This window comes from Mastigoproctus giganteus, chromosome 6, assembly GCF_048544385.1.
Source record: "Mastigoproctus giganteus isolate SK-2022 chromosome 6, ASM4854438v1, whole genome shotgun sequence".
Taxonomy (NCBI): Eukaryota; Metazoa; Arthropoda; class Arachnida; order Uropygi; family Thelyphonidae; genus Mastigoproctus; species Mastigoproctus giganteus.
The window spans coordinates 211,190,944-211,335,122 of NC_143580.1; the positions used below are offsets into that span (position 1 = coordinate 211,190,944).

Here is a 144,179-nt window from a genome sequence, read left to right on the forward strand (position 1 = left end):
GTCGATCTCAGACGTCGATAGTAAGGTTTCTTTCCCCAGAAATTGGGATTTTTTCGTCCAGCAAAATAGGCAAATCGAAAAGAGAACACACGCAATTTACAGACATAATACATACACTGGGCTTGCTGCCATTTTATTAGGTATACCCCTACTGTGCACACAAATGGTATGTCCCACAACGTTGCAAGTCACATCACCACAGTTGTGGATATAAATGCAGCAGAACAACCTTTCTATTATCAGTTAAGCGTACAAACCGTAGCAAGAATGGGGAAAAGGAGTGATCTAACGGACTTCGAACGTGGCATGGTAGTAGGTGCAAGACCTGCTGACAAAGCATCTCTCAAACGGCAGTTCTCTTGAACTTTTTACGCACCACAGTTTCAGGAGTGTATCGAGAATGGTGCAACGAACAGAAAACATCCTCTCAACGGCACTCCTGTGGAAGAAAATCACTTTTTGATGAGAGAGGTCAAAGGAGGATGGCTAGAATTGTGCAAGCAAACAGACGGGCCACAATGTCGCACATCACGTCAGAATACAACCTTGGTGCGCAGAACAAAATATCGCAACGGACCACTAGTCGCACTTTGTCGCGAATGGGCTACAGCAGCCGACGCCCACATCGCGTACCTTTGTTATCAATGAAGAACAAGGGAGCACGCCTCCTGTGGGCACAGCAACACCAGCACTGGACTATCGAGGATTGGAAAATAAATTGCTTGTCTGACGAGTCGAAGTTTCTGGTGCATCATGTTGATGGAAGGCTCAGAATTTGGCGAAAACAACATGAATCCATGGACCCGTCATGTCTGACGACTACTGTGCAAGGTGGTGGGGGGGGGGCAGTGTTATGGTGTGAGGAATGTTCTCTTGACACACGTTGGGTCCATTGATACCCATAGATTCACGTCTGAATGCCACATCGTACGTAAACATCGTTGTTGACCAAGTGCATCCGTTCATGTTGACAGTTTATCCTGCCAGATGGTTACTTCCAGCAGGATAATGCGCCGGTGCACAAAGCCCGAATCACTATGGAATGGCTCCAGGAACATGGAAATTACTTTTCTTCGCTGCAGTGACCCGCTCAGTCCCTGTTTCTTAATCCTATTGAACATCTTTGGGATGAGCTGGAAAGGGCTGTTTGCTGCAGTCCTACACCTCTGTCGAATCTCAATGAACTACCTGACATACTCATGTCTGCATGGTACTCCATTCCTGCACAACGTTTTCAGCATCTTGTTCAATCCATGCCTAGACGAATTCAGGCTGTTTTGAAGGCTGAAGGAGACTCAGCAAGCTACTAGGGGCGTCTCCGTAGCCAGGTGGGCAGGAGCAGCAGTGCATAGCACACACGTCTTGATTAGACCGGGGTTCGAGCCTGTGACCACCAAATACGGAGGATGCGGAAAGGTCAGGGAATGACCACCGCATATCCCTGGAGCAATATGGCCTTAGTTGCTAATGCTCCTAAAAAACTAAATAACAACAACAACAACGCTTCTAGGTAGGTATACCTAATAATAGGTGTACCTTATATGGGCATATATAAGAAATTATGGGTGGCCTTAATATAATAGTTTTTTTTTTTTTTTTTTTTTTTTTAATATACGAATGTTGTCTGCCTGTGCGGTAGCACAGTGGTATGGTTACCCACTCCCAACGCCGTGTTGAAAAGGCCCGGGTTCGAATCCCGTTGATGACGCGTAGCAAAACAGGAAAATCGACCAGAGAACACGCGCAATTTACAAACACTACATATATGTGTATATGTATTAACTTACCGGGTAACCCTAATGAAATTGTTTGGTTTTGTGATGTTGTCTTTCTTGAGGATGGTTTCTTGATTTCTTAACTTTTCTGATCAGCTTCTTACTTCTGTTACCTCGTTTGTACTGGGTTAGTTGGTATCTTCACTCTTATCTCTTCTGCTGTAGCTTTCTTTCCAGGCTGGTAGTTCCTTGTCTTTGCGTTTTGTGTTATGTTCTTCTCTGGTTTCCCTTCCGTTCCTCCTAGTGGCTACTACAGCGACACAGTAAATGGCTGTGCGGATGGTTTCTAGTGTTACTTCATTGTTGTTGAGATGATCCGGTATTATTCGCGTATTGAGGTGGTCTGTGACTTGCTAAAGAACTCTGTTGGGTCTCTGCTTTGGTATAGTATGGGTCTCTGTAGGTTCATTCCGTCGAATTCTGCTAGCTCTTTCTTGCACTCTTCTTCTATTCTGGACATCGGGATCTTTTCTGTTTGCACTTCTCCTGCTCTGGATTGTAGTTCTTGTTCTTGCTGTTCCTCCTCCAGTTCTGGTTCCGTATTCGTTATTGTTTTAGTTGGTCGCTCACATCCTGCTTGATTTTTTTCCAAGATCTATCAGGTTCTTCTTGACATTGGTTCGTATCTGGTCTGCTATTCGCTGTTCTGTGACCTGAACAGTCGGGAACCATTTCAATCACTTCGTGTGTAGTTTCGTCGTGCACATTGTCATCTCTGTCTGTAGTGCCCTCCTTGGTAGCCCAGTTGGTAGAATGGCCGTCCTTGTCACACCGAGTGGAAAAGACCTGAGTCCTGTGGTTGACGGGAAGAATTTTATGGGACTATTTCACAACGTGGCTGAGTTAGTTGGTCAGACGAGGGTACCATGGTTTTTTCTCCCAGAAGCCGGCTTTTTCATCCAGAAAACTGAGCAATATGGCCTTAGTTGCTAATGCTCCTAAAACCCAATAGCAGTAACAATTGTCTCTAGTTTCGTTACTTCGTATTATGCTCGCATGATGAACGCATTCATTTCGATGCTCCACTTCATGCGTTGGCTTCTTTTTCCTTCTTGGATGGTAACTAGCGCAGTTGTGCAGGAAGCACTTCCAGTAGGCTGGGCTGGACGGGCTTGCCCTTCAGTTGTGGTAGCCATGTAGGAGACATCTCCACTTGCTCCACTGTCGTCTTGAGGAGACTATCTCCAACTTTTCGAACCGACCCCCTCTGCCTAAACGCAAGTCACTTTATCCTGTGCCACACTCAATGCAGTATGTTCAATATTCCTACTTCTCATCTTCATCCAGCTATGGACTTGGACATGTTTCAGCTTTGGTATCCAGTCTTGTGTTTTAGTTATGGGAGCAACACCAGATGGCACCACTCCCTTCCCCAGTAACTTCGACCTTGGGGGGGGGGGGTGGAAGGTCCATCGTCGTAACCACTGGGCTAATCGCGCCTCTTTTATTATTATATTATATTATTTCTCCCTGATTGGACGGTTCTGCCCCTTGATGGATATTGCTACCAAAGTACACAGGGTGGTTGTTATGTCTGGTGTTACTGTTGTTTGAGAAACTCTCTGACTATCCTACAGGTGTTTAGGATTGTGACTTTCTGGAGTTCCTTGTATGTGTTCTCTGGGAGACTTGTTGCTGCTAGTTTGTTATGTAAGGTCTTTGGTACCACATCGGTGGTTGACACGATTATTGGGATGATCGTTACTTGTTGCAAATGCCACATCACAGTTAACTTCTTTTTTTTTTTTTCTAGGCCCTTGCCACTGAAATCTTCGGAAATTAGGTGGCTGGTCCTGCCAGATATGCGATCCTCCTACTGCCTGACTTTCCTCCTCGGGCAACGGCGGGGTCTCACCAGGGGCCCAACGGCAAAAAAGGTCAGAGGAACAACATAACATGACATTACACGACACAACCACGCACTTACAATTTTTGAAAAACCTCTGGCCTTCACAGAGTTCTGTACTACACAAACAGAGTACACAACGCAGAGATGGGGGAAACCCTTGGAGCCATTAGACACAAAACACTTTACACTTTGATCACCTGTCTTAGGTCAGTGTACTTCTTGATCTTTTCCTCGAGGGTTTCTGGAGGTTGCCAGTGTTGGACACCGCTATGTCAATCAGATAGGTAGCCTTTTCCTTCATTTCGACAGGAGGTTATGTCTGATCTGTTGTGCTCGATTGCCTTCTCCTTTATTATGGCGTGGTCCCAATACAGCTTGTGGGTTAGGGTCTGTAGTACAGACTGGGGTTCGTACTTGTAATACAGTACAGTTTCTTTTATCAACTATTATTATTATTTCTTCCTGATTAGGGGTTCCGCCGCTTGACGGGTATTTCTACCAAGTACACAGGGTAGTTGTTGTTATGTCTGGTGTTACCGTTGATCGAGGAACTCTATCCTACAGGTGTTCAGGATTGCGACTTTCTGGAGTTCCTTGTAGGCGTTCGCTGGGAGACCTATTGCTGCTAGGCTGTTATGTAGGGTCTTTGGCACCATACCGGTGGTTGACACGATAATTGGGATGATCGTTACTTGTTGCATATGCCACATCTCTTTGATCTCCTGTCTTAGGTTCGTGTACTTCCTGATTTTTTTCCCCATGGGTTTTCTGCATATTGCCAGTGTTGGGTGCCGCTATGTCAATCACATAGGTAGCCTTTTCCTTCTTGTCCACAAGGGTTATGTCTGTTCTGTTGTGCGGGATTGTCTTATCCGTTATTATGGCGCGGTCCCAGTACAGCTTGTGGATTGGGGTCTCTAGTACTGCCTGGGGTTTACTTGTATTACGGTACACTTTCTTTGTTATTATTATTATTATTATTATCTTGGATTTCTCTAAATCCGTGTTACCCAGCTTGTGTTCTGATGACCACTGTCCGCTATTGTTTTGTGGGTAGTCGTGAGAACAGTCACAAAAAATTCTACTTTTTTAGGCGCTTTTGCAAATGCGTAAAAATTGTCGCAATTTCGCATTTTCATGAAAATTTTTTAAAATTATATTTAGCGGAATTTTTTTTTAAATTTCATAACGCATCTATTTAAAATTTTACATAAAATAGAAATAAAAGAAATTCAAATAATTATTAATTTAAGATAAAAAATTCGATTTTGCGCTTGAAATTAAATACAAGTCTGGAAACCCGCCTACAAAAAAAAAATTCTGCAGAGCGTTCAAAGAAGGGCAACAAGATTTGCGATAAGTGCAAATCAATACACATATGAAGAACGGCTTAAGAGGTGTGGGCTGTAAAATTTGACAACTAGATATCTAAAAGAAATCTTATTGCGGTGTATAAATAGCTGAAGGGGTTAATTAAAATGAATGAGGAAGATCTGCTCTCCCTCGTAAGTGAGACACAAACCAGGGGATGAACATATAAAATCTCAGAGAATAAGAGAAGACTGGATCTCATCAAATTCATCTGTGGGCAGTGGGTTATGGAACACTGGAATACGTTGCCTCCTAACTTGGTAGAGGCAGTGAGTCTGACTAAATTTAAAGCAGAATTGAATGGTTACCAGGGAATGTAAATAATATGGATATTCTGTTTTGTTTTATTTTTGTTGACTGTTTTCTTTTTATTTTATTATTTTTTTTAATATGGCTGGGAAGAAAAAGTCTTGCTTACATCATTTGTCTTACTAATATACTAATGCATTGCGTATATATTACCTAACTTGTTTATTTGACATCATTTGGGCGGAATGCAGTCGACATCGAATCGAACAACAGATAGGAATCCCAATAATGCTAAAGAATGCACAACGTTCTTTAGAATGATGTACTGAACCATCATTTCTGGGACTCGAGAAGAATGGAAAAAGGTCAAGGAAACCACTAGTTATGCCACACACTTTTCAAGTTAGACGGGTGAGTATGGGTTTGGAAAACGCTACTTACCAGAGTGTCCTCCTAATAGAAATTGAAGAAGGAAATGTCAAAAGCTTAAGTAGTTTTAAAAATACTGGAATTTTAGCAATTTCGCTTTGCAGACTCTAGTACGAGTATGTACGTCTGAAACAAATTTGATTACGTTTCAGCAGTTTTTCTGCCAAGCTTGAAGGCTTTCCAAGTCAAAAATAAATGTCTGAGCACCCATAGCATTCCACTAAAACTGACTTCCAAGTCAAGCACAATAAATATTTCATTGTGCTTTCTTTGGTTCAACTGACCGGAGGCCAATCTAGAAATGACTTATTATTTCAGGAACAATAATTCAAATAGTGTAATTACGTATGGTGTTTGCTTGGCGTCACTAATCATTATTTGTCACCTGCTAGAAAACTTCCCCATTACTGAGGTGTGTGGTCTTCTTGAGCCTGTTATCTTTCGTATTATAATATAGACCTCCACCGAATCCTAATAATATTTCTTCCTATCAAGTGGACAACATTTGTCAGAATATAATAACATGTCCACAAGAAGATTGATCGCTTTAAGCGGATTCACATACTCTTTTAACAATTAATAGTTTGCTTTTGATGGACAACGCCATTTAATATTATAGTCAAAGTAATTTTTGACTAGAAATTGTCATCAATTCTAGTTACTTTAACTGTAAGAGCATCAGTAATTCTTAATTTTAATTCTTAGCATGTGTGCTAAGAATTAAATATTGTTTTTATTGTTTATATATTGTTTTTATTGTGTGTCGTAGTATTTCGAAGATATTTCAGATTTAGAATTAACGTCTCATGACTAATGAAATCAACTCCTCTTACTTCGCCCATTTACGAGCCTTCCTTTTTTTTTTTTTTCCATCACCCGACGATTATTACAGATCCTGCTCGTATTTGTGATAAAGGGAATTCTGTAGAAGCTAAAAATAGAGCCAAAGAAGCCTTAGGGGAAAAAAAAGTTGACAAATTCATTGAGAATGAAGTGGGGTGGAGAGGTCTTAAGCGCTGTGACTCATATTTATGGATTGTGTAAACAATGGGATTTCTTTTTTCAAGAGAAGAAAAAAGAACCATATTTCTCAGTTTTTTTTGTTTTTTTTTTATTTTAATTTTGAAAATTAAATTTTCCATTAATTTTTTGTTTTGTATTTTACGTTTTAAACCTCTCCTTTACCTATTCCAATCTTGAAACAGATTATCAATAGATCGGTATCATGTCCTTGGTTCTGTCCCCTTATAATTTTTGTTTTTGAAGTAGATAGCCTGAAGTATAATACCATGCACTGGATAGTTGTTATAAAAGGCCGAACCATCTGCCAACAAGGTGGTTACCATCTACTTTAATTATCAAGACCCTCTGCTTCTGGACCCTATCACTGCTCTGTAATAAACCCTTGCTATTAGCAGAGTAGTTATTGATATGGCTTTCCCACACCATGTTGAAAAGGACCAGGTTCCAATCCCATTTCGAAGGTAACAGGATTTGAAGGAGAAACTTTTATGGTGTTTTTCATACCGTGGAGCGGGATGAGAGCCGTAGTACTTTTCATCCTTAGGCCGATCATAGAACAGACACAAGTTTATAGACAAAATATACTGATACCTTCTTTATTCTTTATTAACAAAAACAAGAAGCGGTCCCTAGCTAGAAACTAGCAAATTCGCTATGTACATATTATATACAATGATATACATAGACAGAGTGAGTTAATTACAGTGTCATAAGTGAAATGAACATGTAACATGTCCACACAGCAAATCACATCACGCAACTAATCAGAAGTGTAAATTGTGGCACAGGAACCACAAGACAGCAATATTTTTCTGTCCTAGGAAGAACGCAAACCGCACCTACTGGAGGTGGTGCTATACCAGTGGGTGCTAGCTAATCCTGTATCCACAGCTGTCCAAACTGGAGTACCAGTTATAAGAAAAAAAAAGAAGAAAAAAAAGTAGATGGCAGGTGATATCAGTTTTAAGAGACATTGCAGGTGTTGGGTTGTTTCCTCGTTATTATTATTATTGCTCTTATTTATTTCTCCCAGATTCGGGGATTCCACTCCGTGACGGGTACTGCTACCAAGTAGCAGTACCCAAGTAACGGGGCGTTACGGTCGGTCGAGGAAATCTCTGACTATCCTACAGGTGTTCAGGATTGCGACTTTCTGGAGTTCCTTGTAGGTGTTCTCTGGGAGACCTATTGCTGCTAGGCTGTTATGTAGAGTCTTTGGTACCATACCGGTGGTTGACACGATGATTGGGATGGTTGATACATCTTGCATATGCCACATATCCTTGATCTCATGTCTCAGGTTCGTGTACTTCTAAGTTTTTCCCTCATGGGTTTTCTGGACATTGCTAGTGTTGGGAACCACTATGTCAATCAGGTAGGTAGCTGTTATGTTATGTTATGTTATTTGGTGTTTTAGGAGCATTAGCAACTAAGACCATATTGCTCCGGGATATGCGGTGGTCATTCCCTGACCTTTCCGTATCTTCCGTATTTGGTGGTGACGGGCTCGAACCCCGGTCTAATCAAGAAGCGCGTGCTACGCACTGCTGCTCCTTCCCACCTGGCTACGGAGGCGCCCAGGTAGGTAGCATTTTCCATCTTGTCCATAAGGGTTATATCCGGTCTGTTGTGCGGGATGGTCTTATCCGTTATTATGGCGCGGTCCCAGTACAGCTTGTGGGTTCGGGTCTCTAGTACTGCCTGGAGTTCGTACTTGTAGTATGGTACACTTTCTTTGGTCAACTGGTATTTCCTCGCTAGCTTCTGATGTATTATCCTGGCTACCTGGTCGTGTCTATGAGTGTACTCAGTCTAGGTGATCACCTTGCACCCCGCGGTGATGTGTTGGATCATTTCTGAGGCCAGGTGGCATCGTCGACATGTGTCATCTGACATTCCGGGCTCCTTTGCGATGTATTTTCTATAGTTTCTGGTGTTGATTACCTGGTCTTGGATGGCCAGCATGAATCCTTCAGTCTTGGGGAAGAGCGTCCCGCTTGTGAGCCATGCATTGGAAGCAGTGTTATCGATGTGATCTTGATAGAGGTCATTGTAGTGTCTTCTTTGACCATCTTTCTAATTTCGTTTCTTGTACCGTCTGGGCGGGAAGGGTTTCCTCGCTTAGGTTGAGTGGGGTATACCACTTATCTATCTTTGTTATGGCCTGGTGGAGTGCTGCTGTGGGTTTTTGGAAGTAATCCTTCAGGTTAACTATCGCTGTTTTCTGTTGTTCTATCAGGCCCCTTCCTCCCTCTTTCCCAGGTATTGTTATTCTCTCCACTGCTGACTTCGGGTGGTGTTGGCGACTCTTTGTCATTATTGTCCTTGTCTTTCGCATGATATCCTCTAGCTCGGCGTTCATCCAATCTATGACCCCGAATGTTTATGTTAGTACTGGAGCTGCATAGGTGTTTATGGCTTTAACTGTATTCCCTCCGTTCAATTTTGCTTTCAGCAGGCTTCTGAGTCTGAAGATATTTTTCGGTCAGGCACTTCTTGATTTCCTCGTGTTCTAACTGCTCAGCCTGCATCATCCCTAGGTATTTGTAGGTCTCTCCTTCTGCCATAGCTTCGATCTCTTTTTCAGTCAGCAGCTGGTAGTTTCGGCCAACTAATTTTCCCTGGTGCAGTGTGTGGGTCTTGCATTTTTCTAGACCAAATTCCATCCTGATGTCCTTCCTGAATTCTTCAGTGATCCGGAGTAGTTGCTGGAGTTGCTTCTCGGTTGCCGCGTAGAGCTTGATGTACATCAGGTGGGTGAGGGTGTACAGGTTCTTTCTTCCTTCATTGAGGTTATATCCATACTTGCTGCCGTTGAGCATGGTAGATAGCGGGTTGAGTGCTACACAGAACCATAGTCGGCTCAGAGCATCTCCCTGAAAGATTCCTCTTCTAATGGGGATTGGCCTGGTTGTGATGTTCTCGAACCTTAATGGTGTGTACTCCATTTCGCCATTGTTGCACCTAGGAAGTTTGTCACTATCGGATTGACCTTGTAGATCTTCAGGGTCTCTATTAGCCAGCTATGAGGCACGGAGTCGAAGGCCTTTCGGTAATCGATGTAGGCTGTGTATAGGTTGCGGTGCTTCTTGAAGTCTTGCTCCATAACTGTGGCATCTATGGTTAATTTCTCCTTGCATCCTTTGCTCCTCCGCTTGCATCCTTTCTGCTGTTCGGCCATTATGTTTTGACCCTCTAAGTGGTCTGATATCTTCTTAGTTATGCAGCTGGTCAGGATCTTGTACATCGTGGGGAGGCATGTCATTGGCCTGTATTTCACCGAGTTTCTTGTATCTTCATCTTTAGGTTTCAGACATGTGACTCCTTCAGTGAGAAACTTAGTGATTGTCTCCGGGTGCCTTATCATTCGAGTGAACTGCTCTGCTAGGTGCTTGTGTGTGCAGGTGAGCTTCTTGTACCAGTAGTTGTGGATGTTATCAATTCCCAGGGTTCGCCAGTTGTGGGTGTTCCTGATCGACTGTTTTACTTCTTCTTCTTGAATCTCCCACTCTCTCATCTCTTGTATGTCCTTCGTTTTCTTCTGTTCTACTTCTATCCAGGGTGCTCTGGTGTTATGTCTTACTTCGCTGCTCCAGATATTTCCCCAGAACTCTTCGATTGTCTTCTTCTCGGGTGGTCCGTTTCCTGCTTTCTCATGTTCACACAGTTTCCTGTAGAAGGCTCTTTGGCCCTCATAGAAGATTCGGTGGTTTATTTTCCTTCGGGAGCTCTCTTTGTATCGGTGTAGTCTCTTGCTGAGTGCGAGGAGGTTCTGCTTCAGTGTGTCCAAGTATTCTCCTATTCTCTGATTTCTGGTCTCATGTTTTCTGTGGACCCTGTCTTTCTTGACGATGCTCTTCACCTTTCCAATCAATTTCTTACTTCTATTACCCTGTTGGTACTGGGTCAACTGACCTATCTTGACTCTTAATTCTTCTATCTTCTGCTGAAGTCTTCTTTCCCAAGATGGCGGTTTCTTCTGTTTTCGGTTCTCCTGCTGCTGGTGTCTCGTTTCTTTTCCATTAATCCTAATGGCTGCTATGGCAGCACAGTATACGGCTGTGTGGATAGCCTCCAGCGTTGCACCATTGTCAAGGTAATGTGGCACTATTTGCCGATTGAGGTGGTCTGTTACTCTCCACAGGATTTATTTGGCCTCTGCTTAGGTATCACGTGGGTTCTTTGGGGGTCCATTCCTTCGAATTCTGTTAGGGCCTTCTTCCACTCGTCTTCTATTCTGGATAGCATGACTTCGTCTCTTTCCACTTCAGCTACTCTGGGTTGTATTTATTTTTGCTGTTCCTCATCTGGTTCCACATTGACCATATTCTTTGTGCTTTGTAGCAGATCGCTGACATCCTGCTTGATTTTTTCCAAGATGGCAGGAGCTATTAGGTTCTTCGTGACGATGGTTCTTCTTTGGTCTGCTAATCGCTGTTCGGTGACCTGAATATCCGGGTATCGTTCCAACCACTTGGTATGTAGTCGCGATCTGTACATTGTCATATCGGTCTCTAGTCTGGTTATTTCACAGTATGCTCGCATGATATATGTATTCATTTCAATGCTCCACTTCATGCGTTGGCGTTTTCTTCCTTCCTGGGTGGTCACTAGCGCAGTTGTGCATGAAACACTTCCAGTTGGTGGGGCTGGATGATCTTGCCCTTCTCTTGTGGTAGCCTTACAGGGGACAGCGCGACTTGCTCCACTGTCTTGCTTGGGAGACTGTCTCTAACTTTTCGAACCAACCCCTCTGCCTAAGGCCTGAACGCGAGTGACTTTATCCTGCACCACACTCGATGCAGTATGAATAATATTTATCTGCGACATCATCCATCTATGGAGGTGGACTTGTTTAGCTTCGGCTTATGTCCAGTGAATTTTTTCTTTATTTAGTTCTCTTGAGTGACACCAGATGGCGCCAATATCTCCCTCAGCTGTCACTGCGAACTTGGGGAAGGTAAGTCCAATGGTGTAACTTTCGCGACGTTTTTTTTTTTTTTTTGCTGGTCTCATATTTGCTGTTGACGCTGTCTCTCTCTCTTGAGGATGCATTTCACCTTTCCAATCAATTTCTGACTTCTATTACCCTGTTGTTACTGGATAAACTGACCTATCTTGACTCTTAATTCTTCTATCTTCTGCTGAAGTCTTCTTTCTTCATGCTTGCGGTTCCTTCTGTTTTCGGGTCTTCTGCTGCTGCTGGTGTCTCGTTTCTTTTCCATTAATCCTAGTGGCTGCTATGGCAGCACAGTATACGGCTGTGTGGATTGCCTCTAGCATTATTATTATTATTATTATTATTATCCGTTTATCAACTACAAGAAACTGTGGGTTACCCCGGGACGGCAGTGTGCCAACAGGGTGAGAGATTTACATACTGAGGTGCGAGGAACCACATGTGCAGTGTACAAGAGTACATGTGCTCGAGCCGAGATATTTACATAATTGAACTTGCATACGCTTCAAATAAAACAAAGTTTATTGCAATAGACATCAGAATTTAAAAAAATAAAAAATGCAGCAGGCAAAAAGTTCAGGTGTAGGTGATCGTCACAGATTCAATAGTTGGTAACAGTTCTTGGAGGCATTCCTTTCTGTAGAGCTTATCCTCACAGAACTTATCAGGGTTGATGCCTAGTTTATTGTAGATTTGGAGGCAGTTGGCCGGAAACATGCCCCTAAGGGAATCAATGTTTGTAAGTGTAAACCGGAGAGGGTGGCAGGAGTCGCGGCGTTCACCTCTTGTCTTCTTTGTGCCAGAGATTAACGTGGATACAGATGGAGCATCTATTCGGCCTGTGATAAACCGAGCTAGCATGAGTACATTTTTTATCGTAATGAGAAGTCTCCAGGGAGTGGTCCCTAGATTAGCTTGGAGGATGGATCTAGAGATAGTAAAAGGGTGACCCACCACCCTATTCATCCGTCTGAGTAATTCAGGTCTTTTGTAATTCAGGCACAAAAGGGATTTGCTTACCGTCTATTTTTATATTAGGAGGTCTTTTGAAATCTAACTTGCCCTTAAAACCCATCAGTTTTGTTTTTGTGGCAGTTTATTTATACTTGACCACTTGATACTGATGCCTTTTTTTTTATGGCATTCAGATTTCTTTATTAACAAAACAACAGGCCAATATTCCAGACTGAGGTACTTTTTTAGGTGGGAGGCAGGAGCAGATGACCAAATTTCAGATGCGTAGAGAGGGATAGGGTTTAATCCACCTCAGAATGTACCGACAAAGCAAGCAGCGCTGGCTGATGCACATCAACGAGCTCCTGACGCACTGCCCAAAGTGCCGCGTATGTCTTCTGTCTCATCCTGACAAAGTGAGGCTGGAAGGTGAAGCCTAGGTCTGTGTGGGAAGTTACCCTTTGCACCCTTTCCCCGCCAACGAAGATTTGAACATCATTTTTACTCTTTTTTTGGTTATCGGTAGTTGAGCAGATTTGGAAGGGTTCAGATGCAACCCAATTATGGCTAGATAGTTTTCCAGTTGCATTATCTGTGTAGAGGGCTGTTGGTTAATATCCAGGATCTGATCAGGATGGTTTGAACTCACGTAGAACTTCAGATCATCGGCATAGGAGACCAAGTTAGGAGCTAGGAAAGGTTCCAAAACTGCTGCGAAGAGAATTGTTGAAAGCACACTCCCTTACGGGATGCCTCTTGTGAAGTCGAAAGTTACCTGGAAAACGTTGACAGTAACAGACAGATGTCTGAGAAGTAGGATGGACTTCAAGATTTGTAGCAAGGTATCTGCCAGGCCGAAGTGGTGCTTCAGAATAGTAAATCTCAAGTCCATCAACATATCAACAACATGGCGTTGTTGATATGTTGATAGACTTGAGAAGAGTTGCTTTCTTTTGGTGAAAACAGCAGAGCAGAATTGATGTAGAGCTGAGAATTGAGAATTTTCAGTCACCCACTTCATTTCCTTCAGAGAAGTTGCTGACAGCAGCTTGTAGTGTAGATCTGTCGTCATGGTACAGGTTGCAGCGATACAGAATGTGCGTCCAAGTTTCCTCAACACCATACAAGCAGAGATTGGTGTCAGACAAGCTAAATTTGAAATAGTTTGGAGCTGATGGAGCCGTACCCAGTAAGTATATACGATGTTGTTAAGCTGGGAGAAAACTATTGGCGGACGTTCTTGTTGAGAGGGAAGGTAACTGCAGGAACAAAAGACCGGGTGACTTGACCAGTAGTACTGGAATCCCATCGTGATTGCCACACATTGATAAGTTCATTCCAGATTCTCCATTTCTCGTCTTTGATGTTAGCAGTTAGGTTGCATGAGATGCCGAGAATCTCGCCAGGAACTCTGTTCTTTAGACGATAGCATAGTCCTTTGAAGATGACGCGCAGGTCCAGTGGTAAAACTCCAGAAAGGACCTGCAGAGCAGCAGAGGACATTGTCCTGCAGGCCTGGAGCATGGCAAGCAGCATAATCTGTTGAATGGAGATGAGCTCGGAACGGAGTTTAATATTAACGGTTCTATGAAATGAGACTCCCGAAGCATATGTTATTATTGGTACGAATACTGCTGTATAATATAGTAAGAGAGTCTTCTTATTTAGTCCCCAGTCCGATTTGGAAATTCGGATAATTGCTGCAGTGAACTTCTTAATTCAGGCACAAAAGGGATTTGCTTACCGTCTATTTTTATATTAGGAGGTCTTTTGTAATCTAACTTGCCCTTAAAAACCATCAGTTTTGTTTTTGTGGCAGTTTATTTATACTTGACCACTTGATACTGATGCCTGTTTTTTTTTTTTTTTTTTTTTTTATGGCATTCAGATGATTTCTTTATTAACAAAACAACAAGCGGCCCCTAGTCAGAAACTGGCAAATCCGCTATGTACATACATAGATATATATGCAATGATATATATATATGATACATATAATGATACAATATATAATGATACATACAATGATATATACATATAATCGTGTTAATTACAATGTTATAGGTGTAATGAACTTGTAACATGTTCACACAGCAAATCACATCACGCAACTAATCAGAAGTATTAATTGTGGCACAGGAACCACAAGACAGCAGTCTTTTTCTGTCCTAGGAAGAACGAAAACTGCACCCACTGGAAGTAGTGCTATACCAATGGGTGTTAGCTAATTCTGTGTCCACAGCTGCCCAGACTGGGGTACCAGCTTAAAAAAAAAAAAAAAAAAAATAGATGGCAGGCGATATCAGTTTTAAGAAATATCGATAGACATTGCAGGTGTTGGGTTGGTTCCTTGTTGTTGATATGTTGATAAACTTGAGAAGAGTTGCTTTCTTTTGGTGAAAACAGCAGAGCAGAACTGTTGTAGAGCTGAGAACGATTGAGAATTTTCAGTCAGCGCCACTTCATTTCCTCTAGAGAAGTTGCTGACAGCAGCTTGTAGTGTAGATATACTGATGCCTTGCTTGCCTCGACTCATATTCAAAATCATTAAGCACAATTTTGGCGCACAGAATAATTCTTCTTGACAACGATCGTCCACATGCAGCCAACCCAATGAAGACTGTTACTTGGGGCGTAAGTGTAAGTGTTTAGGGTCAAGCGGAAACCCCTGGTGCCGCTTGACCCTAAACACATACTTTCACTTACACCCCAAGTAACAGTCTTCATTGGGTTAGCTGCATGTGGACGATCGTTGTCAAGGAGAAATATTCTGTGTGCCACACTTGGGTGTGATCGGAGGTGTTGTTTCATATTCTTTACAGTTTTCATCTTTCCTCTCCCCCATCCATTCTGCGATTTACATATTTTTGGGCCGCTGAAAATGGCACTGAAAGTTTCCAACTCCTGTTGGATGCTGATGTGCAGTAGATTATCTCTTATCATTATAAAAAAATGGCTGTTGCCAATCCTTTTTAAAAGACACTGGTTCTATCCATAAATTAAGTAAATCTAACAAACCTGCTCATAGACAGTTATCAAAAAAATGAAGTCATGGGTGTATATGAAAAGTAATCATCTCTGTCTTGTTAACTCCCCTGACCTTGTGGTCTCCCGGTGAGTATAAGCAGAACATTTTAATTTTTATTTTATGACATTATTCGAAGAATAGGAATTTTTCTTCTACTTCTAATCTATTTCATTGTATACTATCATACCAAAAATATTTGGCAGGGTAATATATAATGAACCTTTCCTTAAGAATTTGCTTGCAATATATAATGAACTTTTCCTTACGAATTTGCTTGCATTATATAATTAAACCTTTGCTTAAAAAAAATCGTATTTTTTTCAAAGTGCGAATGAGACGTAATGAATCAGGAACAAATTTAAAAATTTGCAGGGAATAACAGAGAAATCATAAACAAGCAGAATGACTCACAAGGCGCTTACGGAATTTCAAAGAGGCTTAATCGACGGATGCTATATAAACAATTTGTCATTACGTGCGACGGTCACATGTGAGAACCTCGCAAAGTCAAATGTAGCCTATGTGCAACGATAAAAGAAAGTGGGCCATGTAGATGTGCGCAAATGGTCGGGTAGTTCAAAGAAAAATAAATACATAAAACTGACAGGAATTTCTGATTCCTGAAGAAAGTGTCGAAAGCGAACTGAGCGACGTCCACGGGAAAGATTACTTTGGAGTAAGGTTATATGCATCTGGTACTCCGTGCGTCTACAGTCCGTAGAGAGCTGCTCAGCATGAGTTTTCATAGCTCACAAGATCCACTCAAAAGAATACCAGTTTTCGTTTGTAGTGGCGCCTAGCCCATCATTCTTAGACCATGCAGTGGAAACAGTTCATACGGAGTAACAAATCAAGTTTTCAGATCAGGTGGTTGAGTGTGGATGTATTTTTTCCACAATGAAGTTTGAAGGAGGTGGGGTGGAGCGGACACTTCTCGCAATTCAAACTCGAACCTTTGGTTTTAGTACCAAAAAGCATCAATGTTGAGTCATACCCTGACAGTGGAAGGAGAATTAGACCGTTGTGTGATTCCGTGAAAATGTATTCTTCATGTTCCAGCACAGTAATGCTGGAACATGACCTCAGACACCGATCAATGTAAAAACCTGGTTAGAAGAAAATCAAGTCCAGCAACTCTCCTGGCGGGCTCAGAGTCCAAATCTGATTCCAATCGACCACATTTCAGATGAACTGGACGCGGCCAGTATGTAACTCTTCTAGAGCTTAAATGGCGACTGCACTGAAAGAGGAACGGTCACAAATTCCTTCTACAATGAACTGGTCAAAACTGGTCCACGACGGATCACTGCTATAGAAGCCATAAGTAGGATAAATTTTAATGAACAGATCAATATTCACCTTATTGATCTGTTCATTAAAATTCGTGTTTTTCAAACATGATGTCAGAAGACCATTGGTAGGTAATGTATGTGTATGTTGTAGAACTTCGATTATCCTCAGCTCTACAACTGAGTTCTCTGTTAACCGAACCACTTCTTCGGATCACGTTTCATGCCAGCTGATAACACTATTCTCGGAATGGTTTGTGCACTGCTCGACAAAATTAACAGAACACGTAGCAAACGTTGTGCAGCTTGCAGTGAAGCGAACAAAATTTGGTATGGGGGTGTACTATAGAATAACGATGAAATGAGGAGACAACGAGAAACTTCGGACAGGCATAAGGGACACTTATAGGGGTTGTATAAGAATTACCAAAAAGGACACATTACAGAACTCGATACAAGATGCTCGAAAATATGGCCATATGACATCAGTACAACATATGATCCTTTCCGACGGCTAAACAGGCTTTACAGCGGTGAACCATACTCGATATAAAGGGTGTCTATATGATTCTGTGGCAACAGATACCATTCTTCTACCAGCGAAGACCTTAACTCGCCGAGTGGCTGTCGGTGTGCAGTGCGACGTCCAAGGGCGTCCCACACATGTTCAATCGGATTTAAGTCTGGTGATCGTGATGGCCAGGGCAGTCGTTGAATATTTTCAGTTTCAAGATGTCCCTCCACCACTTGAGCTCTATGTGCAGTGTCGTTGTCATGCATGAAAAGAATATATAGGCCAACCGCACCCCTAAAAAGTCGCACATACGGTTCGAGGATTTGTAATCAGTACCTCTGCGCATTTACAGCACCTCTATCAAAAACATGAATCCGTTGATCATTGTTCCGTCTCACACGGAAACACTGCTAGTAGTAGTAGTAGTAGTAGTGGCACTTGATGTAAGAAAGCAAGTGTAGGAGCTTATGCAGCATCAGCCAAAAAAAAAAAAAAAAACTTACGGTGCTTCCACCGTAAGTGTTCTTTCTCTGATCTGGGAGGGATGGTACTGCATTCCTCGTTGTCTTCCGAGTGGGCTGAGAACAACAAACTTTCAGTCTCCACTAAAAAGGGCAAAACTCTTCTACTAAAAGGAAAGTTGGATGTGAGGAGGCTTCCGACCATCCATTATAAAGGGCAATCACTCAAAAACCAATGCGCTGTTAAATATCTGGGTATTAAACTAGATGACCGAGGAACTTTCATCCGACACCTATGTTCCATCAAAGAGAAAATTAAAGCCTATATTACCATGCTGGTACGCTTCACTTGCAAAGACTGGGGCCTCAAAGGCTTTTACATCTTCTTTACACAACTGTATTTATTCCCATTGTCACATATAGTGCCTCAGTGTGGTATAACAGGATGACGTTGGTAAGAATGCAACGTCTGATCCTTCAGGTTCAGCGGCTTATGATGCTGCAAGTGACTCGTGCGTGTCGGACCACGTCAACCTCTGCATTGCAAGTTCTTACTGGATGCCTACCTCTAGATCTCCATGTCATATACTTCGGCCTCTCTCATGCCATCAAGAAGAGTAAAGAGGTTGAAATCCTCACCATTAAAACGCGTACAAACACTAACATCAAACATGAGATGACCCGTGTGTGGACTGAACTGGTTTCCCTATGGCAGACACGATGGAATAGCTCCTCAACAGGTGAAATTATTAAACTCTTTATTCCGGATGTCACCTTCCTCAACAAACAACGTTGCAACTGGTTCTATCCTAATGTCTACACTTCCTTTCTTTTGACTGGCCGTGGATCATTTAAAAGGCGTCTTCTCGACTTTGGTCTGGTTGATGATGCTTTCTGCATCTGTGGAGAGCCAGAGGACTGGAACCCCGGGTCCAATCTATCTTGACCTCCGCAACCAGCTTCTTCTGGCTCCCAATGCACCGACATGTGGACATGTGTGGACATGTGTTTTTGTAATGGGCGGCACCTAGAACGTCAGTTCATCTCCGCCTCGTATCTCTGTGAAGAACAGTACCACTGTAGAAGGGCCAGAAATAAGTAGTGTATGTTTGTGTGTATTATGTGTGTGTTCTGTTGTTGTGTCTGACCGCTTGGCTACCCAGAATCATCAGTCACCTGGACAGATGATTCTGGGTACTCGTCCACACCACGGGAAGGTGGGCCAGTCTCAATGGAGCTCGCACTGTCTCAATTCGAGACTCTGACCCACCTGATGTTGGCAAAAGATGGGCCAGATTCCTCTGGGGGCCCACTCCAGAGGAGAAAAAAAAAAAAAAAAAAAAGGGATTTCCCGTGGTGTTAAAAAAAAATAAATAAATAAATTAAAAAAAATAAATAAATAAAATAAAATAAATAATAATAAACAAATAAATAAAAAGTAAATGAATAAAAAAAAATAATAAATAAATAAATAAAAATAATAAAATTAAAAAAAATAATAATAATAAATAAAAAAAATAAATAAATAATAATAAAATAAATAAAATAAAATAAATATAAAATAAAATAAAATAATAATAAAAAAAAAAAAAATTTGGGAATGTTGCTCCCTATTGAGTAGCTTCACCAGACAAAGGAGTAGAATTATTCGTAGACGTATAACTAATTCTTCTTCTTGTGAAAACATCAGATGCAAACTGCTGAAGAGCAACATAAGAATTCTTGTCTCCCACCAGCAAAGTTTCATGCCCATGAGAGAGTGTAGAAACTGACGAACGAAGAACATCTCTAAAGTCATTATGCAGTGGACATTCAAATAAAATGTGGCTCCAATTTTCATTTTCTCCGCATTGACAAGCTTCCGTCCTAGAAAGACCAAAACGACATAGTTTTTCGTTAAGAGATCCATGTCCCGTTAAGAGGAAGGATGTATATAAATCCAAAGAGAACCAGACAGGTTTCTGCTTTACACAAAAGGTCACCTCAGGGAAAAAAGTCCTAGTAACAGATCCGACAGATGACGTATCCCAGCGTGTCTGCCATAGATTTATCATTTCATTCCACAAACGATTACGTTCTTGCTTAATATCGGAATTAATGTTCAGAACCAAACCCATAAATTCAGTTGATAGTTGGTTTTTTAACCTATAACAAAGACCTCTGTAAGCAACGTGAAGGTCCAATGGCAATACACCTGCAAGAACCTGCAGTGCAGAAGTTGAAACAGTACGACAAGCTCTTAACATACATAATAATATTGTGCGTTGCATAGTAGCCAACTTCAATCGAAATTTAACAGTTCTAAGCCTGTGAAACCACACACCTGCCGCATAAGTAGCCATAGGAAGGAATACGGCATTATAATAAATTCTCATGGTACGTCTAGAAAGTCCCCAGTCTGAACGAGAAATTTTTACAATAGCACCAGTGAATCTTCTGATCTTTGTTGTTACATTATTTAAATGAGAGACAAAATTAAGCTTTGAGTCGATTGTAATCCCAAGTAATTTAGTTTCAGAAACAAGTGGAATCCTGTTATTATTAATCTTCACTAAAGGGGGTCTTTGAGGGTTTAAATGTGATCCAAAGATAATCATTTTAGTCTTAGACGAACTTATTGTCAATTTATTATCCACTGTCCATTGAAATAAATTTTGTAAGACATCATTGGCATTACTTTCGATAGCAGATCTAGATGAACCATGAATTAAGATAGTGAGATCGTCGGCATAAGCGATGATTTTAGTGCTACTAAAACAACGGGAAATCCAATCCTGTAATACCATATTCCATATAAGAGGCCCTAAGATAGATCCCTGGGGACATCCTCGTGAGACTTCTCTAGACACCTCCTGAAATTTAGATTTCACTAAAATGTGACGATTACTGAAATAGCTTGCGAACAGGTGGTACAGTTGCTGAGAGCATCCAGCTGATCGTAACCGTTCGAGAGCACTCTGCCACCATAGAGAATCAAATGCGCTCTCGAAATCAACAAAGGTAGCTAACGTGTACTTTGATGTTGAATTCTCAATGCTGCGAGCAAATTCAACAAGTGCATCTTCACAAGACTTCCCTACACAGAACCCGTATTGATTAGAGGACACCATATTTTTCGACTGAAGAAGATCAGTAACACGCAGAGTCATTAGGCGCTCTAGCAACTTCCCAAGATTTGGCAAAAGTGCAATAGGCCTATAAGATCTAGGATTTAATGCTGGTTTATCTGGTTTTTTAATCAGTTTTAAAAGCGCAATTTTCCACATATCAGGAAAGAGACCTTCTTGGAGACATTTATTAAAAAGTAAAAGCAGTACTTGTGGACGCAATTTGAAAAATCGCAAAATAAATGTATTTTCAACCAGATCTATCCCTGGACATTTCTTAATATTAATCTTTTTAGCAACAGAGGTTAACTCATCAATGGTAAATTCTTCTGTCTGAATATTGGTGGTATAAAGCGAATTTGCAACTCGAATATTTGAATGTACAACAGAATCAGTAGTTAGATCATCCACCGGGAATAGTCTGTCAAGAATAACATTAACTGTATTTATCCAATCAGTAGTCTCCAGGAAATCTTCTTTCACAGTGCCGTATACATCTAAAGAGTGAATCTTATTACGAGCTATCTTATAAATAAGACCCCAAGGATTATCATTACCAGCACTATGAACAAACTCCTTCCATGTTTCCCGTTTACGTGTGGCTATAGCCTTTACATAACGTTGTTTGAGTGAAATGTATTGAGAGTAAAAATAAGCTACTTCATGAGAATGCCAATCCCTACGTCGACGCTGATATTTTCGACGGGCTTGATGTACCTTTTTCCTTAAAGAAGACAATTCTGAGGTCCACCAGGAACAGGTCTTTAAACTAATCTTTTTCTTGCTGGCCGATTTGTATGAGGCCTTAAGTAATGACTGGCGTAATAAGGCAGCAATTCCAGCAGCCGTAAAAGAGTGAAGAGACGAAAAGTCTTGTTCAGGGAAATCTGCAGAAATGGATGAGTCAAATAATTCCCAGTTTATATGATTTATAGAAAATCTGACTAAAGCTGGCTGTAGTAAAAATTGATCTCCAGGTTTAGAAAAATCAGTAACAACAAAAAATAGAACCCGATGATCACTTGTTGTCCAATCAGTAATCACCATCCAATCACGAACAATTGCTTTAAAATTAAAATTAGTTAATGTCACATCAATATTTGATTCTCCAACAGAGCTGGAAAAGGTTGTTACTTCTTGAGGTAGGTTTATTACATTTAAGCTGTTATTAATAATAAATTCCTCCAACATATGACCACGACGATCACTTCCATTACTGAACCAGAGTGGAGATTTAGCATTTACGTCAGAAGTTATTAAGACATTCTGTGGACCCAAGAAATTTAAAGTTGTTTCTAGATAATTCAGGGATAAATTAAAATCTTCTGAGGGAGGACAATATAGAGAAATTAAATAAAAATTCAAATTCAAATATGTAACCAAAATACAAGTAGCCGTTCTATTGCATAAACCATTGATTATAGTGATATCAAGCTGACTATTTAACACCACAATACATGCTTTAAGTTCCTCAGAGACCGGTTGAATTATACGGGCAGTGAGTGGAAATCCCGTTACCTTTGGAGTATATGCAGGTTGCACTTTAACAGTATAAGGCTCTTGAATTGCAATAATATCAATAGCATTTTGCTCAGCAGACACTCGAATTTCGTCCGATACTGCTCTAGAACGCTGACCGTTAATTTGCATAATCCTAATACCAGCAAGCAAAGACACGGGAGAATCAGCAAGAACATTATTATCTCCAATAACAGCTCCATCTCCGGGAATAAAACTTGTATTGGTATTAATATAACTATTATTCATTGGCGGTCCTTAATCGTGCCGTCTGTAATGCCCGTAAGTACTCGGGACACGTGCCGTCCCTAACCGAGTGCTGATATTCCTTCCTACGTCTCTTACAATTGATACAACTAGGTGGCTCTTCCTTAAATGGACACTCATTAAATACGTGCCCACTTCGAGCACAATGTCCACAAGACGGGGACTCATGCGAACAATATTGGGTAGTATCTCCATACCCAAGACACAGAAAACATTTAGTGACTATCGTATAAGGACGGTGCTTATGAGAACTCCAAGTCAAAAACAACCTGTCCAGGGAGGACACATATTTATAAATTTTAGGTGAGAAGCTAACAACCCAATGAACTAGCGATAACGACCTGGCCTGAGTAGTAAAACGAAAAACTGTTTGTTGCTTCACTTCTTCTAATGTGAAACCGTAATCTATCAAGTTCTTGTTATAAAGATTATCCACAATATCGTCCTTTGAAAGATCCCGTGGGACATCATAAATTATGACTGATGGATGACCAATGCACCGACAATCCATCCAGAGGCTAGGGTATTGGAATCAGAAGAAGCCTACAAAGCATTCTCGACCTATGTCACTGCGGTCTTCAACAGACGCCGCAATCTCTCACAACCACCAACTGGTACACCTATGACTACCGCAGCTCATTCTGTCGACTAGCTTCCCCACTGCCAGTCACACCAAAAATTAAATAACTTGTCAGCCATAAGGATATACCAATCCCAGTAATGACTCTTCAAAGTGGCCACTCGAGATCCGCCTCTAATTTTTCCCTGTCCATCCACAGTAACGTCATCTTCTCCTGAAATGCTCCAACATGTTCTCGGCTGCTCCTAGAAGACTTCACCGGGTGATTCTCAACTTCTCTTGACAAAGCTTCCACCAGAGATTCTTGCCGACGCCGACACTTCTCTTTGCAGAGGACAAACCAAGGGGATTCCTGCCTTCGGCGTGGGATTAGATGCTTTCGGGCTCTTTTTCTGGCCAGGGACACTCCCCAGGCGTGATTTTAACCACCCTCGATGAGTCCTCATCGAAGGGGTTCTGCTGACGCTGGTCAACTGACAGGCGTGGGATCACCTGGCCGTTTGGCCCTCTGCTGGGGGTAGCCTTCAGCTGTGCCTACCCTCGCTTCTTTCCCCTTTTCTTATCTTTCCTGTCCAATTCGCTCCGTTCCTCTAACTTGGCTTCTGTTCTGTCTCTTCTCTCCAAGAGGAGATAGAACGTCTGACGGGCTCTGTCCCGTCTTGTTTTGCAAGTGGGGACAGAGCCCGTCAGGCGTTCCTTTTACTTTCCTGGCCCGACTCCTCGTGCCGGTGGACGGATGCTGAAAGGCTCCTTCCATGGTGATCGAGCCTCCCAGTAACTAAGAGGCCAGTCAAACAACACACTACTCACACATAACCCACACTGATCGGCCTTGCAATGTTTTGCATACATCACAGAGTACTCAACGCGTATTTATAGGGAACCACAGGAACCGCTTGAAAAAACACTACGTCCACACTATTAGTTGTTCCTGTCTTTTCTAAGCACTATGTCCACTATTGGAGTTTCCTCTACCAAAGTCGAACGTAATTCAAAGAAAGCTGTTCAGAAGGCTAGCGAGTGTTTAAACCGACTTCATTTAGGCTGTAAAGAACTAAGAAAGTAAGTATCAGGGGTTTAATTCTTCCTAAAGGTTTCAATTATTATAATTATGTACTGCGAGCAAAATTTTACTCCCACACGATCAGCGAAAGAAATGGAAATTTAGGTAACAGTTCCGCTAAGATAATTTAGCTATTCAATAAAAATTTTGTTGCTGATAGCGCATAGATTTTATCAGAGGTATACGTGATATCAGGGGTACCGTGGGTGAGCTTGATGTTATACTTCTTTTTATGAGTGGTGATTAAGTTGTGATTTATAACTTCCTCATTAAAATCATAATTATATATCTTATGTATCTAGAATTATAAGACGTAAGTGGCCTAATTAATAATTTCCAAAACAGATCGTTCCTGATGTCATGCTTTATTGAATCTAGGAAAACTATGGTATGTTTTTATTCTTTCTTTTTTTATTTGACAATAAAGATTCAAAATAGAATTTTTACTAACCCAATACGATCATAAAACCAATTTCTCTAATCATAAATATTCCTTCGTATTTGATTGCACTGTAATTCAATTTTAAATAAAGTTTGGTATTTGATTCCAGGCTAATTATACAATTATATATTACTGTTCTGTTTTCGACGAAATGTAATTAATTCTGATTAGCAATACTGTTTAATGAATTAGAAATTTCTATAAGTAGTGTTTACTTTATTATTAAAAATATTTTATTATTATTATTAATAATAATAAACAACATTAATTAGAATTTCCCAGACCTGCCTGGTTATAAGAAATAGCAAAATTCAGTTTCAACTGATATAATGTATTTCTGCTAAACTATTAAAAAGGGGAAATTCATCCATTAATAATCATTAGATTATGATTAATGATTATAATCATCATATTATTTTATTGTTTATATAATATTTCTTTTCTTGAGTTGTTTTCAAGGGAGGAATGGGAATCTGAAGCCGAGCACTGGGTTTGAAAGCTCTACCCCCCTCCTCCAAACAAGGCTAGTTCATATTTAAAGTTTATCATTTGTATCAGCACTTTTTATCTTTACATTAATTAATCAATGTGTGCAAATGCCAATATTTACAGACGGTGCATGAGGTTAATTTAAAGATACATCAACATCGAAGAGCCAGTTGCTAACTAGTATTGTTTCGATGCCTATTCATGTGTGTGCGTTTTCAGTTAGCCGTGCCTCTTTATGTGGGGAGGAAATCCGGAATTCTTCGGGAGAGGAAACACACACACACACACAAAAAAAAAAAAAAAAAAAAAAGAAAGAAAGAAAAAAAAAACTCCACTACATACTGATTTGTGGGATGAACTAAACTAGCAATGAGCGAAGCTTGAAAGAGGCACAGGCGGGTTATATACGTGGGTCAAGATGTTCCGACTTAGCTAAATGGTTCTCTTAAATGGGAAGTTAGTTACAGAAAGAAAGAGAGAGAGAGTCTTCCAGCTCACGAACTTCTCATTCAAACCACGATCTGTACTGTGCCGGGTATCGAAAATTCATAAATGTAAATAAATGATAATGAAAATCAAAAGCCGTCTATAGATTAATGGTATGCATTAGATGATGACGATGATTGAGCTCTGGCCTATAAACAAAGTAATTATTACTTTCATTGAACGTGGCCTTTAACTTTAGCAACTTTTTATTTGTCCACTCTACTTAGGAGACTGCAGTCATTGATGTCTGGCACCGCTGTGGCTGCCAGTCAAGGAAAATAGGCTAATTATTGGAGATCTTGCCGTATACTTTCTGTGGCGACTACGTGACCTGCACTTTTTAAACTCCCACCCTCCCTCGGTCAACATCTTGTACCAGATGGTTTTGTAACAATACAACAACACTGTTGATGTATAAAATACATTTATACTAACAGCACGCCATAAGAGAAACCAGCTACTCTAGCTTTTCTATTTTCTTTGACGTTACTTTCATTAGTGCAGTGTTCAATCATATCGCACTAGTCTGAGGGAAGACTTAATTAACTGTACAGCAAAAAATCGGGTGGTATATTTGCCTTTCAGTAACCTACTGACTTATTTACCATATAAGGAACACCTTTTATATTTCTGTTTGACGTTTCTTGTGATCTGTGCTAGCGAAAAAGCTTTCGAATGTTATGAAGGCGCGCACTTCTGGTTTCATTATCTTAAATTAAATGTAAGGTGGATCGCAAAATAGTCTGTAATTCGGTAACAAATCGATTTCGTGAATATGTTTATACTATATAAACTTTGTTGTTTGTTTTCAGGTCCTGAAAGTGCGGCTCACATTTTATGACATCCTTTATAGCTATGTACAAAATATGGTATTAAGCACGGATAACGCAGGTCAACAAATATTTTTCATAAAAAAAACCAGATGGTGTAATAGTTAGATCTTTGGACGCTTATTCCAAATCTGTTTTCGGTGTTCCTCTAGCATGTTTAATTTTCATGATGAGACCGATTACATGAACATGATGAGTGATTACTCGCATACCTGTTCAGCCAACCTAATATTTATATCCTTTTTATTTCATAATTTAATTATGTTGTTTCAGGTAAGATTCGAGGCATGATGATAACTGGAAGACATTCATCATTATGCCTTGAAAGTATAAAAATCAAATCGCCCCAACAAATTCTGCTTTGTCTTAAAATTAAATGCAGCTGCTTTTCCAACTAAATGTACCTTCTTAGAGGCTTGTGAACAGGAAGGCACATGGTGTTTTGTCTTAGACAAAATATCATAGACAAATTGTTTTAGACAAAGACAAAGACATACAGTATAAAACTTTGTCATAGACAAAGTTTTATACTGTATTTATATATCATAGACAATTTGTCTATGATATATAAATACAGTATAAAACTTTCGAAAATAGGGAAAATGATGTCATTATACCTTTTGTATAAGACGATGGTGAGACTGCATTTAGAATATTGTGTTCAGGTCTTGGAGGCCACACTTCAAGAAAGACAACTTCTAAAAAGGGTTCAGAGGACTACCAGATTAATAAGGAAGGGGTGCTAGTCGATGTTCATATGAAGAACGACTTAGAAAGTGCAGGCTGCAAAGCTTGGCAACTAAGCAACTTAAGAAAATGGGAGGGGGGATCTGATAGATGTGTATATGGCCCTGAAGGGAATCAGTAAATTGAATGAGGATAGGTGTATTTTCACTAGCAGAAAAGAGAAGAATAAGGGGACATAAATATTTGTCCTACACTTAGTCTAATACTTGGGGAATAGCAACCGACAAATAAATTATATATTTGGTGCGGTTGAATTAAAAACAGTGGAGGAGGAAATGGATCTGGGAGTTACAATATGGGCAGATATGAAGTTTTCTGAATAGCATAAACAGGCAGCCAGGAAAGCCCATGGTGACCCATCGATAATTTATCGAACGCTATCCTGTAGAGATAGGGAGGTCATAATCCCACTTTATAAGGAAGACCATATTTGGAATACTCTGTTCATGTATGGAGACCTCATCTGGAAAAGGACATTGAGCTTCTTGAAAGGGTCCAAAGACGGGAAACTCGAATGGTGAGATCGGAAAAGGGCAACCATATGAGGAAAGACTTCGATTATGTGGGCTACAGAGCTTGGCAACCTGGCACCTCAGAGGTGACCTGATTGAGGTTTACTAGGCTCTGAGAGGGATTAGTAAGATGAATGAAGGTAGAATCTCACTGTTCTAAAGAATCCCAGAACTGGGGATCATAAATTCAAATTACAGGGGTTGAGGTTTAGATTAGGTTGTAAGAAGTTTTCTTTTAGCCAGCGAGTCGTTGATAGCTGGAACAAGTTCCCTTCGCAGGTGGTTGAGGCTGAGAGTTTGAATAAATTGAAAGATTAACTGGATACTTACCTGTGTGAGGAGGGAAGCATGTAATTTGTGTTTTCTTATCTACTTAGTTAAAAGAGTTGGTTTTTTTTTTATTATTTTTTTATTTTCCAGTCCAGAAAAAGCCCGTGGCTTCAGAAAGCTGGATCTCATGAAGTTTTTACATTCGGGCAGCATATAGATCATTAGATGAATTGCCTGTCACCATGGTCGAGGTTGACAGTTTGGTAAAGTTCAAAACGAAGTTGGATAGGCACTTTCTGGAGACAGGAAATGTATGAATGATATATGTATGTATATTTTTTCGAAGTCGGAGAAAAAGTCAGCTTCTTAGCCATTACTTAGCCATTGTAATACTAATACTAAATCACGACAGATGTTCGGAAAATTTATTAATTTTGCTTTGGCTGTGCTACAGGTGGCCAGAATAAGGCGTGGGCACCACATGTTATTTGAACTTGTTCGAATGGTACTGGAATTATGCCCATTCCAGTACCTCTACAGCATGATTCTGTAGAATATGAAATGGACTGTGATGAAGGTGCAAGTGGGGGAGACCTGAAAACTTCAGCGGATCGTGAGTACATACCCAACGAAGAGATATCGGAGTCAGAGCTGCTTACCAAAGATGGGTTGAATGACCTCATTAGATCTAGCCCTCTCCAAAGATAAAGCTGAACTTCTCACCTCAACTAAAGCAGAAAAACTTCGTTAAGAATAACGTCAAAGTGTCTTAACTATCGAAAAAGAAACCAAGCTTTGGCAACGTTCTTTACTGTAAACGGTCCTATGCTCATGCCATGATATCAATGGAGTTTTTAGGGAATTGTCTAGTACACATTACATCTGGATGGCGCTTCTTCATCGACTCCTCACAGCGAAGTTTTGAAAGCTGTTTTTTTTGCATTATGGGAACTTAAAGCCATCCATCCCCATTGCCCAGACACTACAAGGAGCAATTTAATATGCATTTATCAATGCAATATCTGCGGTTACCTCAAATTCATTGGTTCGTTAATGGGCATGGAAGGAGGGTTCACAAAATATCCACTTAATGAAGAGTTTTGTGAAAGCGACAGGTAAGATGAATTCGAGAGGATTTCATTTGTGAGAGATCGGTGGCGCGAAAGTGAAAAAAGGAATCTTTGTGGAACCTCAAATCAGAGAGCTTCTGCAGAAGGAAGCCTTTGAAAAATGCCTTGATATATTAGAACTAAAACATGGCAGACTTACATATGTCTTTGTGGAAACATTTTTTGGTTACCACATGTTGCCTGCATACAGAGATGAGGTTCTAAAAGCAGCTCGATGCATATAAAGAAATGTGATGTCGTAAGTCACTGAAACTTAATTTCTTGCATTTGCATTTAGACTTCTTCCCCGAAAACCTTGGCACGGCGAGGGAAGAACAGGGGGAACTATTCCATCAAGACATTAAGTCAATAGAAAATCGCTACCAAGGTTTCTGGAACGAATGTATGTTGGTAGGATGGATGTGTAGTATTAGTAGAATTTTGATATCAATTGAAAAATCTCAACAAATCAAATCTCAAAATTCTTTTGAGATTTGGTTTGTTGGCTATTATCAAAGCTTGAAAAACTGCATTTAATGAGGCTCTGCAGATATATTAACTGGTAAAGAACCATTACATCTTTATATTAGAAAAGGAGCATTGAGATATTATTGAAATTATAATAATAGAAAAGAAACTCTTTCGTTAGCTCTTGTGCCCAACCATAGTGAGAATATAATATTCATACTTCGAGTCCTCCTTGACGTAGTGATTGTTTCGTTTCTTGTCACTTCTTTGGGGTGTGGGGTCTGCGTTTAACTCCTGTCTGTGACTGGAGGAATTTCTTAGGTGCTCTTAGGCCTGGAGTGTGGTCGGTTGGTCTCAGGGATTGGGGTGGAGTGGCGTTTCCTCTGAATTTTCTGGGTTTTCAGCCCGCACGGCGTGCAAATCGGCCCAATATGGTCTTAATCCCAACAACAACATACTTCGAAAGTTGAAAATATTAAACTTCAGTCAAAGATAATAGATTTGGCAAGAGAAAAAAGGAAAAAGGAAGGTAGGATAAGCGGTACGATATCCGTAGTAGTCTGCTCGATATCATACCGCAACATTTCGGACAAAGTGTATCAAAAATTAATAAATAAAGTGTACCTAATATACTTTATAAAGGGTTTTCCAATAGTAACGCTCGATGTTTGGCAACAGCGCATGACGAAGTCGACAGTCACACAGGTGGTATCTTTGGTAGCCGTATTCAGTTAGTCTCTGCATTTTATTATGGAGCGTTACACGACTGAGCAACGAGTCGAAATTGTAAAAAATTATTATCAAAACCAATGTTCAATTCGTCAAACGTTTCGTGCACTCCGTGCAGTTTATGGTGTCGACGAACGTCCTTCAGAATCCACAATTCGCCGTTTAATAAACAAATTCGAAGCAACTGGGTCTGTGGCAAATCTGAAAGTGCCTGTACGTCAGCGAAACGCAAGATCCGTTGAAAATATTGCTGCAGTCCGGGAAAGTGTGCGTGAGAATCCGCAACAGTCCATTCCGCGTCGGGCTCAAGAACTTGGCCTGTCTTCGACGACAACTTGGCGAATCCTGCATAAGGACTTAGGGCTTCACCCTTATAAAGTGCAATTAACCCAACAACTAAAGCCCAACGATCATGCGCAGCGGCGTGCATTCGCTGATTGGGCGCTAGAGCAGTTGGAGGTCGATCCTGATTTTGGGCGAAAAATAATGTTTAGTGACGAGGCTCATTTCTGGTTAAGTGGCTTTGTTAACAAGCAAAATTGCCGAATTTGGAGCGACGAAAACCCACGGGAGATTCATGAGGTCCCACTACATTCCGAAAAAGTTACGGTATGGTGTACACTTTGTTCCGGCGGAATAATCGGTCCGTATTTTTTCGAAAACGAAGAAGAAGTGGCACTTACGGTCAACGGTGAGCGATACAGGGCTATGATAAGAGATTTTTTTTGGCCTGCAGTGGATGGAATCGATCTAACAAACATTTGGTTTCAGCAAGACGGTGCTACGTGCCATACGGCACGTGATACAGTAACACTATTGCATGAGAAATTTGAAGGTTCCGTTATATCGCGAAATGGTGACGTTAATTGGCCGCCCAGATCCTGCGACCTAACGCCACTGGATTTTTTTCTCTGGGGCTTTCTAAAATCCAAAGTCTATGCTAACAAACCACGGACGGTTGCCGCCTTAAAGGCCAACACTAGGCGCGTTATTGCTGAAATTGAGCCACTTTTATGCGATAACGTCATCACCAATTGGGTATCCAGGATTAACCAAACCAGACAAAGCCGCGGCGGACATTTATCTGATATAATTTTTAAAACATAATGTTAACACATATACTTCATAATAAAAATAAAAATAGATCACTATCACTCTCACAATTTGTTTTATTGCGTTACAAAAATCGAGCGTTACTATTGGAAAGCCCTGTACTATGCGTATAAAGTGTATTAGGTTTAAACTAAAACTGATAAAAATTTAATAGTAAACAGTGTGATGTGTTTTGTAATGAAATCGTTTTTGACTTGTACTGATATTATCAACAGTGGTGACTACACGTGCTGTTTATTGCACGTGTAGTTTTTCCGAGCACATATTTGAAATCAGCGCGCAAAACTGGTTTAACGAAGTTGTATTTATATCTTTGATGGAAAAAAAAAAAAGTTTCATTTTGTTGACCGATGTAATCGAAACCTCCTGTTTGATGCCCTCGAAAGGAAGGCGGAAAACAGTCTTCTCTGTCGTTAATATATTCATAGCGAAACGATGTACATATTTGAGTGATCATGATGTGGACATGTTCTTTTTTCTGAAAAACTATTATAAATGAATGAATGAATTGTAATTAAAAATGAGTAACTTGACATTTTTGTCATTTGCTTAGCGCACTTTCTCATTTTATGTTTTTATTTTCATAGTCTCTGACTATTACTTTTTTTTAATAGGGACAGAGGTAGCTTATCACCGATATGCATATCGTCCGATCAAATCCATACGCCGATACAAAAAATAAATAAACTGTGTTGTGATATATCAACTCCTATAAAATAAAAACTTCTAATAGGGACAGAGGTAGCTTATCACCGATATGCATATCGTCCGATCAAATCCATACGCCGATACAAAAAATAAATAAACTGTGTTGTGATATATCAACTCCTATAAAATAAAAACTTCTAATACGAACATTAATAAAATTATATTGTATTATTGTGTTTTATAGTTTATATACCATAACCACTAGTAATGCATAAGCTACATTTCACAAGACAGTTAATGTAAGCAGTGCGCTACATTTGAGGCTCCTTAGATTTTCATTTTTAAAATTTTTTTTTTTTTTTTTTTTTTTTTTTTATGTAAACCCCAAACACGAGAGGTATTGGAACCTATAGTACTTAGTACCGTGCTTGGGTTGGAGGTTGAGAAGCCGAATGAAGATATTTGTTGACATTGGACTTGAACTTCTGTAGACTGTAATTTCCAGGAAATATGTATGAAGGAAGGTTGTTCCAGAAAACGGCAGTTGAATGAATAAACGAGGAAGATGAAAAGTTGGTTCTGTGAGTTTGAAGTTGGACAGTAAATGGATGTTGGCGGCACGTGTTCGGACTGTTTTGAAAGAGAGAGCGGGAATTATAGAAGCCAATTCAGAAGAACAGTGCCCATGGAAGTATCTGTAGAAGAGGCATGCAACAGAAACAGTACGTCTATGAGAAAGCGAGTGGAGAGACTCTGTTAGAGATGAATCATTAATTAACCTAACTGCCCTCTTCTGAATGGAATCAAGAAGCCTGAGAGAGGTTCTGGGGGCACCACCCCAGATGTGGGAACAATATTTCATGGCTGGGCGGATTTGCGATTTATACAGAGTGAGCAGCTGTTTGGAAGAAAAGTAACGACGACAGCGAAAGAGAAAACCAAGTTTTTTAGATGCAGAGGAAGCAATATTTGTAATGTGCTTGTGCCAAGAGAGCTTAGAAGTCAGAGTAATCCCCAAAAGAGATATATCATTGCCTAGAAATCGGAGTGTCACTAAAGATAAGCATAGGAGCAGAAGAATCCTTTTTGCGAGATATAAGACAAGACTGAGTTTTAGAAGGGTTGAAATCAACTAAGTTATCTTTGCCCCACTGGAGAATTACCTGAAGATCGGAATTTAAGGAATTGGAAGCAGATTTTCGAGAAGTTGAAGCTGATTGAGCAGGGCAAGGTTTCTCAAAATGGAAAGTGGAATGCAATGTGCTATCATCGGCAAAACTATGGATAGGATTTCAGTCAATGGAAGAAGGTCATTAATATACAAGAGGAAAAGAGTGGGGGAAAGAACTGAACCTTGCGGGACACCGGCATTAGTAGAGAAGTTAGAAGACAGAGAGCCATCTACCATCACCCTCAGTGAGCGATCAGAGAGAAAACTGGATAACCAATTAATAAAAACAGTTGGCAAACCATAAGATAGAAGCTTGTTTAGAAGACCTTTATGCCAAACACGATCGAAAACCTTTGAGATGTCAAGAGCAACTACTTGTGTTTCACCGAACCTGGCGCCTCCTTAGCCAGGTGGGAAGGAGCAGCAGTGCGTAGCAGACGCTTCTTGATTAGACCGGGGTTCGAGCCCGTCACCACCAAATACAGAAGATGCGGAAAGGTCAGGGAATGGCCACCGCATTTCTAGGAGCAATATGGCCTTAGTTGCTAATGCTCTTATAAAAAAAAAAAAAAAAAAAAAAAAATCACCGAACCTTTCCATCGAATTAGTCCATAAATGGGTAGCATAAGCCAGAATATCACCAGTGGATCGACACTGACGGAATCCATACTGGCGATCGTTGAAGGTTTCTAGATAGTTTAAGAGTTGGATGTTAATTGATTTCTCCTTTACTTTAGAAAGAGTAGAAGTAATTGCAATGACACGATAATTGGATGGGAGGGATTTGTCACCCTTTTTAGGAACTGGCTGGATATGAGCAAATTTCCAAGCAGAAGGAAAAACACCTTTGGAATAAGAAAGTGAAAAAATGCGGCAAAGAATATGAGTAAGTTCAGGAGCACAGGTTTTGAGAACGAGTTGAGAAATACCATTGGGACCTGGAGCTTTCTTAGCTTCAAAATTCGTCAAAATCCTTCTGACATCCTTTTGACAGAAGACCACAGGAGGCATTGAATGGAGCGTGTTAGGGATGGTGGGAGGTGTTTTACCAAGATTAATACATGAGTTGGAAAAAAAATGGGATGCTAGCAGGTCAGCTTTATCCTTGGCTGAAGTGACAACAGAACCATCTGGTTTGGCAAGAGACCAGAATGCTCGGCTACCATTAGGGCAAGAAGCAAGTTTTCTACTCTTAGCCTGTTCGAACTCTAGTTTGGACTGACTAATAACTGCTTTACAATTGTTGCGAGCTTTGGTGTAGGTAGAAAATGAAACTGAAGCATTAGAAACAAGCCAATTACGATATGCGACATTCTTCTCTTGAACAGCCGTAGCACATTTATTGGAAAACTAAGGTTTAGATAAAGGACGAGATTTTAAAGTGGAGTGTGGGATAAAGGAGTCCATTCCTGCAAGAATAAATTCACTGAAACGATCTGAGCAAACATTGATATCAGAAGTTTTGAAACAGTAATCCGACCAAGGAAAAGAAGAAAAGGTCTCGCAGGTCATCCCATTTTGCATTCTTGTAATGCCAAACAACACGAGGTAAAATAGCCATGAGATAAAGGTCCCATTGGAGAAGAGACAATCACCAAGTTGTGATCTGAAGTGCCTAAAGGACCTCTCGCTTCGACCGTGTACTTGGAAGGGTTGTTTGTGAGAAAAAGATCAAGCGTATTGGCTGTATGATTAGGATTGTCCGGTATTCTTCTAGGTAAATGAACAATCTGTGTGAGGTCATTAGTAATTGCAAAAGCCTCAGTGTCTCGACCAGCTGGGTCGGTGTGACTAGAAAACGGAAGCCAGCTGGAGTTGTGAACATTAAAATCACCAAGGAAAATTACCTCACTGTTAGGAAAGTTGTACTGGAGAAAGTCAAGTTGCAAAGAGAGGAAGTCAAAGAGTTCCAAGTGATTAGTGGAGTTTGGAGAACAGTAGAGACAACAGATGAATTTGACACAATGAGGTAGAGAGAGATTTTAAGCCAGAGAAGAAGATCGAAAAGAGGAGATTCCAAATTGACAAGTCTCTAACAGGGAATATCGGAACGGACATAAGCACAAGTACCACCTTTGAGGCGAAAGTAATCATACAACGAATAATTTGGGCATCTGAGATGAGCAGTAGTTGAATCACCCGATAACTGAGATTCTGTCAGAAAAAGTTCATGGGGTTTGGCAGACTGCAAGTGGAAATGGACATCGTTAAGATTAGAATTGAGACCACGTATATTTGTGAAATGAATTTGGAAGTGATTGGGAGGTTTAGATCTTTTCGCAGATAAGCTTGCTCTATTAGTTTGACAATTCATGGTGTATTCAATAGTAAGAAAAAGTGGGTGGGACATGCTGTATGAAGTAATGAAATTTTTGGATATGGCGTAGACATGGTAAGAATATACCCAGATCCTTGACATAACGTGGCCTCGACAATGTTCCCCGCATACACACTACTCGGACTCCCTCCAGTCACTATCTGCCAGAGTAGAGGTAGCAAGATTATACACTAGCTGATCCGGAAGCTTCCTAGAGAGTTACCAATAGGTTCGGTCCGGTGTACTAGCGGCCGGCGAACACCGTTTTAGAGCTGTACCCTCGAAATGTAAGGAATATTGGATCTCGCCACGATGTTCAACATAACCTCAAAAGTCATCAATCATACTGCATGATGGAAGAGATAGGGAAGGGTTGACCGGAACTTAGCTCTAGAGACTAAACATGGGTTCCACCACTTCAAGCTTCCAATAAGCAAAGTGGTGGTATTGCCCCGGTTGATGAGTCATGTACCACCTAGTACTCCCTGGTAACATAGAGGGGCGACATTCCTCCATGTGGTGTGGGCGCCACACCTCGACCCCTGCTTACGTTGGTTCACACCTGGGTGGTCACCCACCATGTACAGTACTTGTGCATGGAGGTTATACCCAGGATTACTAACAGTTCCACCATCGTGAAGGTGCAAGCAGAGGATTTGGTTGTCACAGACCGTCCGGACTTCGCCGAAATTGGGTCCACTTGACTTGAATGTCACCCGAATATCAGTTCCATCAGCGTTTTAGACTCCCAGGTAGCAAGTACATATCTGGCATATCTGAGAGAATATCGGTGACAACCTCAAATTCAATTTGTTCTTTTTCTTGATTAATAGAAGTGAAAAGTAAGTAACTAATTATCCTCTGAAATTAATTTCCAATTTAACAACTAATAATATATGAAAGTTACTGTTTTCACTTCACTATTCATCCTTCCCAACTTAATATCACCCCACGGTTTGTTATACTTTGTAATCAACATCAATACTTTCAGGCTCTGTGATTTAATAAATTAAATAAACGTAGTACTGCCAACGCTTTCGTAATGCATTTACTTATTTCTTCTTGCATTTTAATAACAACTGAAATATAACACGTACTTAACGTTTTTGCTGTGATTAGTATAATAAGCAGATAGTAATAATTCATAATTTATATATTTGGTAAATTGATAATGAAAAACGAGCAAGAAACAACAACTTTTGTGCGGATACCGAGAACATTTCGTTTCTGCGCATCCTCCATATTACCCATTCATTCCTCCAAACAGCTCATGGAAACAACACTAGAAAAAGAAAGACTTATTGTCAGATTTCTATGGGACCGATTTTAATAAAAATTAAGGAAGGGTCGATAAATCTTTATAAAAGAGCCAAATATAAAATTTCATGAAAATTCATCCACTGAGAGTTGAGTTATTGCACAAGGACTATAAAAAGTCAATTTTGTAAGTATACGACTTTTAATCAAAATGTTGATTTTAATCTTCTGCTTCTTTTTTTTTTTTCATGATTTTAGATAATGTATTTGTAAATAATTTTAACTGTATCCTTAGAAATTCCCGGGATTCCGGATTTCTCGAATTAGAATGTCACTTCATCCGGATTAAAAAAAAAAAAAAAGAAGAAAAGAAAAAACCGGAAATGACAAGTCCCATTTCACACCTAGTTCGCCTCTCTTTCACTCTCATGGATTTTAATGCCTGACAGTACCAAACGTTACTTTACGCCAAAAATAAAAATTGAAGGCTTGCCACGAAAGAGTTATACTAATTATTGAAAGGGAAAAAAAAAAAAAAAAACATTCTAGGAACTCTCGGTCCCCATTGGTGAGTTAAATATCCCTAATGGGACTGTTTTAACTATTAGTAGTTTCTCAAAGGTGGGATACGCTCTTGTTCACTCACATGTGCTGTAAATTAGTAAATCCTTTTTAGTGGTTTAATCTAGCCTAATTTGACTATCTGAATTTAGTCTAATATACATTATCTAGTTTAATTATATCTATTTTCAAAATCGATTTTAAATTATAATGAAGACTGCGTTTTGGTTTTACACTATGTGAACGAAGTGGTGTTTTTATTTGATGCACTGAGGTCGGAAGATTAGTTATAATTTGCAAGTGAGACTTCAGCTTAACTAGCTTGTGAAATACTTACTCTAAACTATTGAATGGTATGCGGTTTTGTTGCAGTTAAGGTCACGAGTGTCTTTAGCCTTTAGAAAACACCTGAAGGAAGATGCTGATGGTAACCCCATGAACCGAAGTCCCTTGCCCAAGTAAAAACAAAAACAATAAAAAGAGAGAGAGAAGATTCAAGGAAAAGTTGAATAACTTATTCAACTGAAAAATATGTAATCTTACAAAAATCTTTGAATTATTATTACTGTTGTTATTATTGAATCGACATATTTTAAATTTAATTTAATTTTCTTTCTGTAAGACCGGAGATCCTTCAAGGAAATTCTGGTCGAAATGATATTAAGCAAGGATCTGTTATTTAAATGCCTGTGCACTGTGGCATCAGGAACTCTGAGGTGTGTGTGTGTGGGGGGGGGATGTAAATGTTATTTATTTTACCCTCTTTGTTATTTTTGTATTATATTTATTTCCCCCCCCCCAATTCTCCCCCTTCCACATTAACACCTGACTTGTTAATCTCTCAGAAGATTCTAGATTTCGGGTGGATTTCCAGTGGTTATATTCCTCACCCGGACTCTAGGCTCTGTGTTCAAAATGACTGACACAACTCATATGCATTATATACAATTTGTTTATTAAATTATTTACATGAAACAAATTGGTGAATAATTAAGTACATATAACAGTTGATAATATTATCTTCACCGTACAAATATGAAATGTTTGGCTAGGTTAAACTATACTCTTTTACATTGTCCTTCACTACATCACATGGATAATAATACTTCCATAATTTACTTAATACAAATATTCTCTAAGTAAATCACCCTTATATTCTAATAGGTCAGACTTATCTTCCACTCTTCCTTTATAAGGCTATTCCTCTGTTAGCAATATTTATGATAAATCTCTCTTATTTAGATTTTTATCTTAATACATTCGCATTCATCCTTTAAATCAATATTCATCTCATTGCCTAAGTTTATGCTAATAACTTTACTTCTGACTTGTCATTCTACCACATTTTAGACATCATATATATTTATATAACATTCTCTATATAATCTCCCTTAATTACTCCCCTCCAAAACTGTTATCTTACTTTCCGTTAATCAGGGTATTTTACTACCTCTATGAAACCCCTTCCCTTATCGTAATTACTCATTTTTATGTACATGTCTCTTATTATATATAAATCTGTTACAATTTGCTCTTTCTGTATTTGTTATCCTCTCTCTAGAGTTTTTTTTTTAAATACATGGGAATACTAGTCAGACACATACTGCTAATAATGGACATGATTAGGACCTCTCATTTCTAACCAATCATTCGCTACTTCGCTCCTCTCATCTCCTATCTAATTCGCTACTTCGCTCCTCTCATCTCCTATCTCATTCGCTCATTTCATTCCTATTGTCCTTTGTTGCCTGAACTTCCGACATCCAGAATTTTCGCGATCCTTCTAGAAGGATGGCCGGAAGTTCCGGGTCTTCTTGTGACCTCACATGCCTTTAATCCCCCATGAAATTTTTAAGTACTTACTCCCATTTTTGAATATCCTCCACTATCGTGTGCTGTCTCTTTCCCCAAATGGGTTTCGTAGCGGTCTATTGTTTGATTAAGGGTGGGGTTCTGCCTTCCCTCAGAATACTTTCACTATGAATTTTTTCCAGATCAGTGAATGCATTGTTCCGCTGGTTCGAAACCGTTTCCCACCCATTGCTATTTCAATCAAAGACTTACTTAAAGATTTTTGGCCGAACAAGATTTATAATTAAGGCTGGGAGTGTCTGAACTACAATTTTCAGTCTATTGTTTTCTAAAAACCCGGTATTTTTGCTGAAGGCTGACTGTTTAAAAATACAAATAATTTCCAATACTTAACAAAGCCACTATTAATAATATTTGTAAGGATGGGTCCTTACAGAGGATCGTTTCTGAAGGGACTTCTTTGGTGATCTCTCGAAAGATACTGCGACTTCTGCAAACGTTTGTGCATTTGTGATGGCCGTTAAGACCTACTTATTGAAAAGAATTTTTGTTATCATAATTGATTATCATTTTGGGAGAATGCAATTTGTTGTGTATAACTGCTCAGCGATTTATAATTATCTTCTTCTTTTTAATAACAATTGTGGTACATGAAGCGAGGGTATGCAGATAATAATTAAAGGCGGAGGATATGACTGCACACAACAGTCATTACTCGCATATACTTTTATGTAGAACACATAGCAGCATTCCGAAGTTTCTTTCTTCTACAGTCATCAGTTCTTCGCGTTCACCTTCCTCTCTGAACTTAGAACATCTGTTGCATGCACCGCTGCTGTCTCCTGGCCATTCACAGAAAAAACATTCCGAGCATGAACTTGAACGACGTCAAACTATCACAGCTGTTCTTTCAGCTCTGCGGAAGTTGACAGTTGTGTCGTCAGCATCAGTATAACCCATCACGTGAGTAGTGTCGGCATTAACACATGGTGTTTATCAGAGAATGAGTTCAGTATTCAGATCAGTTAAAGAATGATTTTAAACACGTCCATTTTACCTTTATCTGTTGCTTTAAAATAATGAAAATTCTTTTGTCATTTTTACGGTTATAAGTCTGAGAAAAATCCATTTTTATTTTTATCATGGCTTCAATTCTTTGATAAGTAAACTTTCGATTACCGGCCAGTTGCGAAGTTATTAAGCGACTTCATTTTTGTAGAACAGCTGTTTCATAAAGTAGCTTTATGAGAGATGCCATTTCGTTCTTTCTTTAATAAACTTCCAGCTTAGAGTAATAAAAATGAAATGGAACATTTTTACTATTTTCTACATGAATTCACATCTTAGCCGTTATTGAACAGTTTCCTCTCCTCACGAAGTGGGAAGTGGATATTTGAATATATTTAATAGTTCCTCTGCTAGTTGTAATTATATCTTAACACTTACCTGTAATAATTGATTAATGAATTGTAAATATAATTATATTTACGAAACTGAGAATATCTTAGAATTTCAGAAGTGCAGTAACTTGAACATGTCACAATAAAAATGGTGTTTTTGGTAAGCGGGAGTTCAATTTCTTGAAGGGGCTCCTTTTATTGTCTGCGCTGTCCTGTAGGAAACTTAACGAACCACTTCTGTACGTGAGCAGCCCACTAAGTAGTCTTAGGAATGTAAATGCATCCCTTGCTCACATTTTTTTTTCTTTCTCCTATAAGGAAAAAAAAGTATGTTTTTTGATCATGAGTGCGGACCTGCCACTACACTATACTCAGCATAAGTAGGGACAGATTTTATTTGTCTGCCCAGAGAGTCTAAAGTGGAAAAACTTTCTCTGATTGATTTCTGGTTTGCGTGACTTAACTGGTCTGCTCACTTCCTAAGGATATGCGGGGATCACCCTAATTGCATTCTATGTGTTAATACGTTTGCTGCTTAATTTGAAGGGCTAAACATCTTGCAGGCATCTTTATAGTTCCCTAAAACCAGTAGACACCTGAAAATGAATATTTAACATAAAGTATAATGTAATAAAATGTAGTATCTTTCTTGATCTTTTCTTTTAAAAAAACTCGGTAATAAATTTGAAATAAACATCCGGGCAGGTCGAATGGCTTAACTAAATATTTCTGCAGATAGCCTTTTAACTAGCTCAAAATGAACTGCTAATGACAGCAAACTATTAGCTGCTGCTTGGAGTAATTGCTCTTTACAAATAGCGAAGGTGTTATTTAGACATCATCTGTCAAATTTCGGGAGTGTGTTGAGGAAGCAATAAGCATTTTTGATAGAAAATATATTTAATCTTTGTTTTTGTTGCCAAATTAGCGTTGCGGTTGCCATTGTCGGAAAATATTAACAACTGGACGATTTGATAATATTTTCGAGCACTGCCATTACAGAAAATTTTAATTTAGCCACGCCTTCAGCTACCTCAAAATGTGATGTCTGCCATCGTACTAGTACCTCATTTTCCAGTCGCTCAATAAGTGGAATGGCTTCCAATAGGAACGAAAGTGTATTCTCAAGTTGCTTGAGAATACATACCAACGGTCAGCCCGTTGTGTATTACATGTAAAATTCCAAGAATATTTAACTTAGGAAGAAGGCGTTTTAGAATCCGTCTCATATTTTTCATTATTGCTCTGACTCCTCAACAGACTCCCGAAGTTAGTCACGAGACTGTTGAATCACTCTATATAAAGCCATTTATGTGAACATGACACCACAACGATTTTTGTTTCGTTTATTTCTGCTCCATAAATTTGAATTTGAAAACGCAACGATTCAATCGCGTATGATTAAATAATAGGATGTTTGAGAAAAATGTTGCCCCAGTTTGTCTGAGAAAGAAAATCTACCGTCACATAATATTGGGACTTTATGCATTCGAAACCTACAGAAACCACGAATGTACAATTCATGATCTCTCTCTCTCTCTCTGCGTAATATTGCGTTTCTTCAAAACAGGGAATAAACCGTTTAATCCTTTAGAAAGAATGGGATGAAGTTAAAATTGATGATTATAGTTTCGTGTATGTTTTAGGGCCACTGGACTAGGAATGTACGGACACGGCCGTGGAACATTTGGAAAACGTCATCCTCTTCTCTTGTCCAATCAACCAACTCTCCCCGAAAATCAGCCCAATTGAACATTTAACGTAAATCAGTTATGATCAATTTGTAACCTGTCGTTCTGACCTGGTCCTGCAGACAATACGAGGTCTGTTCAAAAAGTATCCCGATTATGCTCATTATTAAAATTGGAAAACTTGCGACTGGTACCGTCGTTTCAAAGAAGGCTGAGGTCTGTGATCCTCGATTTGGATAGCCCTCAGTTTCGACAAATGATGAAATCGTTTCTCAAGTGCGAAATTTGGTACGAAACGATTAAAGATAAACTGCTCGTGGAATCACTGAAGCAACTTGTATCTCCGTTGGATCGTGTCGTTCCATTTTAACGCAAACTTTGAAAATGAGGCACGCTTTTGCAAAGCCCGTGCCACACTTGTTAACAAAGAAACAGTGTGAACGCTGGCAGAAGTCGCTTCCGATGAGTTTGAACGTGCGACTAATGACGAAACATTTTTGAAACGTATCACACCTGAAGATGAAAAGTGGGTTTACGGACATGATCCCGAAATAAAACAGCAGCCAACCCAATGGAACATACCTTCTTGAAATGGGCCACAAATAAGCATCGCCGACCCCCTCAATTGAGAACAACTGACATGGCTGAGCAGCTAAATGTACCCAGGCTTCCGAGGTTAATTGACAGCAGGCGTTTAATGACCTCAGTAAAAATGTACACAGGAGTGATAAACGCTCCAAACATCTGGGATTTCTGTCAGTGGCACAATCCTCCGCCATCCTTGATGTCAGAGCCCACACTAACCCTCAAATACCACCGGCTGAAACTGTGTAGTCGGTTCCTACCTGCCCAGGCACTCCCCAAAATTCAGGCACTGCTCCGTCTTGGAGTCGACCTACAAAAAATGGCTACCGACTACAAATACCGTCACATGCTTCTCGAGTGGATTACATCGGTGGAACTGGGATAACTTCCTCCAATATGACGTTCAGTCCTCATATTTTCATTATTATAATTTCATTTTTACATTTTTAATTTGTGTAACTAATTTCCATGTAATGGTAAAATGCTTTGCCAATTAATCTCAATATTATAATGTAAAACTCCTGGCCATGTCGCCGTGATGAGTATTATTGTCTCTAGTACATGTTCTGTACTTATCAGCAATAAAGAATTTATTTATTTATTTATTCTTCTCAACCTATAAAGGTACAAAAGGGGTGCAGCTCCAGAGGGACAAACAGTTAATAAAGAGTTCTAGGTTGAAGTTCTGAGACGCCTTCCTGATGCGATTCGAAGAAAGATCGAGAAAAATGAACTCGAAAATCTGGTTCCTTTTTGTTTCCAAGACTGAACAAAACACTGAAAGGATGTCGATTTGAATCAAACAATACTGAGTAATACGATGGCTTACTTTCGGCAATTTCGAAATCAGTTTCTGGAAAGAAGTGAGTGGAAAAATCAGTGAGAAAATCATTTAGAAGGAGGAGATCAAGTTGCCTACCCTGTATGCTTATTGTCATTATATGGTGGCAGTCCGGATACTTTTTGAACAGACCTTGTGAGCAGTATGAGCAATTAATTTGAATTCTGAGACTTGTTTACAATATTTTAATAAAATTACAGTACTTCACAGTTTTGCAATTACTTCACATAATTACTTAGTCAATAATAGAATAGCGAAGTTTTACTACTAGAACTCCATGGGTTGTAAACCGATCCATTTCTGTCTGCTCATGAAAATGGCTAAGAATTTTTATATCTTTTATCTGTTGCAAATCCCCCTTTTCGAGATAATACGTTGAAACTATATTCCGTACTGATACACTTTTGAGAGTGATATCTCGGAAATAAAAATGTGTAAAGTCAAAGAACAGAAATCAACTGAGAGGCAACACGCTGTCTCATATTATTGCAACATCTGACTGGAAACGAATAACTATTCGAATTAGCGTTCTTCTATTAAGCCTTACGAATCTTACTTATCCTAGATTATTGCAGTCCGCACTCGTCCTTGGCACGCCTTTTTCTGAAGGAGCGAAGTGAACTTGGAGGTTAATTTCAGTTACCAAGAAAGAACAAAACTCATGACAAAAGAAATCGGCAACAGAAATGGTAACGTAATTTGAGGAGTACACCCCTACTACAATTGGCGTTCCAACTTCACCTCTCTATTCCTGCTGGGTCCTATTTACTATCCTGTCTTTACCATGCTTAATTTGACGTTCTGAAGTGAAAGATGTATCACAGCTATAATTCTGTAATGGGTGTGGTGCTCCCATCACAAGGTTAATCATAAGTGCCGTCTCCTTTCTTTCGTCCGTGCATGTCTAATCAATTTTACCTGATTTATTAAAACTGTTTATAACAATTCTGGGGCCACCTCCCTTGCTTCAGCTTACATTGTGAAGTCCCCCCCCCGCCTCCCTCGCAATGCATATGCATTTGGAAGAATCTTTTATAAACCGTCAAATTTATCCCTGTCTGCTGAAGTAGTGAACAATCAGCAGAAAGAAATAAAATAATAATAATTATTATTTTATTTCATTATTTTTGGGAAAAAATAGTTATTTTATTTATTTTCGAAAATAATTCCTTGCTAAAGAAGATGCAGTGAATTTTAGTACTTAATGGGGTAAATAAATAAATAAATGAAATTCATGCACTATAACATTATTGACTAATGCATAGTCCAGTAGCCAAGATCAGACTAATGATTATTCCGCGTCTATCACAAAAAATATATTCATGTGCAAAAGTTAAGGATTTACACGTTTTGAGAAATATCTCGTCATCGTCTGTTGAGTTTTGTATGCGCATTTATAAATGAATAACTCATAAGACCCACCAAAAATAGAAAGAACGTGCATGCCATGAAAGAATTTGATTTATGAAACCATACACTCTTCATACCATTAATGAAGGATTCATACCAAGCCCCCGTGCTTCCAACAAGATACACAGGAGGTCAGCAAGCAATAAATCCCTTTGAAAATCCCTCACAAACCATATATGACCTAAAGTCATATAGGGTTTGTGAGGGAGGGAGGGAGAATTTGATTTATGAAACCATACACTCTTCATACCATTAATGAAGGATTCATACCAAGCCCCCGTGCTTCCAACAAGATACACAGGAGGTCAGCAAGCAATAAATCCCTTTGAAAATCCCTCACAAACCATATATGACCTAAAGTCATATAGGGTTTGTGAGGGAGGGAGGGTGGCGATTTGCAAATCGCCTCTCCAAAGCATCCCAGATATGTCCTATAGGTTTCAAATTTGGGAACGGTAGACCAGGTCCAGGTCCGAAACGGACCCTCTGGAACTGATCAAATTATTCGTTCTATGTATAGAAAATTGATGATAAATAAAGTTATTATTATATATTTATGCAAAAATAAGAAATATATACAATGTATATATCATAACTGCTGAATCACTCACTGGTATATATATATATATATATACCAGTGAGTTAAAACCAGGAGAAATATAAAAATAGATTGTATATGACAAATGCACCAAAGCGCGCAAAGCAGCAGCATAGGATGCAGATGTATTTATAATAATATAAGAGTATATCTAAAGATGGAAGTGCAAGTTACACAGAAAGCCACGAAGAAAAGGACAGAATGATAAATTAAAAAACTGAAGCAAGCAAATGGCAAAATGTGCAATAAACAAGACTATCTAAAGACAGGAAACAGAATTGGCTGTGATTTAAAGAATTATATATATATATATAGGGGTCCGCAAACTTTGATTTTTGAAAGGATCCGTAGATCTTAGTTGTTTCGGAATCACTGCTCTAGAGGTAGCTTTGCTTCTCAGAAATTCACCAACTGAGATAGAAAAATGTTATCCATAAAAATAAACCGAGGACTAGTTAGGCTATACTAAGAGATCTAAGTGATATATGTATGTATATTTTTATTGTGATGTCACCTGGAATGTTAGTTCAACTCCGCCTCATTTCACTGTGCAGATACAGAGCTCTGTAAAAGACCAGCAATGTGAGTAGCGTTACGTTTGTGTAAATTGTGCATGTCGTGTTGCAGCGTTATGCTGGCCACGTGGCGTAAGCCTAGGGACGAAAGCTTAACGGTCCCATCTAAAATGTCATCTTGGTAAAGATCATCAAGCAGTTGATTGCACCCTCGAAGACATAAATTACATTGCGTTTCTGTTGTATCGCGCACTACGTTCTTTCCAGTTGTAATACCATCGAAAATCACTATTCAGGCTAAATCTTGATTAATCAAGGAACAGAACTTGACTCTATTGTTCAGTGTCCCAAGTGCGGTGTTCTGCGCTCCATGACAAACAGCTCCCTTGTGCGACTGAGTTACGGAAACACAACCGCAAAGTTCCTGGTCTAGAGTCCTTTTTGTTTAAACCTGTGAGACAAGGATGGATCCAGTCTTCATGTTTGGGGGGGGGATAACAGAATAAGAGAATAAGGAATATCGAACCTTAGGGGGAGAGGGTAAGATCATATGTAAATTGTTCTGTTTACAGATAATGCTGAAACATCGTAAGCGAGAACATAATCTTGAAATAATTTTAGGGAGTAATTTCCCCCCCCCTCCCCCGTCTGCGACTTGTGGCGATGAGAGCTTCAATGTTTACATGCCGACATTTTTCTGTTCTTGCCAGTTACTGGTCGTCTTTATGTTTCTATATTTATGTTGCTTGCGGACGGCTTTTTTCCCTTTTTTTTGCTCCTGTAATTTTTTTCTATAGTCTTCAGATACGCTCAGAGTAATTGAGAAGTGTTTGAGTTGAAATGTGCTCCTCTAAACCTGCTAATCGCCAGTTTTAGAGGAGCACATTTCAATAAACCTTAAGCACAACGTCTGTAATGAAATTACCTTGTCCTTTCATCTGTTTGTGTTGCCAGCAGGAGAATAACGTTACCTTTGTAACGAGTTGCCCTAGTATTGCAGTACTTTCAACAGATAGCTATAACTATATTATAATTTTAAAAACTGATCTCGTATTCCGCATGGCAGCTCACTTCGTCATTCCTCCATCATTATACTTTTCAACAAGGGGCTGTGTACCATCTAAAAAAAAAAAAAAAAAAAATTGCAAATTAACCTTTTAGCGCGACCATATGTTTGAAAGTAGTGCAATACCAGGGCAACCCGTTGCAAAAGCAGGCTTATTCTGCTGTGAGAATTAAACTAGCCGCAAAAATAGATTAAAGGACAATATGCATATTGTAAAGATAGATATTTACCCCTTTCGCGATTATTGATTCAAATGCTATTGATACGAGATTACGGATACGAGTGCTCAGTTGATTTTCTTTTTTTTTTAATATTTACGGGTTGTAAAATGTTTTTTTTTTTTTAAGGTGCTAGATTTTAAAACATTCCTAATTGTTATTGTTAACTGTAGTTATAATCTAAGCTTAGCAACAGTGGCGTAGTGTTGCTATGGCAACAGTTTATTTAAAAAGTTTTCGCTTTAGTGCTGATAAAGGAAAACGAACAAGTTTTAAAAGAATCAGAATTATCATCATTTTATTTTCATTAATTAAATGGCACTAAACGAAAATCATTACGCCTGTTACGGCTCGGAACTTCTGCAAAAGGCTAAATTAAAGGCCGGCAGCTGCTGCTGCTGTTCCCTGTAGTGAACTTGATCCTGGGAAACCTCCACCAAAGCCACTTCAGCGGGTTACTAGTTATTGACTTCCGCAACTTTTCCGCACGACCTTGGCATCGTGAAAGCCTTTAGTGACAGTAGAGATTTTAGTTTCCGTAACAAACCGTTCCCCCCCCCTTTCAGACTTTGCTCTCATTATCACTGCTGTCCCGGGAAGACAGACGTGAGGAGACATTGAATGATTGCTGCTACTGATTCGTCATTGCCTTTTATGGTCACACATTCCAAATTTGGGAACTTTGATTACCATATATGGCAACACAGGCTTCGGCGCTATTGGTTCAAATGTATCGTGGCGCATTTCACTATGAGCACTATCGGTGGTATAATAAAAGCTCACAAGTAGCAATGACTTCGGGAATAAATACGTTTAGATAGGTCTCAGAAAAGTCAAAGGTTGTTTAGCAGGTCAGGACACCTAACCAATGTTTGACTAAGTGCGTTCAATTTCAGGGACTATGTTTTTAGGCGAATGTCATCCAGAAGAAAGTTCGCGATTGCCAAACGAGTAGTTCGTACGCACCGCGTGCTTCATGACAGTACATGTGGAAGTGTATGATCGGCGGGACGCTGCGAAACGACCGATGGTTGCGATTTTCTTTCCGTTATGCAGTGTCCGTCAGTTAGAGAAAGGGGTCGTGACCAGAGTTGCTTACAAAGGATAGGGACCTTGACGGAAGAGAACAGCACTTTGGGAATAAATATGGGAGGTGTATCTGTTCAGAGCAATGGTGTTGGACACGACCTTCAGAGAGATGGAGTGGACACAGCCACAGAGTTGTCTATTAAGGAGACTAACCCATCCAGTCCACCAAAAAAGACTCCCCCACCAAATGGTAAAAAAACCAAAGGGCGCGTGAAGATAAAGATGGAATTTATTGACAACAAGCTACGACGGTATACAACGTTTAGCAAAAGAAAAACTGGAATTATGAAAAAGGTATGTATGAATTATTTCTATGAAAAATGTAGGCTTTTCGCAGACCGGAAGTTCGGCTGCACACAAGAATAACCAATTTTTTTCCCTCTCTCTTTCTTTCTTTCTTTGCCTTGTCCATCATTCCTATGCATGTCTTTGCATCAGTTAGAAAACATTGCAGCTGACCAGTGCTCTTTTGTTTTATTATTTTTTTTATAAATTTCCTGAACTTAAACATAATACCAGCAGTGTAATCAATAATCACAGTTCTTTGTTTTTCTTTAATTTAAGTTAATGTTACTTCTTAAACAAAGAAGTAACATTAAAAAAAAAAAGTAAAGTAAAAAAAAAAAAAAAACTTTCATAACACGAAAGAATTACTATATGAAGAATTACTTCATAGCATTTCATTCCACCAAGATATCTCCAGATGCAGGATCGGCGTATAAGCGCTTGAGAGACATGCGGGAAGGAAGGGGAGAGAGAGAGAGATGATCAAAATCTCTAGGCTGCGGTAGCCAATCTAGTACTATAATGAACAAAAAAAAAAAAGAAAAAAGAAAAAAGTAACAAATTTCAAAAAATTTTAAATATGTAAATAAATTGCAAAATAATTACAGTTTTCTACAAAGTATGCAAAACATATTTGTTAACATTATTTGAATAATGTCATAATCTTATGTCGCATTTCGGTTTGAACGCATTAACTTATTCAACTTTTTGTATCTGAAGTCCAGATTGGCGAATGGATGAGCATTTTAATTTAAAGCTAATTCGAAAAAAATAAGAAAAATAAAACATGAAAAACTACGTTGAAATACATCGCCGAAGGAGTTTTGTGCTGATAATCTCCAAGAAACAGTGGCCCATGTGAAGTTCCTCACTTAAATTCACGTGTGGTGAGATGGCATGGAGATGAATTTCTAGCGGGAGTAGTGGGATGCCTCTTTGCAAGAGGCACAAAGAATGCACGTGTTTATACAACACATCGGAGTATCACATTATCATCATGTGGATAACCATTTTTAAAGACGATTTTGTAGCATGTCATTGCTTGAAAGAAGTAAGCTTTTATATGATTCATTAAACCAGCATTGTGTTGCCATTTTTTAATAATTATCGTGAAATTATAATTCGAATGAATTATAATTGCAATGTTTAATTGCAACGACACAACGGCCCATGTTTCATCTGGCTTAAGTAGTCTTGGTCTCAATCTAATCGAAAATTGTTGGCATGGATTGGTTGGTTCCACAGAAAGATAACTGGACAAAAAAAAAGGGAACACCTAGAAACATTTGCATGCGTGCAAAAATGTCTTTTGACATTTCATGATGCACGTGCGCATCATGAATTAATCTAATAATAAATGCTTAATTTCTAGCATGTACATACTGTAATAGGGAAAAGGGGCCACATTAAGTACTAACATATATTGTTATTATAAAATAGAATACAATATTATTACTATAATACAATAATTATTACTAATTATTACAATTAGTAATAATATTGTAGTAATCATGTAGTATTATTGTAGTGTTATTAATTAGCAATAATATGGTAGTTACTATGATGTAATATTGTAGTACATCATAGTAACTGTTCTGTTCATGTTTGATATTAGCTGGGATGGAGATTATGAGCTCTATCGACTTTAGGTTCAAACAAGGTTTAGAAATATATAATATTTATTAATGACGTTTCGTTTTTCGGTCTATTATAATGCAGTGTTTTTCTGATATCCAAATACCACATCATGTTAAAACTATTGCTGTTGCAAAGACTTTTAAAATAAGCATTTTTCAAAGCTTGGAAAAATAGTTACTTTTAAAATGCTTATTTCACTGGATTTCTACTATTTAACACTTTCATGAACTCTGAATATTCATTTTGTGCTGTTTTATTGTTCATTTGTAAAGATTAATAAGACAGTTCAATGAATTTAATCCATTATATATATATATATGGGTATTCAATGTAACCCTTTAAAGGAAATGTTTAAAGAGTTACATAGAAAAGAGGTATACAGTTGATGAAATGGTTTCAGGGAATGCAAGATTAATAAATTTAATATTAATACAACTTTTATATATATATATGTGCCTTTATTGACAAAATTAATAATCTCTAATACATTATCAAAACCGTACTTGAATATATGTATTTTTACGATATTGGCCTCGAGTTTTGCATTTACAAAGGTAAACCACATATCATTCGCTAAATCTCAACTAAGAATGGAGTTTATGATATTAAACAGTTTTTAATCTCGACATAGCCAATTGGTCAATCGTGAGAGCGCAGTAATGCACACGCATTTAAGTGGACCGTGGTTCAAGTTCGCGTGACTGCTAAATACGGTTAATGACACAATGTATTATCTATTTATTGCCAATATAATTAATTAAACTCCTCTGAGTTTAATTAATTATTAGACTGAGATTTTTTTTTGTGTCCATTTCTGTAGAACCATAATTGATAAGAGATAGCTGTTAAAAAGCCTAATGCTGGTTGCCGATCAGCATTATATTTTATTATGCTTGTTAAATCATAGCTATAAGTTCATAATATTTACCATCCAACTGCACCTCGCCGAAACGAATGTAGAAATGCAGCAGTAAAACCACATGAGAGATTGCGCTCTCAAGGAGTAACTTTTTAAATCTCGTGTTCTTCTCCAGCCCCCTTAACTTTTCTCAGGCCACCATAATACAATTATCCGGTATGATAGTCTAAGCGGATTTCCCAGATTCCTTTTCTCGGGCTGTTGCTTTTCTTAAAACTATTCTGGCTACTTCAATAAAATAAGGGTCTTTTATAACTCATCTGACTACATGTGGCCATTCTGAAATATAAAGAGAAGATTTATTTATTTTTTTATATTTTATTTATTTATTTATTATTATTATTTATTTATAATTATTATTATTATTATTTTTTTTTTTGGAACAACTGCAGATATAGTGTACCGTGGATTTCCTGAAAATTTTGTATTTTGTTGGGTGTCTTAAACGGCATTATAAATTAATCTGTTTGGTAGAGGGATAGCTTCACAATTAGGCCTAAGATTTCTAATTTGTAATTGGTGGAATGACAAAAAATATTCTCTTTTAAGAGCGAACTGGAACTGAAACCTGTCTTTTTTTATTTTTATTTTTTTCTCAGCGAAGACAACGTTATAGTTGTTCAAATCCCACCTCCAACTTTTTTCTCTTTTTGTTGCAGTTGTTACTCTTCAATTCGTTAAGAGGATTCGCTTTTGTCACCGGGATATTGAAACAATGAGCATCCTTATATTATACAGTTATATACAGTATATATAGTATTTAATTATTGTTATAATTATATTGCTTATTAATTCCAGTTATAATTATATTGCTTATTATGATGACGTCTTTTAAAGGCGAAATCAGGGTTCCATCCAACAGCGTTCTACACACAAGACAAAAGGTTTTTTTCACGATAATCTTTAGGTTATATCTGAGGCACAATGTCAAGAGCTAACACCCTTGACTCTTCCTTAGATATGATACTTTTGGAGGGGCCCCTACATTCCGAAACTCTATGCGGCCGCTTATCCTGACCATGCTTAAATACACCAGCTTTCTGGAATAAACTAACTTATTGTATCTTAAAATAATTCTGAACACTTCTTTAAATTATCTTGATGTACTTTTGAGAACTTCTTATCTTGATTACATGATATCGTAATAGGATATTTGATTTGGAAGACTACAATACTGTTTTTCTTGTATATGGATATTCAGTGCACAGACATAAAACTTTCGCTGTAGTACGTATTATAAATTTTCCAACTCAGTTTCTTTAAATTATACACGTTCTTTTGTTGCAGACCATTTCTATCATCATTATCTAGTCTAGATTGACAATTTGATATAACTAGCTTCTTTCTGTTGTTATTTTCAGCAAAATGCTTCATTCTTTAAAACATATACAGAGATAATGGATAGTTTCCATTAAAGTTATACTTATAATGAAACTCAGAACGATGACTTTTAATCAAAATTTATGCATAAAAAAAAAAAGATAAAACCCTAAGGAACGTTGATGAATGGAATAAATACGTGCATCCTATCTTTGTATGGTGGAAATCTAAATCTTGTATTCTCTAACCTTGTCCCGTATCGTTGATATCTACCATAACACATTTGTAAATTAAGCAAAGCTTTGTATTCCTCATTGTCTAGTTTTTTCATCCTAAGCCCAATATCAGCATGTTAATGTTTAACCTAAAATCATCCAGCATCCAATCACAATGAATGTACGAAAAACGGTTTCGTATACCTTCATGAAAGCTCTTATTCAACTTCTCCTACGCGCTCTCGGACAAACGGAATCGTAGGCCTGATTTAATGCGTTTCGTAGTGGGACAAGGTCTCCGCTCCTAAAGCTGTCTCAGACCATTAATAATACCCCCTTTACACCATGTGGCATTACATCTTTCCAGCACCAAATTATGAGGTAGAGATAATTTTCCTCTCCTCTCTGTTCTTATTTTAAGCGACCATTTATTGCACGTGTGCTTGGGTGGGTTCAGGTCAGCCATTCCCCAGTTAAGATTATTCTTTTAGTGTGCATCGGAGACAAGGGAGGAGCACTGACTGCAAGAGATTACTTCCGTACTTCAAGAGGGAGAAGTAGGGGAAACTGTAAGACGGAAGCGGACGCCTCTAAGTCACTTGCGGAACTTCATCTCTTTTCGTACCCCTTTTAAAGATGGGGGGGGGGGGGTATACAGCTCTTTAAACCATATGCATGATAAATTATGCAGTGTTATAAATTTATTTCACTGGAGTTGATAAATCTTTAATCCGTTTTACTACGTTTTATGAAGTGTGTCTCGAATGAAATTTCCTGGGAGATTTTAATATAATTATTAATATTAATTTGAACATACTATTTCTATTAAATATGAATACTGTAGTTGTTTTTTCTCTGATATTTTTATTATTATAAAAATAATAAATTTATTACTTTACAGTTTGTAATACGAATTTTAATTTTATTAATAATAATTTTTGTGTAATATTAAAACCTACGTTTTCAGATACCCGAAATCATTTTGCAAAATTAAAAACCTATAGAAGCCGATCATATTTCTGTACAGGATTTACGATGAATAAGAAAGTTTTTTGCCGCTTTGCTGGAAATAGTTCTGACAAGAATCATTTCTTCAGGACAATCACTTCTCTTATTCTTTTATAACTATTAAAGATAAATCTGTCTTTATGTATTGATCTTACTAAATACAGATTAATAATAACAATACAGGCTGATCTCGATTAACGCGATTAATTCATCCCACGAGCATAGGGAAAATTATAATTGGTCTTTGACCTTCTGGAATGTCCATAAAAAATTTTAAAAATACCTTTTAAATAACTTTTTAACTGTATACAATGTAAAAGATAATGAAAATAATTATGGAATTAAATGTTTATTGCATAAAACAGCGGTTCCCAAACTGCGCGCCGCGGAATATTTTAAATTTTCGAGGGAAACAGCCATACTCGACATCTGTCGGACACCGCGCGAACTACTAGCTCGAGGTAGTTCACAGTTTCAGCATTTCTTATTAAGTTGTTTGGACCTAACTACTAAACGGAACTGTTAGGTATTTCTTTTGGTATGGGGGCACCTTGAAAAAATTACTGAGACACTAAGGGCGCCGTGGACCGAGAAAGTTTGGGAACGTCTGACATAAAATACACAATGAAGAAATGACTGTTGCGGAAATATTTGAACAGTGTTGACTTTCACTTTTCGTCAATCAGTTTCCGATAGCCGACAACAATCTTTTCTGGGCCCTGGCGAAATAAATATCGCAGAAAACCTCAAACCTTTTGTTTGAGGATCTCTGGGATACAAAAGATTTCATCTAATTCTTTTACCGTTATCTCCTTCGCGGTAACATTTTCATCTGGCTCATTTAAAAATTTGAATTTTTATGCAAGTGTGCATTGACTTTATTAGCAGGAGACAAACAAGTAACACGTCTTCTTCCAATGGTTGATGGAACACACCGAGGCGGGCAGCAGGCAAACGTTTGTTTATTGCCCGTACGACTCGCGGTAAGCTTAACGCGTGATTGAAATCTTTTTCAACTATCGCATTAAAAAAAAAAAAAAAGATGGCGTTAACTGGAAATCTGCATTGTGTAAAGTGGTATAATTTTTCAAATAGCGTTAACTGAAAATCGCGTTAATCGAACTCGCGTTCTGCGAGGTCTGGATGTACTGTCAGTATTGTTATTGACAATCTATTCGTCTTTGTAAACAAAGACGGATAGACACCATCTGAGCAGTGCAGATATGCTGCCAGGACAACACATATGTTTTTCTCACTGATATACAGAAATTTTGCTAGCCGTAATAAGGGGATGATTATCCCCTTGTACAAGGTCATGGCTAGGCTGCATCTTGAGTACTGTATACAAGTTTGTAGACCTCACTTTAAAAAGAAAATGGGGCTGCTGGAACGGGTGCAAAGCAGCTTGCTGCATCTGGAGACTAGACATGTGATTGAGGTGTTTACAACCTTGATTGGATTGAGTAAGCTGAATGATAATGGTATTCTTCTACTTGCTAAGACTACACACATGAGGGGGCATAAATGCAAGTTGAGGAAGGATGGTTGCAGGATGAATGTGTGAAAGTTTGGCTTCAGCCAGTGGGTAGTTGATTGTTGGAACAGGCTTCCACCTGTTGTTGTGGAATGGATGGTTTGAATAAATTCAAAGAACTGGTCAGATTCTTGGAGGGTATGGATGAATAGTGTTTTTTTTTTTTTTTTTGGCTGATGCTATATAAGCTTGCTTTCGTGCATCAATTGCCACTACTAATACTATTATCTCATCTCTAACATCGCTACAACACGAAATGGAAGTTTATAATATAATACAGGAAACTAGTGCATCTTAGTCAGGGCCAAGAACAACAACAGCAGCAACTGAAGTGACATATGTACTGAAATAACATAATACTCTCTATAACGTTTTTAAATAAACTAAGCTTAAAGTAATTCTGAGCTCTTCTTTCAATTCAAAACACATAATATGCTTGAAATATCTTAATTTATTGCAAGATTTGTTTAATTAATTTCTGGCCCCAGAAACCTTCCACCATCACTCTTTACGATGATCGTTTATTAATTACCGTAATTTCCGATATCTAATAGAAGAATTTAATAAAAAGAAAACGTTTTCCTTCAATGATTAATCCAAAATATTTTCAACAGATCTTATTATATTGTTTTGTTATATTGTTATTATATTGTTATTATACTGTTTTGTTATATTGTTATTATATTGTTATTACACTGTTTTGTTATATTGTTATTATATTGTATTGTTTTATTTAAAGTTATTATTTTGTGAAAATGTATTTTTAATGAACCTAAAATAAATTACATTCTTAAACCAACACAAGAAACATTCAGAGTTGCTGATACAAAATTAACACTACATGACAAAAAAAGTATGAAATACAAGTAATTAAAGGATGGGATCAGTTTTACAAACTTTTAATTTTTTTTTTCATTTAGAACTGGTCCACAGTTAAACCATTCCGAAAACAGTAAGTATTTGCTAAATTAGGGGTATAAGGGGGTAATATTAGGGGTAGAAGAGGGTAATATTAGGGTGAGAGGGGGGTGATAGTGATTATCACAATGGTGGTTAGTAACTTTCAATTAATACGCAAAGAGCCAGCTGCGGATTTAAAAGTTTAATTAACTTTTACATAAGATGTGCATATCAGGACATTTAGTAAAAGAGCTACGCGTACTGGTTAAAACAGCTTTGATTAAGAATATTGTTTTATATCATAGGTAGACTCAAATAAAAAGCAAAATCCTACTTTCTGGTCCAGTTCAATTATTGCAAACCAGAATTTAACGGTTCGCCATTAGATTCAATATCACCCTAACTGGTCGTTAGGTTCAATAACTCCCTAAGAAATAATGTTTTAAAAGATAAACCTATTATCAAATTATCTGGCGTTATGACACAAACGTTGACTCTATTCATTCCTGTCGCTGAGTCCAGAGAACGCAGTCTTCTATCAACAAGCGCGTGTGTGTGGTATTTTTGTTGGACATGAGCAGTATCAGAACACACAGAAAGCCGCTCTGGAGGAAAGTTAAGTATACTGGCAGCTGTTCGTTAAAGTAAACATGGGGAAGGGGTGGACAGATTACAAAAAAAAAAAAAAACAGGAATTTTGAGTAGCACTTGGCTCGAATTCTATTTTTATGTCAAGGTTAAGCTCTCCATCACCTCAATACATAACTCTAAGCTGAGTCCTCTAAGGATTACCTTTGTAAACAAAGACGGATAGACACCATCTGAAAAAGTGATGGCGTTCTATAAAACTTTTTCTTGTACTTATTTTTATATTAACCACATTTTCTAATTTTGTAATTTTAATTTTTTTAACTTGCGTTTCATTAACAGTTCAGAGTCATGATACCAGACAAATGAGCTTGTCTGGTATCATGACTCTGCTATACAAAAGACATCCCTCGCGGCTTACAGAGTGAAAAGGTCCTGTGGTCGAGTCGCGTCGAGTCGGGAGGAATTTTTATGAAGTTTTTTTATCACAATGTGGTCTCTGTCTAGGTCGATAGCTGCAGGGTTTTACTTCCAGAAAATGGATTTTTCATCCCCAAAACAGGCAAACCAACCATATAATACACCAAATTTAATAATATATTCATAATAAAAAGGAAAAGTGTAAAGTATCTTCAAATAATGATGAAATAAGTTATTTATGAAAAAAGGCAAAACTATGATAAGTATTCAAAATTTAGCTATCACTTTAAGTTCTACACCTTCAAGCGAGTTCGACAATTAACTCATTGAAAAAATAAAGATTAAAATTTAATTATCAATTAAAGTGAGTAAAATTCTGAATTATAATTGTTTTGCACTCTTATAACGTCGCTGATCGTCCTCTGATTAAAGTACGTGGTCAAAACTGTCATATTGTTGTTTGGTTTTTAGGAGCATTAGCAACTAAGTAAACTAAAGTAAACATGGGGAAGGGGTGGACAGATTACAAAAAAAAAAAAAAAACAGGAAGGCCATATTGCTCCGGGATATGCGGTGGTCATTCCCTGACCTTTCCGCATCCTCCGTATTTGGTGGTGACGGGCTCGAACCCCGGTCTAATCAAGAAGCGTGTGCTACGCACTGCTGCTCCTTCCCACCTGGCTACGGAGGCGCTCTGTCATATTGGGGCTATCCAAAAACTAACTAATATGTCCACGTGTATTATGTTCATGAATTGCTTATTCTTTGGTCGACCACAAAACCCGAGTTTCTAGGAAGGGGGACCTTGCTGTCTACGCCTGAGACCGACTAACCCAGCGACAGAGTGAAAAAAATCCCATAAAAGTTCCTCGCATCATTGACAGGATTCGAATCCGGGGTTTTTCCATCCGTTGCGGGAGGACTGGGAATTATAACCATTGTACTGCCAAGCAGATACCAAAGTCCATGGTCAGCCGTTCCATCGTTTTCCGTTGGTCGGCTCGACACAAGACGGGACAGCTTACGTTCACCCCTACCATCGATGAGGCGTGGGCGTCTGGACCTGGAAACTGCTGCTCTATACACTATCCGTCCACCCCCCTGGAATACCTAAACTACAACATCCGCGAACAGCTCATACTATTCGCAGTTTCCGTAATACTGCCACCCTTCACGCGGTACCCGACAATCTTCCCTTTTTCGAAGCCATTTGATCAAAGAACGCATGCCACGAACCTGTAGTATTACATTTACCTGTTGTTACCGCGAAATGCCACCAGCCGGGGAGGAACGGCGTATTGCTAAAATACATGCGGGTCATAATGTTTTGCTTGGACAGCATGCGCATCTCTGTATGTGAAGTCTGTGCTGCTCCAAAAAACTGTAAACTGACTAAACTGTAGTATGGCTCAAGTTTGCTTGGCAGTTTCAACAGGAAGCGTTACCTTTTATGACGGTTTACCTGAATCTTGGTTAAGTTAGCAACACATTTTGCAAGTGTGCGCCCCGTCAAGGTGCCCATGCTTACGGCCACTCATTGTGAACGACGCCTAAAGTTTGCATCTGAACGACGTAAGGCCATTGACGACTGGAAAAAGGCTGCCTTTTCCGATGAATCACGTTTCCTGCTATGTTGTACGGAGGGTACGAATCACTCTGATGTTCTGGTCTAACAAACAGGCAGGTGGCAGCAGTATTTTGGTATGGTGGAATGTTCTTTTCCTAAGAATCTCTTTGAGCCTTCATATCCCTAGACGCCACCCTGAACACTAAAAACTATCAATCCATTGTGGTTGACGAGGTACACCCCTTCATGGTGACTGGCTTCTGGGATAGCACAGGTGTGGTCCAGCAGGATAAAACGCTCTGCCACGTTGCCTCTATTTTTCTAGAGTGGTTCACCGAACACGAAAGTGACTTCCGGATATGAATCGTACAGAACGTCTTTGGGACTGCATGGATAGACAGATCCGGCATTTGGATCCTCCACCACGAACTAACACAGATCTACAGGCGAAATCCTGGCTAACCATAATTTGTACAGTACAACACCATACCTCCTGAAACGTTCGGAGGCTTTATAGAGCCCGTGTGTCGGTGGTACTGACGGCAAAGCGGGACATACCCACCATAATGTTTCGAATGGACGGTGTATATTTGCGTCATGACTACGAAAGTCAATGAAACTCATTTTAAAATTCTCAGCCAAGGAATCAATAATTTCTACAGCACAGACACTTGGAAAGGAAATACTGACTGATCCAGCTTTACTGAGCACAGGAACTAAAATTACACAGATTAACATTTTCGAACTATTTCCGAAATAGTTTCAGCTTCATTTCAAAAATATGAACAGCCAAAGCCACTAAGTTCAGCCATAATTTTGTCTTTCTCATTCATGAAGTGATAAGCGAATTTCTCCTCCCAAAGCTATAAATTCTTAAACTTTCAAAACTTTTTGTTAATTTCAATCAGACATTTCATACATTCCCTTGAAGAATCTGATCGCTATTTTACTAAAACCAAATTAAGGGGGTGAGCCACCAGTTTTGCGAGTATTGTTAACACCAAAACTTGTTATTTGGGTTTTTAAGAGGACTGGCGACTAAGGCCACGTTGCTCCGTGTATATTGCCTGTAAATTGCGTTTGTTCTGAGGTCGATTGTTTGTTTGCTGGAGGAAAAACCCGTGTTACCGGGAGAAAAAACCATGCTACCCTCGCCTGGGACCGACTAACTCGGCCACGTTATGAAAATTACCCATAAAAATTCCTCCCGTCATCGACGGGATTCGAACTCAGGTCATTTCCACCCGGTGTTGTTGTGAGGATGGCAATCCTACCAACTGTACTACCTACCCACGAAGGCCACCAAAACTTACTGTTCAGAAAAATCAAATAGACTCAATTGTAGGACTGGGCATTCTCCCCATAATTTGAAATTGTAACTACATCCCTAGGAACAGTCCTAGTTTTAAGTTACTGATATTGGTGCCAATATTAAGAGATGCTGGGGCCGTAGGTTGAACACTCCTGCTTCAAGTACAGTACACAAGTTTGTAATGTAATGACAAGAAATAGTCGTGAATGCGAGTTATAGTTTGATGTTTATATCGTAATTAATTTGTCTTCCTAAGCTGAAGAGGCGTATTTTACTCCCATAATCGCTTTTGCGCAATCAGTGGCAAGTCTAGATGCTTTAATATATTATCTGCAAAACTGTGTGGAGCGTCATGAAACGGCCCGAGCAAACTTTCGAGAAAGTGGGGGCGTTTTATCTAAACCTGAAATAATATGAAATATGCTTTATAAAGAGATTAGCCTTTTTAAATCTACAGCTAATAGTTCTTCTGACCTCCCCCCCCCCGTCTACGCCTGTAGCACAGTGGTATCATCACCGTCCTCCCCACACGGGGTGGAAAAGGGTCGGGTTTGAATCCCGTCGATGATGCGAGGAACTCTTATGGGCTTTTTTCATTCCGTGGCGCAGTTAGTCGGTCTTAGGCGTATATAGCAAGGTTTTTTTTTTTTTCTCCATAAACTGGGGTTTTTTTCGTCCAGCAAAACAGGCAAATCGACTGGAGAACACACGCAATTTACAGTCTAATACATATATGGGTATATGTAAGAGTTACGGGTGGCCCTAATATAATAATTTGAATTTTTTTTGATTCCCATCCCCTAAAGTAAACATGTCATGATGTCACTGGTCTTGTACCCAAGCATGGATCTTGCGTGTTTGGTAGGACATGCTTAATCCAGTAGTTTGGTATGGGATATCCGATACCGAAAGGCCAAGATCAAAATTTCTTTAGGGGATTGGTTCCTTTCAGCTCCCCAATTAATCTTTCTTTCGAGTTTCTAAATAATTTAGGTTGAGCCAAGGATGAGCTCATTCCTTAGGAAATAGTTATTCAAAAAATATCCGCCAACTGCATTCCTTTATCTCTAGCAATATTTCATTAGAAGGTAGAAATAAGAAAGTTCAAAATCTTTGGAATAAAAAACGTAAAAATGTATTGTGTGGAATTGAATAAGACGAATTCTTTCGTTGTGCTTAACAAGAAAGTATTTTTTCATATTCTAGATGTTTGCACATGCGCCTTGTTTATATGCTGCGCACAGACATGAAGCTAACAGCTGCGGCCCTAGCCGTGTTGCACGGTACTTCGGCTCAGAGAACTTGTAAAGATGGATGGAAGTCTGGAAGCGACCGCAACCAAGCGCAAAATGAATACTATCAGTGAGACCGTTTTCGTGTAATGAGGCGGTGCAAAATAAATACATGTATAGCAATATTTAGTGTAGTGAGGAACAGTGGAATTTTCTTGTTTGAATCCGGACGCTTAAAATTGTAAGATGTTAATTGATATCATTTAACAGGAGTTTGGTATGCATAAAACTTTTATCTGTTGCATAATAATGGTGAGCCGCACGCTTAAAAAAAACAAAAAAAAAAAAACCATGTGACCGATAAAAGTTTCATGAGTACTAAATTGTTGATAAATGATTTAAATTATCTTATGTGGAATCTTAATGGTCGGTAAAAGTTTTATGCACGCGGCCCTGAAACGTTACAAGCTTTTATGAAAGTTAATAGACTTGCGTTGTTTTGTGGAAGTTCTTAGGATATTTAATTTCACATTATCTGTATTTCATTATCTGAAAACACCTTCAGATAACGAGATAATGGAGGATACTGAAATTCAAAATTGGACATAATTCTGAAAGTTCTCGTTGAACTGAACAATTTTTTCTCGAAGATTTTTCGTATCTTGTACTTCGTCACGTATAACCTGAAAAAGTGAGATACGAATTTAAAAAAAAAATTTCATATTAGGGTTATCCAAGAATAACCTCATCCACCCATGTGTATTATGTCCATGAATTGTGTGTTCTGTGGTCGGTTTGCTGCATTACACTTATATTAAAGTGTTACACATATATTTTCAATATAAGTGTTACTATTTAACCACAAATTCACTATTTTGGCTTCGGGTTAAAAAAGCCTAGGATTTAACATAGAAATACTTCCTGTCCAGACAGTAGTTAGCTTTATGGGCTTTATCTCATACCGTATTGGAATTAGTTGATCTTCAACAAGGGAAGGAAGCGTAGCTACCACGACGCAGGAATTAGCAAAGCGTTAAGGCCCATGAAGACGAGGGAGGAGGTGACACGGGTCTGTCCCAATAAATTTTTTTTATAAATATTATAGAAAACCTTTAGCGTTCAAAACAGACTGAATTCGTCTAGGCATGGATTGAACAATATGCTGAAAACGTGCAGGAATGGAGTACCATGCACACATGAGTGTGTCACGCAGTTCCTTGAGATTCGACGGAGGTGTAGGCCTGCAGCGAACAGTCCTTTCCAGCTCATCTCAAAGATGTTCAATAGGATTGAGATCCGCGACTAAGTGGGCCACTGCAGCAAAGAAAAGTCATTGTCATGTTCCTGGAACCATTCCATAGTGATTCGGGCTTTGTGCACTGGCGGATTATCCTGCTGGAAGTAACCATCTGACTGATGATAAACTGTCAACATGAACGGATGCACTTGGTCAGCAACAATGTTTAGGTACGATGTGGCATTCAGACGTGAATCTATGAGTATCAGTGGACCCAACGTGTGCCAAGAAAACATTCGATACACCGTAACACTGCCCTCCCCCACCTTGCACAGTAGTCGTCAGACATGACGGGTACATGGATTCGTGTTGTTTTCGCCAAATTCTCAGCCTTCCATCAACATGATGCACCAGGAACTTCGACTCGTCAGACCAAGCAATTTGTTTTCCAATCCTCGATAGTCCAGTGCTGGTGTTGATGTGCCCACAGGAGGCGTGCTCTCTTGTTCTTCATTGATAACAAAGGTACGTGATGCGGCAGTCGGCTGTTGTAGCCCATTCGCGACAAAGTGCGACTAGTGGTCCGTTGCGATATTTTGTTCTGCGCACCAAGGTTGTATTCTGACATGATATGCAACATTGTGGTCCGTCTGTTTGCTTGCACAATTCTAGCCATCTTCCTCTGACCTCTTTCATCAACAAGCGATTTTCTTCCACAGGAGTGCCGTTGAGAGGATGTTTTCTGTTCGTTGCACCATTCTCGATACACTCCTGAAACTGTGGTGCGATTTTCTTCCACAGGAGTGCCGTTGAGAGGATGTTTTCTGTTCGTTGCACCATTCTCGATACACTCCTGAAACTGTGGTGCGTAAAAAGTTCAGGAGAACTGCCGTTTCAGAGATGCTTTGTTCAGCACGTCTTGCACGTACTACCCTGCCACGTTCGAAGTCCGTTAGATAGATCACACCTTTTCCCCATTCTTGCTATGGTTTGTACGCTTAACTTATAGTAGAAAGGTTGTTCTGCTGTATTTATATCCACAACTGTGGTCATGTGACTTCCAACGTTGTGGGACAAACCATTTGTGTGCACAACAGGGTTGTACCTAATAAAGTGGCAGCACAGTGTATATCATATAACAATATTATTATATAATAGTAGAAAGCCACCATATATTTCTTACGTTTCCGGTAACGGTGACTAGTTTCGAAAGGCCATTTAGTAAATTAAAAATAATAAAATGCTACAAAAGGAATTTTATAAAAATGTAAAATACTTCCCAGTCTGTTTTAGTAAATAAATAAACATGGAATTTGGACATATTAAATACTATATCCATAAGAAAATGCCCGGGGAAAAATTTGCCTGTTGGCTTCTGTGTGTCGGCTTCTTCCCCCTCCTCCTCCCGCTATTGATATACTGTAATACATTTGTTAGGTGATGTGGGTTGTTGTTTTGTCATAGTTTGGCGTAATGACTACTTTGATCTTAGTATGCCAGCTGGTATCTTTTATCATGTATTGTCTACACAAGTGTTCTACACAAGTGTGTCTGCGTGACGTGAAGGCTGAAAACTCCCTAAAAAAACTCAAAATAGTGATATCGTTCATAGACCTATGCCTCACCTGCAGAACGGTTTTCCCTCTAACTTTACTTCACCAGGATGAAATTGAAAACCTATGCGGAAGTGTTGACCATACGGCAGGAACTAGCTAGAGTACACAGTTTAGCAATGCACTGTATATGAGATTTATTTTATTAACTCTTTATTCTTTTATAAGAGAAATTGATTGGTTTAATAAATGATTTTTTTTTTTTTGTTGTTATTTGGTTTTTAGGAGCATTAGCAACTAAGGCCATATTGCTCCGGGAATATGCGGTGGTCATTCCCTGACCTTTCTGCATCCTCCGTATTTGGTGGTGACGGGCTCGAACCCCGGTCTAATCAAGAAGCGTGTGCTACGCACTGCTGCTCCTTCCCACCTGGCTACGGAGGCGCTTAATAAATGAACCAGTCTTCTGAATAAGTTTATTTTTTAAACTGATTTATTAATGCTGAATGGTCATGTTTCTAATGAAAAAGTGAAATTAATAAAAATTAATTTATATTTAGTTTAATCGTATCATATACATTCTAGCAGTATTGAGTTTTGGCTGTCCTCATTGGTGATTATGAGGACAGCCTCCATGACAGCCAGAACTCAATCGCATCTCTGTCTCTCCCAGTCTCTCAGCTCACAATGCCCATCACCCTTATCAAATCATCCAGCATTCCAGCTCTTCTTCTTGGTCCCTTTCCAAGAGACCCAGTTTCTTCTCAATATAACAATCTTCTCTGAACAATCTCTCTCTCTCTCTCTCTCTCTCTCTCTCTCTCTCTCTCTCTCTCTGGTACATGTCGAATGCAATTTTTCTTTCTTTTCCTTTAGCCTTTATCGTACTTCCATTATCTCAAAAAATTCAGTTCTTCTGACATTCTTCTTTAACTTTAGTGCCCATATCTCTGCTCCAGACAAATCATTTAAATAACCTTTTCCTCAACTTGATATCTATTCTCCCTGTAACTATATGCTTCCTCTTCTCAATTGCTATCTTATCCATTAAAATTTACAGATTACTCATTACAAATTTGCAGAAGACTTGAAGATTGGGAGTCGTTAATGATTAGTGCCAAGCAGCGCTCCTTCAGAATGACTGGAACAGGCAGCTATGTTTTAATGCAGCAAACTTGTGCAATAGCAACCCAAAATACACTTGGTGGGGTTGAATTAAAAACAGTGGAGAAAGAAAGGGATCTGGGAGTTACGATAAGGGAGGATGTGAAGTTTTCTGAGCAGGAAAGCCCATAGTGTCATATCGATGATTTATCGAACAATATCTTATAGAGATAGGGAGGTCATAATCCCACTGTATAAGGCAGTTGTAAGACGGCATTTGGAATACTGTGTCAAATTATAGAGACCTCATCTGAAAAAAAGATATTGAGCTTCTTGAAAGGGCCAAAGACGGGCAACTCGCATGGGGCGACCGTACGAAGAAAGACTCCGATTATTTGGTCTATAGACCAATGAGGAACCTGATTGAGGTTTATTTATTAGTAAAATGATTGAAGGCGGAATTTTCAGTGTTCTAAACAATTCCACAACTGGGGGCCATAAATTCAAATTACAGAAGAGATTTAGACCAGATTATAGGAAGTTTTCTTTTAGCCAGCGAGTTGCTGATTACTAGAGCAGGTTGCCTCCGCAAGTAGTTGAGGCTGACAGTTTAAAGAAATTCGTTTAATTGTTATTTCCTTTTCATCCCTTCCTAGCATCATAACTTTAGTCTTATAAAAATTTATTCTTATTTATATTCTTCATTAGTGGTGTGGTTAAATGCCAAAGCACCTAAGGCTATAAGGTGTCAGTATGTTGTGTCTGTAATTGCTTGAATTTTTAGGTCGGTTTGCTGTTTTCTGGACGAAAAATCCGAATTTTTTGGAGTAAAAAAAAAAAAAAAAAAACACGAACGCCTCCCCTGCGGCCGACAAACCCTGCCGACGTTCTAAAAAAAGCCCATAAAAATACCTCGCTCTGTGGGAGAAGACGGTATTTGTAACCACTGTGCTGCTCACGAGGGTCCAATAACCCACTGTGTACACAATTTTATTCCCCTACCTTTACACATTCCTGCCATCTACATCCTCTCTCTCTCTCTCATACTACTACCTCTACAATATACAGTGCACTGAACAGTGTTGAGGAGAGGCAACATTCATGTCTCACCCTATTTCTGTTTTCCTTGTATTGTCTCTCAACATGACCCTTTGACCTCAGTGTAGTTCCTCTGTCAATCTTCTAGCTGTCCAGTCAATTGCCTATCATTCAGGATCTGCACTAATTTACCTTTTCAAATGCTTTTTAGAAACCCACAAAACATTCTTAATTCATCTCAATTTTTTTTTTTCTTTCTGTCAAAATTATCATTATTCTTATCACATCCTTCGTTCCTCTCCCTTCCGAAATCCATATTGGGCTGTTCAAGCCGTATAAACAGCGAATGCAATAAAATAGCGGGTGCAACCCATGCTGTTTACACATTATCCTGCCAAAATATTAGAGAATATAGTTAACAGCGAGTTGGTACTATCTTAGTGGCGATCCCCTACTCTTGATCACAATAATTGTAAAAAAAAAAAAATAATAATAAGTAAATTAAATTATGATATAAGTTGTTTTTTTATCATGGTAGTGATAATGTTTTTTCACGGATCGATTTGCATATGGTACGGGCTGAGAAACCCAGAATAACACGGGAGGGGGGGGGAGGCTACTCTCTTCTCTTGAGATCAACTGACTATAGTCTCTATTGAAGAAGACTTTAGAAATTCCTCCAGTCATTGACAGAACATTATCACTACCATGATAATTGTTTTTTATCATGGTAGTGATAATGATAATTAGTATTATTATTATTTTAAGGGCCCGGACGTAACCAATATCCGTGTGTGTGTGTGTGTGTGTGTGTGTGTGTGTGTGTGTGTGTATGTATTGTCTGTAGAGTGTGTGTATGTTCACGGATCGATTTGAATATGGTACGGGCTGAGAAACCCAGAATAACACGGGAGGAGGGGGAGGCTACTCTCTTCTCTTGAGATCAACTGACTATAGTCTCTATTGAAGAAGACTTTAGAAATTCCTCCAGTCATCGACAGAACTCGAACCCAGACCTCTCCAAACGATACTGTCGTTTGGAGAGGTCTGGGTTCGAAACACCATACTGTCGCGATCTACTTGGTAGTAGTAGTAAGGAGATCGCAAAAGTAGAAAGGGACCCTTCAAGAGTGGGAGGAGAGTGGATTACGGAAGAGAGAGTTTGAGAACCGTAGATCTAGCAGTAAGCTCTTCGAGTTGCCCAAATTCGTAGTGAGAGCTGTTTTCTTTCGTTCCAAATGATACCATATACCTGTCTCTTTGAGTCAGCCGATCTTAGACAAGAAAATAGGGTTTCCACAACGTGCAGTCGGTTCTTGGACACACTACACACACTTTTACAGATATAATACAAGACAAAATTGTATGAACTACGCATAATTCCAACGATCCGGAGATTCAGGGAATCAAGAGAGATGCTGCATACCTTCCCAATGCTCTTGAAAGTGCGCAGTGATACTGGCGTCCTGGAATATTTCATTACCATCCATTTTCAATGTCAAGACGGATCTAATTCCCAACAACACGAAATTCAAAACGGGCCGAAGCGAAGTAAAATGTATATACCGTATTTTTAAATAATAAATAAATTTTCTGTTTATACTCCGGGACGACCGAACGGTCAGAGTTCACAAGATAGACAGAATACAAGAAACAGCACCGTATTTAGCAGTCACGGTTTGAACCCCGGTTACCCGTACGCATGACCACTCGGCTACGGCGGCCGTATTTGTTTTATTAATTTATTATTATTACTGTTTTTTTTTTTTTTTTCCTCCTCCATCATCTTGGATGGAGCTCCCTTTTTTTGCAATTCTAAGAAATTCGAAAGCTAGGTTTTGTAGCGAAGGTCTTTCAACAAGCTCAATAGTGAAAATACACAAGGATTACTCATTTTCAAAGCTTCGCGGAAACATTAATATCAAAACTCCGGCCAGTATCTTTCTCTAGTTCTCCGCTAATTATTAATTGTTATGTTGAGCGTTGAGTGCCGGTATCTGAGACAGTATGATGGCGAGGAATAACTGCTCTACAAATTTTCTCTTTTTGTTCATTCTACGAGTGAACAGTTACTTGCGTATCCAAGGAGGAATGGACTTAGAAATACCACATATCTTTAAATATGTTCTTTATTCATGGAAGATCGTTATTAAACACTCGTAATATTTCATAGAATAAAGTAGAATTATTACGAGTAAAGTAGGATTATATTTATTCGAATACCGGTATCCAAATTTCATTTATCCCATATATTTTTTTTTCCGAAATTTTTTCACTTCTATTTTTACTCCCCTGTTTCACTCAAAAAAAAAAGTTGGCATTTTTAATATTTACTATAAGAAACAAAACTGGCAGATAAACAAAATTACGATTCCATTTATATAAAGCGTTATGAATTAAATAAAGAAGATTTAAGTTCCTCCATGTCACTATAATACCAACCACTCTGATGTGATGCAAACAACTTTACTTTTTAAAAAGAAAGGTGCTACAAATAAACCATTGCATGCGCTGCAAGTAAAAATAAATTTATGTCCAAGTCAATTTGTAAAAATTTTTTAGAATTTTTATGAATCATATCAGTGTGGTTGGGTTATATAGAAGTAGCGTGGAAAATTATCCAACCTGCTTGACCTTTTTCGGTAACATCAAACCCCCTACTTTTTTTTAACAGAAAATATATTTATTTATAAACCAAGGAAATAATCGGCCAAGGAAATAATTTTCTCTTTTTGTTCATTCTACGAGTGAACAGTTACTTGCGTATCCAAGGAGGAATGGACTTAGAAATACCACATATCTTTAAATATGTTCTTTATTCATGGAAGATCGTTATTAAACACTCGTAATATTTCATAGAATAAAGTAGAATTATTACGAGTAAAGTAGGATTATATTTATTCGAATACCGGTATCCAAATTTCATTTATCCCATATATTTTTTTTTCCGAAATTTTTTCACTTCTATTTTTACTCCCCTGTTTCACTCAAAAAAAAAAGTTGGCATTTTTAATATTTACTATAAGAAACAAAACTGGCAGATAAACAAAATTACGATTCCATTTATATAAAGCGTTATGAATTAAATAAAGAAGATTTAAGTTCCTCCATGTCACTATAATACCAACCACTCTGATGTGATGCAAACAACTTTACTTTTTAAAAAGAAAGGTGCTACAAATAAACCATTGCATGCGCTGCAAGTAAAAATAAATTTATGTCCAAGTCAATTTGTAAAAATTTTTTAGAATTTTTATGAATCATATCAGTGTGGTTGGGTTATATAGAAGTAGCGTGGAAAATTATCCAACCTGCTTGACCTTTTTCGGTAACATCAAACCCCCTACTTTTTTTTAACAGAAAATATATTTATTTATAAACCAAGGAAATAATCGGCCATAAAAGCGTTAATACTCCTCAGATCGCTACTAGATGAACCCAATCTCAAGAATAATTGAACGAACAATTATGTGTGAAGAAAATACTGTACAGAATGTTGCAGGGAAAGAGCAAATAATGTACTGCCATCTTAAAGCAGCAAAACACTGGCAATTGTTTTAAAGCTGTATAAGCATGTATGGTACGTAATGTAAAATCATAAATGCAGAGTACAATTTTCCTTTGTATTGTACTCGGATTTCCTGATTTCCTTTGTATACTATCGTTGGCGTTTATTTGAGAGAGAGAGAGAGCGCGCCAAGCGATAAACTTTTCAGCTGACCATGTTTCGAGCTAACGTGACAGCTAAATTAGGATTCTTGTCAAAATTGTAAATTCCTCTGAGCTATGTGGTTGCGACGGGTATAAACAAAGCATTATTATTTATTATTATTTTGGATGACCAGCTGTTAGGATCTGCAGTGATACCGTATAGCAATGAAAAATAGTACAGGCTGAAATAAATAAAAAAGGAGCAAAAAATACAAATTAAATTAGAGAAAACTTAAAAAGAGTAAATTAATATGCTAGTGTCATAATAACAAGAGTCATGTTAGTAGAACAAAAGTTTCTACATTCAATATGGTACAATGGTATTCAGGAGGCCCCGGTGCGATGTTGGTTTCGTTCCCCCCCCCCTTTTCTGTGTCGTATCCAAGGTCCCCATTGTACATGGTTTTGTATACAGCTGACACGGTAGCTAGTGGATCTGAATAAGTTATTATTACACAGGATATGATAACTTATTCCAAACAGCGTTTCGATATCCAAGACTTTCATTGCTAATATTTTATTTTCGGCTTTAGCCTCAGTTATATTGCTAACACTCATACACAGCGTCGAAACTACATTCAAAACGTTTGTTGTATATATATATATATATTTATAAGTGCTCCCGGCAATAAAATCTGCATTTCATGGATTGATTGGTATCATTAACTGATACTGACCAATGAATTTTAATTAATTCGGTATGTCTCATGCTTTTCATTTTGCTCGTCCTACATCCTCCTCTTCCTACAAGTGTTTCCTAACCCGTGGTCCGCATAACATTAAAATTTGTCCTTTGGCTGACTTTAATAAAATAGAGCTCTTTTTTTTCGATAGGCAGCAATCTCATTAAGAGAGTTGGGAAATACAGGTTACTAATATATTTGCATGTATAGTTTAATATTGTTGTGGTCCATGGCATCTACCCCAAATGATGTATTTGTAAACTCCTATGACCTAGTGGTCATGTCGGAGTATAAACAAAAACGTATAAAACTGGTCCATGGTTCCCACCTCAAATATAAATGTGGTCTGTATTTGAAAAAAGGTTAAGGAACACTGATAAACTGTATATCTTTTGCTGGATGCGCACGAAGAAATGCTCAGAAATCGTAATTTAGACGTTGTTTGAAAGTGCGGCCTCAGTTTCTTTTGCTATATCACATGGCTTTCCTCAAGGTTTAGGCCTTTATGCCCTATTCTATTTATATTAGTACTGTAATCGTAGCGGAAAATGATGCAAGAAGACAAGCTTATAAAGTATCAGCTTAAAAAAAAAAAAAAAAATTCTCGCATCACCTGCCCATCCTTTCCAATAATTTGTCTAGTTCTTCCTTAAATTTATTCAAACTACCCACTTCAACAATAACAATTATCCACTGGCTGAAGGAAAACTTCCGCACGTCTATCCTGCAGCCATCCTTCCACAATTTGAATTTATAACCCCTCCTGTGTGAAGTCTGAACAAGAGGAAGAATGCCATCAGCACTGATCTTGTTCAATCTATTCAAGGCCTTAAACACCTCAATCAATTCACCTCTAAGGGTGGAAAAGACTTGAGTGGAAAAGGCAAGTGGAAAAGACTTGATCTCGAGTCCCGTCGATGACATGAGGAATTTTTATGGGACTTTTTCACAAAGTGGCCAAGTTAGTCGGTCTCAGGCGAGGGTAGCATAATTTTTTCTCCCTGAAACTCGGGTTTTTCATCTAGCAAACAGAAAATCGACCTCGCAATTTACAGACAGTATACACGGAGCAATATGGCCTTAGTTGCTGATGCTCCTAAAACATTATTACAACAACAACATACAATACCTCTGTTTGCAGAATTGAAGCCATTCTTGGTAAGACTACCCTTTTGTTCCCTTCTTTGCACCCGTTCCAGAAAATCTACATCCTTCCTAAAACGAGGCCTCCAGATCTGTATGCAGTACTCAAGGTGCGTGCATACAGTGGAATAAACACTTCCTTATCCCTACTAGCAAAGTTCCTGTGTATCATTGACCAAACCCCATGAGCTGTCCTAGCAGGCTGTCTCTATTGCTGAGAGAACGTCATATCTAACTGCACATTTACTCCCAGTTTTTTTTTTTTTTTTATTTCCCACTACCTTCAGTGTAATATCACACAGTTGGTACGTTAATCTGGGATTACTGCTACCCATGTTCAAGCCCGTGACTACTGAATACGGTGCTGTTTCTAGTATTCTGTCTATCTTGTGAACTCCTGACCGTTTGTCGTCCCGGAGTATAAACAGAAAATTTATTTTTATTTATATGCAGTACTTTTCATTGCATTTGGCAATATTAAACCTCGACTGCCATGTCTCAGCCCATATGCCTAATTTTTTAAGATCTTGTAGCAGTTGCTTATCTTGATTACTGCCATTAACCATCCTGCCAACCATTATATCATCTGATCATCAAACTTAGATATTAAGCCTGATATACCTTTATCAATATCATTAATAAATATAGAAAACAATATCATTAAACGTCATTAAATGAGTAAGCCAACAAGCTTCGAAAGGTTGCCGTCTGGATGGTGGTATCTGCCGAGAATAATTAACATTAGTCTTCTTCACAGGTGAAGCGTTACTTATTCAAAGCAGTGCAATACCTCGGCCACTCGTTAAGGTATTTACTTTATGGCTAATACTAATACTATTATTAATTATATGCTATCTATATGAATCTGTACCTCAGTATGTTAGATTGCATATTCTGTGGATGTAAATCTACAGTATTTGGATTTAGGATGTATTTCGTACATCTTAAATCCAAATATCTCAGCTCGCATCTTAAAAAACAACGTTGAAGTTTTTTTTCATTATATTATCACCTCTGTTTCAGAAACATGAAGATAAAAATTACTACAGTAATTTTAAAACCTTTGTTTTTACAAAGAGGTTTTAAAAACTCTTACACCGTTCAGAATGTAAACTCCATTATTTTTGCCAATCTGTTCTTCCTGCTGACATATAGAAAATAAAAAAAATACTATATTCGTATTCCAATTACGAAATTGTCTTTAGTCTTGTTAGGGTTCTTGCTAGACAGCCTGGGGAATAACGACCGACTTTCACACTTTCCTTGGCTTTTATATGTACTGATATATTAGCCGGTGTGCATCCTTCTGACATTAGAGTACAGTTAAATTTAAATTAAAACAAGTTAGGTAAGATGCGTTACATTTCATACGCGTTAGCAAAAAAAAAAAAAAGCCAAAAGCAACGACTTTTGTGTGCAAACCGGGAACATTTCGTTTCTGCGCATCCGCCATACTGTCCATTCTTCCAGGCAGCAACATTAAACAATATCCAGTGCTTCAGCTACAGTATATGTTGTATGGATAATCTATGTGATATGTATGAAAAAAAAAAAAGTAATATTTCTATTCGTCCAATTTTAATTTGAAATGGCTCAACAAATGTTTCTAAAAGGGAAAAATATACAATTTCATTGAAATTGTATATTTTTTGGATTTCATTGAATTGAGATATTACATTCAGGGAATTGAATATATTGGGAATTGAGATATTACATTCAGACGGACGGACAAAGATATAATAATTGCTTTATTTCTATTTGTCTGATTTTGTTAAACTTTTGGTATGGCTTAACAAATGGTTCTAAAAGAATCAAAATGTAAAATTTAATGAAAATTCATATACAGTACCGTACTAGGAGTCGAGTTATTACATGCGGGCGGGTGGACGGACATGGCAAAGACAATATGCGCTTTACGCATAAACGCTAACGCGCCTAAAAATAATATAAATTTACGTACGAGCAAATAATATAAATAAATATAGTAATATAAATTTACATTACAAATTATTCCATTTTCATAAACGTGTTTCTCTCAAAAACCACGAAAAGAAGATAAGAGATATTTGGTAAAATGGCGTTAAAACTATAGGATTCGAGATTAGAGTGAAGTTTCTTTTTATGTAATAATTAAAACATTAATTTTTGGCACAAAAATCATATAACTGACATGTCAGTTTGTGATATTAATTTATTATTAAACGAATAGACGTGATTTTATAGAAGTGAATTTTGAAACTTTCGCCATTCGTTTTCTTGCTGTTGTTAGGTGCGTTAACATATATATATATGCGTAAAGTGCCTATCGTCTGATCATGTCCGTCCTTCCGCATAATAGCTCAACTACTCATAGTGGATGGATGTTCATAAAATGTTTATATTTGGCTCTTTTAAAAAGATATGTCCAGCCGTCCCAAATTTCATTAAAATCGGACCAAGATAAATCCGGCAATTGTTATTATTATTATTTTTTTTTTTGTACGTCCGTCCGCATGTAATAATTTGACTTTGAGTGAATTTTCATGAAATTTTATATTTGTCTCTTTTAGAACGATTTCTCCAGCCTTCCAACATTTTTCATTATAATAGGACAAATAGAAATCTGGCAATAACTATTTCGACCCCCCACCCGTTTTTTCATTATAATAGGACAAATAGAAATCTGGCAATAACTATTTCGACCCCCCCCCACCCGTTTTTTCATACATATTACATAGGCCATCCATGTGCCGCATATTGTAGATGAAGCACTGCATATGTTAGTTGCTGTGTGCTGATTGGAGGAATAAATACGCAATATGGCGGGTGCCAGAAACGAAATATTCTGACTTCACGCGTAAAAGTCATTGCTTTTTTGCCCTTTTATTTATTTATTTTTTCTCCACTTTTAGCTTCATTCTACAGTATTGAGAAATGACAGAAATTAGGACTGTCTTTTTTCGTCTTTATTCAAGTACCGGTTAGTGACAGAGAATGCAAACTGTTATGGAACTCATTAAGATACAAAGAAATAAAAAAAAAAAAAATTTTAAACTCCCCTTTCTGGTAATATCACGGGAAAACGTGAGTGCTTTCTCAGTACCTGTTGAGAACGAACCGATAGGTTCTTAAATTGACTGACGGTATTTGTGGCTGAGAAAGCATCCTGAGAAATGGCTGCATAACAGTCAGAGCACTTTTCAGGAAAAAAAATTATGAGGTATAAATAACTTGTTTTTCAATTTAACGTTCAGGTTAGAATTTTAATGATCAACAGGCGAACTATGTTCATTCCACTATGTTCATCACTGTAACTCAAAGAGCCCACTGTCTGGAATTTCGTGTTAGTGTTTCTCTTTCTGAATATACATCCTTTTTTTTTTTTTTTTTTTTTTTTTTTGGCCAAGGCGATTTAAATTTGCAAAACCTTTATCCAAAGCTAAAGCTTCTGCGGAACCTTAAACAGCAATAATTAAGAATCGAACAAGTTAGTGCATAGCATTATTTTAGTTCGTAGTAAATCACCGAAGTAGGTGAAATGACAACGTTTTTGTTACATCTCATATTGTGAACGCCTTCTTAACGAATTGCCCTGATATTGTACTACATAGAATAATCAGTGCTTCGCCATGGACATGTGTTTTTGTAAGGGACGACTCCCAGAACGTCAGTTCAACTCCGCCTCGTATCTCTGTGAAGAACAGTACCACTGTAAGAGGGCCAGAATTGTGAGAAGTGTAGGTTTGTGTGTGTTGTGTTATGTTCTGACCTCTTGGCTACCCAGAAGCATCACTCACCTGGGCTGATGATTCTGGGTACTCGTCCACCACGGGAAGGTGGGCCAGTCCCAATGCAGCACGTACTGTCTCAGTACGAGACTCTGACCCACCTGATGTTGCCAAAAGGTGGGCCAGCTTTCTCTAGGGATCCACTCCAGAGTAAAAAATAAAATAAATAAATAAATAAATTAATTAATAAAATAAATTTTTTAAAAAAAATTTCCCGTGGTGTAAAAATAAAAATTAAACAGGTGACAGTTACACAGTGGAGAACGCGAAAAAAAAATTAATTAAAAAAAAAAAAAACACAATGCGACAGCAACACTGAAGAACGCAAAAAGAAAAGAAGAAAAAGAGAGAAAAAAAATTGACAGCTACACTGTGAAGAACGCGAAATATCAGAGCAACTGGTTATTATTATTGTTGTTGCTCTTATATTATTTCTCCCTGATTGGGGGATTCCACTCCGTGACGGGTACTGCTACCAAGTACACAGGGTGGTTGTAATGTCTAGTCTTACCGTTGGTCGAGGAACTCTCTGACTATCCTACAAGTGTTCAGGATTGCGACTTTCTGGAGTTCCTTGTAGGTGTTCTCTGAGAGACCTATTGCTACTAGGCAGCTATGTAGGGTCTTTGGCACCATACCGGTGGTTGACACGATGATCGGGATGGTCCTTACTTCTTGCATATGCGACATCTCCTTGACCTCATGTCTCAGGTTCGTGTACTTCCTAATTTTTTCCTCATGGGTTTTCTGAACATTGCTAGTGTTGGGAACCACTATGTCAATCAGGTAGGTAGCCTTTTCTATCTTGTCCACAAGGGTTATGTCCGGTCTGTTGTGCGGGATGGTCTTATCCAATATTATGGCGCGGTCCCAGTACAGCTGGTGGGTTGGGGTCTCTAGTACTGCCTGGGGTTCGTACTTGTAGTATGGTACACTTTCTTTGGTCAACTGGTATTTCCTCGCTAGTGTCTTTCGCATGATATCCTCTAGCTCGGTGTTAGTCCAATCTATGACCTCAAAGCAGTATGTTAGTACTGGAGGTGCACAGGTGTTTATGGCTTTAACTGTGTTCCCTCCGTTCAATTTTGCTTTCAGCAGGCTTCTGAGCCTCTGATGGTATTTTTCGGTCAGGCACTTCTTAATTTCCTTGTGCTCTAACTGCTGAGCCTGCATTATCCCTAGGTATTTGTAGGTCTCTCCTTCTGTCATAGCTTTGGCCGACTAATTTTCCCTGGTGCAGTACGTGGGCTTTGCATTTGTCTAGACCAGCGGTTTCCAACTTATTTTAATCGTGGAACCCTGACAATTTTTACTGATTATAAATAAAGCAAATCAAAAAATCAAAAATAATTTATTGAAAGTACAAAAAAAAAAACCAAAACAGATTAATAATGGAAAAGCAAATATTATTAATTCAAACTGGTAATTAATGTGAAGGATTAAACGTCTTCTTTTCTTTCAATATTCTTTCAAAATTTGGTTTAATTGTGGACAGCTGAATTCTAATATCAGGAGTGGCATCCAACTTACTTCTGTATTTTGTTTTTGTCGCAATGTAGAGCGAAAATCCGCTTTCACACAAATATGTGGTACTAAACGGCAGCAAACAACGAATTGCCTTTTTGAATAAATTTGGATATTCTTCTTTTAAGTCACACCAAAACTCGTTTAATGAAACTTCGTTAAATTAAACTTTTATTTGGCTTTTTGATGTCAGGTTGATGAGATTTTCATATTCTGAAGTAAATAGTTCCTCCGGTTTTTCTTTAATATTGAAAGGATTGAAAACCCAATACATAGTTATTGTCGTCTTTTAGTAGAGGAAAGTATTAATTTAATGCCACAGTTATTGATTTTAGATGAGAAATAATTTCTTTTCGAATTTCCTCGTCAATGTCACAGTTCGATTCCTGTAAAAAGTCATTTAAAGTTGGAAATGGATCCCTTTTATTTTTTTCAACAGCCATGGTCCAATATTGTAATGGTCGTAATTTATCTTTTGTGTTGAAAATATTTACATTTTTTCCTTGAAGGGAGGGAGAGAGAGAAACATCATTCAATTTTGTGAATATATCCGCCAGATAAGCAATTTGACTTAACCACGAAACGTTTCTAAAGCGATCTGCTAATAGAAATTTGTCATTGTGTAAGAATATGGCGAGCTCTTCTCGTAATTCAAACAATCTGACAAGAACTCTGCCACGTGACAGCCATCTAATTTCAGTATGTACCAGCAAAGATGCATGTTGGCTGCCCATATCTTCACATATAATTTGGAATAATCTTGTTTTTAACGGTCTTGTTTTCACAAAGTTAATAATTTTCACCGCTTCATCTAAAATACATTTTAAAGATAAGGGGATATTTCGAGCCAGTGCATGTCTATGAAGAACACAGTGACTACTCGTACACGTTTTAGCAACATTTTTAATTCGTGTTACTACCCCTTTCGCAGGTATCATTGACTTCGTACCATCGCTACGTACATCGACACATTTCTCCCAACTTATTCCACGAGTCTTCATAAGATCGTCGATACATTTAAATATCGTTTCTTCTGTTGTATTGGTTTGTAAATTTTCAGAGTAACGTGTCTTCTTCAATAGAATTATTATAGTAATAACGAACGAAAACTAATAAAATTGATAGGTTTGCAACGTCCTTTGTCTCATCTAATTGTAATGAGTACTCATCACATGACCGAAGTCTTAAAATAAGTTCCTGCTCAATATCCTCAGCCATATCATGAATTCTGCGTGAAACTGTATCAATTGAGAAAGAAATTTTATCAAGGATTTCTCATCGAACATACACTGAACAACATCTTTAATGCATGGTTTTATGAGAGTTTCAGAAATTGTATGCGTTTCACCTGCGAGCGCTATAAGGTGGCTTACTTTGTAGGAAGCCATTGTTGTCCTTTCGTTATCCGACAACATTTTCGACATAAAATGTTTAGTTTTGTCAAGAGACTCAAGTTTTCTTTCAAAAAATTTGACATCTTTATTTTTATATTCTGAATGGTTCGTTTCAAAATGTCTGCGCAATTTAGCTAGTGCTAACGAACTATTTGATAAGATCTTATTCATAATAATCCATTAGGGGCCTCGGGATTTCCTGTGGTCGTGAATCCGAGTAATAAATAACTCGAATCGTATTTACGTTTTTTATGATTTAGCGATGTTTTAGTATTGACAAACAACACTTCCGTTTTCCTCGATTCATCCGCTACACAAGTAATGCTAGTGCCTTGATCTGTATTTTCGTCAGTATCCGCTTTACCAGTCCCCTTGTCACTAGAAATATGTGAACTGCTTGCTACACCTTTTTTTAAAACTCCTTTTCTCAAACAACGATCCATGATATTTTAATTTGAGGTATACACAATCGTAATATTATAAATTAATACGATGTCCACTTTATTTTTATATGAGAAGTACATAAAACATCACAAACTGATTGCACTGCAAAACACCACCGATCTATGACTGATATGCCCGCTCGTACGCTGTACCGCTGTGCCCCACCTCACTACAGATGATTTCGTCAGGGGATATGACTCAATTAGTGATGGGAGAATCGAATGCAAGTATTCGAATCATTCATCCACCATTAGACTAACCGGATTTTATTTTTCACAAATGCGAGCCGCGCAGTCTGTGCGCAGGTCCCCTCTCCCTATGGAATAATAATTTTTGAAACTTTATTTAAATAAATTTTACATGCATATTTTAAACTATTAAATTGAGCTCAAAACTAATTTTATTGCGGAACCCAAAATGTTATCGGCGGAACCCTAGGGTTCCGCGGAACACAAGTTGGGAACCCGTGGTCAGGGGTTCCCAACCAAATTCCATCCTGATATCCTTGCTGAATTCTTCGGTGATCCGGAGTAGTTGCTTCTCGGTTGCCGCTTAGAGCTTGATGTCATCCATGGACATCAGATGGGTGAGATTGTACAGATTCTTTCTTCCTTTTTTGAGGTTATATCCATACTTGTGGCGTTAAGCATGGTGGATAGCGGGTTGAGTGCTAGATAGAACCACGTGGTGTGAGGATTGGTGTGGTTGTGATGTTCTCGACCTTAATGATGGTGCTCCATTTCGCCATTGTTGCTCCTAGGAAGTTTGTCACTATCGGATTGACCTTGTAGATCTTCAGGGTCTCTATTAGCCAGCTATGAGGTACGGAGTCGAAGGCCTTGCAGTAATCGATATAGGCCGTGTATAGGTTGCGGTGCTCCATAACTGCGGCATCTGTGGTTATCTATGGTTGCCCCATGCCTCCTTTGCTCCTCTGCTTGCATCTTTTCTGCTGTTCGGCCATTATGTTCTGACTCTAAGTGGTCTAATATCTTCTTGTTTCTGCAGCTGGTCGGAATCTTGTACATCGTTGAGAGGCAGGTGATTGGCCTGTATTTCGCCGGGTTTCTTGCATCTTCGTCTTTTAGGCTTCAGATATGTGACTCTTTTAGTGAGAAACTTCGGAATTGTCTCTGGGTGCCTTATCATTCGAGTGAACTGCTCTGCTAGGTGCTTGTGTGTGTGCAAGTGATAAGAACTTGTACCAGTAGTTGTGGATGTTATCAATTCCTTGGGTTCGCCGGTTGTGGGTGTTTCTGATCGACTGTTTTACTTCTTTTTCTCGAATCTCCCACTCTCATCTCTTGTATGTTCTTGGTTTTCTCCGTTCTACTTCTATCCAGGGGGCTCGGCTGTTATGTCTTACTTCACTGCTCCAGATATTTACTCAGAACTCCTCGATCGTCTTCTTCTCGGGTGGTCCGTTTCCTTCTTTCTCATCTCCCAGTTTCCTGTAGAAGGCTCTTTGGTCCTCATCGAAGATTCGGTTGTTTATTTTCCTCTGGGAGCTCTCTTTGTATTGGCGTAGTCTCTTGCTCAGTGCGAGGAGGTTCTGTTTCTGTGTGTCCAAGTATTCTCCTATTCTCTGATTTCTGGTCTCACGTTTGCTGCTGTGGATGCTGTCTCTTGAGGCTGCTCTTCACTTTTCTTGTTTATTTTCCTCTGGGTGCTTTCTTTGTATCGGCGTAGTCTCTTGCTGAGTGCAAGGAGGTTCTGCTTCAACGTGTCCAAGTACTCTCCTATTCTTTGATTTTTTGTCTCATGTTTGCTGTGGACGGTGTCTCTTTTGAGGATGCTCTTCGCTTTTCCAATCAATTTCTTACTTCTATTAGGCTATTGGTACTGGGTCAACTGACTTGTCTTGATTCTTAATTCTTCTATCTTCTGCTGAAGTCTTCTTTCCCAAGCTGGCGGTTCCTTCTGTTTTCGGTTCTTCTGCTACTGGTCTCTCGTTTCTTTTCCATTAATCGTAGTGGCTGCAATGGCAGCACTGTATAAGGCTGTGTGGATAGCCTCCAGCGTTGCACCATTGTTGTCAAAGTAATGTGGTATTGTTTGCCGATTGAGGTGGTCTGTTACTCTCCACAGGATTTTATTTGGCCTTTGCTTAGGTATCACGTGGAGTACATTCCTTCGAATTCTGTTAGGATGTTCTTCCACTCGTCTTCTATTCTGGATATCATGACTTCGTCTCCTTCCACTTCAGCTACTCTGGGTTGTATTTCTTCTTTCTCTTCCTACTCTGGTTCTGTGATATGCTGTTCCTCCTCTGGTTCCATATTCTTTGTTCTTTGCAGTTGATCGCTCACATCCTGATTTTTTCAAGATGCCAGGAGCTATTAGGTTCTTCGTGACGATGGCCCTTCTTTGGTCCGCTAATCGATGTTCGGTGACCTGAATATCCGGGAATCGTTCCAATCACTTGGTATGTAGTCGTGGCCTGTACATTGTCATATCGGTCTCTAGTCTGGTTATTTCATAGTATGCTCGGCATTGATGTACATATTCATTTCGATGCTCCACTTAATGCGTTGGCGTCTTCTTCCTTCGTTCAGTTACCAATAGTTCATTGACGAAGCCTAAAGAATGCCTCCGGTAGCGGACGGAAATCGAACCCAGTGCAAGGAAGCCTGAGGCTTAATGCTGCACCAGCCAAAAAAAAAAATTTTGAGTCACCCTGAGAGAGAGAGAGAGATCAAGAAGAGAAGAATTCCAGCTCTGGACCATGCGTGTGCCAAGCCCATACTCACTAGATGTGAGCCCCTGGGGTTATGAACACATTCACAATATGAGATGTAACAAAAACGATGCCATTTCACCTACTTCGCTGATTTACTCAAACTAAAATGATGCTATGCATTAACTTGCTCGATTAGCAAATTTTCCGTAGTCTGAGGCTTTCAGCCCTAATAATTAAGAATAAATCGAAAACAGTAATAGGTGTGTTCGCTTCGTCGCAGCTTAGTCAGCACGGTACTTCGCTGTGTGACACTCTCCTTGGAAATGGCTGAGTTCGATTTCCGTGCTATCGGAGGAATTGTTTAGGCTTCGTTAATGAACTATTGGTAACTGACCCCCCCCCGTGGGTTATTCCGAGTTTTTTCGCTCGCGCAATATGTAATTCTGCCCTTGAACATGTTGTATAGCCAAAAGACAATAAGGTCCCTATTAGAACTAGTCAACAGCCCTATGGTTTCGCGGAACTCAGTTTGGAAACTTATGACTTAGGCCACTGTTGAGAAGGGTATAAAAGGAACATACGGCTGTATTCAAATTTTTGAGAATTCCACAAATAGTGACCAAGGAACATTCAACAGAACGCAAAATTGCTGGGTCCTCTAAGACCCATTTTGAGAATTTTAGACTCAAAATTTCAACAGTTTTCTTGAAATTTGTTATTAAAAACGAAAGCCTGATTGTCGTAGTTGAAATCACGTTTTACATTTGAGCGCTTCACTCGCCATTGACAACAATTCTCTGATGGATAAGATTAAATAAATACTGTAGAAAGGTCCTGTGGGTCCAATAAGGGTACAAGGGTTTTGTAAAAAACTCACTTTTGTTTTTTACGGTTTACACATTTGTTCACCCAGGAATGGGGAAGGCTTTACTCGGCAACAGTTCACTCGCGGTTATCACAGTTACAGGTAGTACGATATAATTTCGGTTATCCGAAATTGCGATTATCTGCATTCTGTTCTCAAATAAATTGACTTATTTAACCGTAAGTAAGAAAACTAAAATTATGATTTAACTTATGCAATGAGTAACTTTCATCCATGTCCCTTCTGGCTAGCATTATGATCAAAAAAAGTTTAACTTAAAAAAAAAAAAAAAAATAAAAACATAGGGCTAAAAACATATTGCAAATAGAAAGTTATGTAATAGTCAATTTGTGAACATTTTTATCATAATCAGCAAAAGTTTTATGCATCCTATCGTTGGTGTTCTGCAGAAGTGGCATGGATAATCTAAAAAAAAAAAAAACAGCTGGTTATCTTTTTTACAGACACATCAAATGCCTTAGGTGGATGTTTTTTTGTTTTGTTTTTTTTATTCAATCGCCTTGTTTAAAAATTTTTTTCGTATAGTCCCACAATTTAGCTTTCCATAAACAGGGGTTTTCTGTATACAGTTCAATGAACTCTCTAATGAAACTTAGACAAAGAGTGAACTGGGCGTTACCTGTAAGTTGTTTGCGCAACCACGTGGTTTTATTTGTGGATAAAACCGGCACAGTTTATCCACAATTTTTTTTCCCTGTTTTCCTTTTTACTTAGGTAGGACGCATTTAAAATTAAGTATCCGAAATACATTCGATCTCAATTGTTTCGGAAAACCGGGATTCTACAGCATTGTGTTCTTGTTGCACTTGCTCATCGTGCAATAAGTATTGGTTGAGCAACCATTAGTTTTCTCTTCTTCCGTATTACTATGCGACTAACCACCGCGTTACGCAAGTTCGAGGTACGCGTATTTTTTGTTAATACTCAATTTGTGTTTTTAAATACAATTTTCGAATTACGCGATGCTTTTCGAGTTAGCGCCAATTTGTAATTGATTCAACATTTATAAAGATATATTATCTCTAGTAAAATTATTTTTTTCAATATTTTTGTGTATTCGATTTCTTGCAATAAGTTTTGAACACATATATACCATATGTATATACTGATGGAGAAAAGTTAAGGTATAATATGGTATAATAAGTTAAGGTATAAATGACAAAGGTACAACAGTTTGCAAAATTAATCAATATAAATTCGATATGAAAGTACATGTGTTATGAAACAACCTGTGTGAACTTAGGGGAAAAGAATGCGAGCATCCTGAGTATCTGGCAAAGGAGGGTGTAATCGTTAATAGAGGGGGGGGGGAGGTTGCCCCTGATAGCCAGGCAACATTGACAACGGGCTTTCACGCTGATAATGAGAATACTCAAGACTCCTGTACTATTGAAGCCCACTGTTGGAGACCACTTGGCAGCTCATGTGAGGTTCTATGGGGGAGGGGAGTAGGGCAGTTAGCAATTCGAAATTTGTATTTGTCTCTAATCACTGGTCAACAAAATGTTTCTGGTTTGAAAATAGTTAATTCTTCTTTATTTCAGCATGAGAAAAGCGAATATAACATTTAAAACTCTTAGTTAGCTCTCGGTTACACGATATAGCCCCTCTAATAGTTTAGGGGGATTATTGGTGAATACTAGGGAATTTTGGAGTCTAGAGAATAGATAGGTTGGTAACACAAACAGGAACCGATACGCCATTTTTATTTTTTTTCTTATATTTCTGTGCATCATTTACATTTACCTCCAAATCACTGCAAATACCTTGCAAGTGATGTTCATTTCTTTTTTTCATTTTTTTACAGGTTTATGGACGAAAATTACGTAAAAAGCCAGGATGCCATGTAAATGTGTTAAGTGTTGACAAATTTTGTTATGTGTGTGGTACTGTGACATTTTCCACTCAGAAACGCCAACTGACCACTTGTGAAGACAGCCTACTGCCATTATTTTGGCTGTAAGGTAAGGGGATGAAGACAACCCCTGGGCACCTCATATTTGCTGCAACACATGTGCTGTAAATCTCCGTGGATGGTTGAATAACAAAGGACGTTCAATGCCTTTTGCCATCCCAGTGATTTGGAGCCTTCAAATCATGTAAATGACTGTTATTTCTGCATGGTGCCTCCTCTTCAGTATGGCATGTCAAAAGAGTACACTTTGGAGTCTGATGATGATGAGGACGGTGTGAGGAATGATGGTCAACCTGGGCCTTCAACATCGCAGGATCCTGATTTTGTGCCAGAACCTGAGTCGCCGAGTGAGTCACACAGAATCACTCAAGGTGAACTAAGTGATCTAATTCGAGACCTAGATCTATCGAAAGATAAAGCAGAGCTGAGATCAAGGCTCCAACAGTGGAATCTTCTGCAACCAAATGTTAAGGTGTCCGTGTACAGGAGCAGGCAGAATGCTTTGACTCCATATTTTAAAAGTGAAAACAACCTTGTTGGCTGCTGTGATGCCAATGGTTTGATGACAGTTTTGAATGTGGAGCACAACCCACAGGACTGGAGGCTATTCATTGACTCATCAAAGCTAAGTTTAAAAGCTGTTTTGCTCCATAATGGCAACGCTGTTCCTTCAATTCCTCTAGGCCATACTGGAGGTGGAAGAAATCCCAGGTGCCGTCTGACAAGAAACATACCTTGTCCACATGAAGGAGACATATGAGAATATGAAATTAATCCTGGAAGCAATGAAGTACAAAGACCACCAATGGCAGATCTGTGGAGACCTGAAGGTGATTGCAATACTGCTGGGCATGCAGTTGGGATACACGAAGTACTGCTGTTTCCTGTGTGAGTAGAATAGTCGAGCTAGATCCTCACACTACAAGAGAAAATTGTGGCCTATAAGGGAAAATCTGCGCCCCGTGGGAAAAAATGTCCAGCACAATCCTCTGGTTGATCGAAGCAAAATTCTTCTGCTCCTTTACACATCAAACTGGGACTCATGAAGAACTTTGTTAAAGGGATGAACTAGGATGGAGAAGCTTTCAAGTACCTGAGAGGACAATTTCCACTGTTGAGTGATGCTAAGGTTAAGGAAGGAATCTTTCTTGGTCCACAAATTCGTGAACTTTTAAAGGATGTAAACTTTGAGCGAGTCCTCCATGGTAATGAGAACGCAGTTTGGGAAGCCTTTAAAAGTGTTGTGCGTGACTTCCTGGGAAACCGAAGAGCTGGAAACTATGTTGAAGCTATGAACAACCTTCTAGAAAAGTATCATCAATTAGGCTGCAATATGTCACTGAAAATCCACTTTCTCGACTCTCATCTGGACTTCTTCCCTGACAACTGTGGTGCAGTGAGTGACGAGCACGGTGAGAAATTCCATCGTGTACAGTGCAGTGAAAGAAATTAACAATATCAAGAGTGATTGTTCTCTTGACATTGTTAATATGAGATAATGCTGGAGAGGGGCACTTGTTCTGCGTTTGCGTAACTCGGTCACTGTTAGCTCTGAATAAAATTCTCTAGTCGCTCTACGGGGAGAAGAACATTACCACCCATTAGAAAGAACTGGGGAGAAGACTGTTGCATCTCTAAAGCGTCTGATGTGGGATTGAAAGCTTTCGTTCCCGTATCTCATAATTGTGACAGTTCTTTTCTCGAAGATGCAGCTCCGCATCTTTGCGTAGAGCAAAGTTGCGGGTTGGCCTGAAAATCATGCCATTGGGACATGTTCAAGACACCAGCTGGAAGACTCTTCTCCGTAAAGAGGTGAAAGGGACAAAAATCATGGGGTTGTCTTAAAAACAGACCTCTGCCACGCTGTACGGAATACAGTTTGACTGGATTCCGTCCTGAGACAGCCGTACCTTCCAAAGACGTTTGTGTGCTGCTATCTCTGTGTCTTTTTACACTGGGATCGCTCTGGCGTTTGCCAGATATCGATTATCTGTTGTATTGTGGGTTTTCGTTGTACAGTTCTTTGAGATGCTTCTCCTGTCAACTAAAACTATCAGGATTTCCTATTTATGCCTGTAATCGGCCCACTTCCATCATTTGGACCACTCTCAATTGCAGTTTTTCCCCCCACTCATGTAGTGTCTATATGCCATTGGACCATGGAATGAATGTACTAAGCAATGAATGTTATTCATTGCTTATGTCATAGTGTATGTCAGAGAAATAGTTTTGGGAATTCTGGGTCTGAAGAAGAGTGCCTAAAGAGGTATAGAAGGCAATTTTCCTTTCACTATAAAAAACAACATTCGAACATGAATTCCACATTACGTCCCCCCGCTTCAGAACGCATCCTCTTTCTTTTAAGAGCAGATGTATAAGATTTTCTTTATAAGACTTTCTGATTTTCTTGAATGACATCGAAGAGGGAATGAAGGATATGGTGTTTAAATTGCATATGACATGAAAGCTGGAAGGCTGTTTTTAACGGTGTAGAGCACGCTAAGCTCCTTAAATGATTTTGGCAGGCTTCGTGGAGGATCGGAAAAATGATAGTTTTCATTCTGCCAAAAAAAAGGGTTGTACATCTAGCAAATAACAACCTGAGAATAATTTATACAGTACAGTGGGGAAGGGGGGGGGGAGTGTAGAGCTGAAGAGTGTAAATAAAAAGAGACTTTGGTGGCGTGGGCGCACATTGTCTTGTCAATGATTTACCATACTATTGTATCTAGGAAGAACGACGTTTTAGTTCCATTTTGGAAGTCATTGGCGAGACCACTTTTAGAATATTGTGTTCAGGTCTGGATGTTGCATCTCTCGAAAAACATTGGGCTTCTTTAAAAGATGCAAAGACGGGAGACTGTTTGGTAAGAACAGCAGGGAAACGAAGCTTGAAAACTAATCACTGAGAGTTCGGGGAGGAGGATACCAAAATAGACGACGGTAGAATTTTCACATTGAAATGGAAGACAAAACTAGATTAGAGAGTATAAATACGTAGTAGTGAGGAAAATAAATGGACTGGAAGTTTACTTTGATCAGCATGTCGCTGACCACTTAAATAAACTCCCTGGATGGTTGAGGTCGATAGTCTGGCGAAATTTAAGAGGCAGCTGGATCAGTACCTTCTGGATGTGGGAAGAATATCGTAAAAGTAAAAGTGGAAATATATATTGATATAGAGAGGTTGTCTTTCTTTCTTTTTTTTTTTTTTTTTTATATTTGATACAGCAAAATCTTGGCTTCCTTGCATCTTATAGAAGTATTATTATAAATAACAAGGTAGTTTGAATTCCACTGGAATATAATTTTAGTCTCAGATATATACAAATTCGTCAAATACATACTTAAAGGTTAAATAACACTGATCCATCTAGTTTTTATGCATTTTTGAATACATTAAATAATTTTCTTTAAAGAACAAAAACAAAGTTGTGTCTGACCTAATTTTATCCCCGTTATCGCTTTGAAAATTTCTCTGTAGTACTTGAGGCTATTAGGAGCTTGAATCTGGAAAAAATTGTTTTTTTTTTCTAGTTAAAAACAGTTTTTAATTAATAAATAGTGGTTAGTGGCTGGGTAATTAAATACAAATTGTATTTCTTTTTCTTACTTTAAAGTAAATCAATAAGACCTTGAGAACGGGAAAAATGATATTATCCGACATGTGAAATTCAAACAAATACTTATGCCATGCTACCATACACCAAAAGTATTGAGGGGAAAATGTAGTTTACCAATCTTCTTAATCCAATTCTTTAATCTTTTAATTAATCCAAATTACTCGCAAATAGTTTTGTAGTTATCTGTGAAAAATGAATTTCTTACGGATGCGGATGAAACGTGTTGAGAACTGAAATGAAATCTATTGAGAACGACGTTTAAAACGGCGAGCCCGGATGAAATCTCCGTAGTCCAAAATTGTAATACAACAAGAAGTTTTCGTAGAACACTTACCACAAATTTATGGCACGTGTCGAGAAATATTTTTCCGTTGCTCCAGCAAAACAGGTTCTAATTGCGTAAGTTATGTTGTTGCCTTCATGAACAACCATCACACGTTTTTCCAGTTCGTCCCTCAGTGGTTCCACTGGGCTCGAATCAGCCATTTCATCACTGTCATATTATTCTCTTCAAACCAATCCGTGATACATCGTGAGAGGGCTGTTCTGTTGCAAAACGCAAGGTACTGCGCCATAAAACTACATCAGTGTTGAAAGATGCCGTTATTGAGGATGTCACAATATCGTCCCTTCTGCAAAGTACCATCACAAAGTGCTTCACAGTTGAAACAGTGCAATCAGAAGAAGTTTTCTGGACCGTTATCACACCCAATGGAACTGCCTCCAGAAGCCAGTTCCCAATTGAGTGGGCTTTAACTTGTCCCATCAATGAAGTGGGGGGAGGGTTTCGCGGACTCTGTGAATAGTGTGCGCACTGCTTACTACTCCTATGCTTTCCTGGATCTCTTAGGCAATTTTCTCTCGCTAGTATCTGTAAAAACTTTTAAACATGACGTCCAACCGTTCAGAGATCTCTTATTGCTAAAATGGCAGGTTGATGTTAAACTTGGACACGGTCACGGTCAACTGCCTTCAAGTTGACCATGTTCTAAATGGCCTTCAGGATGTTGAGAAGCTCCGAAATCCATCGTGTGTTAAGTCTTACCTTCTGTTATCCATCCACTTGACCTTGCAGGCGGCACAAATTAAAAATTCAAATTATTGTTTTTAACGGCAGCAGAGCTTGTCACTCATAACCATTTATTTCTATTTATTTATTTTTATGTATTTTTTTCTGAAGAAATATGTGTTCACGGGCAGATCTGCATGTTGCGCTGGCTGAAAAATCTGGAATAACTCAGCAGGAAAAAACCGGAAAGCCCTGCTTCCTCCTCCCGAGATAGGCTAACTACGACCTTCATTGAAAAGGACTTTAGAAATTTCCTCCCATCGTCCACTGGAATCGAATCCAGTACTCTCCTAAACGAATGGCAGATGGCGATGTATCGAGCCGACTAAACTGCCACAGAGTACTCGCAGGCAGCGCTGTGGATGACTTTTACCATACGTCGCTACTCTATCCCACAGCTGGTTAGTTGAGAAATACTTTCCCAGGATGGGAATAACTTTCATGGGCCTCTTTTTCACATTGTGGCTGGATTAGTATCGGATGAGGGCTGCACGTTATTTTATTATTTTATTTTTTTCCCTCCTGAAAGCTAGGGTTTTTCACAAAAGAGAAACTGACCATAAAAAATACAGGAAATTTACAGACAATATATTGACGCTTCATTGCTTTAGTTGCCTTGGCGCAAATTCTAAACAACCCGAACTCACATCAGGTTAAATTGCTGTGCTAGTTCTTGTATAGTAAAGCAGCCCCTTGTGTTGTTTTTTCCTAGATTCCTAAGCTAATAAAGTAATTCTGGTGATGTAATCTGTGCTAAATAGTGTCTCATTTTGCTGTTCTGCTGTATTCAGGACCAAAAAAAGCTATTCCTCGTGCAGCTGATTCATGAAACGATGAAGCGAAACACATCCCAGGATTACTGTCTTCTGATATCCTAGATACTGGCTTTCTGGGCTTTATTTCTATGAGGGGATATATAATATTGCTATAATAACGACACCCTAGATATGAACTTTTTGCCATATGACACAGATGCTTTTGCTTGGTAGGTGGCGTCTACACATAAGAAATAATAAAAACAAAAATAATAATAATACAGTAATAATAATAAATACTTGCACCGGCCAACACTTTGCATAAAATGTGCTTACTGCTTCTTATCCCAATACTTTTGGTAACGTAGTATACAATATGTGAAAAATAGATCAAAAATTCCGATATAATACTGGATAGCACAGAAAAGGCGAGCCTTTGCATTCGAAGGCTGGCTTCTGTCAGCCTTATCAAGAATGGGGCGTGAGACCCTCATCCGGTGAGACGACGATATTCGAAGACAGCGTAACACTTTCGTAGCAATCTTGTAAGACGTGTGGGTTTCCATTCATGTCTGTCGACGGTGACAGACATGAACTGCCTTCTCCCAAATTGCCTTCTAACTCAAAGTGCATTATTCGAGTCGGAAAGGGCACGTGAGCTTAGAAGAATGGAAGGTTAAGAGACTTACGTAATTTCAAGTATCTCTCCACCCGGAACAAATAGGAGATAAATGAGATACTTTACTGGGCCTATACAAGAGTCACTTAAAGAAAGGCGGCGGTAATTGTTAAACCGACTGGCTTTTGTGCTATTTACAGTTATTTGTTAGGAGTTCCCGAAAAAATGCCCATACTCTATTTAATAAGCTCTTTAAAGGCTGTTCACATAAAGTAGGTCTCACAAGCTAAGAAAACAAAAAAAAAATCTCTAAGCTGGATAATTATCTAATCTAAAGGATAAAAGATTTTAGTTTTCTCAGTCCTCCTTGCTGGTATTTTCTCATAATTATTTGTGCATCTGATGCTAATGATAAATTAGTATTAATCAGGATCGTGTGCATTACCAGATGTGTGGGGTTGGGGAGGAGAGTGAGGGGGGAGAATTTTTAACCTTCTCAGAAGTCTTTTCGTTTACCGCATCCTAAGAAAATCCAGAAAGAGAGGTGTGACTAGTTCAGTTTTTAAGCAAACATTCATTTTATTTTCTTCACTCCCATAATTAATTACTGGCTAAAAACGCGAAACCAACTTAATTAAAAATTCACCTTAGTAGCAAAATTATAATACAAACACACACACACACACCCTTTTCAAAATATTTACCAAGAACTGAATATGCAAATTCTTTTATCAGGCTTATGAACTCTCCACGCTAACAGGGACCCAGGTGATGCTTCTGGTAGCCAGCGAAACCGGTCATGTATATACATTTGCCACGAGGAAACTTCAGCCCATGATTACTAGTGATGCTGGTAAAGCTCTAATTCAGACTTGTCTCAACTCTCCGGATCCTCTTTTGGGCCAGGGTACGTCTTGCATAGATCAGCGTATGAGTGCCACAGGATTCGAAGAAACGGAGCTCACCTATACAGTTGGGGAAGATCAAGACATTAAGGTAAAAGAAACAACTCTCCTCTCCTTTGTTTATATTTTATACGATAAGTTGATTTGTCCTGTTCTTTATCAATTTCAGAGTTTATTCATTCCAGTAACAAAAGACTTTCTGGAGCATGTAGTATACATTAAATAATGACAAAAAAATAGTAAAAAATAAATTATAAAAGCAGCAGCAAATTATCCAACCTGGAATTATCCCAACTATACGAGGGGGATTCTGATAAATTCTCGGCCCTACCCAATTCCAATTTTTTATTTATTTATTTTATTTTATTATTATTTTGACAAATGGATGACAAATTATGAAAGAGCATATCTTTTTATGGTAAACAGCCCATTTGCCTCAAATAACCCTAATATCAATTTTTATTTTTTACAGGTCGAAGAAAGTATGTCAGCCCAAAACGTCACTTTCAGCAAAACTGAAGGTAGAGCGGTATGAAATGCTTGTTTCTTTTTACAGGGGAAAATACCTAAGGAAACACAATTCATGCTGATATGTTGACGTTAGGAGAATAACGTCCATGTTATTCAACCATCAGAAGCTGGGTTACAAAATTTAAAATATTTTCCCCCCTTTTTGACACTGTTGATATAGAGGACAGGAAGACCAATTTCTGCAATAGTGGCTGAAAATATTGAAAACGTTCACACCATAGCACTTGAGAAGGCATCTGCCCATGTGTAATATTGCCATAGATTGCTTGTGTTCTCTGGTAAAGTTGCCTGTTTTGATCGACGAAAAACTCGAGTTTCAAGGGTGAATCTTGCTGTCCACGCCTGAGACCGACTAACTCAGCCACGGAGTGAAAAAAAAAAAGCCCATAACAGTTTTTCACATCATTTAGGGGATTCGAACCAGGTCCTTTTGCACTAGATGGAGGAAATAGTGATTATAACTATTGTAACTACTGCACGGACGAGTCTGTCCGATAGACGAATTTCGACTTAACAGACAGTTTACTATAAGCATATCTAAGAAATCTGTCTTTGGACATGCGGAAGCTTTCTGCTAAATGGGTCCCTGAATGTTGAACAAAAGCGACAGCGTGTCCTGTCTTCAACTGCCATTCTTCACCATTTCGAGCAAGGTGCCAAATGATTTTTGCCGGAAAATATGACCATGGATAAAACAGTTGTTTCATTGTGAACCTAAGACCAAAGAACAGTCGAATGAGTGGAGTGATGTAATGGTTTCTCTTCCCGTCTAAAGAAGTTCCACATCCCGAAGTCGTCTGCTAGGAAGGCCTTTCTCTTTTTGGAAAAAGATGAGATTTTGTTTATTGACTATCTGGAAAAGGGTAAAGCGATAATTGCTGAACATTATCCATCACTTTTGGGCAAAAGTGATGAATAATGAAGGAGGAATTGAAATTCAAACGCAGGGAAACGCTCACCCAAGGAGTTCTGTTTTTACAGGATAGCGCTTCGGCACACGGCTTGTTTATCATCTCCCATATTCACTAGATCATGCACCCTCGGACTACCTCTTCCCAAATCTCAAAAGTCATTTAAAGGGTGTCAAATCATAAAGTCATACGTGCAACAGAAGCCTGGTTTGGGGAGCAGGTTTTTGATTTCTATTTAAGAGGTTTATAAATGCTGGAACATTGATGTAGCATCAATGTTCAGCACCAATTGTAGTACTGATATAATCTTTGAGATTTATTTTTATCATGAACCACTATAAGCCGAGAACTTATCAGCAGCCCCTCGTAGCACCAATCGAGGTACTAATATATAATCTTGAGATTTTTTTCCCCCCCCGGATTGAACCACTCGTAATCAGTTTTTTGATAAGCATCAAGGAAGTTATTCAGAAATCCATCTTATTCTTTACTTAATTCAGAACCCAAAATCATGGTTCTGAATATTCTGGAATGGCCTGATAAAAATGGAAGCTTATTATCATTGGATAGGTATTAAAATTATATTTACATTTTGAAAACATTCTTTAGCCTTCTAGAGATTACATTTCTTTTAAATACCTTTACTTTATCAAGTTTCGCAAAATTCTAAGTTTACTCTTCGGCTTACCACTTACATATTCGTGAGGTATTTCTCGCGACTATTTCAAAGGCAGCGGTGGATCGAGCAGTTGTTCATGGTGAAATCCAATTTGGTTTCGGTTTTATAGGTAACACGATAATCCATCATTATTATATAACTGTCTTTTAGAATAAAGTTTATATTTTAAGAATAATGGTACGTGGTGAATCCATGGATTCAATAATTTAATGAAACACTCTTATACCACGTGAATAATCAAAGTTAGTTTGTTAAGCACTTGCGACCTTATTACTAGTGAGCTGATATTAGCTAATTCTGTGGGGGGTTTGTTTTTCTATATATTTTTTTTATATTATCTGTCTCCTATTTAACTTGATAATATTTTAATTATAATTTTATCTATCCTTTTTGGTTAGTTCCCCTTTAAAATAAACTCCCCACTTGCGCACCTGACTAGTATGTACTCAGAAAATTTCAGGTTAGGGGAACTACTCTTGGTATAATATATATATATATATACTTTTTATTCCCCTTCAGATAGGCTGGTATTCAGAACAACAAAAACTACACACATTGGATAAAAATTGTTTATTGTACATATTTACAAAGATACATCAACACAAAAGAAATTTATTAAACTCATGACCAAATAAATTTAATTTCACCTACTTAGAACTGAGTGTATATGAGCAAAGGTATATTTGCCTATTGAGTATACTCATTAGGGTTATCTCTTTTACATATATCATAATCAAATCTCCCCTCTTTTAAACTAACAACATAATAATGTTTCTACTTCCTCATTCCTGAGTTCAAATAACTTTCAAAAAAATCTGTTAACATTCTCCTTTCATTACAAAACAATTCTTACTCCAAATTGGTTAAGCTCCTATACTCTTAATTTCAGTATAAATCATTACTCTGTTTTCTGACAGATTATAGCCTACAACCTTCTCTAATCTAGGTAATTACACCACTATCAAATTTTTACAATTAACTACTTGCACATTTGAGGGTTACTGACATCCAAAATTCATACTTAGTCATTCACTTATTTAACCAATTATTAACAGGTATCTATCACTTCAAAAATTTTATATATATCTATTCTCTTCCAAAATTTATCTATATATATATTGACTTGCCCTGGCTAATGTCCTTCAGTTCATACCGTTCACTAACTTATTCATTACAATATAGTACTTCTTATACATATCTCACAGTGTTTAATCAAAAGTTCTGATAAATTGGTTATCGGGTGTCTATAGTCTTTATGTGATGGTGAGAGTACTCAAGTAAATTAATCACTTACTTAGATAACTTGGCAGACTTCACGGTACATCCTTCATCCTTCTCTAAGCGAGTAGTGGATCTTTTACATCTGGGTCGCATCTCACAATCACTAGGGGAGTTCGGCATAAGATACTGGATTCCTTCTTGGGTCTCGGGTACCTTTATTTCTTAAGAACGCATATTTTTTATCTGACCAGAATGGCTGTACTTTTTTTTTTTTTTTTTTTTTTTGTCCTGCTTCAGATTTCATCAGCTCCAGCATAATTTCTCTCTGGAATATCAGGCAGTCTCGTTCCTTGATAATGGAGTTGACTCCTTCTCATCTACTTTAAGGATCTTGCAAAATTTCTCCTTTCTCTACGGCACGTGTTCTTCATCTCTATCACTCCTTCACTTTGAAACTCAGTCTACCTTTGATTGGTTGACTAACTGTCTCACCGACTTCTGCATCTCAACTTCATCTTTTCACTTACTCGACTGCCTCTCTCACTAACTTATTAAATCAATAACTTAACTGTTCACTTTCATCTTAAAGTTTATCTACCCCTCTTACTAACTGACTACACATTAAAACTTAGCCACTTCTCTCTACCAGCTACTCCATCTAAAGAAACTTTTTTTTTTCTATTTCTTCTCCAACTCTGACTCACTAACTCCTTTCACTAACACTAACTAAAATCTCCACCTTTTGTTTTTTTGTGTCTCTTCGACCCCTTCATTCTCTTTTTGTTCTACTCCTCCCACATCTAACTCCCGAGTTCGCCACGCCTGTTATCAGTGACTCCCTCCAGTCTTATACTCATCGTCGGATTTTTCTCCGTTCATTTGTTAGAAGACCCTGCTCAGCCTGCCCAGTAGCACGTGTTGCAATACTCCCCCTTTTACTATTCTACCAGATTTGCTCCCTTATGGCGTGCCCTTTGATGTTTGCCGATTATCCCAAATAAAAACGCTCCCCTATCATCTAACGCCTTGACCCTGTAACGTTTTAAAAACATCAAACTCACATTTAGTGACCACATCATTTATTTAGGGAAACTTAAATGCTGGTCAAGAAACCACTTCCTGTTTGTGCCTGACGGTATCCTGCTTGAAGTAACTTTCACTTCTAAGTTCGACCCCGCATAAATCTTAATTCGTCTGTGTTTGGACCCATGCTGCTTTATAGTAGTTTTCTTCGTTTATTCCCCGCTTATAACGGAAGTTAATGGCTAATGGCTCTTGCCTTTATTTCTTACCATCCATTAAATTTATATTTCATACTGAATAATTCTTATTATTGAAATCAGACGATATTACTAACTTATTCAACTAGCAACAAGAATTCCTATTCCTTAATTAATAAAACCAACTTCTTATTACTTTTATTCTGTAAGATTTTGCATCTTACAATTCGGCTGACGATAAGTTCCGGTAAACGGTTTTGAAACGTCAACTTTGTATCAAATTTACGGTAATTGGGTCCCAAGCACATAATAAACTAACTTTGAATTGGAATATGATTAAAAGCACATTTCTTTAAACATGCACTGAAGAAACACTAGCTGAGTAACTATAAATTTAAAAAAAAATTATGTTAGAATTTTTACACAACACGGTATGAGTATAAATGAATTTTATCACTTCAACCGATATTAAAGAAAAAGAGAAGAATGGTGTTATTTTGTAGCATCTCAAAATTTTCTTGACAGTGGTTAATTCGTTTCTAGGCGAGTTCCGTGTAACTTGTGGCAACATTTATTGTCAGTAGCGTCTCCAGCAGAAGAAGCATTAAATTGGTTGAGCTTTCTCAACCAATCCAAACATCCAAACTTTCTGGATGCTTTGGGAAGGAGGAGGAGGAGGAGTGTACATTCCTGATTTGTTTTCTTTTCACAGAATCTACAGAAGAAATACGTAACAAAGACACCAATAAAACTTTGAGAGATGTCGTTTCACATGACCTCCACTGTATTCCACCTTACATGCTCAAACTGTGACTTTCTGTCACGGTTTAAACTTATAAATCTAATTTGTATTGTGTTCACCAGGAGCTGAACTAGAGAGACAAATTCCTCGGCTGCACCTGAAACTTCTGCAACTCGCACAGTGGCCCAAAAAATCTCTAGTATACACCATTGGTGCTCTCGCTGTCGAAAAGAAGAAGACAAAAGACGAGTTTTCGTGTGCTGTTTATATTAGCGCAAAGGCAAAGTAGGGCGTGATGATGCTGAGATCTATCCACTTCGTTTAAACATTAAGTTGGGCCTCAGTGTTGATTTGTCTGGGTCCGACTAACTCAGCAACATGGAAAAAACTGGAGTTCCTATTGCTGTCGTTGGATTCAAATCCAGAATGTTTCACCCAGAAGAGGCCTCAGTACTCCAGCTATCTTGTGCCCATGCAAAAGAGAAACGTTAATTCGACCACTTCACTGAAATATATTAAACAGCAATAGAGCTTCCACACTAATTTACATTCCATCCGAAATGAGCTTCAAATTGATTACCTTTGATTACTACGTCATTCGTTTCATTCATTAATCTTGTAGTAGATTGAGTGATTTAAATCACTCTTTAAAAATATAAGACGTTATTAAGTATCTCAGTCTTAATATTAAACGAATTGTTAAGAGTTAAAAATGCATTTTTAATAATAACCATATAAGCTGATCATTTTATTGCGTTACCTATTCCAACATTAATTTTAATACCTTTTTCCCCACTTATTTGTGATTTTCTATTTTGTAAATAAAATAAATTACAAGAACAGCTTTCATTAAGAAGGTGGGGGGATGGATTTAGTAAATATTTCGAAATTGTATTTAATGTCTATTAAAAACTGGAAATTGTATTTGAATTGGTATTTTCTTTCTTTCCAGCCGGTCCAATTCCCATCCATCACGCAGCCTTCTGAGTACAACACGCAGAAACTTCCTCCCTTCTACATGATATAGCGGTGAGCACTCCGCTCCGACCGCATCACCTGACACTTCTTTTTCCTGGAGAGGCCTTGTCCGATACAATGCGCAGCAGCTGTCGGCAAAAAAAAAAAAAAAAAAAAAAAAAGTGCTTCCTCGAGCACTACCTTCATCCAGTCGACTGTGATGTTATGTGATGTGCTGTTCATTGACAACTTTTTCTTTGGGCTTTCGCTGAACGGCCCATATTTGGCAAGCGGGAAGGCGTAATCTTCCATTTAAGGTGAACATTGTGCCTATATTTGTCGTAGTCGGCCTTGCTGGAGGGGCCTGCCATATTACAAGGCAGCCTGTCCATATAAGGAGGAAACCTGTGACTGTATGACGTAGACTTTCTCTCCCAACAAGGCAAGTCGGCTGGCTGGAAATGTCACGTGATTTGCCGTATACGTTCCTGCTTTCCGATTGGCCATTGACAGCTGACAGCACTCTGTGTTAGTCCGAAGAATATCTGTGCCATATATGGAAGTTGCCGGAGCTGGGCTCCACACCGCACATTCCCCGTGTACCATTAAATGGACAGGATCGTCTTGTCTATTTCTTCATTGCAAGTCTACGGGACGTATCGGGCAACCAATCAGGTTATTTTTTCTTTTTTTGTATAAGTATTTTAACACGCTAATATTGGGTTGTTGGCTGCGAAATGAAACCTGGAATATGGAAAGTACCTAGTGTTAACTGGTTTTGTTATGACTCATAAGTAGTTCTTAAGCAATTAGCACTCAACCAAAGGTCAATCAAACGGTGGCTTACTGAAGCATTTATCACTTTAACACCTGGTATTGTGGGTGTCCGCAATTCTTTATGATTATTTTGCATCCATTTTACTGTTCGCATCAACCAGAATGAATATTTTAAAAGTAAGGTACTGATTCTCTGTTTTGCATACTAATTGCTATTTATTATTTGTACGCGTGTTGTATTCTCAAAAGTCTTTGTCGGACAGAGCGTATTCTACTGTTTTCTCTTTAAATTGCTTTGTCAAGTTCCTCAAGGAAATTATTTCGGGGACAACTGAAAAATTAATTAGCGACAATTAATGAACACTTTTTTTTTATTACGAGACAGTGAATAAATTTAATAGTCGCCGAATTAAAATTAGAAATAAAAGTTCATCTATTTTTAAAACTATAACTATTTTTTTTTTTTGTATTGTATTAAATTTGCATTTAATTTAATCCTCGTTTATTTTCCCCTTATAAAAAGATTGTTTCAAGACGCCCTCTGTGAATTTTCATCGCGAAATAATGCTCACATTTCAATCCCCAATGCGCAAATGATAAATGTTTAATAAGTTATTCATAATTACTCGTTAGGGAGACGCTGAATAAAAGTTATTGAAAGAGAAGTTGCTGAAAGTAATTTTAAGTTTGACTCATAGTTAATGAAGCACGTGCAGCTACCACTTTCCACGGAAGTATCCCCGATATGAATATTTCCTAGTTTCTCCTTTGAACTTTCTTTGCGACATCTTATTATGAAAATGAAGATCATATTAGTGGTTATTTTCAAATTTGGCGCTCTATTGTATTTCTCCGAGTTACGACATGATGATTTTTATACATTATGATAGTTATTGCAAAAAAATAAAAATAAAATTTAAAAAAATGCCAGCGTTTTTAATGGCAGTTTATTGAAATATTATCAATCAATCTAGCGATTGCCAACAACCAATTGAAAAGAAAATGTTAAATCTCCAAATTAATTTCTCTAACGACTGGCTACAAAACAAATAACTGCATATTTGTTATTTTTATTTGATGTATATGAAAATCGATGCAATGAAAATGATGTATATGAAAATTTATATATAATAAATATGAAAAAAAAATGGAAACATTTTCACTGTCAGATGATAAGAGTGGAAATGTTTTCATTTTATTTGTAGTTTTATAATAAGTACGAAAGTTCTGTTATCGACCATCTTGAAATAGCAAACCGTCTTGAATTACAATTTCCATTAGCCTCAGTTGAGAAAATTTACTCAAAATGGGTTTCCATGAAACATTTCTTGATACGATACAGAAAAGGAACGCTTGAATTAAGAGTAACATTATGAGATAGAGATGCAAAAGGATAAAATTGGACTGCTATTTTTGACGCGCGCGATCACTTCTATGCTAAATGTTCAAATATCTATAATTCAACACTAACTTTTCGAAATAAGTAGCTATGAGTTTGCATTGCTCAATATGCTGTATGTGGCAGCTTCTAGTTCGGCAGGAAACGCTATAACTTCGTTACATAACTTTTTTTTTTCTTATTAAAAGTTTCCTTGTAGGAAGTTTACTTCCTATACTACTTTACTTCCTTACTACTTGATATTTTCTCTCTCTCAGTATATTTATTTGAAATACTGAAAAATGAAAGATTTCGCGATTCAACCAATTCCACGAAATTTAATTTAATGAAATAGACAAGAATTTTGAAATATTAAAAATACGCGACATTTTTAAACCTTGTGTTCAAAATATTTGGATATTACGGTGAGATTTTTTTTTCATCTTATTTTATCTAATATAATACTTCGTAATGCGTCTTCCTTTATTCGCAAAAGAAGAAAATATTTGTGGACCACCGTGTACTTTAGTCGATATATTTCATCAATGATTGCCGTCGAATTACATCGGCAATAAGTGCCGTACATAACGTCCAAATTGTTCCGATAAGTGTCATATAGGTAGTAAGTAATGTAAAGTGGCAAAATAGTGCCAAAAAAAAGGTGCTCCTAATTGTAGTTGCTTGTAATGTGTAGTAATTAGAGATAATCCCGATGTACTTAACATGTTAAATCCTTTAAATGTTGAGTGCTATATATGTAGAAGTTACAAATATTGTACATTATAATGGGACTGGCAGGTATCCAGTGTTTACAGAATATATATTCTATTTATGGAAACATTTATTGGTTGAAAGCTTTGTATTACTTTGACCAGTAAAAAAAAAAAAAAAGGGAATAAAGGTTGTTTTTTGTACTTTGTCTTTGCCATTTTATCTTTGAATTAGAAGAATTTATCAGTACACCTTCTGTTGTCTTTACGCATACAGAAAAATATGCACTAATATAATTAAAGATACACACTTTGTACCACTTTTAATGTTGAAAGTTAATTTTATTTGTTATACTCTGCAAAGGAATTCAGACATCAGTTCGGACATTAAAAAAAAATGTAAGACATAAGTCAGTTTTTAATTTAGGCTGATACGATTCCACAGAGAACCCTGAAACGTCGCCATTCGCATAACATCTGCCCCCCCTTTTAATTTAATTTCAGTTAATGTGCATTCCTCCTCACAACTTACAAGTGCTCAGTATTTCACTTATAAATACCTGGGTATTCAGATGGACGCCACACCTGACTTTACATGTGAATAAATGATTTCAGAAATGAATAGGCCCGACGCGAGGGAGAACGGCAACAAATCATATTTAAATTTTAAAGATCATGAGTGCGCGTTCCTGAAAAAATTTCAGTGTCATAAATCAAGACACTTCGATCAAGTGTCTTGATTTATGATATCAAGCGGAGACAATGTCAAACTGTCAGCATAATATCGATCTGAAGCTGCAATGAAAACAAGCGGTGAAGAAATGACATAAAATTGCAATTAAATTCATTTTGCTTTGTTTTTCAAGATAAGAAAATACAAATTATGCGCTTCCCCCTTTCGGAGGTAACTTTTTCCAGTAATCAACGACTCGCTCGCTAAAAGAAAACCTACACTCTTGTCTAAACCTCTTCCCCTGTAATTTTAATTTATGGACCAGGTTCTGGAATCCTTTATAAGAGTGAAATTCCCCTTCATTCATTTTACTAACCCCTCTGAGGTGCCCTGTTACCAAGCTCTGCAGCCCACATGACTGAAGTCTTTCCTCGTATGATCGCCCTTTTGTCAATCTCACCATGCGAGTTGCCCATCTTTGGACCCTTTCAAGAAGCTCAATGTCTGTTTTCAGATGAAGTACTGTATTCCAAATGATGATGAAACCTTTGATAACTTTTCAGGCGGGGGGATGCTTTATTCACGGGCCCACTGCCATGTTTATAGCTTTCGAATAATATGGCTTAGTATACAATGAATTTCTCGTGACGTAATTATGGGAAATATACTTTTATTCATGTAAACTCAAAAATAATGCATTTGTGATATTATTAAACACATTAAATGTATTGCGTAATTTATTTATATTAAAATAAATTAGATTATTTATTAGATCATTAAATATATCTAAACGCGCGCGCAAATATATTTATTATCTAATATAAACACACTTAATATTATCTGATCAAAACACGCAAATATATATTATGTAATGTACACATTTGGCAGAAAGAGATATATATGAAATTTATGTATTATGGAAATCAAAACACAAAGAATTTTCAAATGCTGTCTTTTCATGACATTTAGAATGCAAAACACACTTCTTATCCATTTCGCAATTCTCAGCACATCTTTGAATTCTTGAGGAAGCAGTTATTAGTGAGAATATTCTTAAAAATAGTAAATGAGCTCTGAGGTAACAGGTGTATATGGGAAACAAGGAAGTGTGACGAGTTCAAGGCTATCGAACATTTCTTCCCCTCAAGAATCTCAAGTTTTTGTCGCGTTCCTCAACAGATGTGATAGCCCTGGTAACTTCAGAAAGTGGACAACAAAGCAGTCCCAGGTCACCGAGACCACGTTTCCACCTTGTTAGAACTGGTTGCAGTGACAATTTAAAATCGGGTGTTATTTCTGGAAATGATGGAAATGGCGATGAAGTACTTCTGTGTTTCTACTACACAGGTCATGTGAATCGTAAAAGACAAGAATCCGGACAACTACGTCTCTTACAAAAATAAATAAGAACAATAAACGCTCGTGCTTAAGAAAAGACCTACTTTAGACAGAAGGCATAAGTTGCAATAAAGACTCTCTCTCTCTCAATTATTAAAAAGCTAAGCAAGTCGTAGTGGTTCTGAGTTTTCGAAGTTCTTCAGATGTCAGAAAACAAACCTTAGTTCCGTTGCTGGAACGATCGCATCTGCGATGAAATCCAAGACCATCGGTATTTTTATCAAATGCTCCTCACGCGAGTTCTCGCTTAAATTATTCACTTCGAATGACTTTTCTTTACAATTATTCCAACTTCCGCTGAGGGAATATCCACATCTTAAATTTCTTATACAAATCGAAATAAAACTGCAATTTCTTATACAGACTGGAATAAAACTGCAATACTATTTACAATACCGATAACACTTCGCAATTTCAAACAAAATACAAAACTGCAATATCAATAACACTTTACAATTTCAAACAAAACTGCAATATCGATAACACTTTCCAATTCGAAATAAAATTATAATATCGATAACACTTTGCAATTTACTTTAAAACTGCCAAGAAATGGAAAAACTTTTATCATCATTAACCGGTTATTTCTCGAATCTGTTTCATTCACTGGAAACACACAGATATGCAAACTTTTTGATGAAATTATTTTCCTTTACAACAGAGGAAGAAGAGAAATTTATATAAAAATTAAAACAATCATCATAGTGTACTGAAGAGTCTCCTTTATATATATATATATATATATATATATATATATATTTTTTTTTTTTTTTTCAGCTGGATCCAAATAATGCACCGCACTTATGCAATAAGAGAGTAGTTGGTGCATTATTTAGTAGAACAGATAATTCTCTCTCTCTCCCAAGATGCATGCCTGTGGAGGGATTGGTTGAAGATAATAACGCCCAATGATCGTTCATCCTAGAAAACTTCTTATCTATCAATGCCTTGCTAATATTCCATTATCCATACAAATTCTAACACAGATGGCGCTACTAGTATTTTATTGTAGGATACGTAAACATGGCAGATGCATCTTTTTCGGGAGAAAAGTGTTTTTTTTTTTTAGTTAATTCAAGCATAATTCAAATTGGCGTTTTTAGGAGAGCCATAAATGTCTCTCCTAAAAAGAAACGACTAAAATATAAGTATGTGCTTGGTATTTTTATAGTCGGGGGTGATCAGGCTCGCACCTGTCTGTTAGATTTTGGATGGTTTAGGGTCCGTTAGTAAGACAATGTGTGATGGGCAAGTGGTCTCAAGTTAGCGTGCCCTTCTGAACAAAACTGGTTATTAATTAGCTAGAAGCACACCGCTGTACATACCTTATCAATAATCTCTGAATTATTGACACGGTACATGTGTTACCGGCAAAGTGTAGAATCCAGGCAGTGTACAGAATGCGTGGCAAACTATGAAATAAACTTTTTATTGTAATATTATAAACTTTTTTTTTCATATTATAATCTTTTTTGTTTCATTTTAGCACTTATAATAGATATACGGGAGGTATTCCTCTAGTTTACCTATCGTATAAAAACCGAAGGCTATGCAAATGATTTCTTATTTTCCGTGGTAGGAAGGATTCGTCTTGTATGCTTTATTGAGTAAAATTGGATTCAGTATGAACTGAATTTTACAGGTTATATCCAAAGGGGGAAAAAAAATAATAGAAGAGAGATCAGGTACCCCAATTTTATTACTTCGTTACAATGGAGAGAAAGTCTGTAGGCGGTTGAAGGTCATTCGTTAGCTGCCCTCTTCTCTCTCATTCTGTATACTTTTCACTCACATGATTCCTAGTAGTGCATTTTCTCAGACCTACAGTTTTTTTTTTTTTTTTTTTGAGAAAGGGTAAATTTTTGCAAGAATGGGTCCCAGAATAATCCTGACCCGCCTAATGAAATTCTCTTTACTATAGTAACGTCGTTTATGAAATAAGTCACACACATAAAAAAAAAGAAAATGTACAACTAGCAAAAAAAAAAAAAAAAACGCAAATCAGACAGTGCGCTGCCTTCTAGCGGAAATGTGAGGTTTTAAGTTATGCAAAACTTCTCTCCCAAATACCTCCCTTAATTCTTCATCATGCATAAAAATATTTTACGTAAGTAAATAAGTAGGTAAGTAAGTAAAATATTTTAAATATTTTACGGATGAAAGGATCTCAATTCTTCATCCTATATAAAAATTATTTTATGCAAGGAAAGGATTTGAGTGGATCAAGATATGCGAATTATAAATTTCTTTTTGTAACATTCTTGGACAAGCCAATCTGCGAAATTCAGTAAAGAAATCATAACATTTATCAAGACGTTTGTCGCGAAAATATTTCCAAGTTAATGCGCATTATTAACACAAAATTTTACACACTTACTTACCAAGTGAGCGCACAAAAACTGACCTTTTCATTTTAATAACAAAATATGCACAATTATAATAAAAATTGCGCTTACGCTATGTTTAACACTGACAAAAGTAGTTTACAGTATCCTAATATACACACGCTGGTGTCCAACGGTAAGACTAAACCGAAAATCAGAATATACTTACAGTTTAACGAAGATAGAAGATTTGATTTTACGAAAAACCTTCGGTTCACAAATTTAACTGAAATTAGCGACATTAATTAATAAGAAATTCGAATAAATAGCAGGTATTACAAAAAAAAAAAAAAGAAAGAAAGAAAGAAAGAAAGTAGTGCCACTGCAAAAGAAGTACAGTATCTCTTTATTCGTAGTGCAATACCGACGCACAAACAGCAGCAAAGCAACAGATGTACTGAATATACAGCAGAATTAATAAAGCCTAAGTTCATTTAAGGTCTTTTTAAACAAATCTTTTTTTTTTTTTTTTTTTTGTTCTACCTAACCACGTTGCTATATAGTGTGACGTCTGGATTTTCTCCCAGCTTCACTGTCAAGGGTAGTACTACATGTACTGCAGTCTTGACCTCCACGACATTTGTTACATACTTAAAAAACGGCTGACTCACCGAAGGATGTATGGTATTCCGCCCTATTCAAACGTCGTTCATCGTGTCGCCCTTGTTTAATCTCAAAATAGACGAAAAGAAAAAAGCAACTGTGTAAATATTCTTTTACTTTTCTAGAAGCTGCAAACGCTATTTAGATAGGCTCGCTAAGATAGTTTCTGAAGGAAATGTTACAGAAGTGAACATGGGAACTTGTTAAAAGGTAAAAAACCGTAAGATATATTACTCTGTTGTTTATTTGTACATATCTTTTGACGTCATCAGCTCGCCGACGTCAAATATCATGCCTTGCACAGCAATCAATAAACGCAACCGTTGATAAAATTCCTTTTCGGCATAGTTTACATTTTGGATTGAACTTATAAACAATTCCTCTGCATATTTATCATAGATATTCGAAAATACATATCGATGAATTAATGTTCACTATTAATACTAAATGCATTACTGCTACTGCTGCTGTTACTACTACAGTATTTGTTCTTGGAAAACATTTTGGCCAATCAAACAGCAGGCCATACAGTGCCATCTATGATTTCTACCCTGTAATTTATTTTTAATGATTTTAATCCTTTAATTTTTGAATCTCTGATTCAAAAATTAATTCAATTACTCAAAAATATAAATATTTCAGCTATCTGCTTATTGAAGTTCACAATTATAAATATTTTTACTATTAGTAAATTAATAAGAGGAGTTTACCTCAATATAGTACGTGGAACACTTCCGTATGATACCCTCCAGAAATTAAAACGGAAAAAACGAAAAAATCGACAACTTACCGGTCCATTAAAGTAAAATATAAATAATTAAAGTAAAATATAAATAATTAAATAATCAATTTAACACAATTCAAAATCAATTCAAAACAATTAAAATTAAAATTAACGCAATTAAAAGAATAACGAAAATATTCAAAACGATCTTCCTTCCTGAAGCTGACAATGCTTTTCGACCGACTGTCGTGATCACAGGAATGAAAATCACCGAATCAGGCTAAACCTGCAACTTAAATAGTGATTGTGTCTTCGCGCATGCGCGTAAATGTCCACGCATCGGAGATCAAATATGGCCGCCGAACATTAACAGAATTCTCGTGTAATTTAATTTCAATGGTTTCTGCAATTAATAGTCGCGTATAATTACGTTGAACGTTAAGTATTTTGGCCTCGTTAAATAAAAAAGTATGTTTTTCGTTAATGGCATGAAAGGCTAATTCTGACGCTGCTGAACGAGAAGCACGAACTGAGGCTTCGTGTTGATTTACGACTCGTCTTATCAGGGTTCGACGCGGTTTTCTCTTAATATTCGTGTAAATCAACACGAAGCCTCAGTTCGTGCTTCTCGTTCAGCAGCGTCAGAATTAGCCTTTCATGCCATTAACGAAAAACATACTTTTTTATTTAACGAGGCCAAAATACTTAACGTTCAACGTAATTATACGCGACTATTAATTGCAGAAACCATTGAAATTAAATTACACGAGAATTCTGTTAATGTTCGGCGGCCATATTTGATCTCCGATGCGTGGACATTTACGCGCATGCGCGAAGACACAATCACTATTTAAGTTGCAGGTTTAGCCTGATTCGGTGATTTTCATTCCTGTGATCACGACAGTCGGTCGAAAAGCATTGTCAGCTTCAGGAAGGAAGATCGTTTTGAATATTTTCGTTATTCTTTTAATTGCGTTAATTTTAATTTTAATTGTTTTGAATTGATTTTGAATTGTGTTAAATTGATTATTTAATTATTTATATTTTACTTTAATTATTTATATTTTACTTTAATGGACCGGTAAGTTGTCGATTTTTTCGTTTTTTCCGTTTTAATTTCTGGAGGGTATCATACGGAAGTGTTCCACGTACTATATTGAGGTAAACTCCTCTTATTAATTTACTAATATTATTATCAACGTAGAACATATTGAGTATTACAGCTCTGATTCATACTATCTAATATTTTTACTATATAAATATATGTCGTACATAAATAATACTTTAAAACTACGTTTATTATTAAACTACGTTATTTATACTCAAATAATACCTCAAAACTACGGTTGTATAAATATAAAAAACTATTTTTCATATTGATACAAATTTAGTTAAATATTTATAATTAAATATTTAACTGCATTTGAGAATCTTATTAGTATTTAAGGTTATTATATATATATATATATATATAAAGTAAAGGTTTAAAGTTTAGTTATAAAACTAATTATAAGTGGCCATTGGAAATATTTTTGATTTAGTATTAATATCAGCATTAGCCATATAGTGCAAGGAGGCCCAGTCTTTTGAAATTTGAATTTTTGACCCTAGTTCTGATATCATTTATAACTCAAAAGGCTCTCTCAGAGCCTAATAGACCTCAATCCGGTACCCCTCTAAGGTGCCTAATTACCAAGCTCTTAGCTCCCATATTCTATGTAAGTCACCCATTACTCCTTTCAAAAAGCTCGATGTCGTTTCTTTGGGTGCGGTTCCCACACTTGAACACAGTGTTCCAAATGCGTGCGTACAAGCATTTGGATTATATTTATCATGTTGGATAAATCATCAATAAGACGTCCTGCGCCCTCCTTGCTAGCTGAATACACTGCACAGAGAACTTCATATAATCTAGCCAATTTACCCCAAAATTCCTTTCTTCACCTACTTATTTTAAATTCAACCGCACCAAATGTGTAAGTTATTTTTAAGGTTAATAGACTTTGTATTTCACTGCATTAAAACATAGCTGCCACTTTTCTGGCTATCACGTCGTCCTGAAGCACTAATCATTAACATCAAATTGTGACATCACACCCTGTATCCCTTCATCGATGTAATAAAAAAAAAAAAAAAAACCAGAAACAGTGGTTTCTAATCTGGCTCTCGTGGGTAGTACAGTTGGTGAGATCACCGTCCTCCCCACACCGGGTGGAAAAGACCTGAATTCGAATCCCGTCGATAACGTGAGGAATTTTTTATGGGCCGTTTTCACAACGTGGCTGAGTTAGTCGGTCTCAGGCGAGGGCAGTATGGGTTTTTCTCCCGCCGGAAATTCGAGTTTTTCGTCCTGCAAACAGAAAATCGACCTTAGAACACACGCAATTTAAAACAGTATACACAGAGCAATATGGCCTTAGTTGCCGATGCTCCTAAAAACCAATTACAACAACAGTACCGATCCTTCAGGAACCCCACTTAGCTCAACCTGAAGAGTAACTATTAAATCACAACCCTCTGCCTCATGCTCTGCAGCCATACTGTAGTCTGTCTAATGATCTTACCTGTAATTTCAATATGGTAGATTCTAGCTGGTAGAGTAACCTCTTGTGAGGGAATGAATCAAATGATTTTCTAAAATCTAAATAGACAATGCCGAAATTATTTCTACATCCAACTCATGAGCAATTCTGTGAAAATAGCTAACCAAGTTGGTTAAGTGTTTCCACTTTACAAATCCGTGCAGTGTTTCCTTCAGAGTCCATTTCTATCTAAATGATCTAGTACTACATGCACTCTTGATCATTGCCGCCATAATTTTTCCTACCACTGAAGTCAGACAACCAGCCTGTAGTTACCCACTTCCCTCTTAGAACAGCATTTATATATTAGTGATATCGAAGCACTTCTCTTGTCCAAAGGAGTCTCTTCTGAGCCCAATAATGCCCTCATAATTAATCTTTTTATGATTGGATGCTCTCTGTTTCCGATTCTTTCAAAATGATTAGAAAGTTTTTCTGATAAACGGTCTTCTGCTATTTCAATATCGCTAATTTCATACTGCTCAGCCTCATTTGCACAGTTTCTTCTCATCATGAAGTGCCTTTCGTTTTAAAGGTCGATGAAAAAAGCACTTGTTTAATTCAATTGCAACATATCCAAAACTTTCTCGTATCCATCAGCAAGGGTTCGATCTGATCTGTTCTTTTCTTCTCTGTATTCATATACGGGAAAAACTTTTTGTCCCCGTTTTTTTGCTCTCTTAGCCAGTGAATTTTTTCATACTCAGCCTTTGCCAGACTAACCTTTTTTACTTTTTAGTACTTTTTGTACTTTTTACTTTTACTTTTTGTACTTTTTGTCACTCTGCAACCCTCTCATGCCATCCTATTCTGATCTATTAAACTGGCCAGCTAATTCATTATTCATCCATCTCGGTATCATCCGAGTTTTTCCATCCAGCAAACAAGCAAATCCACCATAGAACACACACACACAAAAATAAAATATATAATAATAACAATAACAAAATACAGACATAACATACTACAGGTGTATGAGCTTCGGTTCCGATAACCTTAAAAACTTTTTTTTTTTTCCCCCTGTGTTACCTGTAAACAGAATAATTTTTATAATGCAGTCATCTCCCAGGACTAATCATTCATTCAAGATCTCCCTTTGTTTTCTTGTGCTGTTATCCCACTCCAAAATATGAAGGGTAGATAAGCCCTTAGATATGCAGGGCATAATTCATCAATCTTGAAATCACGAAACTTAATAAATCAGGCTGTCACTACCGGGCGATACCGTCAACAGTGAGTAGCTTAAGCCAAGCGTTATTTGCAAAAAAGAAACGAACTACATTGGTAAATCGATAGGTATGATGCTCCTGCAAGATAATACTAAACGCCACCGTGAGAATAATACAGAAAATCTTCGGACCGCACAATGGGAAGTTCTGCCTATTCATCATATCTCCAGAGCTTGCTCCATTTGAATAGCATTTATTTAGATCTGTTCAGATTTTCTGGACCGAAAGCGGCAACCCCGATGCAATGAATTCCAAAGATTAAATATGAAATTTATAGTCAGTGTAACCAAAAGTTAGTAAAAAGATAAAATTTGATGGATAATGGAAGAAACTATATTCTCGAGTGACATTATCACCAAGCCTTTCTTATAAAGTATAATGCAAAAAAAGAGACCACTTCATTTCCAACTTGATATTGTCCATTTTTGAAAATAATGGCATATGCAGGGCTGCATTAACCCATAGGCGAATATCTGATTGAGGTGTATAAGGCTTTGAATGGTTTGAGCATGCTCAATGTTGATGGGATTCTTCTTATCGCTATTCTGAAATTCAAAGCACTAGGATTTCGCTAGTATATATGCATCATATAATGACGGCCCATTAGTCTTAAACCCTCATAACTTTAATTTTGTTAAGGCTAGTCTGTGTACAATGTTTTTTTTTTTGGGGGGGGGGGTGATTATAAAGTAGTCAATTATGCTGTTCTTCTATACACTATGGAAAAGATCTCGGTTCGGATCTCGTCTTGACTGCATTCGAATTTTTCACAACGCAGCCGGGTTAGACAATCTAGAGCAAGGATCGCATGTTCTTTTCCCTCTCATCCCCTGAAACTCAAGTTTTCCATCCAGCGAAAGCAAACAACATTCGACAAATATACCAATAAACATTGCTGTACGTTCACAGGCAAGAAACATTTTTTGGCATATCTTTATTTCCATAAGAGGGAGACCGAAAATAAGGAAGCATATTAAAATCATGCAATACTTAAAAAGAGAAAGAAAGGTATTTCAAGAATTTTCTTAAGGCATTTATAGATTGTTAGGTAAAGGCTGCGGAACGATAAGTTCTTATGTGCTTATCGAAAATTATTTCTATTAATAAAAAAATTAAGATATTATAAACTACGGGCAAAGATAAGATACAATTCTATTCCTTGTAAAGCCTTTTTTTTTTAACGTAGTAACTAGTAACATAGCCGGAGATTAACAGGATTATATCCGAATGCCATAAATACACATGAAGCTGTAAGCCAACAACATCCTATATTAAGCCTCTTTATCGTTTGCTACTTATCGAACTCCTCACAAGGTGGCTTTAAATCGACGCGCGTTTATTTTATTTTTTTCCTGTCGTAATTCTACCTGATACGCCTTAACACTCAAGGTCATGTAACGAACCTGTACGAAAGAGGCCGTAAGGTCTTAATGGTCGAGAGTGACGGAAAGAAGGAAAGAAAAAAAAAAAAAAAAACTATGGCGGGCGACAAGTCGTCAACCTTCTGATGTAGGCGGTTTGTGTGGGGTGACGTGGTCTGCCACAATACATCACTCCTGACAGTTACTGGTTAGTCAACCAGGTGTGAATGATGTTGCAAATTGTCCCTTTTTCTACTCGCATTTTGCAACCGATTCGACCCTGGTGTGTCTGGACAGATGGTGAGGACAATAATTACATTTACTCTTCACATCAAAAAGGTGACCACACTCAATGAGACACAAGGTCACCACCCATGGTGGGTGGCTTGACTCTGGACACACGAAAAGGTAGTTTGTATATTATCCCTCTAGTTATCAGCAATTATTCTTTTTCTTTTCTTTTTTCACGTCTTACAATTTCATCCTCAACGCACATTAAATACCTCAACGTGCCAATTAACTACGAAAAAAAGTACAGTGAATTGGGCATTAAAAGCCCACTTCTAATTAAGGCTTATTAAATCACTTTTAGTTGCCTTTTCTTAATATTTGGATGTCGCGGTTGTCAGCCTACTTTTCTTTTCACTCTTCTTTAAATCCCCCCCTCTATTAAAGTCAGAAGACCTCCCCTGTTTTGTCGGTAAAAAATGTCACCGCAAGGTTTATTTATTAAAAGACATAACAAGGAATATCTAATTATAATGTACAGTTATGACTAGATGCCAAGACGTTTTTAGCTTAGAAATTGTAACTTTATAAAACGTAATAATAAATAAATAAATACTGTACATAAAATGCGGTTGCGTTATCATGCAATGCTGCCAGTGGTGAGATCCCACCCTGGATGGTCCATGAGTTTTAATGACTGATTAACCCCTGGGGACAGTTTCTGCAAGTTCTTGGTAAGTGGAAAGTGGAATTTTGCAATACTTTTCTAATTAATGTTATGACTAGCTCTCCGCTTGAAGATGTCTTGTTCCGGCTCTCATAACATGCGAAAGGTGATGAATTGGATCTATGTCTGAGCTGTGGGCTGGATAGAGCAGGTTCGTCATTCTCTTCAAACCGCAGTTGTACTGACCGCGCTTTGTGACGTGGACCGTTATCATGCTGATATAAATCCACTGTCCACAAAAATCCACAATGCAGGTGAAGCAAAATTGTTCAGAATGTACAACAGAGAGCTGAATTCATGATTTCATCAATGACAAGGTGAACCAAGTTCAAACCACTTAAAACATGCTCCATACTATCACTACCACCACCACCACCCAAGCTCACTGCTGGCGAAACCGATCCTTGGATGAAAGTTCTTTTGCGGCACCCAAGTACGTGCATCCATCTGACTCCAGGACTGTGTAACGTGATTTAACATTGCATTCCACATCACTTTCTTACACTACTGTAGTCCCAATACTTCCGTTGTCTGCTTCAGAATAGGCGGTGACGTACAATGCTGGGAGACTGCTTATGAGCAGCTTAAGACCATGGTAACTCATTCTATGGAAGTATTTTTATGATCGCGTATGATATAACCGTTGGTTACATCAAAAGCCATTATATCGAAGACTGCAGACGATTCTAGTGTTTTGCAATAATGCAAATTGGGGAGTAAGAGCTGTAACTTATAAAATCGAACACCCGTTATTCAGAAAGAGTGTTTGGTGTAAGTTTTGTGTGTTTCGTGATAAACATGGCAAGAAATAAGAAACTAAGTGTCTAAAAAAGAAGTGCTATTATAACTCCGTATAAAGAAAATTATTCCATGAGAAATATTGTAAAAACACTAGGTGCTTCATTTAAAGGAATATAAACTACCATTCGACGATTCAAGAACACTGGCAGTTTAAAGGACAAACCATGATTAGGACGATCGCGCGTAACAACGGAAGCACAAGATAAGACCATAACACTAATTTCTAAACGCAGTCAAGGACTTATTGCACCTGAAATCAGAGCTAAGCTCAATAGGAACCGAGAAACTCCCGTGTCTACTTCCACTGTACAACTTCGTCTTAAACATATAGCGGTGTAGCGGTACGAAAACCCTTATTAAAACCGAAATATCGAAAGAAACGGTTGGCCTGGGTTATGAGCCGTCAACGTTTTTTGTTGGCCAATTGAAGAGTGGAAAAACGTACTGTGGACGGATGAATTCAAATTTGAAATTTTTGGATCCAAGCTTAGAGTTTATGTAAGAAGATCAACTGGGAAAAAAAAAAAAAAAATGGTGCCACATTGGTTCAGTGCCTACAGACAAGCACGGTGGTGGTTCCATCATGATCTGGGGTTGCTTCTATTTTTCTGGAGTGGGTGACATCGTCAGAATTGAAGGAATTTTAAGAAAACATGGCCAAAAAAAAAAAAAATTTAAACATAATGCAATATCCTCTGAACTTTGTGGAAAATATTTTACTTTACAATAAGACAATGACCCGAAACACAGCATTAAGCTGTGCAGGGACTTTCTAGCAACTAAACAACAGGGGGGAAATATTGAAAATTATGGTGTGGCCACCCCAATCGCCTGACTTAAAACGCAATTGAGCTTTTATGGGACCATTTTAGACCGTCAAGTCCGTGAAGCTTGCTCACCTTCACAAAATTTATGGGAAACCTTGCAGATTGAGATACTATTATAAAATTAATCGGCAGAGTTCCCCGTCTGTTTAAGGCAGTGATAAAATCTCGTGGAGGATATTTTGATGAAAAAGCAGTATATTCGTTAATATTAATCACTTCAATATTTATTACTGTAAATTTTTACAATGCTGAATAAAAAATCTTAAAATACAGTACTCGTGTTTTTTTTTTTTTTTTGGCATAGCTAATTTAAAAAATAAATAACGAAAACTGTTGTCATACGCTGTGATTCCAAACTTTTTGGAGGGAGTGTACATACAAAAATTACATCTTTTCATTTCTCGGGTATATAAAAAATAATACTTATTAGGACTAGACGCCTTACAGATCAAAATATATGTTTAGTGGGTCCTCGGGAGGGTTTCAATTAACAAGCATCGAGGGACATCTCTCATTGTTAGGTTTAAGCTTTCTGTCGTCTGGACCTTTTTTGTCATATTTGGGCTGAAGTTTTTGAATTCGATTTGAAAACTGGACTAAATATTTGCGATTTCTAAATATAAATTTTACCTGATTAACTGCATTTTTTTTTTTTTTTTTTAATGAGAAGTTGTTCCTTCATCTTTTGTCCAAAAACATGATCGCTGTACTTTTGAAACGAACGTAAACCCACTTCATCTGAAACAAAAAAGAAGAAACGCAACGGTCGTATATGAAGCACACCTGTTTGGCTGTGAACAGTTGTGGGTACGGGGACAGTTTGTTTCTTATGCTATAACCGTTACATTTTGCTTCAAATAAAATTCATTTGTAGGTTCCTTTCAGAAATACATCCATGACATTCCCAAATTTTCGAGGATGGGAACAACTTTCCCAGGGAGAAAAGACAACTTATTGGGCAAAATTTAAATTTAAAAATCATAAAATACTCAGTCCAATTTTAACATCAAATTTAAAATTTTCAAAAATAAGTGAGACAGATCTCTGAGCCTTTAAATTGAAATACTCTGTATAAATGAAAATACGTTTCAGATATTTGGGGATTACTCGAGAAAGAAAATTTGAAAAGTTTGATCAAGACCAAAATTTTAGCGCATGTTTTTTTTTCTGGTTTCTGAGTCGGGTTTAAAAGTCAAATATCGATTCCATATCCCCCAGTCTCCCCTCCCCTTTTTTTCAGAAACATTGCTATAAATTTAGAACAGCAGCTACGATTATTTTCAGAATATCAGGATTTCTTTAGAATATTCTTAGGGACCTTTATAATAAATTTCATGTCGACAGATTAGTCCATATGTCCCGTGCATCCGTCTCCGTTAGGAAATATTGCTATACAAATTCCACAGATACTCATCGTGTGGTAAAATTTTGGTATACTGTATTTTCATCAGTAATATAGATTTTGATAAATCGAATGTCCCTGAAATGGAATGCAATGCGTACATTACCTAACTTTTGTTTTCGTTCACAGCACAGCTGATTCGTGGGAAAAGTTATTACAAGCAAATTCGAAGTGCAATTTATACCGAGGTGAGGTAACCAGGCCACTAGGTATCAGCGTATCGGGTCTCTATGTTGCGTGGATTCTATAGTCGGTTTGCCTCACAGAGGTAAGAAAAACCCAAGTTACCGGGAATTAGAAAACTTCCGTAGTTTTAAAATAAGCAGAAAAGTACAGAACTAATGGTGCCTGCTTTCCACTTCTCTGAATACAATAAATTTCAATAAAAATAATCTTCTCGGAATCTACCAGGACACACTATGCAAAATTGGTTTGGATCAAACTATAAACACAGAAGTAACTGGTGGGAAGGGAATCAACAAACAGACATGGTAACGCATTACTCAGATTTTCATTTGTGAAAAGTTAGTCAAAAACTCAATTTCACAAATGCATAATACATCACTTTTAGAAAGACCAGGTAAGATATAACTCACTTTTATAAATAAGATAAGAAACCTAGGTAAGGACCTTTAATGGGAAATTTAGCACTGTTCTGCTTTAACCAGATTGCGATGGTGAGCCTAATAAGGCTCGTGACACCTCCAGACCACATTCTCTGCTCCAGAGGGCTCCCCGAAGGGGGCGTTCTCTCTGCCGCCCTCTTCGCCGCATCTTTAGAACCCTTCCTATCAAACCGTACTAATTTTACCACCTACGCAGATGATATTAAGTTCATCATCACAAAATGTCCCCAGTCTCTCCAGTCTATTACTGTGAGCTCCAACCGACAGTTACATGAACTGGAAAACTACCTTCATGCGATTGGGCTCTCCATTAATAAATAGAAAACTTCACAACTCTATCACCAAGAAGAAATATACCAACGATGTGAACATCATTATAGCGAACTCTCCAGTTAAAAAAGTCACCCAACATAAGGATTTGGGTGTCACCTGGGACAAAGACCTCACCTTGCCTCACTTTAATGCCACTCGAACGAAAACATATTCGGCTTTATGGGCAGTAAAACGAGATCTCCAACTTCCATAACCCGGACCTTATCATCAAATACATTCTTCGTTGCATTTTCCCAATTCCGTTATATGCCTCGACTATATGGTCCTCAGCACCCTCATCATACCAAGCCAGGTTCCTCTCCCTAGAATTCTGGATCTTGAAATGGCTAAATAGGGTTGCCGGGCTAACACCTACAATCTCAAAATCTGTTCTGGTCACCAAACTTAATACGCTTCCTTGGAGGTATCACATCATCTCTAGGAATCTTCTTACCCTCTCTCAGCTTCTATCCGGAAAACTGAGCTCACCTGATATATGGGATATCATCGCCAGACCATCCGACAGGAGAAGATGCCAGTCCAACACCCCTCCCCCCCAACATACAGATCGAAGCCGCGTAGCATGTCCTCCTTGGACAACATGTTAACACATAACTCCTTCCAAATATTTAATAGATTAGCCATAGACGTTGAGAAACTTTGCAAGGACAGAACCTACAGAGCTTCCATTTTTGCAGACATGTGTGCCTTAGTCATGCTCTAGGTGGACTCTCTGTGATGCCGCACTATCCACGCTCCGATGTATTCGTATGCACTTTTATTTGTTGTAACTTTATGTTTTTATATCTTCACCAGTGGCTGTTTAAGCCCGTATATTGTATCTGGTTCTGTATACAATGCATTTGTCTGTATTTTATGTTTTATCTCTGTATGTAACTCATGTCCTCTAGCTGCATAGCTGTAAAGGGAAATATCTTCGGAAATAAATTGATATTAATAATAATAATAATAATAATAATAATAATAATATTTATCTGTTCGAGAAGAGTTGGTATTTTTGATTTTACCCTCTTTATCTAGAGAACAATTAACTTTGCCAATACAATGAGGCATAGAAGCATATATATTATCCTAAGAAAAGGGATGAATCAGATTGGTCCACTGGATATTGATGGTTCAACTGCGATATTGATGGATAACAAACTAAATGAGTATTTTGCATCTACACTCACATGAGGAGTTATTCAGGGAGGGAAATGCCAGAGGTGAGTTAAACTCTGGCAGTGAGCTAGAGGATTTTGTAATAACTGAGAGGAAAATGGAGGAGAAATTGTTGAAGATAAACATAAAAAAAGGCACCTGGGGTGGATGGGATCTATCCAGTTATATTAAAGGAGGCAGCAAAGGAAGTAGGCAAACCCTTAGGCATAATTATGTGAGCTTCTTTAGACTCAGGGGAGGTACCCATGGACTCGAGATGTGCAAATGTGATCCCAATTCACAAATTCTAGGAAACTTAATGGAGGCACTGGTTAAAGAAGCACTGCAGGATCATCTAGACAAGACTTTAGTTATAGCTCGGACACAGCATGGTTTTGTTAAGGGAAAGTCTTGCCTGACCAATTTGATTGGATACTATGATGTGGTCACAAAGGAACTGGATGCAGGGAATAACTTTGATATTATATATTTGGATCTTAGAAAGGCTTTTGATACTGTTACACATGGAAGACTGCTGAACAAATTGGAGCAGTGTGGCATTGGAGGCAAATTGCTGCTATGGATAAAGGGATGGTTCAGTGGGAGAAGACAGAGTGGTAATCAATGGAAACTGCACATCGTTCACTAATGTTATTAGTGGAGTCCCTCCGGATTCAGTGTTGGGTCCATTGTTGTTTTCTGTATTTATAAATGATATTGATGATGGTATATCAAGCTTAATATCCAAGTTTGCAGACGATATGAAGGTTGGCAGGATTGTTAAGAACACTACTGATGCTATGCTACTGCAACAGGATCTGGAAAGGTTGAGCAGATGGGCTGAGAGGTGGCAAATGAAGTTTAACATTGACAAATGTAAAGTACTACACATGGGAAACAGCAACCTCAGAGCAACGTATCAACTCTGTGGTACTACACTGACAGTGGTAGAGAACGAAAAGGACCTGGGGGTAATTGTGCAGGCAGATATGAAGTTCTCTGAGCAGTGCAGATGGGCTGCAAGAGTAGCTCATGGTGTCTTGTCAATGATATACAGGAATTTTTCTAGCAGGGATAAGAAGGTGATTATCCCCTTGTAGAAGGCAATGGTCAGGCCACACCTTGAGTACTGTAAACAGGTCTGGAGGCCTCATTTTAAGAAGGATGTAGAGCTGTTGGAACGAGTACAGAGAAGTGCAACAAGATTAGTGAATGTAACAAAGGGTTGCTCTTACGAAGAAAGACTTAAATTTTGCAAATTACAGTGTCTGGAGACTAGACACACGTTAGGTGATCTGATTGAGGTCTATTAAGTCTTGAATGGTTTGAGCATGCTCAAATCATAAGCTTGCTTTCTTGCATCGTATGCCTTTACTAATGCTAATGTAAACCTGCATCCATTTTAGAGGATACACTTTCGTTAACCATATCAAATAGGTTAACCAACACACATAAACCTAAAAGGGAACATAAACATACAGTATGTATCTTTTCCAAGCTTAAATCGTAAAGTATCACATATTGTCCAACAAAACAACAATAAACACAGTGAAATCAAACGTTATCCTAAGTTTGGTCCTTTCAATCAACTCAAGACCAAAATAAAAAAAAAAAACAAAAAGCATCTATTACTCACACTAAGCTAGATAAAGAGACCTAAGGATCTCGTCTCATCCACAACTGCCATATCTACAGCTTTGACAAACCAATCATGAGTTCCCATACTTCTGTGAACCAAAGTCGCATACATGGAAGAGAAATCCAACCATGTACAAACCAAGTCTCATATAGAGTAACTAAATATCAGCAGTGCAATCCAAGTTCAATAAACATAATACTCAAAAAAATATAACTTTAAAAAACAATAAAACTAATCATCTGTCTCATTCAGTCCTAATATTACTAGGACTATAGTTTAACCTTTTGCAATACAACAAAAATATATTTAATACTCTTTAATAAATACATTTAATAATCTTTCCAAATTTTATTCCAGAATCATTAATCTGGACATAAACATGGACCCTTAATTTCTGTCCAAAGATTACTTACAACTATGTACAATATTCCATTCAGGAAACAACCAGCTCATATCCAATCATTGTCTACTATTAATCTTAGAATCCAAATACATACTAATAAAGTAATGTACCACAATCGGGTTAGTCACTTCAATGTATATCTCTATTCGTTATAGATTTTCTTCTGTTAAACAGCTTATCTGCATATTCAGATAAAGCCATAAAACTATCCTTGTTCTCTAAGAACTGAGTCCAATTGAACGAATCAAAAATCCCAGTTAGGATTTGTAGCTCACGTCTAATATCCAAATATATGTTACAGTCAAATAACAGATGCTCCACAGTCTCAGGAGCACCGCAATGAGAGGAGAGTTGACCAAACCAAAAGAGAATAACTTACTGTTAAGGTTCCCGTGTCCTATTAACAGAAACGGGGTAAATGGGATCAAAAATCAAATTATTTGTATTTTTTTTTTGTTGATATTGGACTTGAACTTCTGTAAATTGTAATTTTCAGGAAATACGTATGAAGGAAGGTTGTTCCAGAAAACGGCAGTTGAATGAATAAATGAGGAAGATGAAAAGTTGGTTCTGTGGGTTTGAAGTTGGACAGTAAATGGATGTTGGCTGGTGGCAGCACGTGTTCGGACTGTTTTGAAAGAGAGAGCGGGAATTATAGAAGCCAATTCAGAAGAACAGTGCCCATGGAAGTATCTGTAGAAGAGGCATGCAGCAGAAACAGTGCGTCTATGAGACAGCGAGTGGAGAGACTCTGTTAGAGATGAATCATTAATTAACCGAACTGCCCTCTTCTGAATGGAATCAAGAAGCCTGAGAGAGGTTTTGGGGGCACCACCCCAGATGTGGGAACAATATTCCATGGCAGGGCGGATTTGCGATTTATACAGAATGAGCAGCTGTTTGGGAGAAAAGTAACGCCGAGAGCGAAAGAGAAAACCAAGTTTTTTAGATGCAGAGGAAGCAATATTTGTAATGTGCTTGTGCCAAGAGAGATTAGAAGTCAGGGTAATCCCCAAAAGAGATATATCATTTTGCCTAGAAATCGGAGTGTCACTAAAGATAAGCATAGGAGCAGAAGAATCCTTTTTGCGAGATATAAGACAAGATTGGGTTTTAGAAGGGTTGAAATCAACTAAGTTGTCTTTGCCCCACTGGAGAATTACCTGAAGATCGGCATTTAAGGAATTGGCAGCATTTTTTCGAGAACTTAAAGCTGATTGAGCTGGACAAGGTTTCTCAAAATGGAAAGTTGAATGCAATGTGCTATCATCGGCAAAACTATGGATAGGATTTCCAGTCAATGGAAGAAGGTCATTGATATACAAGAGGAAAAGAGTGGGGGAAAGAACTGAACCTTGGGGGACACCGGCATTAGTGGAGAAGTTAGAAGACAGAGAGCCATCTACCATCACCCTCAGTGAGCGATCAGAGAGAAAACTGGATAACCAATTACTAAAAACTGTTGGCAAACCATAAGATGGAAGCTTGTTTAGAAGACCTTTATGCCAAACACGATCAAAAGCCTTTGAGATGTCAAGAGCAACTACTTGTGTTTCACCGAACCTTTCCATTGAATTAGTCCATAAATGGGTAACATAAGCCAGAATATCACCAGTGGATCGACACTGACGGAATCCATACTGGCGATCGTTGATCAGACGGAAGGTTTCTAGGTAGTTTAAGAGTTGGCGGTTAATTGATTTCTCCATTACTTTAGAAAGAGTAGAAGTAATTGCAATGGGACGATAATTGGATGGGAGGGATTTGTCACCCTTTTTAGGAACTGGCTGGATATGAGCAAATTTCCAAGCAGAAGGAAAAACACCTTTGGAATAAGAAAGTGAAAAAAGGCGGCAAAGAATAGGAGTAAGTTCAGGAGCACAGGTTTTGAGAACAAGTGGAGAAATACCATCAGGACCTGGAGCTTTCTTAGCATCAAGATTCATCAAAATCCTTATGATATCCTTTTGACGGAAGACCACAGGAGGCATTGAATGGAGCGTGTTAGGAATGGTGGGAGGTGTTTTACCAAGATCATTAATACATGAGCTCAAAGAAAAATGGGATGCTAGCAGGTCAGCTTTATCCTTGGCTGAAGTGACAACAGAACCATCTGGTTTGGACAGAGGTGGTAGCAGAGATGGGCAAAAGTTGCGGCCAATAGCTTTGGCAAGAGACCAGAATGCTCGGCTACCATTAGGGCAAGAAGCAAGTTTTCTACTCTTAGCCTGTTCAAACTCTAGTTTGGACTGATTAATAACTGCTTTACAATTGTTGCGAGCTTTGGTGTAGGCAGAAAATGAAACTGAAGAATTAGAAACAAGCCAATTACGATATGCAACGTTCTTCTCTTGGACAGCCTTAGCACATTTATTGGAAAACCAAGGTTTAGATAAAGGACGAGATTTTAAAGTGGAGTGTGGGATAAAGGATTCCATTCCATGTATATTAGGGCCACCCATTATTTCTGATATATACCCGTATATGTATTTTGTCTGTGAATTGCGTGTGTTCTCTGATCGATTTGCCTGTTTTGCTGGATGAAAAAAATCCAAGTTTCTGGGGAAAACCGAGACGACACTGCGTGACACATTAAGCCAACGTGCCACCTTCACCTGCGACTGTCCGACTTTAAGTTGTCCAACAGCCCGCCATCTCAAAAGAATCATCTAAAGGACGATGACTTGCCATCCTGAGTACTGGAGACGTGACTATCCCACTAAGCAAGCCAAAAATTGGAATGAAGTGATATGGTCGCAACCCGCGTTTATAGGCATGAATAATTTGCATAATGTGCGGCTCTGTAAGGTGGTAGATTGATTTTTATTGGATACTCGGAATTTGCATGCCAGGATTCCTATTATATCAAATATTCGCCTTCGGTGACACTGTTCCCAATAAAATTCACGAAAAACATTTTATTCTGTTAATTTTGTCGAGCAGTGTATATATTACACATATCCACATATAACTGCCAGTCTTCTACGCCTTCCAATTGTGATGCTCAAGTACCTCAAAGAATTCTGGCTCCTCAAAGCAGACTAACTACAACCACAGAACTTGCAAATGCACTCAGCATGGCCGCTTTCTTTTGTACGTGAGCGAAGAATAACTTTCACATTGCAGTGATATCGTGGTCACCGAATTTATGGGATATTTCTCGTGGGGAGTCCTCCCAGCCCTTCCTCAGCACAAAATAAACTGCGATATCACAACCGGCTCACCCTATTCAACAGTTGTATCCCTAAACACATTCTCCAAATCAACGAGGACTTGAACATCACTTCATTGACACTGAAGAGGAGTACCGAGCGCTTTCCCAGTACGCACAGGACCTCTTCACAAGGAGAAGGGTGTTAATTGCCATACATCGAGACTGATAGTACAGTAACACAACAAATAGCATAAGACAGAGACAACTCCTGGAAAAGAAAACTGTTGAAGAAAAGAAAATGAACGGAAAAAAAGAATAAATAAAAGAAGAAGGAAAAAATAAGAAAAGAGAATGAGAAAAAAAAAAAAAAAAGGAGAGGGACTGCCCCATGAGTGTCCCAACCTGAATCAAGTGGATAAGAATAGAGACAACAAACTGCAGCCTAGCTCCCAAAGCCTCACGGCAGCCTGAAGAGGGCACCCTAGGCTCCTTCACCTTTAAACCCTACTCCCCCGGAGAGACGATTCTCTCGTCCCCCACCCTCATTTCTACTCACGTGGGGCATACAGAAGTATGGGGCCTATTGGCCCCATACTTCTGTCTTTCTCCCCCAGTCTTCAACTCCCCCCTCTCTATCTTAACACTAGCGAAGCCCCACACACCTAAATTTAAACACATCCAAAATATCTTTGCCCACGTCCCGGCCCAACTCAAGCGACGTCAACCCCACGATTGACGCTGGTATGTGTATGAACGTTTGTGTGTACATATGTGTGTGTGTATACATGTACTTGTATACACACATATACAGGGTGATTCACTACCAGTGCGACAAACTTCCAGGAGGTGTAGGGGGGCACAAAGACGAATTGGAACGCCTTCGTCATGCGGTAGCGGACGTTGAACAGGAGGTCGCGTGAACAGTGATCCCGCTGGAAGTCAGCATTTTCGAATCGATTCCCGAAGCAATAGGATGGACAAGTATTCAAACGCTGAACTGGCCGACATGCACCTCGCGTATGGAGCTACGGACTGTAACGGGCACATGCAATGCGCTTTTACCAGGAACGTTTCCCGCACACACAGGCATGCTCCTCATCATACGATTTTCGCACGTGTGCACAGGTTCCGTGAGACTGGTTGTTTCACGAGAGGTACCATGAATCGAGAGCGAACGACGAGGACGCCAGACAATGAGGAGAATGTCCTATGTCTTGCAGAAGGCAATCCGAGTACGAGTACTCGAGCAATAGGCCAACGATTGGGTATGTCCCAATTCACTGTATGGAGGATACTGTCAACAAATCAAATGAGTTTATACCATCTGCAACGCGTCCAATCATTGGAGCCTGCGGATTATTCACTCCGGAGGACTTTTGCTACTTGGTTTCTTCAACAGAGTGCAGCAGACAGCGCATTTTCAGCATCCTTATTGTTCACGGATGAGGCAAGTTTCACAAGAGACGGAACCTTCAATCAACATAACGCCCATTTGTGGGCTTTAGAGAACCCACATGGTACGCGAACACGTGCAACTCAACGCCGTTTCTCTGTCAATGTTTGGGCCGGCATTGTTGGAGACCACCTCATTGGACCGTACCTTCTGCCCCCTCGTCTGGACGGTAGGGCATACTTTATCTTTCTACAGCAAATCCTGCCCGAACTTATTGTATGTATGTATGTATGTATGTATGTATGTATTTAACTGTCGAAGGGTGGCACCCGGACATACATCCATCTCCACCAATTTATCATATAATATCATATTTTCATAATGGCCTGTTAGTGTAAGTGTGTGTACACGTGTGTGTAATGTGTTATAAGTCAAACAGGCTACTCTGCCACCAGGTGATAGTCCATTGGGCAATTACCACCTGGTGCCCATCCCTGGCACGAGGAGCTATGCCTGGATCTATTAACTCTGGCTGTGCATATTGCACCTAAATCCCGCACCCACCAGTAAGGGTGCAAGACTGGTGGGTGCCAGCAGTCCCGCTCCTGGGGTGCCCACACCCAAGAGCCAGCAAAAAAAAAAAAAAAAAAATAATAAATAAATAAATACACCAACTAGGAGAATACATCTTACTAGTGAGTGCAACAATCCCGCCTCATGGTCATTCCACAAGGCCAGCCAAAAAAAAAATTAAAAAAAAAAAAAAAAAAATTTCTCCCCGTCTCGAAGACAGAATGCCTATCCATCCAGAGGAGGGGAAAAAAAAAAAAAAAAAAACAGGTCTTTAGTCAGTATTAGTAACAACATGTATACTCCTCCTTTTATTAAATGTCAACCTGCAAAACCGTTGAAATTCAACAAAATTCCTTTCATTAGACAGCCAAATTAATTCAGAACCCCTAATAAAATTAGGTACCAAATTAAATAAGTCTAATCTAAATTCATCATACAAATTGCATTCATATAAGATATGATCCCATGTTTCCAACCTTCCACAAACACAGTAAGGATCTTCCACTAAACTAAACTGATGCAACTTACTTTTTAAAGAACCATGCCCCGTAATCAAATATGAGCATTCCATACTTGGATAAAACCAGCGATGCAATTTGTTATTAAAATTAAATTCAACACTAGGTATAAATAAATAAGTTACTCTACCAGTACTACTGGAATCCCAACGGTCCTGCCATAATTTAATTAATTTCACCAAAATTTCTTTCTTCTGTTTGCTGACTGCATAAGAAACTTCATTAGTAATCCCCAGAAATGTAATTTGTATTCCTTTTCTCATAAAATAACAAAAAGCTCTATACACGACTGTTAAATCTAAAGGCAATACCCCCGCAATCACCTGTAGAGCATTAGTCGAAACAGTCTTACAAACACGCATATTAATTAACAACATTATTCTTTGTATTGATAATAGTTTTTGTTTAAATTTTACATTGACAGTACGAACATACCAAATTGATGCAGCATACGACACAATCGGAATAAAAATAGCTTTATAATATAGATACAAAATGCGTTTACCCAATCCCCAATCTTTTCTGGTAACCCTAACTATAGAAGCAGTGTAATTTTTTATTTTCCTACTTAAATAATTCAAATGTTGGAAAAATAATAACTTGTCATCCAAGATAACCCCTAAATATTTTACCTGGGAAACAAGAGGAATTTGTTTACTGTTTACTAATAATCGAGGTGGTCTGTTGTAGTCTAATTTTCCTTTTAATAACATCATGACAGTTTTAGAAGATGAAATTTTTAGTTTATTTAATGTAGCCCAATCAGTCAAATCCTGAACAATAACTTCCATTTTACTTTCTAATACTGCTCTAGATCTTCCTGTCACGCACAAAACCAAATCATCAGCATAAGCCACCTTATAACAATTAGGGACTGTTCTACTTAACCATTGGTTTAAGACCAGATTCCATAAAATAGGACCCAACACAGATCCTTGTGGACAACCGAGATCAATAATTCTATTAAAAGTTAAATGTTGGGATCTTATAATAATCTGTCTATCCATTAAGTAACTTTTAATAATTTGGTATAACAAATTGGGACAATTTAATTCTCTTAATGAAAAAAGCACACTTTGATACCATACAGTATCAAATTCTCCTTCAAAATCTATAAATAATGCTAACACATATTTCTCACCAGAATTTACACTAAAATTAATCAAATCGCGTAGGGCATCCTCTGTTGAACTATTTCTCTTAAAACCATATTGATATTTAAAATGAAGATTTTGTTCGTTGAACAATTTCTTTAGCCTTAACAACAATCTTTCCAATATTTTACCCAAATTTGCTAACAAAGAAATGGGTCTATAACCCCTAGGATCAGTCAACAATTTGCCAGGTTTTTGTAATAATTTTAACAGAGCAATTTTCCAAAATCCTGAAAAAACTCCTTTCAATAAACACTTATTGTACATATTAACCATTATTTCTGGACACAAGTCAACAAACTTTTTAACACAATTATTTTCAATCAAGTCTAAACCTGGTGTTTTATTATCCCCAACCTTAGAACATACAAATTTCACTTCATCAATATTAAACAATTCCATCTCAGATGATCCAGTGTATTGTTCATTCCCCTGTGTAATTTGTTGCTGATGTACACTATCTTGCCCGAACTTATTGAAGAAGCACATGTACCTCAGTCGTTGCGCCGCTCAATGTGGTTCCAGCATGATGGGGCTCCCTCACATTACACCAATGACGTCCGCCAACACCTAAACGTTACATTTGGACATTTGGCCTGCTAGATCGCTGGACCTATCATGCCTGGACGTCTTCTGCTGGGGTCAAATGAAGACATCGGTGTACGAGACCCCCGTTGATTCAGTTGAAGACCTCATCGCTCGCATCTCTGTAGCTGCCGGAGAAATTCGAGACACGCCAGGAATCTTCCAGAACGTTAGGGATTCCATGCGGTGGGGCTGTGAAGCCTGTGTGACTGCTTCTGGTCGAACTTTCGAACACCTTCTGTAGCATTGCTTTTTGCCAATGTAAAACTTGTCATTAAAATGATTTCTGTTACACTAACGAGTTGCTGTTTCTGTTCTTTTTCTTTGCTTCTTTGTTCACGCGACCTCAGGCATGACAAAGGCATTTTGGACCCTGCAATGCTATGTGATTCCGATTCGTCTTTGTGCCCCCTACACCTCCTGCAAGTTTGTCGCACTGGTAGTGAATCACCCTGTATACATGCAATATAAATACAATATAAGAATTTTTTTTTTATTATTATTTTATTTATTTATCTTTTTTATTTTTATTTTATTTTATTTTTTTTTTAGGTCCTAGCCACTGAAATCTCAGGAAATTAAGTGGCAGGACCTGCCAGAGTAACTTAAGTCTACTGGGTTCCTGGTCTGCCTCCACGGGGTGAAGGTGGGGCAACGTTGGGCCTCAGCAGGGGTCCAACGGCTAAACGACCAGATGAACAACGGTACACGGCACTACACATATACAATATCCATACACTTTTAAATCTCTGGTATTTCCAGTGAACTGGTACACTCACAATGAAAACTACGCAGAGATGGGGGAAACCCCTGGTGCCGTCTGACACTAAATACACCTTACTCTCCGCCCCCAGTAATTATGTACGGATCGCCAGTATGGATGACGAAAACCAGCACAGTAACAAACAGGAAAATTCTTGAAACAATTCAGAGGAACATACTACTTACAATCACTAGAGCGAGTGGCACAGTTAATACGGCGGCGCTCAAGGTAATTGCAGGTGCACTACCCCTTGACCTGGAAGTTGCTCGTGCGGGACTAGTGTACTATCACAAAAACAAAAGCGATCCCAATTACAACCTGTGGCATAACCCTTGACGTGACTAGTGGCTGGAAGAGGGAACAAAAAAGGACAGATGAATTCCTGAGAAACCTGGCAAAGAAGGTGGAATGAAACCACCAAAGGGGCAATAACCCATACATTTCTTCCACTAGTGATAAAAATGCACCCGAAAGCCCCACTGTGGTTTTTCCCAGGCCTTAACACTACGTATCTACTAACGGGTCATGGTCCGTTTAAGGAAAAACTAAACATGCTAGGCATAACAGAAGATAGAAATTGTACTTGCGGAGAACCCGAATCATGGACTCATGTCATGCACGAATGTAAAAAATTATGACGACATAAGCGCGAGCCTCATTACAAACATCCAGTACAATCCAGTTAACCAAGAATCCCGACTCCTGAATACACAAGAAGAGTTTGTAGCTTTTACCAACTTTGCAACTCAACTATTTACAAGAAGGAAAACAATTATTGCACTACAACCTGTCCAGCAGGAAGACAACAACAGCACTCAATAGAAAAGCCTAAACTTAGAAAGAATGGATGAACCAGAACAACGGAGAAACTAAAACAAACCAGAATCAAAGAAGAAAATTCAACAGTTACAGAAAAATGCACCATTAGTGCCTAAAAGACTAATCAAAGTCTCACAGTAAAAGGAGAAAACAACTATCTTGAAGAAAACTACCCCAGACAAGACAAATTCTCGTCACACTGACGAATTTCCTGAAAGAGGCCAACACTGAAGCATCACAGAGCTAGAGTAGAGCGCCATCTGGCTCTCAGATCCTGCACCTGCAGGAGCCTCTTTAAACCCCATTTCCTCACAGGGGAGAACCCTCTTCTCCCCTTGCCACCATTCTTTCCCTTTGTTAGGGCATGGGCATGCTCCATTGAAAAACGGTGGGTCATCTTCTCTATCGACCCCTTTGCTTCCTATTTCCACCCCCAGTCTTCTGCCTCCCCACCCAAAAGTCTCATCTTACATAGCGATCAGCCCTACATCAAAATTTTAGACACACCAAAATTTATGCCCAACCTTTTAGGCCTTACGGACTTTCAGTGTAAACCCCAAACGATGTTTAAAAGAACCTTAACTAACTAAACTACGCTCGCGACTTCTCCAATGTATTTTATTATATATATATATATATATATATTTTTTTTTTTTTTTTTTTTTTTTTTAGGTTCTAGCCACTGAAATCTCAGGAAAGTAATTGGCAGGACCCGCCAGAGTAAAATAGCCTCACTGGGTACACCCGGCCAGCCTCCCCGTGGAAGGGTGTGGAAACGTCAGGTCCCACTAGGGGCCTGGCGGCTAATAGGCCGGTTGAACTAACGGCATAACACACCACATAGCACATGAACCATATATATATTTTTAAAAAATCTCAGGCTTGCCCGAAACATAGAAAATACGCGGAGATGGGGGAAACCCCAGGAGCCGTTAGACCCCCAACACACCTTACACCTTACCTTACTCTCCACACTCTCCTTTTCCCTCTGGTGGGGCATGGGCATGCACCATTTTCGCTGGGGACGTCTCCTCTATTTACCCCAGTTTCTTCCTATCTTTCTTCTCCCAGTCTTCAGTCTCCCCCCCCTCTATATCTGCAACTACACCACCCCACACGTCAAAATTTAGTCTGAACCAAAACTTTTTCCCCAAATATTTGACATCTTTTCATGCTCAGCGCCATCCCCTTGCAATCGAATTTAAACTTTTTTTTTAGGTCCTAGCCACCGAAATCTCAGGAAACTAGGTGGCAGGATCTGCCAGAGTGAACTTAGATACTGGGTACATGGTCCGCCTTCACGGGGCGAAGGTGGAGCAACGTTGGGTCTCAGCAGAGGTCCGGCGGTTAAATTGCCAGAGGAACAACGGTACAAAACACCACACTTAAAACATTATCCACACACTTTTAAATCTCTGGCCTTTACAGCGTACTGTATCACCTGACAACGTAAACTACGCGGAGATGGGGAGAACTCCTGGTGCCGTTTGACCCCAAACACACTTTACACTCTATACTTACCTAAATATCATCTTTTCACTGCTGTTGAACTTGGTGCTGCAGTGGCCAAGTTTTCAATCTTTCAGAGTTTTATTGCATTTTATAATTTTGTAAGAGAAGCTCAATTTTCTGCTGGAGTTTCTTACACAGGTTCGAATGATTGTAAATAGAGAGTGTTTATGTATTTTTGTATTTATGCAAATAAATAAAAAAATACATAAACATCATTGCTGAAGGTACACTCTTCGATGGCAACAGTCTTCCCTTCTGGCGCCGTCTTTCAGCAGGATAATGCGACATGCCACATTGCCCGCACTGTTCGAGACTGGTTTGCGGAAATGAGAAAGACTTCCAGGTATTGCCCTGGCCTCCATTTTCCTCAGACATCAATCCCATTGAGCATCTGTGGTTTGTGTTGGAACTGCAACTCCGATCTGCAGCGTCTCAACCTCGGACCTTATAGGAGTTAAAGAATCTGCTGGTTACGTGTTTGTACCAGATACCACAAGACACATTTAGAAATCTTGTAGCGTCCATGACTCGCCGGGTACGAGCTGTTTTGGCTGCACGTGGAGGACCAACATCATATTAGGTAGGTGGTCATAATGTTTTGGCTCATCGGTGTATAATTCCCTACCATTAATATCCAGACACGCCTCCTTACAGTGGGTCGCATCCTACCCAAGCTCCACCTGTCAGATACCACTATAAATATACTCGTAGACTTTCGAGTTGACAATAGTACGATTGTGAATGCAAGATGCCGTTATTGGCCGGAGTTAACAGATTTCCAGTGCGGAATGATAACAGGGTGGTACCTAAGCAAAGCAATTGGTCTGTACGTGACATCTCAACGGCTTCCCTGAAGATCCCTAGGTCCACGACTGGTGATGCGAATGGAAACGGATCGGTGCTGAAATAGTTACGGGCAACTAGTGGACAATTGGGAAACATGTTAGCACCAGTACGGTGCGTAGGACGCTGCATGATATGGGTTACCAAGCTGATGCAGCGCCCTCGTGGATAGTACAGTTCGTAGAATAGCCGTCCTTCCCACGCTGGGTGAAAAAGACCTTAGTTCGAATCCCATCGATAACATGAGGAATTTTATGGGCCTTTTTCACAACATGGCTGAAATTGGTGTGAGCACCGCTGTTCTTGGACGTAGACCAATAGAAACTATACTTTGGAGTGACGAGTCATGGTACCTCGTCAGACAGTCGTGTCTGACGAGGTACCATGACCTGGTTTGACCTGGGACCCTTAATTATCCTGGACAAAATCATAAATGACGAGCTCTATCTAGACGTCCTGGAAAATAATTAGTAATTACCTACGCGTTGTGGCTGCACGTCGGGAAGGTCCATATCTGTATCTCCATGACATACTGCTCCAGTTGTGACGAACTGGTTTGAGGAATGAGCGTCGAAAAGTTGAATGATCAGTCCAGAGCCCTGACCTCAGTCCTACAAAGAACCTTTGAGAATGAATTGGGTCGTCGGGTGCGTGTGAGGCGACACCACCCATAAAACAGCTAAAGTGGTCGCCGTTTTGAAGGCCGAATGGTGGAAAATATTGGAGAACATTTACAAAAAACTGGTGGAGGGTGTTCCACGGATTCTACAGGCTGTCCGAAAGGCTAAAGGATTCAGCACACGTTATTAGTTTCCCTGTACAGCAAGGTTATTTTTAGATATGCAGGTGTTCGGATATTAATGATTAGGCAATGTACATGTGACACTGCTGCAAGTGCTTCAGACTCATTTCTTGAAATTTAAATGGTAAAAGTTCTTTTCTCTTAGAACGACACTAATCCACCTTTGGTACTGCGGTCAGTTTAGTTTCCAATTTTTTTATAATTGCACTTACTCCGACTTATGGATCAAGTTGCAATCTACACATTAATGACAAACTATTTAAATAAAACTTTAGCCCAAATGATTCGCGGAAAGGAAGGTGTTGCAAAGTCAAAGGTTCAAGAATTCTGGCGAAATTATCATGCATGATAAAAAAGAGAGTGCGCTTGCGCCAGCTAGTGTAGTCGCCCGATTTTAGTACTCTTCGTTTTTCAGGTATTTCTACTAACTTTTCCGTAAAGTTTAACTTATAATTTAGTATGGTTGGATTCATCATTGTGAGCTGAACAAGAGGATACATCACTCAAATATTGGATTTATCGAGGTAATATATTATTTGTATTTTAAGATGAAAATAGGGAGTTCTCTGAGCTGTGCACATTAATTACCAACAACAAGAACTTTCAGGATATATCGCTGTCGGGATAAACCCCTTGGGATTCACCACGTGTAAATGCTGCCTACGTAGGTAGTCAACTAAGAAGTAAGACGAGTGCTCCAAATAATCTTAAGACAATGCCGCAAGCGATAATGGTCAAACAATGTACCACCCCACAGGTGGCACAATAATCTCTTAATCACTGAAAGTACTAGAAAGTTTAAAAGTGCACTAAAAGTAGCGGAGGAATTTCACAACTATACAGAATTGCATACTTAGTCCACATTATGGATCAGCAAGAAATCATTCCGGGACTATTAATATGTAAAATTTGTGGAAATAATGAAGAAACGATTATCAAATGCATTAAATGTCTCGGGTTGATATGTAATTCTTGTCCCAAGATAAACCTAACTAAATTGCCCAAAGCTAAAAGACGGCTATTTACAGTATTTGCGATCAGTGTAAATAAAATACGAAACAAATAACTTCCTGTAAGGCGCCAGATGAAGCTCTCATTCAAGAACCACAAAATCAACACCCTGAAACTCTAACGGATATCGATGCCGATACTCCTGAGAGTGACCACAGTTAAAAATAGCTTCAAAAATGAATGAAGAAACAAATGAATCGCTGGATGATGATAATTTTACACAATTTCCTCTGAGCACTCAAGATTACTTAGATCTAGAGTCCTATCGGGCCTCTGACAATCAGGAAATCAATACACGTTCTCTGAATAAAAGTACGCAAACTGAAAGTATAAGCAATGCCGAGAGTAGTCATGCACTGCTAACGGTAAATACGGATTTTCAGAACACAAGAAAAGCCCCTGAACAAATCTCAGCAGCAACAGAAAGTATAGCTCTGAATCTGAAGAACGTTCAAGAAAATCTAGCGTTTTGATTGACGAAAACCAAATACTTCGAGCTCAAAATATAGAAATCTCTCAAGAGCTATTCACCCTCAAGCAAGTCATAATGAATTTATCAGAACATACAATGAGACCTGAAAGTACAGCATATGGCAAGTACAAACAACGGGATAATGAATATCATGATTCAGACGCGATCTCAACAGAAACCCGACAACGGGTCACTGATAGCAGTGTCACACTAGAGCCAGAGAGAGTACCAGTATCCAGGTATAGCAAACAGTTCCCAGTGATGATTTCAGCAACAAATGGACACATACCGCATGCTGAAGAATGTTTTGTCACCTTCGAACAGGAAAAAATCGATAAGCATCCGCATAACAGTGCAACCGTTTCCTCTCAGAGCTGCATCTCAATGCATAAAAACTCCTCATCTGAAATTCATACAGTAAAAAAAAAGACAACAGAGCATACGTTGAAAAAGAATACTCAGAAGATAAGGGGTGTAACACTTGCTGGCACTAATTCAGTAGATACAGTCAATGAGGTTGTCGGCTGCTGCCTAAACCCGCCACAGCAAAAACAATCGTGTTGGCGGTCTTATGCCGACGTTACCGCTATCAACCCAACTGGCATCCGACCCAGAGGTAGAGACAACCAAAACAGCACCCACGAAGAGAACCAACCTCTTAATCCCAGCGCTCTGTCGTATTTCCCTCCATCTCTAACAAACATCAATGAAAAGGGTATCATAAGACATAATCAGAAACCCAATCAACGAAAGACTTGCCCAGCATATAACTATAACATAACGGCTGTACTGACTCGGGACCAAATCTTTGTGTCAAGATTAAATCCAAAAACCACTACTCAGGCAATCATAGAAATGTATTGGAAGGAATACTCCATCAGAGTAGATGTTAGACAACTACGTACGCGGCACGCATCTTATGCCTCTTTCATTGTCTCAAAGCCAGCTGACCCCTGACAACCGCTAATAAGCTTGGACCCATGGCCACAAAATACTCTAATTAAACCTTATGAAGACAGAAAAGCTAGCGTGCTCCAGAGGGGGCATAATAATACTCAGGTATAGCAATTACAGAGTGTCCCATCCACACCCGCATCTGTAACTATCAGATGCTACATTCATAACATAAGAGGCATAAGTTGCAAACTCCATACACTTCAATCTATTCTCCTTGCTGCAGAGTACGATATTATTTGTTTAATGGAGACCTGGATGAACCACAATAGATGTATTGACACTCTTTGCCTCCCTTTGAACTATGCTTCTCAAGTTAATGGACGCGCCATTCGCCGCGGTGGTGGAGTTGCAATTATCCATAAAAATTCCTTTTCTCGACATAGGACCAACTCAAGTAGTTCCGAAAACTTTGAAGCCATCTCTGTAATCCTTGACCTCGATGAAATTAGAATACAGGTTTGCATTGTCTACCTCCCTCCAGAACACACCCTAGAGGTTAGAACAGAATTAGCGACCTGATTACTACCAATATCCAACCCAACGTCCCTACTATTCTCGTAGGGGACTTCAACATGCCCCTGCCAAGGTACTCAACGGCTCGGTCTTCTCTGGAAAACATGCTACATATGCTCGACCTTCATCCTCTTCAAACTCCCCCAACTCGCGGAAATCAGCAGCTCGACCTCATTTTTCACAACATACCTCATGCGGAACTTATCGAACCAACCTTCTTGTTCAAATCAGATCATCAACCGTTAGATTGTGAATTTTATGCCCATTCCGACCTCTCTAATGCCTCAGTTGAAGGATGTGGCCCGCTGCATACGAGAAGGGTCTTTTCAAACAAGTTCATTAAGCAAGAAATAATCCTCCATCGCCTCACTACGTATAAATGGAACTGTCTGTTAGAAAAGTCAGGGCCTGAAGCCGCTTCCATCCTGGCTGAAGAATTATTTCAAATAGCTTGTGTTGATGCGTCTAAGGAGATTAGGATCTCACATCGATCTAACTGGTGGTTTAACAACAATATGAAGGTTGTGTTTGTAAGAAAACAAAAGGCTTACAGAAAATGGCAGAAAATCAGAACCGCTGAAGAGTACATCGCTTACAAAAAAGAACGAGCCTGTTTCTTAAAGCACAAACGCCAAGAGTACAACTTTCAATTTCTAAAAAGCTTAAACAGTCTAAAAGAATCAATAACAACAAGAATACCAACTTCACCATGGATGAAACTTTATTTAGGGAATGGGCGAACAGTACCTTCGGAATCTCTCCAGACCCTAATTTAAAGAATAACTCTCTCGCACCAGTTGGCTGGTAAATTACATGAATAACATGACTCCATCCGGATCCAATCTTGATATCAGACCTCTACTAACAGAAATCACCATAACCAAAGAAAATGTAATTCAGGCATTAAATAGTCTCCCAAATAAATCCACTTCTGGCTCTGATATGTTCCCCCTCTTCATCATGAAAGTAAGCAGTCCATTCCTCATCGAGGTCTTGCTACACATATTTAGAGAAACCCTACACACTGGAATTATCCCTGAAATATGGAAACATTATATTGTAAAACCCGTGCCTAAAGTCAAACATCCAAAGACAAGAAGGATTTTCGTCCAATCTCTATAAGCTGCAATTTACTAAAATTGTTCGAGAAGACTCTGCTGCCAATTCTTGTTATGCATTTTTTCCATAAAAGACCACCAAATTTACACACTGTGATTCCAAAGAGATCAACTGTGACTAATCTAATGGACACCCTATTTCGGATCCAAATGACTCTGAACGCCAAAGAACAGATTGATGTAGTATTTTTAGACATTAAATCTGCTTTCGATAATGTCTCAATCAATTCCTGATGACAATACTTGAAAGGCATTTTAGAATACAGGGAGGCTTATTAAAAGTCATCTTTTCCATTCTCAAACAAAGGCATTTTAGAGTAGAACATAGAACCTTCCAATCGAACCACGTCGTCTACAGAGGAGTCCCCCAAGGTGGCGTCCTTTCCGCACTATTTTTTGCTGCCGCTTTGGACCCCTTCCTCTCTACGCATCCTGACTGCAGCTCTTACGCAGATGATATAAAACTTTTCATATCGTCAAAACATGGTGACAAATCTGAAGCAATCAACGCACATGCCACTGCCCTAATAGAAGAACTTGACCATTATCTTGAGAATATTGGCCTATCCATAAATCCGACCAAGTCAGCACAAATGTCTTTCACCAACCTGAAGAAGAAGAAGATGAACATAAACATCTACATAAATGGTATTAGAGTGCAAAAGGTTTCTCATCACACTGATCTAGGGCTCACCTGGGATGAAGTCCTGACCTTCCAACAGCATTTTGCCAACACTAAAGCAAAAACTCTGTCAGCAATGTGGACGATAAGACAGGAACTTACTGGAGTAAACAACCAAAAACTTGCCACTCACTACATACAAACATGTCTTGTTCCGATTCCCATGTATGCCTCGACGATCTGGTCCTCTGCTTCCCTCACTAACATCAAAAAATTCATGGGTATCGAGTACTGGATTTTAAGGTGGTTGAACCGTGTTAATGGCCTCCCTTTCACCATCTCGAGATCAATCATGTATGCTAACCTTGGTTGCACCCCTTGGAATCAGTTGCTCATTACAGGAAATCTGCGTAATCTCTGTCAACTCCTCACCGATCGCTTTGACGCTCCAAATGTCCATAATCTTGTTGCAGATCCTATGCTTTCCCGCGTCCTTTGCAATAGTTCATGGACTTCCCTAAGAAGCTTATTACAGAATTTAACTATGCTTAGAAGATGGTTTCCGTCTAACATCCTCCAAACGTACAACACCCTGAAGATTGATCCCCACAGGTTCTGTGATGAGAAAGCGTACAGATCTGAGAAGATACAGGACATGTACCACCACATAAAACTGTAGAAGTTTCCTGATTATCTCCTTCAGGATGGAATCGGCCATGAACTCTACTTTGCTGAAGAATTAATTTGTTTTAAATTATTATGTGTTTTGTATGTATATGTATTGGCTGTATATGCATATATTAGGACGCGTATGTGTTTATATGTCTCTACCTTTTGCTCGTGTCACTGTTTATATTTTTATCTGCTTTATTTGCTCACTTTAGATGTTATTTTGTTGGAAAAAGAAACTAATGTTTATAATATTATATAGAAACTGTTTCTATAAAATAGAAATAATAATATGCGTAATTTATGTACGACTTCTATGTTTGCTGTCTAAGTTATAATGTACAAATGTATATAGGCGCCCTCCTAGCTGAAAGCTGTTCAGGGGTGAAGCATATGTAATAAATTGAATAATAAATAAATAAAATAAACATCAATGGAGAATCTTAGTGAAATGATACCCTGAACATTGAATTTAGTGGGGCAGAAAACATGACTGAAAGGCGTGCATGATTTTCAAGGGTTTGATAAACAAACAGCTGTAATTATGGGCATTATTACAGAAACAAGATAGTCAAGTATTGTTATGAACATAGAATGAAAGCGACTTCGGAAGATGAGGAAGAAAAAGACCCAGAACGACAGATCACTCGTCAATTACAACAAAGAAAACAGGAGGAGTTTGAGGAGCCGAGATCCCGTTGTAAACTGGAGTTCGCTTGTTTGCAGGAACCTGGATCAATCGAGTGAACGTTTCAGGGAAACTTATAGGAAAAAAAAGGGAAAAACAGAAGTCTAGTACTGTGCAAAGTATGTTGGTCATATTTTCTGGAAAAAGTTCATTATCGGGATCCAAGAGCACGCAGGTCTCCAGTAGAACACACTGATGTAATGCATGCATCCAGCTATAAGGCTCTACATATTAGTTATCGCAAAATAATACTTTAGTGGATGAAATGTGGATTAAAAAACATGAAAAAGGCGCGCATCTTATTATTACATGTATTCTTATTGAAGGATAATTTTCGTTTAGCGATTTTCTGGAATGTACAGGGGTGAACAAAGTAAGGGAAAAACCTGATATGAAAGTACTAATTTTTGTAAAGGCTACATGACGTATTTGACATGCAGTGATGGTTTTTTTTTTTTTTTTTAATTTCTTGCAGGTAGTACTGTGAAGGAAAGTGAACAAAAGCTGGTGTTTATTTAGAGGTCATATAAAAAGGTACATGAATAAAATGATCGAATAATCTGAATTCCAAAAAGGTCAAATCATTGATCGGTGACTAAAACTACTGATTTGTTTAATGTATCCAGAGAAACTGTATCGAAAGTGATGTCTACACTTATCAAGTAAGGAAAAACAAATTTCGATAGAGACGAAATTGTGGCAAAAAATCGAAGCTAATTAAAAGAGACCGCCGAACACTGAAAAGGATTGTAGCGAGAAAACATACACAAACTACTGCCTCAAAAATAACTGCAGAACTTAATGTGAGTCTCAGCAATCCAATAAAACAGTTCGGCGAATACTTCATAAAGCTGCAATTTATGGCAGAGCCGTTACTGATGGTCACATTAGGAGGATGCAAAAGTGTAAGGAGCACAAAACTAGTCACTTGATTATTAGAAACATGTCTTATTTTCAGACGAATCATCATTCACACTTTTTCTAACGTCAGGGAGAGTTTAGTTTCGCGAATGCTGAAGGAAGCGTATCATCCTGTCTTGTGCCAACCGCCAAATATGGAGGAGGACCAACAATAGTTTAGGCAGTAATATCTTGGTATTCTTCAGGTCCTATTATCACCCTGAACGGGAAAATTACTGCCACTGATTACGTTGATATTCTGAGTGACCAGGTTCATCCCACAATGCAAACATTGTTTCCCACAAACGATGTCATGCTTCAAGATGACAATGATCCAATACACACAGCCAGATGCGTCCAATTTTGGTTTGAGGAGCATGCAACTGAAGCTAAGCTTGTCAGATGGCCTGCACAATCACCAGACAGACGTTATTGAGCAACTCTGGGCATACTGGAGAGAAGAGGGAGAAGTAGATTTTCTCCACCTTCATCACTCTTGAAACGAGCTCGAAACGTTCCTCCACGAAGAATGGTCCAATATTCCTAAGACAGTTCATGATTTATTTGAGTTCATTTCACATAGAATGCAAAGAGGTAGCCCAACACCGTATTAATGCATAACTGCAACTGTTATCACAGTTGTTCCTACTGTTTTGTTCACTCCCTGTTTCTTCCGCGCTAAACGAGGGATACCTGTATTTATTTATTTATCATGTCGAAAAATAGCTTCACGACCCACCCAATGGCTTTCAGGTTGAAACTCTTGTATGGGATATTACGTAGATGCGATGCACACATTTTAGGAAGTCATTAATCACAGAGTTATTTCTTAGTCAATTGAAACTCAGGTTTTCAATCCCGCTAACACAAGCTACAACGAGGGCGCAGTTTACAATATGGCTCATGGCCTCAGTTGCAGTGGTGCATAATTCAAAACAACATAACTAGACTTAACCGGCTGGCTTCAGGGCGAGAGAGAGTAATCTCTATATGTGAATACACTTAATAATTCAATAAAACGCTACAACGGTGCACCGTCTTCAAGGAACATTTCATCTTTGCTGAATATAATATTAATCATTATAATAATGCATTTGCAGCCCTCCTGACCCTTGCTCACATGCACCTTACTACTGCGTTTCCGTAAAGTGCGGTAGTGCCAAGTGTCATTTTTACAATGATTACCTACAATATTGCTTAGGTTTAGGTTTTCGCCAAAAGATAACCTGGTGCAATCTTTTCTGTCAGACAGCTGTTGATATTTATGGACTGATATCTACACAATGGTAGATTTTATGTTCTTATCCCACTACAGAAGCTTCAGGTGTCCATTTAAGGGCTTGTAAATCAACGTACAGTAAACACTATGACAGTACTTCTTCGAAATGGATGTCCGCAAACCTTGGATTGATAGGTTATGTCAGACAGGTCATCCGGTCAACGGCGATGAGTCTTTAATACGCTAACTGCGTCGATGGATAACGCTATGCTAGCTCCTTAATATAATTACCCAAGAGGCGCTTCAGAGTCTGGAGGAAGTGGTCACAAACGGGAACGTGGTGGCAGACTGTAATTCACGGTTGTTTGTATTCCTCTAACCTACTTCTAAACAGGAAACCTTTCTTCCTTGGGAGGAGGGGGTGAGCGCCCTATAATTTCAAACTTAGGTAGGTACGGGGAGAAATTACACGTGCCTACCAAAGTCGGCAGCCGTCACATCAAACAGCTAAGGTGTGTAGCCCACAGGCTGGGCAAAAATGAGCACACCGTCGTAAACTACACGGACAATAGAGAGTGACCTCTGTCGGATACATCAGTGGAAAGGCAGAAACCCTTTTCTTAATTGTGTTAAGTGCATATCGTGCTTTTGGGCACAGCAACAAATCTGTGTTAATGAACCTGTCGGAGACGGGAAATGGATTTCTTTCAAGAATTCATATTCAACAGTCGCCAAGCCCCAATCAAGAAACTTTCGAAATTCTTTATTTATCCCAAGGCAATTAATGCAGATAGCTCTGTAAGACATCGCTTACACACACACACACACACACACACACACACACACACACACACACACACACACACACACACACACACACACACACACACACACACACACACACACACACACACACACACACACACACACACACACACACACACACACACACACACACAACATGTATGGAGGGGGATTGCACAATGGGCCCATTTGTAGCTTCAGTGTATGAGCCCCTTTATGGAGCTTTCCCAATAGCATTCAACCATCCAATCCCGTTGAGATATAACGCAAGAGGCCTAATGAATACGGCTATTATCGAAGCCGAAAGACTAAACCTTAGGAAAATTGAAATCTATTTTAGCGATCTATCCTTTGCATAAAATAATATTTTCAATCGTTGCGATGATTCCAAGATGCTGCGCTACCAGTTAGGTGGGGATCAGTAAACAAACTTACAAAGTAAGGAAAAAAGACCATGTAACCACCCTATATAGCATTTTATTTTTCAACAAAATCAGCAAAACATTTATACTCTTGTCCATCAAATTCTGGAAACCCGTTGCATTAAAAGACGTCAGTTGCTGTAGTAACCAGTGAAGTACATAATTTAAACCTCCACAACCTAATAAAAAATGTCAGAACAGTTAATGACGATGAACTGTGAAGTGAAAGTCGAGAAATCACAGCTTTCAACCCGAATCCAAGTGCACATCAACGAAATGAAAGAATTTTGGTTTGTCTCCAAACAAAAAAAGTTAAGTTCAAGGCTGTGCCGTCGGCAGGGAAGGTAATGGCGGCTGTTTTCTAGGACATCACGACGTTCTTGTGTATTTTCAAAAGATACCGTAAATACTACATCATATTGCGCTTTTCTGAAAGAACCTGTAACAGCTCACGCTCTGCTCTGGAAGCTAATGCTCAGCATGTTTTGTCCAATCTCTCCATCTGGACCAGGTTAAACAAGCTCCACATAAGCTAAATCCAAAATGATGATCTTCAAGAACAAACTTGACCTGCGGAGACCCCCCCCCCGCAAATCAAGATCTCTGGTGTGCAACTGCCTTTAGTTACGCAAGCAAGGGTCTTAGGGGGTCACTATAGACCACAAACTCTGCTTCTTCCCATACCTCCAACACCTCAGCACCAAAGTTAAAGGTTTTTCTGGCCCCATCCTCAGAGTCTCTCGAAGTGATTAGGATTTGTCTAAGAGAACGTTACCGCTATACTACAAAGCAGTATTCCTACCCATTGTAACTTATGCTGCCGGTGTATGGTTCCACCGTGCAGTTATTATAAAAATGAGAAACAAACTGAACTCCATTCAAAGAGGAATGATCCTGGCCGTATATGCAGGACTGTCTCCACAGCAGCTATTCAGGTAACTGCGGGAACTCTTCCGCTTGATTTGTTTACAATCTTCCGTGGGCTCTGCTTCAGAATCAGAAAAAAAAAATACCAACCTGTATTCTGGATATTGAGCTTAATCTCACTGCAGATGATAAGTGTGAAAAAACAAGATGTTACAGTGAACTGGTCAACATCTGGCAAACCAGGTGGAATACGTCTCCACAAGGCACAGTAACTAAAAGATTCCTCCCCGAGGTAAAGTTTGCGATGACCAAAACTGAAAGATCCTGTTTCTCTCTCAGCCTTGAAACGTCCTTCTTGGTGACCGGCCACGGCTCCCTGAATGAAAAGCTGTACCAACTGGGGCTTCTCGCTACCGACCTATGCTTTTGTGGCGGCAAGAAAAACTGGTACCACCTTCTTTTTTGACTGTGACTTGTACGAGGATCTCAGAGATCAACTTCGGAGAGACATTCTGAACTTCTCCCCAGACAATGTGGATCAACTAATCCAGACTCCAGACAATCTTTCCTCCCTGCAGGCCTTTGCATCTGGCATTTTTACCCGGCGGAAGACCTTGTATGCCAATGCCAACCAAAACCAGACAAACAATTCTACATCCTAGATTTCACACTTGTGAAGGGGAAGGCTAAATTCAATTTTTTTTTCTCTCTATATATTTTATTTTTTATTTTATCTATTTTAATTTTAATTTTTATTATTTTTATTTTTATAATTTTTATTTTATTTTATTATTAATATTATCGGTTTTTTTTTTTTTTGCTAAATTTGCCATACTATCAATTTTTATTTTATTTTTATTTTTCATATATAAATATATGACTTTATTATTATAACATATTACAATGTATTACCTTTATTAAAATATATTACCTGCACGCACCACTAGCTTTTTTATATTATTATTATTATTATTTATTTATTTTTTATTCTATTTTTATTTTACAACCTGCACCAGGGGTAGTTTTTTTTTCTCCTCTCTTCCCTCTGGAATGGGCCCCCAGAGGTTCCTGGCCCACCTGCTGACAACACCAGGTGGGTCAGAGTCTCTTTCGAGACAGTACGTGTTTTACTCTGACTGGCCCACCTTCCCGTGGTGTGGACCAGTACCCAGAATCATCTGTCCAGGTGACTGATGCTTCTGGGTAGCCAAGCGGCCAGAACAGAACACACATAATACACACAAACCTACGTCACACACACATATCTGGCCCATTTGTAGTGATACTGTTCTTCACAGAAATACGAGGCGGAGTTGAACAAACATTCTAGGTGCCGTCCTTACATATACACGTGTCCACACCTGTAACAGCTATTTGGCAGCCCAGATGGGACGAATCTGTGTCTGGACTGGTAACAAAAAAGTTCATTCAACAAGTGACTTTTGTGACTTCTCCGGGACTTCTCTGTTCATGGTTCACACCACCTATGACTACACCATATTTACTAACGGGTCATGGTTCTTTCAGGGCTAAGCTCCATGAGATGGGGCTGGAGCCAGATTCGTTCTGCACTTGCGGTTAGAACGAGGATTGGCAACATGTCCTGTTAATGTGCCCAGTCTCTGTACTCGGAACAGAGACGTAAATTGGCTCCCTAACCCATCGGTAGACAGTGTTCATATTCTTATAGAAAATTAACAAAATTTTACCGCCCTTCAAATCTTCTCAGTGTCAGTTTTTCAGAAGAGAACTGAACTTAATTAATTAATTAATTTAATTAATTTGAAATCAAATTG

The 144,179-nt window shown here is 38.4% G+C and overlaps 1 protein-coding gene across 1 annotated transcript; it reads left to right on the forward strand.

Annotated features, from left to right (window-relative positions):
* The first annotated feature begins 48,702 nt into the window (after positions 1-48,702).
* On the forward strand, positions 48,703-99,182 carry LOC150084920 (serum response factor homolog). Its single transcript, XM_090376706.1, has 3 exons — positions 48,703-49,105; positions 91,630-91,890; positions 98,056-99,182. Exons 1-3 carry the CDS (start codon positions 48,773-48,775, stop codon positions 98,128-98,130), a joined length of 669 nt encoding a protein of 222 aa, XP_090232832.1. The 5' UTR covers positions 48,703-48,772; the 3' UTR covers positions 98,131-99,182.
* Positions 99,183-144,179: the final 44,997 nt, after the last annotated feature.

Bases quoted from the DNA above. Each gene is read 5' to 3' on its own strand.
- LOC150084920 (XM_090376706.1), top strand. From the start codon at position 48,773: ATGCAGTGTCCGTCAGTTAGAGAAAGGGGTCGTGACCAGAGTTGCTTA. The intron at 49,106-91,629 runs GTATGTATGAAT...TTCTTTTATCAG, and splicing joins AAACTGGAATTATGAAAAAG to GCTTATGAACTCTCCACGCT. The intron at 91,891-98,055 runs GTAAAAGAAACA...CTTTCTTTCCAG, and splicing joins GGGAAGATCAAGACATTAAG to CCGGTCCAATTCCCATCCAT.